Consider the following 144,179-nt stretch of genomic DNA (forward strand, 5'->3'; position numbering starts at 1 on the left):
CTGACACTGTTTCCACTGTTTCCCCATCTATTTCCCATGAAGTGATGGGACCAGATGCCGTGATCTTCGTTTTCTGAATGTTGAACTTTAAGCCAACTTTTTCACTCTCCTCTTTCACTTTCATCAAGAGGCTTTTTAGTTCCTCTTCACTTTCTGCCATAAGGGTGGTGTCATCTGCATATCTGAGGTTATTGATATTTCTCCTGGCAATCTTGACTCCAGCTTGTGCTTCTTCCAGCCCAGTGTTTCTCATGATGTACTATGCATATAAGTTAAATAAGCAGGGTGACAATATACAGCCTTGACGTACTACTTTTTCTTTTTTGGAAGCAGTCTGTTGTTCTACATCCAGTTCTAACTGTTGCTTCCTGACCTGCATACAGATTTCTCAAGAGGCAGGTCAGGTGGTCTGGTATTCCCATCTCTTTCAGAATTTTCCACAATTTATTGTGATCCATACAGTCAAAGGCTTTGGCATCGTCAATAAAGCAGAAATAGATGCTTTTCTGGAACTCTCTTGCTTTTTCGATGATCCAGCAGATGTTGGCAATTTGATCTCTGGTTCCTCTGCCTTTTCTAAAACCAGCTTGAACATCTGGAAGTTCACGGTTCACATATTGCTGAAGCCTGGTTTGGAGAATTTTTAGCATTACTTTACGTGTGAAATCAGTGCAATTGTGTGGTAGTTTGAGCATTCTTTGGGATTGCCTTTCTTTGGGATTGGAATGAAAACTGACCTTTTCCAGTCCTGTGGCTGAAGAAGGAATTCATAGGGTCTGGGCTCCATCTGAGGCCTGTTCATGTTGATCGTGCTCGGCCACCTCTCCAATGGACTCTGACCTCTGTGTTTAGTGCCTATGGAAACGACAACAGATGGATAAGACACCCTCTGGACAGGGGAACTTTGAAGATCATATCCAGGTTACTCACCGCCTAAGAGAAAACATACTCTAATCACCTTTGCCTCCAGACAGGTCATAAATTTTTTTCTGTATGTATCGGAATGTAACCACAGACTTGTCGGTTATTAACTGGTTGGAATGTAACCTCGGGATTATTGATTATTAACTGTTTGAACACATAACACATGAATGATGGGGTTATTGTGATTGTATTTACCCTTTCTTTCTAAGTCTCAAGGAATTTGGGATGGTGGGGTCAGTCATGTACACATGGGATATAAAAGATTTTCCCAAATGCTGGTCGGGGTCCTTGGCTAAGAGGAGAATCTACCTTGGGCCCGCCGGTGTAATAAACTGCACTCCACTATCTGCATTGTCCTTCTGAGTGAGTTTGTTTCCCGGAGTGTGTGGCTATAACATGGCCACTGCTGAGTTTTCCAAATTTGCTGGCATATTGAGTCAGCCATAAAAAAGAGTGAAATTTTGCCATTTGCAACAATATAGGTAGACCTGGAGGGTATTATGTTTAATGAAATAAGTCAGAGAAAGACTAATATTGTATGGTATCAATCATATGTGGAATCTAAACAAATGAAATGTGAATATAACAAAATAGAAACAGATTCACAGACAGAGAACACACACATAGTTAACAGAAGGGAGAGGTAAAGAAGGAAGGATAAGATAAGGGTAGGAGATTAAGAAGTACAAAATATAAAATAAATAAGCTACAAGGGTATACTGTACAGCACAGGGAATATACCAATATTTTATAATAGCTTTAAACGGAGTATAATCTATAAAAATATTGAATCACTATGTTGTACAACTAATATTAGTTGCCACTAATATAATATCATAGATAAACTATATGCAATACATTTTTGATTAGAATGGTATGTTATTTGACTGGCAATAAAACATTATGTTATTAATTAATATGGATTAACAGAGAATACATACTTTAGTTAATACCAACTAGAAACAAAAATCTGATCTAAGGAAAATAAAATTGCGGTGTTAAGTGATTGTCAATTTTGGCTCATCCAGTTCTCCTATTATAAGTTATCCATATTTTGCATATGTAGATTATAGTCCCATGGCTTTGCTTGGTTCTGTTTTGCAACTAAAATGAATTAAAATAGCTTCAGTGTACAACCAATACATATGAAAGTGGGGTCCAGACTTGAACCTCAATCCAATCACCTTGATCTGTTTGGAAGCCTGAGATGTAGCCTAGAGTCTGAGTTTGGACACTTTCTGAGCTCCTGAGACAGGAGTTATACCACAGTAGCAATAGTATTGAGAAGGTTGCCTTGAGGCATCATGGTAGCTATGGAATCACAAAACAATCAGACAGCAAAGATAGTGGACAGTGACGGATGCAAAAGGCCTTGATCAGACTCAACAAGTAGTTGAGTATAGATTAGGAGGAATCGTGGGTTGATGACTGAAGCCACATGAGGCTCTTGGAAATAATGGCTTGGGGAGCTTGGCAGTGGCCTTTTGATCTCAGAACAGGGAATATGTGTGAGCCAAAGAAATTTGATTTTGTTGGTTCTATAATTTAACTTTCTATCTCAGAGCTTCCACGGCTTCATCCAAAGGACACTCCTAACATGAGTCCATAAAGCCAAGAGATCAGAGAAAGGAACAACTTGATTTCTTAAGTGCTTCCTTTTCTGAGAAAATACAAGGTTATCTCTCCTTAATGATTTGCAATTAAAATCATTCAGGTAATTATGTTGAATGAATAATGTATCTCTTCATCTCAAGGCATCCTGAATGAGTCAGAAAGGAAATATTCTTGCAGGAGATAAATATACTTATGCCTGTGGTTGGGCACACCTCCCTCCACCCACCTTTTCTTTGTCTCTTGCCCCTCCAGGGAACGAGAGGTCCCATTATTGGATGTGGGTGGGTCAGAGCCCCCAGGGTGTGTAGACTGAGAGTCAGTGAAGGGGGCCCTTGTCTGGGAGATTAAACAGCCGCCATTCTGTGTTTACGAGATGGCTTCCCCTCACACGACTGTTAGAAAAGCCTATTCACCTGTGAACCTCTCCACTCTGTGCCTTTAAAATCACTGTGAAAACTTCACAGGCAGCACTTGATGTGGGAACCAGATTTGTCTTGGCGCCTCTGTAAGCATCCTTAGCCCCTGCCTTTCCCAGCCCCCCTTCCCTCATCACTAGTTTCAGATACCAGAATCCAGACACTCGTTTGCACTAAAAACAAAAAACAGACAAAAAGAACAGAAAAGAGATACAAAGCATATTCTGATCCCACGAGTCCCACTGGATGATTTCATGAGGCTACTTGCGGGATATTTTGAGCCCCACATTGGTCTCTCTGAGACATGAAGCTCTAAGCTGGTGCCTCTGGTCGATGGGTACTGCAAAATGGGTACTCTGGTCAATGGGTACTTTTTAAGTGTGGGTGCACTCCTGTTCCCACTGCAGAAAGAGCCTTTCTAAAGGGACCTGAAGGGTTTCTTTCCAAAACTTTGAGCCCCAGATGTTCTCCAGGGCCAAGAGTCGCTCTCTGAATTCAAAGGAGAGCCGGTGCTTTTATGGAGCTGAGTGGCGGCAGGTGTCCAGCACAACTCACGTGGTGACGTTCACGTGAGTGATTTATAAAATGTCCCCAATAAAACTTAAAAAAATGAAAAATGAAAAATCTGTTCCTTATTTACCCTACGGTGAAAAAAAAATAAGCACCATAATGCATTTCTAAGAATCCTTAATTTTATGTGTGGGTGATCATAATCTTTTAAAGACTTGCTAGCTTTTTTCCAGAAGCCTTTTCTTCCTTAAAAGGACCAAAACATTTTCTCCACCTTGACTGTCACCAACAAAAAGTAATTAATATTTTCTTCTATGAGAAACCTGAGGGCATTGAGCTACACAAAATTTGAAGGGGAAATTTGAAAGCTGAATTTTTTAAAATACCTACTTTCCAAGAAAAGACTAGGTGGATGATATTCAAATTAATCTTAGAAACTGACAGAGATGGGCAGGAGGGACAAAGGCAATTAAAGTTTGCCTTTCTCTGAGTTTTTAACTATAAATCCCTGAATGTTTTTAAAAGAGAATGTATATATCCATTTGGGCTTCCCACGTGACTCAACGGTAAAGAATCCACCTGCCAAAGAGGAGACACAGGTTCTATTACTGGGCTGAGAAGATCCCCTGCCGAAAGAAATGGCAACCCACTCCAGTTTTCTTAGCTGGGGCGTGTCATGGACAGAGGAGCCTGGCAGGCTGCAGTCCACAGGGTCGAAAAAGAGCTGGACATGACTTAGCGACCAAGCAACCACTACAACAATATATCCATTCATAGAATGCTATGCACATGATTCAGTAAGTATTTTATATCACCAGTAGAAACTCACTTCTGGGTTCTGCAGCACTGATAACATGAACCTGACAGAGAGTTTGGGCCAGGGCAGAGGAAGAGCTGAGGGGGCCACAGATACCTCCCTGGATCTTTTCTCTGAGCAACTCAGTTACCTGAACAAAGAAAAGTGAAGTCGCTCAGTCGTGTCTGACTCCTTGCGACCCCATGGACTGTAGCCTACCAGGCTCCTCTGTCCATGGAATTATCCAGGCAAGAATACTGGGGCGGGTTGCCATTTCCTTCTTCAGGGGATCTTCCCAACCCAGGGATCAAACCCAGGTCTCCCGCACTGTAGGCAGTGTAGGCAGACACTTTATCATCTGAGCCGCCAGGGAAGCCCTAAACAAGCCCAAGCTCTAAAAGAGAATGTCTAACAACTGAGCAATTAAATGTTAACCTCCCATCAGGCTAAAGTAAACTGGAGTTTTGGAGGTCCTCTGGGGGGGGGGGTGTGGAAAGTGGTAACAATAGGGCACTCTTATAGGCTTTACTTAACCAATTCAGTATCAGATTTTGGGTTTTTTAATTGTTAGTGTGATGCATTTACATCTGTTAAATACACAGAGTGTCCCACACTTTTTTGGGAAAGTGGAACAACTTGGAACAAAAAAAAACCTAGTTAATGTTGATAAGAGGAAGCCATTTATGACTATTGTGAAGATTCTTGTAAAATATGTCTAGGATGTAGTTCTCAATGTGGGAGATTTGTCCTCATAGGGGACTTCTCCCCATGTCTGGAAACATTCTGATTATTGCAACTCAGGTCTGTTATTGGTGCCTAGTCAGTAGAGGCAAGGGATGCTGCTAGACTTCATACAATACACAGGACAGCCCCTCAAAACAAAGAAATATCTGATCCCAGATGTCAGTACTAGGAGAGACCCTGATCTACAGAGACAAAATATTCATTAGCACAATAGTTTCAGGTTCTTTTTTTTTTTGCAAAGGTACAAGGTCAAAGTCATATGAGGCAATCCTTTTCTCCAATCAGCTTAGAATGCTAACCACCAAGAAAGAAAAAAAAGTGATACTCACCTTGGCAATGCCCATGTTGCTTCTTTGGTAACTAGGAGGAAAACAGCCACAACTCTCCATGATGGAGAGACTGAACTGGCATCGGAGTGTTCACCATCACTATTGCCCATAGGACCAGAATCCTCCCCTCACCATCAGAAGTAAAGCAATGTTCAGGCCAAAGAGTGTTTTCAGTAATATTTTGGCAAAAGCCAGCGCTACAGTTGGCAGAATTCAAAAAAGAACAAGAGGAGAAAATTTGTTAGGAATTTGCTTAAGGGACGAGGAGGGGTTGGTGCCAGACTCAAAGCTTTCCTGGGTCTTTGGGAAAATGAAGGGATGAGGAAATAGAGACATCTGGAAACTGGGACACATCCTTTGGGAACTTCCCTTTGGAGTCACTCTTTGTGAAGGCTAAGTTTCCAAGGCTTCTCTCTCTATGTTACTAGAGAACAATTTATATAAAGTTGGAATCTCTCTTCATCTTACTTGGTGCTGGTTTTGAGATACGGCTACTCTATCGGTGAAAGTGCTTTGTGTCCAAAGCACTTCTCTTTGTGTCCAAAGGAGAAGAAAACCAGCAAGACAGAGAAATTATTGAGAAAGGAGTGTGATCATTTACCTACATCACTTCAAGGGCCCCTGCCCCAGCCCCTTGAATAATGACTGAGGTGCTTGGTAGAGAGGGTAGAACCATAGGGCCAACGGACCAGGGACAGTGGATAATGAGCCTTCTGGAGAGGCAGTATGGTTCATTTCTCTCATTTCTGATTGCCCTCCCCCACAGTATTTCAGCAAGAAGAAAATCCATGGGGGCTATGCCACTTTGCCACCTCTACCTGAGCAGCAAGGGGCTAATTAGTATAAATCGAATTCTTCCAGGAAATGTTGGAAAAAGTAGACATGATCACAGAAATCACAAGCTCCCAACACAGGCTCCAGAAAGATTTTTTATGACAGTTAAATAGTTTGTATCAACATCATTCTGACCTCTGTCTCATTATTGATTGCTTAGTTCCTTTTCCCTGAAAAGCTATTTTTGTCAACTTGGTCATTCATATAAAAAAAAATTCCAAACCCTAATAGAATTCAAATTTTTTCATTTTCCGAATAGGCCATTTGGAATCATAGTATTCCAAGCCGGAAGGAAATTTGGAGACTGTATAGTAATAGGAAAATCTTTCACATGTGAGGTCACTAACAAAGGCCCTGAAAATGAAGTGTGTTACCCCAGGAAATGCTGAGTCATCTTGTCTTTTAAGATCTTGACTTTCTGATCTATGTGTTCATTTTCCCACCTAGGAATAAATCCCTCATAAGAGAAGTAATACAATCAACTAAGGTTTCAGATCACTGAAACCATCATTATTCTTATATATTTTTTCCCAGGTGAAACACTGAATTTTGTTATATTTACTGTGGTCAACACAAACTGTTTCATTATTTGTGGATCTTCAGGTTTTTTTTTGCACTGATCCATCAAAACTGAATTAATTGAATCCAGCAATTCAGTTTTACCAAGGAAGTTAGAAAAGTTCTCTTGTATTCCACCTAAGATATTTTTCTCTTGAAACAAATTTTTATGTTTGGCATTCAAACCACATATAGTTACATTTAGTAGAATCCAGAGCAAGTTTAAAAATATTGCAAAGTGTTTCAAAGTAGACCTACCCATAGTTGTTGTTTAGTCGCAAAGTTCTGTCTGACTTTTACAACTCCATGAACTGTAGCCCAGCAGACTCCTCTGTCCATGGGAATTCCCAGACAATAATACTGGAGTGGGTTGCCATTTCCTTCTCCAAGGGATCTTCCTGATCCATGGATCAGCTCCACATCTCCTGTATTGGCAAGCAGATTCTTTACCACCGAGTCCCCTGGGAAGCCCTAGATATACATTGAATATCATCAGCTATCAAACAATCCAGAAAAAACAAAGGCTACAAGCGATATTAGAAGAGTTGTGGGGCATGGGGGAATAAATTAGGAGTTTGAGATTAACATATGCACATCCCTATATATAATATAGTTAACAAGGACCAACCTCACAGGAACACTATTCAGTGTTGTGTAATAACCTATATGGGAAAAAATCTGAAAAAGAATGGACACATGTATATGTGTAACTGAATCACTTGGTTGTACACCTGAAACTAATATATCATTATAAATAAATAAACTCCAATATAAAATAAAAATTAAATTTAAAAAATATTGTCATAGAAAAAACAACAATAAAAAAAGGAAATTGGAAGAAAAAAATGTTGAGGTCATTGTTTTGGAAATTTATAGAATCAGAAGAAAACTGGACAATTCACTTAGTGCCTCCCATTGTCTTTAGACAAGAGTGCCCTACATAGTCTGTACAAAATGTTCAACTTCTTCCTGCTGCTGCTGTTGCTGCTAAGTCGCTTCAGTCGTGTCCGACTCTATGCGACCCCCTAGACGGGAGCCCACCAGGCTCCCCCGTCCCTGGGATGCTCCAGGCAAGAACACTGGAGTGGGTCGCCATTTCCTTCTCCAGTGCATGAAAGTGAGAAGTGAAAGGGAAGTCGCTCAGTCGTGTCCGACTTGTAGCGACCCCGTGGACTGCAGCCTACCAGGCTCCTCGGCCCATGGGATTTTCCAGGCAAGAGCACTGGAGTGGGGTGCCATTGCCTTCTCCATCGACTTCTTCCTAGAGAGCCTATTTCAGCAAACAACCTTTGGCACCAATTTCAGAGAAGTAACTGTTTTTAATACTTACTGTGGCTCACACAGTTGACACATGTTAGCATTCTGAACAGTTTTATAAAGGATAGTTGCAACCCTCATATAAGAGAAACAGCAAAGCAAGATCATCAGCAAAATGCAGCTACGTGTCCACTCTGAAATAATGTATGGCACTCAGTGTAGGATTTATGCACACATCATGTGCATAGACCAATGGCTCACTGGAAATTGTCACAGTTGCAGATTACTGATGAGGACAGAAATTATTCAGGGGCATTAATAATTTCTAGTAATAATAATATATTAACAACATCTATTAATAAACTAATAATCAAGGGTATTTAGGTAAAAAAATGCTCAAAAATCATCAAAACAAAGTTCTCAAAAACTTAATGTCTCACTACTTCATCTATTATGGATATTATTTTATTTGCTGTCTGAACGACTTAACATCTTCTTTTCTAGCAAACTTGTTTTCAAATGTGTGGGGTAGTGCTGAATGAGTTTAGTCCCCTTAATACAGCCTTAAATCATGAACAAGTATGTCATTTTTAAGTAAGAATTTGAGTAAAAATTGTTATACAGCTGTGTCAATGGGGACAGCATTACCGAAGAACTAGGTAGGTTACTTTTAAAAGATAACAAAAACCACTACAATATTGTAAAGTAATTAGCCTCCAACTAATAAAGATAAATGAAAAAAATAAAATAAAATAAAGTAAAAAAAAAAGTTTATGTAATTATTGAGCCCATCCTATTTCTCATACATTTTTCTTAAATTCACTTTTTTATAGTTATTTAAAAATAAATCTTATGCTTTCTGGAATGACTATTACTGACTTTAAAGTTCTAAATTAAGTTCTTTTTATATTTGTGACACCAAAGTATATTTGTCAAGGATTGATTCTTGCACCTGATCCCTTAGTGATAAATACAATCACACAAAGGTCAGAGGAGGGACATATGACAAGACCAGTGCCAACATTTTGTTTTTTTTTTTTTTTTTTTTTCTTTGTTGGCAAAGTAATGTCTCTGCTTTTTATTTATTTATTTTTTTTTATTTTTTTTTTTTTAATTTTTATTAGTTGGAGGCTAATTACTTTACATCATTACAGTAGTTTTTGTTATACATTGATATGAATTAGCCCTGGATTTACATGTATTCCCCATCCCAGTCCCCCCTCCCACCTCCCTCTCCACCCGATCCCTCTGGGTCTTCCCAGTGCACCAGGCCCGAGCACTTGTCTCATGTACCCAACCTGAGCTGGTTATCCGTTTCACCCTAGATAATATACATGTTTCAATGCTGTTCTCCTGAAACATCCCACCCTCTCCTTCTCCCAGAGTCCACAAGTCTGTTCCATACATCTGAGTCTCTTTTTCTGTTTTGCATATAGGGTTATCGTTACCATCTTTCTAAAGTCCATATATATGTGTTAGTATATTGTAATGGTCTTTATCTTTCTGGCTTACTTCGCTCTGTATAATGGGCTCCAGTTTCATCCATCTCATTAGAACTGATTCAAATGAATTCTTTTTAATGGCTGAGTAGTATTCCATGGTGTATATGTACCACAGCTTCCTCATCCATTCGTCTGCTGATGGGCATCTGGGTTGCTTCCATGTCCTGGCTATTATAAACAGTGCTGCGATGAACATTGGGGTGCACGTGTCTCTTTCAGATCTGGTTTCCTTGGTGTGTATGCCCAGAAGTGGGATTGCTGGGTCATATCAGTGCCAATATTTTGAATTGATTGATGCAAACTTCAGATACACCCTTTCATTGCACAGAGGTATTGGGAATAGTTACAAGTCTCAGTTAAGTTTCAATTCAAGATTTTAAAAATGAAATTTGAATCATGCTAACGGAAGGAGCTAATGAAGCATGTGGGTGTGTGGACAAATTTGGCTTCAAGAAAACACCACATTTTCTTGGTTTTTTGGCCCAAACCATCTTTATCTCTTTTATATTTGACAATGCACGAGCCCACATTTTATCTATCATCTTACTAGTCAGATACTTCCACCTCAAGCAAGAAAAAATAAAACAGTTTAAAATAGTTGCTGCATTGAAAGATGTATCAAAAATATAATCACTCTGTTTTAACATTCACTTCCTTCAATTTCATGTTGATGTGTCTTAATGCCAAAGACAGATGATAAAATTGTCTGTCCACCACTTAAACCTAAATTTTTATTGCTTCTTTCCAAAGTATTGAAAAGAGCCAAACATACTAATCCATAGTGCTAGGTTAAGCTTTCAAGAGTGATCTCACATTGTATTTGTATTAAACCCAAAGATAGATTTCAATGTCAATCAACAACTAATAAAGGTAATTACTTTATCTTGTAGTAATGTAAGGTGTGATCCCGATTATGTTTTGTTTTCCAATTTTTAAAGAGCTAGCACTGTCAACCTGCATATAAGCCTATCTCCTAAATTCCTCAGCTCAGCTTTCCAGGGTGCCCTCACTGTTTATCCTGAACCCCCACTAAGTTTAAGCCCATAAAGGCTGAGGAGAGGAAGCTAAGACCATCCAGCCCCATATAAATTAAAGGTTAAAGCTATTATCACAACTGGAATGTTTCAGAAATTTTAAGCTTCCACTGTCTTTTCCATTTTGAATAGACTTATCTTCAAGATGGTTGGGAATAACACAGGAAATGAACTTTATTCATATGAAGCAAGTCAGAAGAGCATATGAATAAACCTACTTCTCACCTTCAATAGGCTTAACTCTGGCCAAAAGTATCTACAAATGAAACACGTGATGGAAGAGTGGAATGTGAGCGTGTGTGTTTGTATACGTGTGTAACCTCTTACTCTTTTATTCCTTCACCTTCCATTTCTACACTCGCTGACCACCGACCCTCACACCCATCACTGCCCCGACCTTGCTTCTCCCCTTTCCTCTCCTCCTTCCTACCTCACCCCTTCCTCCAATGAATTTCTTTTTGTTTTGTTGTCAAGTCCTAAAACATTGACTCTACAGGATTAGAAGAAATTGATTTGGTAATCTTGCATTTAATTGAGTTAGCATAGATAATCTCTATTTATACTAGATAGGTATGGGGCTTCCCAGGTGGCTCAGTGGGTGAAGAACCATCCTGCAATGCAGGAGACGTGGGTTCAATCTCCGGGTCAGGAAGATCCCCTGTAGGAGGGCATGGCAACCCACTCACGTATTCTTTCCTGGAGAATCCCATGGACAGAGGAGCCTGGTGGAGTGAGGTCCTTCGGGTTGCAAAAAGAAGGACATGGCTGAAGTGCCTGAGCACACACGCACACACATACTAGATAGGCGAGGTCCTTAAATCAATTTGGGATGGTATCAGGCAAATTAGCTAATTCCCAAATTTCTCATTTACACAGATGATCCTCATAGTGTGCCACTTAAATAGAATTCCTGTTGTGCTTCAGTCTTTACTTTCTCACATAGCATTGAGGAGTGAAATATTTTAGTGTATCCTTTTTATTGCCCTGCTGATAAAGGGTTTTCCCTGTGAAAATAGTTTTTTCTACCTAGAGGCAAGAAAATTACTTAATGTTTACAACTGTGAAGGTTTAGTAGCACGGTCAGTTCCCTACAGTGAGTCCTCCTTGGCAAACTCCTGCAGACAGTGAGGGACAAGAAGGCCTGGTGTGTTGCAGTCCATGGGGTCTCAAAGGGTCGGACACGACTTAGCGACTGAACAACGACCACAATCCCTACATATGAACAAGTTCCATCCTGAGAGCACGTTTGTAAGTCCACAAAGTTAGCCTAGGTACCCAACAGTTGGCTATATTCTGCCAGCTACATCGCTGCTGCTTTTACACTTGCTTCCAGACATCCAGGGCTGGAAAATAATGTGCTACTGTACTGCAAAGCTTACAAAAGCACAACCACTTTTAGAGGATGCACACACAGGACAGTGTATACCAGTCATGTGAACTAACTTATGCGGTTGGACATGCAGATGTACGTTCGCATCTTTAAAAGTCTACAGCTTGAATGTTTTGTATGTAGGGGACCTAAACTTACTTCTGCTTATTGAAAGGAGGAAAGAACCTGGATATTTATTGTGGACTTAGAGTGGTCTAGAGATTGGAGATCTTCATATACTGTGTCATCTGGCCCTTGTCACAATTCTCTGAGGCTGATAGTATTGCTTACTTTTCTGCAGATGAATAAACTGAAGATGGTGGTGGTGGTTTAGTTGCAAAGTCTTGTCCAACTCTTGTGACCCCGTGGACTGTAGCCTGCCAGGCTCTTCCGTCCACGGGATTCTCCAGGCAAGAATACTAGAGTGGGTTGCCATTTCCTTCTCCAGGGCATCTTCCCCACCCAGGGGTAGAATCTGGGTCTCCTGCATTGCAGGCAGGTTCTTACCAACTGAGCCACGAGGGAAGACCAGCTGAAGATGAAAGTGAACGTCGCTCAGTCGTGTCCGACTCTTTGTGACCCATGGACTATGCAGTCCGTGGAATTCTCCAGGCCAGAATACTGGAGTGGGTAGCCGTTCCCTTCTCCAGGGGGTCTTCCCAACCCAGAGATCAAAGCCAGGTCTCCCACATTGCAGGCAGATTCCTTACCAGCTGAGTCATCAGGGAAGCCCACTGAAGATGACAGAGGGTCAATTATCAGAGCAAATTCAGGCATGTCTGTCAAGCTCAGAGTTTACTATCAATACTAAGGCCATAGGTTTCCACATCAGGATTCCTTTCCTTTCAGTTCAATCAGTAATTTCATTGCTTTTTGAAATTTTACTTTACAGTGCCTTTTATGTACCTGAGGCTAAATTTGCAGAAATAATTTTCATATAAGCATTTATTTACTCAAAACATGTTTATTACATCATATGCATGATATGCCAGGCGCTGTGTTACATGTTGTGGAATCAAAGTAAATATCTTTGTTGCCACATATAATTCTCTTGCATTCTGGTAAAGCCAGGTGTGTAGTTGGATCATCGCAGATGCTCACGCCCCTGGAAAGGCAATCCTGGCAAGGTTCAAGAGCATCAGTGCTTCAAGTCCACATCCGTATTGGATTATTGACTTTCTGAGAAATTCTGACGGAGCCCCCATGGATACCCCTGAACCTCAGATCTCAGCTCTTTTCCCCCTGTAATGTACTCTACAAACTGTTCACTTCCTTTCCCAAGGAAACAACAGCCAGGAGCCAACTTTGCTGCTGGAAATCCATCTCTGGTTCCCTAGCTGTTATTCCTGTATAACTTCAGGCTGCCCGCTTAAACTTTCTTTGCTTTAGTTAATTATTTGCACAATACAGGTAATAGCTACCCTAAGGGCCACGGGAGGGCTTAATTAATTAATGTTTATAACGTCTTTGAAAATGTAGCATTGAAGCTACTAAGTAAGTGCAAATTATTATTATTATTAGCGTCATTGCCGTCATCATCCGTCTGTTTCACATGTAGCCAAGGGCAGTCTCCAAGAGGTGAATCATGGTACTTGTCTTCAGACCTGGCTCCATCTTCTAAGCTTGATTGCTTGATCTGAGAGTCTGACCCTAATTGTAGGCAATTCGAAATAGAGCAATTGAAAAAAAGTGGTCTGCCTCTGAAAAGACAAACTATCTCCTGCTTCTACTTCCTTGACTCTGTTTCGGCTGCTGGCTGCTCAGGCTCTCTCCTGATCCTCATGCAATCATGTCAATGTATGTAATACGTTATGTGAAACTCTCCTTAGCAACCTGACCTGGATGCCCTGGGAGCCCTAAGATCTCATCCCACTCTGTAGAGCAGGGGACTGAGATCGAGGACCGTGAGTCACAGATTCAAACTGAGAATGTCAGTGAGCCCATGTTTGGTTTAGCAGTTGAGGCTATACTCCTAAGCCTGTTTGGAAAGAGAAAAATTACATGAAGGCATATAAACATAATTTTGAGTAAAGCTATTTAGTAGCTGATTGCTAGTTATTTGACTTATTTCAATCTGTTGTTTCAAAAAGAATGCCAATTATTATAAAAATTCAATTATTTTAAATAGTGAAAAAAATTTTATTTCTACTGATGCATTTCCTTGTGTCTTTTTTTATCCCCTTGGACAATTCTTAATATTCCTCATGATCAAATTCTTCCTCATTTAGGAAAATTCCCTACATCACTCTAGCTGGTGATAAATTTCCCTTCTCTGACTATGTGATAGACCTTGTCTACATCTTTTATTTTAGTAATATTTGCTGCTCTCTGACAATTTTACATTGTTTTCACTGACAACATTTTCAGAGGTTTATATCTTCTTTTTTCAATTACTTTACACAGCCGTTATGGGTAGTAAGAAAGAGGTGTTCATCTGTGCATCCTCTGAAATGCCTAAGTTAGATCATTAGAAATGAGACTTGATGGCATTTGTTTATCCCTTCCTTCTAATTCAGTAGAGAAAACAGCTCCAGACTTTATATCCCAGAGATTATTTGACATCCCCATTGAATATTATGTCAAAGCTGTTCTACCTTTTTCCCTTCCTCCTGGGGACATGGCAGCATCTCTTGCAGTTAGATTAGGTTGTGTGATTGATGTTGGTCAATGCAATATGGTAGATATGATGCCGTTGCTTGAAAAGGCCTGTATGTATATTTCTCTTAGACATATCTCCCTGCTTGCCCTACTCTATGCACCAGCAGGCTGAATGGATAACACCCTAAGGACCTAGAGAAAGGCAGTGCCACAAGATGAAAAGATCCCAAGCTGCCACCTAGGGAAGAATTTCCCACAAGACTTATGTGGCCTGGAAAACCCATGGTGGTCTGTAGCATGAGTGAGAAATAAGCTTTCATTTTGATAAACCACAGATGGGTGGGGGGGGGTTGTTTTCTTCAGAAGCCTAAGTTGACTCATAAAAACAGCTGACAATCACCTCATCCTTAACATATTCAAAATGGAACCCTTGTTTTCTTTATTCCCCAAATCCAGAGCTTCAGCGCGTCTTACCCAGCTTCTGGAAGTGTACCTCAAAACACATCAGATCTGTCCATTTCTCTCCACTGTTCTATATCACCTCCATGATTTTACATGAAGTTCTCATTATTTCTCAGCAAGATTCTATAACTGCTCCTGCTGCGTCCATTCAAACATTTTTCTTCTCTTCAATCCACTCACTATGCAGCAACGAAACTCATCCTTTTAGGACAAAACTTAAACCATATCACTCTCTTATTTAGAACCGTTCAGTAGCTTAACCATTGCACCAAAAATAAATTTCAACTCCTAATCTTGACCTGCAAGATCCGGCATGTTCTGGCCCCTGCCTAGCTCAGCAACCTCATCTCACTTTCCAACTCCCTACAAAGTCTAGTCATCTGGAATTCTTTCAGTTTCCTTAGCAATCTAAATGTTTATCTCTTCCAAGATCTTCACCCATGCAGATTACTTTCTTTGAAGATTTTTTTCTCTTAGCTCCTCACACAGCCAGTTTCTTCCTACCTTTTAAATCACTGTTTAAACATCCCTACTTCAGAGAGATTTTCTCTGATAGCAATATCTAAGGAAAATATCTCTCCTCTGATATCCGTTATTGCAGCATCTTGCTTTTTTCCATGTTAGAAATTACCAGAATTTTAAATTACATGTAGCAGATATGAACCTCGGGCCACAAGTTAAGAAGTCCAAGAATCATAGCTCTATTTTCCATAAATGGATGCCATTTCCTACTTATTCTATTTCAAGACCCCGTTCCATTTGTGTATTGATTGTGATATAGGTTCCAGATGCTATAACAAAGGGCCAAAAAATAGTGACTAATATAGCTTTGTTAAACTCAGTGACTCTCATGTATTAGAATTTTTTTCTCTCTCCTTTTATAATCTGGGAATAAGCAAACCAAGGCTGAAAAGGCCATTTTGAAATGTCAGGGATCCAAGCTCTTTTTGAATTGTTATTCTGCCTTCCTCATTATGAGGCTTCTGCATACAGGCACAAGATTCAAGATGAACTGACTGTAATTTGGGATGGTAGCTAAGAAGAGTGCATGGTTCAGGAAGAAACTAGGGGTAAAACAGCTCTGGGCCACAATTCCTGTGGCCTTGAATGCTCCCACATTGATAAGGTCTTTGAAGATTTCTAAAGGAGGTGACATTTTAGGAGAAGATAGACATTTTGGTAAAAGATGTGGAAAAGGATGAAGAAAAGGAGAGCTTAAGTGTTCAAAAATCCATACTTTTGTTTTTCTCCCTCCTGGTTTGGATATATAGTAAACATACTAAAAATGTTTTAATAATAAGTATAGGTAATATGTTAAGAAACTATATTAATATAGTAATAGGTAATATGTATAAAATAGTAAAAAAAAAAAAAAAAAAAGACAGAGTATCTGACTACAGTAGAAATGAAATTAAATGTGATTAGAAACTGTTACAGAGTCCAAGCTGGTCCTACTTGCTGTACAACAGGCCAGTAAATTGAATGACAAGTTGTTGGGGCAAGGAATAGCAAGTTTATTTGTAAAGACAGAAGACTGAGAAAATGGTGGACCAGTGTCCCAAAGAACCATCTTCTCTGTGTTAGAGTCCAGATTTCTTTTATATTAAAAGAGGAGGAAGTAAGGTCAGACATTTCCTGGTTCCAATCAGCCTCCAGAGGAGATGTGTCAATTTATTCCCTGCTGCAGTCATTCATAGGTGGACCTAGTCACGATGTTTCCTGTGAGCTAAATAAAAGTATTTTAGCTTAACACTCACTACCTGAGAGGAAGGGTTTCCAGAGATGTGTTATTAGCTATAACTTAAGCTTTAGTGATCAACTTGTAATAAAATGCAAAGTTTCTTTCCTATTGTGGAATGATGAGAAAATCAGGAATATTTGTGGAATATGTAAAGAATCATTTGACAGAAGGTATGATTCTGAGCAACAAAGAATAACTTAGCCTGGCAAAAGGGCTGGACCTAAGAAATCAACAATTCTTCTGCCAAAGACAAACAAGGATTGTGGCTGAAAGTCAGGTTTCCTGTATCTGGCTAGAAGATTAGCATCAGAGTCACAGATCTAATATTAATTGAAGAAAAGGCTGGCAGTTTGAGAATTTAGTCTTTGGTGAAAGTGCTGTGGTGGAAGCTTTTATCACAAAAGGTTACATAAATTCAAGGAGGGTAAATTTGAATTCACACCAATGGCAAGATACCAGTTTTCTCCAGGGATTCTGCAGTTGTTTTCTGTGACGTAATATCTCTACTTAGCCACAAGGAGCTCTCCATCCCCATCACTGGCCACCCGCCTCTTTCTGTCTATAGCAATCAGCCATCTTTCCCTTGGTTAAGAGAAATCCATAGTTTGTTGTATTTGCCAAGACCAAAAATGTTGGGAAGCCAGGTTAGCAGAACTGCTGCCACTGACATCTTTCACATCAACCACATCTCAAGAGCCAGGATGTCTCTCTATTGGTGATCATATCAGTTATTCCCAGGTCAGCCCCACCAATCACCAAACTCAGGTTACCTGTGTTGAACTGGATGAAACTGGTAACCTTACCAGTCTCTGCATCAATCTGAATGGTGTCTGTCATTTACTTTGATGAAAAGATCCAGATAGCTGCTGGTGTAAGTGTCATGTATTGTCCGATGAGGGATTCTTTTAGTGTCCAGTCTGCACAACTCGTATGTGGCTTCTCAGACATAACACAATGAATAGCAGAGACTTTTGGTGGCATGAATCAGATAGAAATTCTCTCTGGTCTTGTCAATGCTGATAACATTCATAAAAACAGACAGGTAGGTTATATCAATTTGGACCTTGTCATCAATATTACTCTTTCTTTTTCCTCCTAGCGTGGTTAATGTGTGTGTGTGTGTGTGTGTGTGTGTGTGTAGGGCTTCCCAGGTGGCGCTTCTGGTAAAGAATCTGCCAGGGCAGGAAATGCAAGAGACTAGGGTTCAGTCCCTGGGTTTGGAAGATTCCTTAGAGGAGAAAATAGCACCCCACTCCAGTATTCTTGCCTGGAAAATCCCATGGATAGAGGAGCCTGGTGTTCTACAGTCCATGGGGTTGCAAAGAGTTGGATATGACTGAGCATACATTATGTATATATATGTGTATATATATATGTATATTATATGTGTGTGTATACATATATATCTCACAAACTCAAAGCTGTCACATACTAAGATAGCAGATGTGATATGTCAACTTAGATTCAACAAAAGAATTTTAATGTTCAGATTAAATCGATTTGGTAAATTTGAACTTTATTGCTTTTTAGTATCTAAACAAAGCTTTCAACTTTAACTTGGTTTTAGTATAATAAAAATGTATACATGTAGAGAGTCTATACTTAGTTTATACTTAGCACAGTATGATTCACATGTGGGTATTCCCAAACTTTCTCCTGTCCCCAGGCCCCAAAGGGAAAGCTATTTGCGCACTTAGCTGTCTTCTGTTCCCTACCCTAATCCTCCTCTCCAGAGAAGGGTCTGCGTCTGAGCAGATAATGGAAAAGACAACACCATGGTGGTGAAGCTTCCCTGGTAGCTCAACTGGTAAAGAATCCACCCGCAATGCAGGAGACACCCGTTCGATTCCTGGGTCAGAAAGATCCCTTGGAGAAGGGATGGGCTACCCACTCCAGTATTCTTGGGCTTTCCTTGTGGCTCAGCTGGTAAAGGTTCCACCTGCAATGCAGGAACCTCCGGTTCAATTCCTGGGTTGGAAAGATTCCCTAGAGAAGGGATAGGCTACCCACTCCAGCATAAACCCAGTGGATTTGGCCCATAAATCATATTGAACCACTGCATGCATATCTGACTTATTTTATCTCCTGTTAGAGAATACTTAAGTCTGTTCCTTGAGAAAATTTTGAAGGGAAGGCATTCTCTCAGTCTGGGGCCACTGGTTGATGGACAAGAGCAAGTCCATTGGCCAGTTTGTCCAGCACCCAATACCTTGGGGTTGCTACCTGCTTCAGTACCCTTTGGGACCATAAACTATTGCTCTTAGATACCGAATGAACATAAGAAGTTGTATACAAGCTTTGGAGAAATCATCCGAGGGAAAATGATCTACCTAGTGATTTCCAAAATAGATAAAAGGCCCATTTTAGTAAAAGTTACACAGTAGATGATACATCAGCACAGAGGAAAGAAGGACAGTGGATTTAAAAGCTTCAAAGTGTTGATGTTCCACATGGAAGAGCCTAGAGCAATGTTATTCTCTTTGGACTTAAGGGCAATGGGAGCCTCTCTTGTTGGACAGAAGAACTTCTTTAGTTTGATACGACCAGAGCATCGAGCATTTATGATGAGATCCAAGGGAGGAGGCTAAGAGTTAGTGAGGAAGCCCAGCCAGTAGGGACCAATATTCCATCCTGAGTAACCATACATTTTTTGCTAAATCTCAGGATGACGGTCTGTGTGAATGGAGTATCCACTAAGTATCTTTCACTGAATATTTATTTATAATCTCTTGAGCTTCCGTTTTAAGTTTCCTCCATTATTCCCATGTTTTATGCTCTAAAAAAAAAAAAGTCTATTTTGTCAGAGGAAGGACTTTATTTTCCTTCCAACAGAGAGAAAATTGAAGTCCAGTTTCATAAATAATGAAGTATAGAATAATATGTTAATATGCATCTAGCTTTAGCTTTTTAAATGTACAAAGACCAAATTGCTAATTAAAAGTTCCTAAGCATGCAAAGCTTAAACACCAAGATTATTAGTTTATTAATAGAATAAACCTTCCAGTAATTTTCAGATCTCAAAGTCATCTATTACCTTCTACCACAAAAGACTAAATATAGAATTTCCTTACTTCTATAGGAAAAAGGGGATACATGTTTCAGACCACACATGAAGAATAGTTTTGCTGTGGTTTTTAGGTATATTCCCGCATTTAACGATAGAAACAGAAAGCAATTTAAGAACATTTTCCATGTGTGTCCAAAATGGAAGACACATCATCCTCTTTACAAAAGAGCCAGCAGCTCCTGTTGTCTGAAAAGGGCAGTTAATTCATATCCATGTGCACAAGGGCTCGTGGGTGTCCAGGAATACAAACCTTCAGTGAGCTTACCAGAAGTTTTACGATGTTTTCATTTGTGCAGTTTTTCAAATGCAATATATACCCCTAGGAATAAGTACTTTCCCCATGGCTTCTGCATACACATGGGATCAAGGCAGCCATTTGATCCTTCACGTGGTAAAGAGTCTGCCAGCAATGCAGAAGACCTGGGTTCGATCCCTGGGTTGGGAAGATGCCCTGAAGAAAGAAACGGCTACCCACTCCAATATTCTTGCCTAAGAAATACCATGGACAGATGAGTCTGGTGGGCTACAGTCTGTGGGCTCACCAAGAGTTGGACACAACTTAGCAACTAACACTTTCAAAGGACACACATACACACAGGCACACACACACACAAATGACCCAACAGCACAAGTGCATAAAGTCATCTGAATTTTCCAGCACTGTGTGGAAAATTAGAAAAAACTCTGAAGTAGTTATTACATCAGCATTTTCTGCAAATGTAATTCAACAAGTGGGACATATTATATCTAGGAAGGATTGGCTATTTCTAGAGAGAGCCAGGTAGTTATTTCTTTTTTAAAAATGTCTTTGGCTATGCCAGGTCTTAATTGTGGCATGTAGGATCTGGTTCCCTGACCAGGGATTGAACCTGGACCCACGGTATTGGGAGCATGGAGTCTTAGCCACGGGACCACCAGGGAAGTCCCCAGGCAGTTGTTTCTTATGGGTGGTTATCAGTTCTCTCTCTCTCCTTTGAAAAAATGCAGATTATGTTAAGGCCCACTAGATTTATGTATTTTGACTGAATTCACTTATTACTTCCAAAATAATTCACTTTTTTGAGGGGGATAAGAGTTTCAATTTCCTCAACCCCCTTTCCACTCTACCCCATTCCGCTATTACCACCACTAATGAATGAAGCCAGACAGTACAAATGTCTTGAGAATGTTCCAACTTTGACAAGGGAAAGTAAAATATTGCATGATTATGTATCACAAATGAGGTTTTGATTGTAGCCACACAACTCAAAGATAAAATGATTTGTTCTGGTTTTGTTCTTAGTCTCTTATTGGTATTGCTCTCCAAGGCACCAATAAGAGGGTGAAAAGAACAAACAGCTTTCCAGGAGGATTTTTCTAAGAATTTCAACCAAAGATCCAAAAGATAATAGCAGAAATCAGATTCAAAAGAAACAAATAAGGGAACAATGGTAAAATGTGCGGAAAAACAATTGAGGACTGTGGTCATCTACAAGCTTCACCAAAGATTGGCTAGGAAGCCGAGAAGTAGCCAGCATGATACAAGGGAGCGAATGAATGTTTTCCAAACAGGTGTCATTCATTGTGTGTTTTTAGGAAGCTCTAGGATTGATTGAGATAGTTTCAGCATTAGGTCACTTTTCCACGAAATAGTTCTAGCAACTTTCAAGATGTGAGAGATGATGTATTATTTTTGTATAGAAGCAAATTCTGATTTATTAGGGAGAGTATAGATTAGGAAAAGTGACCACCCATGCTTTCTTCTCTTATTTTCTTTTCCAGATTTTTTGTGTGTGTTTGTGTTCTTTTGTTGTGATGAACTTGAGTATAATTTTGCAAATTTTTGCCTCCATGATAACATACAAGTAGGGCTGGCTGGACTTTCCCAGAAATGGGGGTGCTAAGTAAAGTAACATGGGCAGAGTCAGGGGCTAATGTTTATATAAACCCTAAAGCACCTTTCAGACCTTAAATGTCAAATCTGCATCAAAATCTAGTTAGAAGGAAGAGTCATTGTTAGTAAATAATAATTCATTGAATTCTATTTAGGGGAGTGCTTTGTTTTTGCTGGGTCTTCCCTGCTTATTAGCTTATTATTACAGAAATTTTAAAAATTTTGTTGAATCACAGTTGGTTTACAATGTTGTTAATTTCTGCTGTACAGAAAAGTGACTCAGATGCACACACACACACACACACACACACACAACATACACACGTATCTTTTTTGTATTCTTTTCCATTCTGGTTTATCACAGGATATTAAATATAATTTTCTGTGCTAGTAGAGAAAATTTTAATTTTTATTCTATAAGGCAGAAAGTTAAACAGTCATGGACATCTTAAATAAGTTCAAGAAAGGCTGAGATGGAGCTAAATTTGGTCAGTTTAATTTTTGGCTGCTCTTCAATGTAGTTTAAACCACAGTTATCACTGATCCGTTCAGTTGCATAATTCATTCTACTTAAGAATGTTCGTCTCTCCCATGCCACACAAGTAGAACTGGCTGGACGTTCCCAGAAATGGGGGTGCTAAGTAAAGTAACATGGGCAGAGTCAGGGGCTAAGATAACACATTTCTACCATGAAATATGCCACAAGAACAAAGGTGGAGACCATTTGATCCATTCCTTAGAATTATTCTTCCTAAAATGTAATTAGCATATGATTTTATTGACTGTGTACTTGAGATTAAAACTGAAGATATATATCCTCCTATACGAAAAGGTGTTTCTAATTTTGGTAAACTTGATAATGTGTCCCTAATGTTCTAGAAAGAACTCTGGAATCCTGGTGCCTTGAAATGAGAAAAATACCTAAGCTCTAAATTTCACAGGGTAGAAGATATCAGTTTCATTTTAAACTCTTCTGCAATTTAGTTGACAGCACCAGGGTATCATTTGACTTGCATGTTTTCAGCATATATGAGGAAGTTACTAGGCTAAATGAGGTGAAGGAGGAGTTTATGGTAGAATATCCCTGCCCTTGAGCAATGTATAAACATGTGTATTCTTAGAGGCTTTGTTAACATAGGACAATGTGCTGGTACATTTGTAACTCACCTAAATATTCCAGCAAACAAGATGTCACAGAGATATCATATCCTCATGGCACAAAAATGTAGACATTTATGATGTGTTGTTTTATGTTTTCAGTAAATTGTGTGGGAAGCTGTGGTGAACTAGCATTGAACCGAGGGTAAGGCTTTCCTATTCCTTCCATCCCTGTAAGCTAATTTCACCTTGCTACCCAGGCTGATCTGCAAGGTTTATTTCCACAAGAGTTTTCTCTTGACAAATTCACACTTTCCGTATAAGATTTTAAATTTCAGAAACCACCTGAAACATGCTGTTTCACTTCTGTGTCCTGCCCAAGTGCCTGTCACATAGTTAACCCAATAAATAGTTACAGAAAGAAGAGAGGAAAGAGGAAAGGATGAAAGGAAGAGAGGGAGGGAGGGGTCTATGTTCTGTGTTCATTGTGGTCACACTGGATAGTGTAGTAAGTGTGGGGTGGTGTGTATAGTTCAAATAGTCATAGGTCTCTCCCTCTGTTGTTGGTTGACATGTCCTGTTCTGATGTTGACTAGAACAAACCACCTGTAACTAGCAAGCCAGGCACCAGTTTTTTTTAAATTTTATTGTATTTTTAATTAATTTTCATTGGCATATAGTTAATTTACAGCATTGTGTTAGTTTTAGGTGTACAGCAAATTGAATCAGTTATACATTTACATGTATCTACTCTTTTTAAGATTCTTTTCCCATATAGGTTATTACAGAGTATTAAGTAGAGTTCCCTGCAGCAACCTTATTTTTAGAAAGTAATCACAAAATGGGGAGAGATTTAGGCCAGTCACCATTTTAAAGATTTGATCTCAACAAATATCCACCTGTCTGATTCACTGTTGCATGCTCTGTAAAATTTGGTGTTCCGAGCATTTGAGTTACTACCTCAGGCCCTTTAAATTTTTTAAAAATAATTTTCCTGTGAAAATAATGCATCTCTTTTGACTATTGAACACTAGGTAAATGTGTAATTTCAGTGTTTGGGGAGTTCTGGTCTAGCGAGAATGATACTTATACTGTATTTCTATGACATAGATGCACATAGAGGCAGGCCTACTGACTGGAAGGAAATAAAGGGAAGAATCTAGTTATAAAAAACTAGATAATTGAAGAGGGAAAGGAATCTAAGACATGAGCTCTCACATCTACTCTCCTGCTGCACCTATTGTGGTCTGATTACAGGGAACCTGCCCATCTTATTCCCACCACAGGAAGCCCATCTACATATCTGGTAGCTGACGAGGTGAGCAAGAACTCAGGGCACTGTGAGCTAAAGCGTGAGCTCTTTACTCACTGTAGAAGTGTTGATTGGGTCAGGCTCTATGCACTGTATTGCCAGGGAAGATCAGCTGACTGTCCACTGAGTGGTCTCTTAGGGCAGCATTTCCAGTAGTGGATTCTCCTTTGTTAGGCAACTGGTCCTCAAACTTTTAATATCAGTAGTTATCTTGCTAATGTTTCATAATTTAGTGGACTTATGGGATATGCACCCATGCTCACAAGACTTCCAAGATGTTTTGTACACCTGAAACTAACACAATATTGTAAATCAGCTCTATTTCAATAAAAAAGTACAAACTTCCAGACACAAAATAAATGTCACGCAGAGGTAATGTGCAGAATGGTAACTATAGTTAATAATACTATATTGTGAACTTGAAAGTGGCTAACAGAGTACATTTTAAAAATTCTTGTCACAAGAAAATAAAATTGTAAATCTGTGAGGTGATGGATGGTATGTTATGGTGATAATTTCACAATATGCACAAGTATTGAATCTTATCATATACCTGAAACAAATATAATATGTCAATTATACCACAATATTTTTTTTAAATAAATCAAGTAAACAGATGACCCTCAGGAACAGAAAAAGGAGAGCAAGTTCACATTTTGCACATTCACTGAGCTATCCATTTATAATTTGTGTAATGTTTGTATGTTTGTGAAAACTCAGTAAAAACTCATTTTAAGACATATCTATTCAACAAGCTGCTTTGCTTATTTAAGGAATGAAGAAACTAATCCTCATTTTAAGCATTAGTTAGGCAAGTAGTTGTTAGGAAATTTAAACATTGTATAGAAGATTAGATGAAGTGACTTTTGGTTATGTAATATTTTGACCCTTATGTTGTGTAATTTTCTGATGCTAGGTTGAAGTCTCCTATATCTTCAATCATTCTTCAGATAACTTGGTTTCACGTCCATCCATTATTGTAAACCAATTTCTTTTGACAGCAAATGGTTCTCCAAGAACAGAACCATCAGCTTTGTTGTTCTAATTGGCACAGAGTGCCCGCAGGTTTTATGAAGTTTCACTGATGTGTTTTGGCACTTGTGCTGTGAGTCTTTGTCATGCAGTCCCCAGTAGCAGAAACTAAAGCCCATTAACCTTCATGTTGCTCTCACTCTCCCTCATTTTCCAAGTTGTACTAAGTGCTCAGTGTTTGGGGGCGGCTGTTGACATGTTGTTCGCTATTTCAGTCCCTTTGGTTCTAGGCATCTTCAGGGAATACTAACAGAAATGGAAAACAAATGTAAAGTAAAAAGTCAAGAAGGAGTGTAAAGCAGGCAAAAAAAAAAAAAAAAAAGCAATTTTTGTCTTACAAAGTGAAGCTACAAGTAATTTGATGGAGGAAGAAGCCACAGCAAAGAATCCAAAGCATGTGATTCATGAGATAAAATGAGTCTCAAGTGAGAACAAAATGTGACAGAGGAAGTTCAGTCCTTGAGAGGTCCTGGTAAACTACAAATATGGACCACACAGAATTTTAAACTCTTGATTGGAAACTACTAAGAAAAAATAAAATACATATAGTCTATATAAAAAACAAAACAAAGTGTTTAGGAATCTTCCTACAAATTTATCCATAGAAGAAAAACAGTTTATGCCCTGTGTTCAGGATGGGGTTTATCAGATACCATGCATTTTACCAGGTGTCACTGCATATCTGGAAGATAGCTCTTATTTGTAAATATGATTGAGTACTCCTGTCTTGCCTTTTATGAGGCCTTCCTATATACATAGCTCCTTAATTTTTGTATCTTAAATGGGTTTCTGTCACTTGCAACCAAAAGTACACTAATACTTAAACCTGCAAGTGTTTTTTTAAAAAATATAACCTTGGAGAGAACATGGAACCAATTCATGGGGGTTGGAAGCAGTGTTTCCCGATTCCAAAAATAGAATGAAAACCTGTTAATTTTTGGTAACGATACCTGATTTTTCTCTTGAGATCAGATATTATGCTCTTTGAGGCTGAAGTTTTGATAATTTTGTAGTAAATTATTGGGCTTTCCAGGTGGCATTCAGAATCTGTGTGCCAGTTCAGGAGGTGCAGGTTCAATCCCTGGGTTGGGAAGATCCCCTGGAGAAGGAAAGGCAAACCACTCTAGTATTCTTGCCTGGGAAATCAAATGGATAGAGGAGGCTGGTGGGCTAGAGTTCATGGGGTTGCAAAGAGTCGGACATGACTTCTTGTTGTTCCATAGACTGCAGCACACCAGGCTTCCCTGTCCTTCACTAGCTCCAGGAGTTTGCTCAAACTCACGTCCATTGAGTTGGTGATGCCATCCAACCATCTCATCCTCTGTCACCCTCTTTTCCTCCTGCTCTCAATCTTTCCCAGTATCAAGGTCTTTTCCAATGAGTCAGCTTTTTGCATCAGGTGGCCAAAGAACTAGAGCTTCAGCTTCAGCATCGGTCCTTCCAATGAATATTCAGGATTTATTTCTTTTAGGATTGACTCGTTTGATCTCTTGCCATACAAGGGACTCTCAAGAGTCTTCTATAGTACCACAATTAGAAAGGACATGATTTAGGGGCTGAAAAACAAGAGAAGTAAATTACTAAATTAGCAGAAATTGCTGTTTATTTCTGATGGCCTCCACAGATGTATTTCAAGAGGGCAAGAAGTTCCTGTACAAGGTTACACTGCTAAAAACTAGAATTGGAAATAATGGGGTAAGTCTATAACTTTGTTATAGGGAAAATCTTAAACTGCTTAGGATCAAATTTTCATTGGTCTTTCTGAGTTGCGATATTAGTATAGTGTTTTTTTTTTTTAATAAACTTTACTTCTGATGCTAAAGATAACACAGGGTTGATGTTTGAAATATGAATATGCAGAAAGAGATTAATCAGAGAACACCAGTTTCATAGTCTCTTACTCCTCTTATCTCACAAAACATCCTTTGACAATTGCTATATTATATAGTTCTGGTTGGAAATTAACCTTAGCATTCCATCATTCTTGAGCTGTGCAGTCCAGTATGGCAGCCACTAGCCACATGTGGCCAGGTAAATTTAAGTTAATTAAAATTAAATAAAATGAAAAATGTAGTAGTTCTTTGGCTCAAGCCACTTAGCAAGTACTTAGAGGCTATGTATGCCTAATGTCTACCATAATGGATGGCACGAACTAAGAACATTTCCATCATTGAAGTAAATTTTATAAGATAGCTTTGATTTAAATTCATTTATGGAAAAAAATATCTAGCTGCCCAAGTCAGCCCTACTGTGTTTTGTTTATGCTCCAAGGCTGATAACTTTAAGTAGAAATTAGAAGAATGGACAACATCTTCAGTTTGTAGTTCAGTCTACGTTAGACCACACAGTTTCCTATACTGTTAATTGGTAAGGAGTGTCTACAATAATAATATTGAGCAGCAGTCACTTAAATAGTCTTAGGGTAATTATATGATCAAAAATATTCTCAAGACTGAAAAAAAAGTAACCACATTTAATTCACAGTCAGCAAAATCACCACCAAGAGAACAGAACAACTCAGTTGGGACAACCCAAGGATTCTACAATGCCTCTTTCAGGGATGATCCTGAAAAACAGTGAAAATATTTCCAAGAGTCTGATCTTGGGGTCAATATTGACCAATTATGAGGCTAAGTCAGTTGCCAAAGAAGTTAGTCACACATCCAATGTCCATCTTCTTACCTCCATCTATAAGTGTCCAAGGTGTGCTGCGTTCCCCTCTCTAATTTTTTAAATGGGAATTTCCACTGCTGCTGTCTTCCCCTTCCCACCCAACTCTCTGACACCTTGAGCTATATTAGAGGAGAATGTTAAGTCTATATATTTTTTGTACCTCAAGAGCCTTGTTTGCATCTGATGGAGCCCTCTAGAGAAGGAATCCTGAATTTCTGAACCAATGATCATGTCACTTCTGGAACATTAACAGGATGTAATTTCTAATAGTCTACTTTACAGTTAGTAGAGTGGGGTTGAATGGACTTGAGGTTCATGGAACAGGTAAAGTAGGTTAAGCAAGAGTTCATTAGGAATTGTGTGTGAAAATGAGGAAATACATGTGTTAGAGAAGTCATAGAATGATGAATAACTCTTCAGTTGTGATAAACTCCAAATCTGGTAGAACATCTCTGCTCAGTCTGACATATTATTGTTTTTGTTTTTTGTTTTTTTATAGTATGACTCCTCTTGGCTCCAGTAGGTTGGTGAAGCTTATACTTATCCAAAGACTTTCCCCAGACATTTCCCTCTAGCCAGAGCTGATCAGTCTAAAGATGAGCACCAGACCTAGGCTTGATAAAATGAAGTATGAAAGTCCAGAATGTGATCATGGACAATCTTTCAGGAAAAAAAGAACATACAATTAAGAGCAGGAAAACCTGAGTCTTGTCATAACTGTCAGTTTGTTCAGCCTGGGACCTATCACTTTATCTCTCTGGACCTGTTTCTTCATATGTAAAAAGAAAGGCTTGATACTAAAATATTGTTATATATCCCAGGGTATTTTCTATGGAATGTTAGTGACCATAATGCAAGGGAAAAAATGGTGTTGGTCAGTTCTGCACTTACTGAAATTTCTTTATAATAAGACTTCTCAGAACATTTAATAAATTAATGTGCACTGTGAATCTTCTAGGAAGATCCAAATGTACAATATTTACTTAATTTCTTTGATATCAGATCATTTTCTTTCCTGGGAGGCTTTCACAAGGTAATGTTTCCATAGAATACGTTTTGAAAAAATATAGCAGAAGATCTTCTCTGAGATTCTTTGCTGCTCCAAGATCCCAAACATTTCATGCTCACAGCTTTCACTGGCTTATGGTACAGCCCAGTGGAGAAGACAGCATTTAATATTGAGTCTACATAGTTTGAAATCAGACCCTCATTTCAGTTAGAAATCTTGTGAGGCACCCAGATGTGTCACTTGCAAAGTGCCAAGCAGGCAGCTTGACTGGAGTTTTGTTCAAATCAGGCGAGCCTGTTGGCATGGAGCAGAAAGAGAGAGTGAGGATTCCTGGCTGCCTTTTCCATTAGCCACGCAGCAGCTGCAGCTCATGGCTGAACTGTTCTTCGTCTTAACTGGGCATGTGTCCAATAGCACTGAAGAATATAGACAAGGAAGAAAGGGGTGGTAGATTCCCTTTAGGATCTGAAGGACAGCAAGCTACTACCTATCCTTAACTAGAGGAATCCTAGAGCGTTTACCCAGGATTCCAACACTGAGGGCAGGAGATCGGGGGCAACAAAAGGATGATTTGGGTATGTGACATCATCAACTCAACGGACATGAGTTTGAGCAAACTCACCACTCAGGAGATGGTGAAGGACAGGGAACCCTGGCATGCTGCAGTCCATGGGGTCACAGAGAGTCAGACACAGCTGAGCGGGTGAACAACCACCAACATTAGAAGCTATTTGAAAGGTCATCTCATCTGGCTACTCAGTGGTTACTTGACTTCGTTTTGTCATGGTGTTAGATATTTTCATTGAGAAACACTTTAACAGCAAAGCAAGCTATTGTACCCACAGAGATCTAATAAGCAGAAAAGGCTCCTTTATTGACTCCCTACAGGTTCCATCTGTTGGTTTGGTTCTACCTTCTAGGATCATTTAGAATGAGCCTAAACTAGTCTCACATGACAGACCTAAAAATCAGAAGGTGATTCACCTTGTAGTTCTGAAGATCAGATGAAATGCCAGTGAGACTGCTTTGAAACCATTCAATAACATGACAGATAAATATAGAAAATTACATTGAGCATTTTTTATAACTTCCTTGTACCATCTTCTCTCAAAGTCGGGGTACACAATTTTTGCTTAAGTCACTAGATACCTGTGCATATTTCTAAAAGAATATCTATATAGCTAATGTATGCAATATATGGAACATAGTGCTTTTGTTAGCATATGGGTAAATATTATATATAATTCACATTAAGGACCAAGATAGAAATCACCAAATATGCATGCAGCAGCTGTAGTATAATCTAACACTGGCAGTGAATTATTGTCTGAAGGTGAACCACATAATAAGGTCTGCAGTGGTCAGTGGGTGAAGAACTCAGAGGAGGGGCCTACCAGGGATTTTGTCTGGGGAACTGTTTGATCTGTTGCCAACTTGGTCACAGATATCGATTACAGAAAATTCTATGAGATATGCATATCATTAACTTAGTAACATAATATTTTGGTCTCTATGGTGTTCCTCTTGAATGTATAAATGTAGCTAACAACATGTGTTTCTGCCAATGAGAGAGATTTTTTTAGGTGAATCACCATAAAACTTGGGGGGAGTAAAGAGCTTTCTGATATTTTAACAGAAAGTACAGAAACTAGACTGCATTAATCAATCCTTTTGAAGTTTTTCATGAATCACTTTATACCCTAAATGAACTTCCGGAAAAAAAAACAAACAACCTTGAAATGCCTATAGATAAATTGACAAGTTGCTCATTTGACTAAAGTTTTTCTTAAGACTCAGAAAGTCAGCAAAATAGCAAGTTAAAAGTTTCTGAAATCTTTGGTTTAATAGATTTTGTTATTTCTTCTGTTTAGAGGAGAATTCACTATATTTTGAGCATGTCCCAAAGAAAACTTAGACCAAATGATTCTTCCTTTTTCAATTATTTTAAGAGATCATCTTTATGGAATTATGTGTTATCTCAAAAAGGAGTTCTTTGTTATCTCTACTAATTTGCCTCAAATTACCATTCCTTTTCTTGAACAATTTTTCACTAAGACTTTTGTCAGGTATAAATTATTAATCATTCTTTATTTTTAGCAATGCACACATTTTCTAGTAAATACTTTGAAAAAAACATTTGAATTCTTTTTAGTTTTCTGACTCTTTTATCAGAAATTGAATTTTATTTGGCTCATTTGTTGGCATAGAACTGAAAACATCACTTAAAATTACCATGAGTGATCTGAAAAACTATGGAATAATTTATATCTAAAAGTTGAATAGACCTCCATTATTATCTGTAGAGTTTTCCATCCAATGTAGGAGTATAAGGAATTTCTGACAGGTTAATATTCAACCAATCTTTCTCCTTTCCTTCCTTCCCTCCTTCTGCCCATTTGTCTGTTAAGTTTAGATAGATAGATGATAGATAGATAGATGATAGCTAGATAGACAGACAAGGGTACTCTGACAGGAAACCAAAATCTTTGAATCAGAAGACAGATTGTTATTACCCACAGAGCATTTTAGCATTACTTTTCCAGTCCCCCACAGGGCAACACAATGAGGACAGATGTTCACTTGAACATTCATCAGGATTGTTCCATAGGAGAGGAGCTCGGAAATTATGAGACTCAAAGCTTAAATAATGTGGCTAGCACAATATCCCATCCTCCCTTCAGAGAGAGAAAGTCCTTCACTCTGGAATATAATCAAATCTCTGGGGAGGGGAATGAGAAATTTCCAGAGTTTTTAGTACCTTAGAGTGTAAACAAGTGGCTCTGGGGTAAACAAGCCTTAAAACGTATTCACTATACATTATCTTTTCACCCTTTCACCAAGTTAATACTAGTGTTCTTCCTCAGATTTCCTGCACTGTGTGGAAACATGGAAATATTCATTCTAGTGGTGAATGAATATTCAGTGGGGTCTTCAAGTGGTGAAGACAAAGCCTAAACAAGATAAAATAAGTAAGTATATTGTACATTAGAAAATGAAGTGCTGAAGGAAAACCTCAAGAGGAGGAGACAAAAGTGTGAAAGTTGGGCGGGGCAGATTGAAATTCTAGGGAGGTTCAAAGTGGTCTGGAAGCTGTCATGTTACCGAGTCCCTCACTTTCAAATTACAGATCCCTTTGAAAAGAAAGAAAAGATTTGAGGAGATGTTCTTTAACAATTTAGTTTTTTGTTGATGTTGTTGTTTTTTAACTCAGAAATTCTCTGTACTTCACTTTAGTCTTTCTTTTCCTCCTTCTACACCAGCTGCCATGATAAGAGACAGTTGATGTGGGAAAATCTAAGGTCCCCATTTGATGGGAATTCTCGACAGTTTTGCAACAGGACACAAATCAAATTAGAAAATAATACCTCAGCCCAAGAACTAAAAAGCAAGAATGTGTGAAAATATGACAACTTGGAATTAAAATGAGGAAATCCCAGATGTTCTGAGGCTGTTTGGCCACAACAACATGCAAGTGATTCAGGGGCGTTTGCCATTTTTTATCCTAGGGTGGCTTCCCTCACCCCCATCCAGGGCCAAGTCATGTATCTGCTCTCTCTGTGCTCAGAGAATAGAAGCTGATTTCACCATTAGCCTAAACAAGCCAAAAGCACAAACAGACTTCAAGTAAGAGTACATACTTTCTTTCAATTCCAAAGTAAATTATTTTTGAGTTATTCCTTTCCTTGACACAAATAATTGTGACTTGATTAAATGCAGAGATTTCAAATGATGGCATTTGGGGCTTTTGATTGGAAAACAAGAGATAATATGAACACAACTCTTGATATTTCAATGTAGTCACCTGTCAAAATTGTGAGTAAAATGTCATCTCTTAGATTATTACATCTTTCTTCTCTCGAATAGTGTATAATGATGACACCACTTCACCTCTGAAACCTCTGTCTTTTCTTCATCTGTCTCTTACCATGTTAGGTGACTTCTTTACCACTAGTGCCACTTGGGAAGGCCCTGTAATATGTAAGGTCCTTCAAAATTAATTTTTCTTTTCTGTTTTTTTCATTCTTTGTCATTTATCCAATTAAGCTTGAATAAATGAATTCCTTACTTCACAAGGGTGCAGGACAGTCCCAGGAATGAAGAGGACAGGCTGACAATTACTAGACTGAAACACAAGCCTTTGAAAGATTTACCATAACCCTGCTTTTTATTGTTGTTTGTTGTTCAGTTGCTCTGTCATGTCTGACTCTTTGCAACCCTGTGCATTGCAGCAAGCCAGGCTTCCCTGTCCTTTACCATCTCCCAGAGCTTTCTCAAACTCATGTCCACTGAGTTGGTGATGCCATCCAACCATCTCCTCTTAGCATGAAACAATGCTTCACTGAGAGTGGACATTTCCCACCCCCCCCCCCCAGGTTTTATTGAAATAGAATTGACATACAGCACCATAGAGGGCTTCCCCCCTGGCTCAGTGGTAAAGAATCTGCCTGCAATGCAGGAGATGGGAATTCAATCCCTGGGTGGGGAATATCCGTAAAGGAGGACATGGCAACCCACCCCAGTGTTCTTGCTAGGAAAATCTTACGGACAGAAAATCTCACGTGGCGGGCCACAGCCTATGGGGTCACAGTGAGTCAGACACCTCTGAAGCAACTGAGCATGGGTAACTTTAAGGTATACAACATAAAGATTTATCTTAATACATCATGAAATGGTCTCGTGAACATCCATCATCTCATATAACTGCAACACTGAAGAAATAGAAAAGAAAAATTTTCGTTATGAGGATTTACTCTCCCAATAATTTTTATTTATAGCATAAACATATAGCAGTGTTAGTTATCTTTACTGTGTTGTACATTCTACCCCTAGTCCTTATTCATCTTATAACCATAAGTTTGTACAACACCCTCTCCTCTGGTAACCACACATCTGATCTTTTTTTTTATGAGTTTGTTTATTTGTTTATGAAGTACAATTGACCTACAACATCCTGTTAGTTCTTGGAACACAGCATAGTAGTTTATTTCTGTACCTTTCAAAATGTCACCATGCTATGTCTAGTTGCTCCCTGTTGCCGTACAGAGATATGCCTTTTCTTATGCATTTTGAATATCCTCTGTTGTATCTAACACAGGTTTTGATCAACAATTACCTCCTCGTTGATGGATTAATTCTTCTTCTATCTCATTGTGGCAGCAAGTGTTCACTTTTCTGTTCAACATGGGAAATGACCGAAACAAGTAGACCTACTGTAGTCCTACAACCAGGGGTGGGGCTGAAGGTGAGAGGGATAAATGAGTCTTTTAACCAAGACTTTAGGTAACTTCATTCCCTGTGATGAGAAGTACAGATGGAGTAGACAGCAACACCTTCAGCCTCGATCAGAACAGTTTTGCTCTGATTCTTTTCTTTTTCCTGACCATGAGCAGCTTAGGAGGAACTTCTGGCAGAGTTATACCCTCCCAACCATCAGACACCTACAAAAAATTGTCATCCTCATGCAAAAGCAAGCCATGACTCGTAGGGAATGACCCAAAGTAAATATGTATTGGAGCTTTGGAATACATGCTTTGATTTTTTTTTTTTTAAAGATTTACCTACTCTTCCATAACAGTAACTTAAATTCTTGTTTATAAAGTGAAGTCTCAATGAAATGCTATTCTCCAACCCTGTTCTTAAGAGAAGCCATGTGAAATTATTACTTGAAATTATACACTATGTCTCCTATTGAATTCTGTTTTGTATTAGGGAGAAGAATTGGAAGATTCCAGTACAAATTTGAAAAATTTAATCAGACTTTTGAAGAGAATTTGTTGGTTATTAAATTCAAGGATCTTCTTCTACCTGAAACATTCCCCTCTCAAACCCTCCCAATCAATTACTTGGGCCTATTTTAGTTTCCTAAATCCTAGTTTTCTAAAACCCTGAATATTCCCTGGAAGGACTGATGCAGAAGCTGAGGCTCCAATACTCTGGCCACCTGATGCGAAGAACTGACTCACTGGAAAAGACCCTGATGCTGGGGAAGACTGAAGGTAAAAGGAGAAGCAGGCAACGGAGGATGAGATGGTTAGATAGCATCACTGACTCAATGGACATGAATTTGAGCAAACTACGGGAGATAGCGAGGGACAAGTAAGCCCGGCATGCTGCAGTCCACAGGGTTGCAAAGAGTCAGACAGGACTTAGCAACTGAACAACAACATTTTAGTTTCATCACTGGACTTGTGCATATTTGTTATAACACTTAGCTACTGAAATGATCTCTTTTAAGCCATTCTCTGCAAATACATCAAAATTGTGGAGTGGGGCAGTATTGTATCTCACTCTAATTTGTATCTAATTGTTGAATGAAATGTTCAATAATAAATGAATGAAAGTGGCAGAAATACAAGAACCATCTTACTCATAGAATGGCAGTTAATTGGAACAATCTATACCTCATTACTTTAACTTGTGTGTATTTTTAATAATGATTGTGTGAATTAACTAAATGTCACCATTACCAATTTTCTCATTAACATAGTGACATGTGATACCCCATGCCTCTATTATTAGAATTCTGTATTTTAGGAAGGAAAATTCCAATAATGAACCAAAACTGCTGCTTTATATATTACAACTGAACCTTCCCTAGAGGTTTCATATGAGACTGGCTTAGAAAGCCAATGGAAAGTAATTTGTGAAAGAGACTGGAAAAGATCATAGCAAGTAAAAAGAAAATAATTTCCAGTACTGAAGAATTACATTATTGGGGGATATAAAAGTCATCTTTGCAATAATTTTCTGATTTTCCTACTTTGTCAAAATTCAAGTCCTGAGTAAGAAATTGATCCGAATTTTTTTTTTTCATTTTGAAACCTGCTCTTTGTTCCATTTTAAAGGCAAAGTAGGACTTCTCTGATGGTCCAGTGGTTGACATTCCATGCTTCCACTGCAGGGGGAGAAGGTTTGATCTCTAGTTCAGAAGGTTTCCACATGCCATACAGTGGAGTCAAAAAATAAAATAAAATAAATAAAAATGCATATAAAAGCAAAGTGATACCTATAAGTGAAGGTGTCTAAATTTGTATGTAACTTTAGCAAAAATAACACCACCCTGATTAGGTCCCATGATTTTCCATACATTACTACTATGCATCAGTATTAATACTGGAATATCTTCATTACCTCCACCATAGTTTGGCCCCAGGTAAATAACAGGGAGGGAACACAGCCCCACCCATCAACAGAAAATTGGATTAAAGATTTACTGAGCATGGCCCTGCACATCAGAACAAGACCCAGTTTCCCTCTCAGTCAGTCTCTGCCATCAGGAAGCTTCCATAAGCCTCTTATTCTTCTCCATCAGGGGGCAGACAGACTGAAAACTGCAATCACAGGAAACTAACCAATCTGATCACATGGACCACAGCCTTGTCTAACTCAATGAAACTATGAGCCATGCCCTGTAGAGCTACCCAAGACAGACAGATCATGGTGGAGAGTTCTGACAAAATGTGGTCCTCTGAAGAAGGGAATGGCAAACCACTTCAGTATTCTTACCTTGAGAACCCCATGAACAGTATGAAAAGGCAAAAAGATAAACACTGAAAGATGAACTCCCCAGGTCAGTAGGTACCAAATGTGCTTCTGGAGATCAGTGGAGAAATAACTCCAGACAGAATGAAGAGATGGAGCCAAAGCAAAAACAATACCCAGTTGTGGATGTGACTGGTGATGGAAGTAAAATTTGGTGCTATAAAGAGCAATATTGCATAGGAACCTGGAAATGTTTGGTCCATGAATCAAGGCAAATTGGAAGTGTTCAAATAGGAGATGGTAGAGTGAATGTCGACATTTTAGGAATCAGCAAACTAAAATGCACTGGAAGAGGTGAATTTAACTCAGATGACCATTATATCTACTACTGTGGGCAAGAAGACCTTAGAAGAAATGGAGTATCCCAAAGTCAACAAAAGAGTCCAAAATGCAGTACTGGGGTGCAATCTCAAAAATGACAGAATGATCTCTGTTTGTTTCCAAGGCCAACTATTCAATATCCCAGTAATCCAAGTCTATGCCACAACCAGAAATGCTGAAGAAGCTGAAGTTGAATGGTTCTATGAAGACCTACAAGACCTTCTAGAACTAACACCCCAAAAAGATGTCTTTTTCATTATAGGGGACTGGAATGCAAAAGTAGGAAGTCAAGAAACACTTGGAGTAACAGGCAAATTTGGCCTTGGAATACAGAATGAAGCAGGGTAAAGTTTAATAGAGTTGTGCCAAGAGAACGCACTGGTCATAGCAAACACCCTCTTCCAACAACACAAGAAGAGACTCTACACATGGACATCACCAGATGGTCAATACCAAAATCAGATTGATTATATTCTCTGCAGCTAAAGATGGAGAAGCTCTATACATGCAGCTAAAACAAGACCAGGAGCTGACTGTGGCTCAGATCATGAACTCCTTATTGCCAAATTCAGACTTAAATTGAAGACAGTAGGGAAAACCAATAGACCATTCAGGTATGACCTAAGTCAAATCCCTTATGATTATACAGTGGAAGTGACAAATAGATTCAAGATATCAGATCTGCTAAAGAACTATGGACAAAGGTTCATGACATTGTAGAGGAGGCAGGGATCAAAACCATCCTCAAGAAAAAGAAATGCAGAAAGCCAATATGGTTGTCTGAGGAGGGCTTATAAACACTGTGAAAAGAAGAGAAGAAAAAGGCAAAGGAGAAAAGGAAAGATATACCCATTTGAATGCAGATTTCCAAAAAATAGCAAGGAGAGATAAAGCCTTCCTCAGTGATCAATGCAAATAAATAGAAGAAAACAATAGAATGGGAAAGACTAGAGATCTCTTCAAAAAATTAAAGATACCAAGAGAATATTTCATGTGAAGATGGGCACAATGAAGGACAGAAATGGCATGGACCTAACAGAAGCAGAAGATATCAAGAAGAGGTGGCAAGAATACACAGAAGAACTGTACAAAAAAAGATCTTCATGACCCAGGTAATCACGATGGAGTGATCACTCACCTAGAGCCAGACATCCTGGAATGTGAAGTCAAGTGGGCCTTAGGAAGCATCAGTACAAACAAAGCTAGTAGAGGTGATGGAATTCCAGTTGAGCTATTTCAAATCCTAAAAGATGATTCTGTGAAAGTGCTGCACTCAATATGCCAGCAAATTTGGAAAACTCAGCAGTGGCCACAGGACTGGAAAAGGTCAGTTTTCATTCCAATCCCAAAGAAAGGCAATGCCAAAGAATGCTCAAACTATCACACAATTGCACTCATCTTGCATGCTAGCAAGGTAATGCTCAAAATTCTCCAAGCCAGGCTTCAACAGTATATGAACCCTGAACTTCCACATGTTCAAGCTGGATTTAGAAAAGGCAGAGGAACCAGAGATCAAATTCCCAACATGCTTTGGATCATCAAAAAAGAAGAGAGTTACTGAAAATCTATCTCTGCTTTATTGACAACGCCAAAGACTTTGACTTTGTGAATCACAACAAACTGTGGAAAATTCTTAAAGAGATGGGAATACCAGACCACCTGACCTGCATCCTGAAAAATCCGTATGCAGGTCAGGAAGCAACCGTTAGAACTGGACATGGAACAACAGACTGGTTCCAAATCGGGAAAGGAGTAGGTCAAGACTATATTGTCACCCTGCTTATTTAACTTATATGCAGAGTACATCATGAGAAACGCTGGGCTGGATGAAGCACAGGCTGGAATCAAGATTGTCAGGAAAAATACCAATAACCTCAGATATGCAGATGACACCACCCTTATGGCAGAAAGTGAAGAAGAGCTAAAGAGTCTCTTGATGAAAGTGAAAGAGGAGAGTGAAAAAGTTGGCTTAAAGTTCAACATTCAGAAAACTAAGCTCATGGAATTGGGTCCCATCACTTCATGGCGAATAGATGGGTAAACTGGAAACAGTGTCAGACTTTATTTTTTGGGCTCCAAAATCACTGCAGATGGTGACTGAAGCCATGAAATTAAAAGACGCTTGCTCCTTGGAAGAAAAGCTATGACCAACCTAGACAGCATATTAAAAAGCAGAGACATTACTTTGCCAACAAAGTTCTGTCTAGTCAAGGCTATGGTTTTTCCAGTAGTCATGTAATAATGTGAGCTGGACTATAAAGAAAGCTGAGCACTGAATAATTGATGTGTTGTGAACTGTGGTGTTGGATAAGACTCTTGAGAATCCCTTGAACTGCAAGGAGTTTCAACCAGTCAGTCCTAAAGGAAATCGGTCCTGAATATTCACTGGAAGGACTGATGCTGAGGCTGAAGTTCCAATACTTTAGACACCTGATGTGAAGAACTGACTCATTTGAAAAGACCTTGATGCTGTGAAAGATTGAAGGTGGGAGGAGAAGGGGAAAAGAAGAGGATGAGATGGTTGGATGGCATCACCAAGTAGGCTCTGGGAGTTGGTGATGGACAGGGAGGCCTGGCGTGCTGCAGTCCATGGAGTTGCAAAGAGTCGGACATGACTGAGCAACTGAACTGACTGACTGACTGACTAATATGCAATTCATCAAATACAAATAAAACTAAATTTGCATTTCTATAATTTGGATGAGCTAACAGTTTACTTTAGTTCCACACTGGGAGTACTGTTTTGCCTCACTAATGAGCTTTATATACTGTGTTGCACATTGTTGTTTGCACACATCTTCAAAATGTTAGCAAAACAAGTTGGAAAGTAAAATAGCTCATTAGCTATTTTGCTTTATTCCATGATGAAACATGCCTCACTGCAGGTAAGGGCTGGCAGTGCACAGGGTGAAAACTTGGATGTTCATGGGGGTCATTGGGAAATATTACTGTTCATCAGAGCGGGAAGCAAATAAGAAATTAGTGTTCTTAAGAGAGAGTTAAGAAGAAATCAGCTACTATATGTCAAATACAAGTAGTCAGTTTAGTCGGTCAGTATGTCTGACTCTTTGCAACCCCATGGACTATAGCATGCCAGGCTTCCCTGTCCATCAAAAATCCTGGAGCTTGCTCAAATTCATGTCCATCCAGTTGGTGATGCTATCTAACAATCTCATCCTCTGTCATCCCCTTCTCTTCCTGCCTCCGATATTTCCCATCATCAGGGTCTTTCCCAATGAGTCAGTTCTTCACATCAGGCGGCCAAACTATTGGAGTTTCAGCTTCAGCGTCAGTCCTTCCAATGAATATTCAGGACTGATTTCCTTTAGGATTGACTGGTTGTATTTCCTTGCAGTCCAAGGGACTCTGAAGAGTCTTTTCAAACACCACAGTTCAAAAGCATAAGTTCTTTAGTGCTCAGCTTTCTTTCTTTTTTTTTGGTTTGGTCTGCAGTTTTTATTTTTTTTATTTTTTAATTTTTTTATTTTTTTAAGTGCAGAACTGAATTTATTTATTTTATTTTTTTTCCATTTATTTTTATTAGTTGGAGGCTAATTACTCTACATCATTACAGTAGTTTTTGTCATACATTGAAATGAATTAGCCATGGATTTACATGTATTCCCATTCCCGGTCCCCCCTCCCACCTCCCTCTCCACCCGATCCCTCTGGGTCTTCCCAGTGCACCAGGCCCGAGCACTTGTCTCATGCACCCAACCTGGGTTGGTGATCTGTTTCACCCTATATAATATACATGTTTCAATGCTGTTCTCTTGAAACATCCCACCCTCGCCTTCTCCCAGAGTCCACAAGTCAGTTCTATACATCTGAGTCTCTTTTTCTGTTTTGCATATAGGGTTATCGTTACCATCTTTCTAAATTCCATATATATGTGTTAGTATACTGTAATGGTCTTTATCTTTCTGGCTTACTTCGCTCTGTATAATGGGCTCCAGTTTCATCCATCTCATTAGAACTGATTGAAATGAATTCTTTTTAATGGCTGAGTAATATTCCATGGTGTATATGTACCACAGCTTCCTTATCCATTCGTCTGCTGATGGGCATCTGGGTTGCTTCCATGTCCTGGCTATTATAAACAGTGCTGCGATGAACATTGGGGTGCACGTGTCTCTTTCAGATCTGGTTTCCTTGGTGTGTATGCCCAGAAGTGGGATTGCTGGGTCATATGGCAGTTCTATTTCCAGCTTTTTAAGAAATCTCCAGACTGTTTTCCATAGTGGCTGTACTAATTTGCATTCCCAGCAACAGTGTAAGAGGGTTCCCTTTTCTCCATACCCTCTCCAGCATTTATTGCTTGTAGACTTTTGGATAGCAGCCATCCTGACTGGCGTATAATGGTACCTCATTGTGGTTTTGATTTAGTGCTCAGCTTTCTTTATAGTCCAACTCTCACATCCATATAGGACTACTGGAAAAACCATAGCTTTGACTAGACAGAACTTTGTTGGCAAAGTAATGTCTCTGCTTTTTAGTATGCTAGGTTGTTCATAGCTTTTCTTTCAAGGAGCAAGTCTTTTGATTTCATGGCTGCTGTCACCATCTGTAGTGATTTTGGAGCCCCCCAAAAATAGTTTGTCACTGTTTCCCCATCTATTTGCCATGAAGTGGTGGGACCGGATGCCATAATCTTAGTTTTCTGAATGTTGAGTTTTAAGCCAAGTTTTTCACTCTCTTTTACTTTTATCAAGAGGCTCTTTAGTTCTTCTTCACTCTCTCCCATAAGGGTGGTGTCATCTCCATATCTGATGTTATTGATATTTCTCCCAGCAATCTTGATTCCAGCCAGGCATTTCGTATGATGTACTCTGCATATAAGTTAAATAAGCAGGATGACAGTGTACAGCTTTGATGTACTTCTCTCCTGATTTGAAGCCAGCCTGTTGTTCCATGTCTGGTTCTAACTGTTGCTTCTTGACCTGCATACAGGAGGCATGTAAGGTAGTCTGCTATTCCCATCTCTTTAAGAATTTTCCACAGTTTATTATGATCCACACAGTGAAAGGTTTTGGCATAGTCAATAAAGCAGAAGTATATATTTTTCTGGAACTCTCTTGCTTTTTCAGTGATCCAGCAGATGTTGACAATTTGATCTCTGGTTCCTCTGCCTTTTCTAAATCCAGCTTGAACGTGTGGAGGTTCAGGGTTTATATACTGATGAAGCCTGGCTTGGAGAATTTTGAGCATTACTTTGCTAGCATGCAAGATGAGTGCAATTGTGTGATAGTTTGAGCATTCTTTGGCATTGCCTTTCTTTGGGATTGGAATGAAAACTGACCTTTTCCAGTCCTGTGGCCACTGCTGAGTTTTCCAAATTTGCTGGCATATTGAGTGCAGCACTTTCACAGCATCAAATCTTTTAGGATTTGAAATAGTTCAATTGGAATTCCATCACCTCTACTAGCTTTGTTCATAGTGATGCTTCCTAAGGCCCACTTGACTTCACATTCCAGGATGTCTGGCTCTAGGTGAGTGATCACTCCATCGTGATTATCTGGGTCATGAAGATCTTTTTTGTATGGTTCTTGTGTATTCTTGCCATCTCTTCTTAATATCTTATGCTTTTGTTGGTTCTATACCATTTCTGTCCTTTATTGTATCCATCTTTGCATGAAATGTTCCCTTCTTTATCTCTAATTTTCTTGAAGAGATCTCTAGTCTTTCCCATTCTATTGTTTTCTTCTATTTATTTGCATTTATCACTGAGGAAGGCTTTCTTATCTCTCCTTGCTATTCTTTGGAGCTCTGCATTCAAATGGGTATATCTTTCTTTTCTCTTTTGCCTTTGGCTTCTACTTCTACTTTTTAAAAACATCTATGTCTGTTTTATTGACTATGCCAAAGCCTTTGACTGTGTGGATCACAAGAAACTGTGGAAAATTCTTTAAGAGATGGGAATACCAGACCACCTGACCTGCCTCTTGAGAAATTTGTCAAGGAGTAACAGTTAGAACCAGAGATGGAACAAATACAAGTAAGCAAGATACAGATGAAGAAACTCTACCTGGGAAGCCACAGATTAAGAAGACATTTGGGCTCAAGGGCACAATGAGTCTAATAGCTAAAATAATGATTAAGTCATGTCAAGGCTAAAATCATTAATCAGAGTGTCAGTTGACCAAAGCTCAGTCTTTACTTTCTGCTCTGCTTTTACAAACTCGGGAATCACAGGGAGAGTGTGCTTGCTAATTCATATCTAATATCCCTTAACTCTGTACTCTTCTCTCCCAGCTTGGGCAGGCTTCAAGATATCAGCCTTCAATGGGCAAGGGGACTTGGACAGCTTTGAAAGTGTGAAAGTGTTAGTTGCTCAGTCATATCTGACTCTTTGCGACCCCATAGACTGTAACCCATGAGACTCCTCAGATCATGAGATTTCCTAGGCAAGAATACTAGAGTGGGTAGCCATTCCCTTCTCCAAGGGATCTTCCTGACCCAGGGATCAAACCCAGGACTTCTGTATTGCAGGCAGATTCTTTACCAGCTGATTAAAATGTCATCCTGGAAGATAATTTTATCTGACTCTTTCCCTCATAGGTGGCTCTTGTGGGATCTTTGAGAGTTCTGCTCTTCTGTTGACCCAGAGAGTTACAACAGTATTGCAGGTGACCGCTTGTCACTTCCACTTTCTGTCTGAAGATACACCCACCCATCAGTCTCATTCTGCTGAGTTTGTGTCACATCTCCTGTCAACCACGTTGATTAGAAAGCACGCAGGGTCTCTCTCCCATGTCACCGCCGTTCTCCAACAGGGAAGCGTTAATGTCTCCCTTGCCTTAACAAACTTTGAGAGTCAGGGTAATCTCCACACTAGCATGGTTGATTCTACCAGTAAAGCAATTGGCTGGTAGAAAACAGACACCAATCTATGCTTGATAAGGCTTTCTTATAAGGCACGAATTGGCCTTTCTTGATAAGATACGAAGCAGAAGCAGTCCTGTGTCTCCTGATGGCAGGACAGGACACATATCTAAAGTTCTCTGAGAATAAGCACTGAAACCCCTTTCTCTACGTTTGAGGCGAAAGGGAGCACTCAACATGCCCCCTTTACAGAGGGGAGATGAGGGCTCCGGCAGAGCTCTCTCCAAAGAGATTGTCACCATAATGTTCTTAAACATCTCTCTGTCCTATTTTTATATTCTCGAATTTGTTGGAGCCTCCAGAAAAATGTAACAGACTCTTAGGGGCTTTCCTTTGTAAATCAGCATTCAGTGAGAGCTGCTCTGTCTCACACACTCACTTTGGTGTCCTTATGCTTATCAGGAAGGATTTCATTCTGAATTCTTGCTCCTCATCTTACTGTAACTAGCAGTTCTAAAACTTGATTGCATATTAGAATCACCAGCAAAGATTTTAAAAATGTATATATCTGTCACTCCTCTCCTTCAGCCAGAGATTCTGATTTAAGTGATCCAAATGAATATTCATATTTTTTAAAACTCTTGATTTTAATATGTAATCACAGCTGAGAGCAACTAATATAAACAAATGACAATTTATCTCTTCAGCCAACAGTTTTGGATGGGAAAACCCTGTATTGATTTTGTTTCCCTCTCTATTTGTGGACAAAACTCTAGGCTAATCCCTCTAAAAACTATTCCTTATAATTAATTTTTAAAAAAATCTCCCAAGTAAATTATAACAAGGACTTACTATGCTTATGGAAATATTGGTTTTTATACCAATTTTAATGCAGATTGTTAACATGTTTGTAACTATTTTCATTCAGTCAAAGTGGAAATCATACTATTAATTGTTGATCAAGTGTATTTATCAATACACGTTAGTGTTCTCATGTATGCATATTTCTTCTCTGTTGAGTAGGAATTCATTTTACAGATGCAGTTAGGCATATAAATGAGTGTGTGTGTACACAAATGTGTTTGTTACAGCATTATTCAGAATAGCAATGAACATGAAACTAAATATAGACCAATGTGAAAACAGTTAAATGCATGCTGATAAGGAGTAATTTCTAAGATGCTTTGTCTTTATATGCACTATATATATGATTCATGATTATGTCTCTATAGTACATATAAAATTTCTGGAAGGATATGCAGAAAGATGTAACAGTCTCCACTAATGTATGAGTCTAAGATTCCTCTTGGGAGGATACTTGCTTTTCATTATATATTTTTTTGGACAGTTTGAATTTTTTGTATCATGGGTATGATGCAAGTCTCAAAATTTTTAAAAAGCATTCTATTACAGTTAGTAACTAGTGGTTTTACATCACCTGTAGTGGTTTAAGACAAGCTTATCTTTGAAAGATCTGTACATTGAAAATTAAAAGATGTTGATGAAAGAAATTGAAGAAGAGACAAATGGAAAGATCACCCATGTTTATGGATTAGAAGAATTAATATTGCTAAAATGTCCATACTACTCAAAGCTGTTTATAGGCACAGTGTAATCTTTATCAAAATTCCAATGGCATTCTTCATAGAAATAGAAAACAAGAATCCTAACATGTGTATAAAATCACAAAAGACCTTGAATGGCCAAATAAACCTTGAAAAGAAGAAAAAAAAGTCAGAGGCCACATACTTCCTGGTTTCAAAATATACTACAAAGCTGTAGTAATCCAAACAGCATGGTACCAGCATAAAAACAGACACATAAACCAATGGAACAGAATCAAGAGCCCAAAAATAAGTTCTCATATATATGGTCAACTAATATTTAACAAAGAAGGCAAGAATATTCACAGGGGAAAGAATAATTTCTTTAATAAATGGTGTTGGGAAAATTGAATAACTAACATGCAGTGATTATTGTACCATCTTGCAAAAAATAAAATGGATTAATGACTTAAATGAAAACCTGGAGTTGTGAAACTCCTGGTAAAAAAGATAGGGGAACATCTCCTTTATATTGATCTTGGCAATAATAGTTTGATTGTGAAACCAAAACCACAAGCAACAAAAGCAAAAATAAATAAGTGGGACTATGTCAAATTCAAAAAGCTTCTTCACAGCAAAGAAAATCATCAATGAAATGAAAAGGCAGTCTACAGAATGGGAGAAAATATTTGCAAGTCATTTATCTGACAAGGAATTAATATAAAAATGTATGAAGAATCCATACAACCCAATAACAACACTGACAACAACAATAAAATAGCAAACAATCCAATTAAAAAATGGATGGAGGAACCAAATAGTTTTCCAGAGAAGACAGACAGATGACCAACAGGCACATGATAAAAAGTGCTCAACATCACTAATAATGAGGGAAATGAAAATAAAAACCACAGTGAGATGGCACCTGTTAGAATGGCTCTCATTAAAAAGGCAAAAGATAACAAATGTCAGTGAGAATGCAGAGAAAGGGGAATGCTTGTGCACTGTTGGTAGAGATGTAAATTGGTGCAGTCACTATAAAAAACAGTATGGAGGTTCCTCAAAAAAGAAAAAATAGTTACCATATGATCTATCAATCCCACTTCTGAGCATATATCCAAAGGAAAGAAGAACATGATGCCAAAGACATATCTACACTCTCATGATCATTACAGCATTATTCATAATAACCAAGCTATGAAAACAGCTTAAGTGTCCATCAACAGATGAATGAATAGAAAAGATTCATATGTATATGAATATTATTCAACCATGAGAATGAATAAAATCTTACCAATTTTCCAAAACTTGGGTTACCCTGAGGGCATTATGCTATGAACTACATCAGAGAAATACAAATACTATATATCACTTATATATAGAATCTACAGAAGCCAAATCCATAGAGAGTAAAATGATGATTTCCTGTGGTGGAGTGAGTGTGGGTGGAAATGGGGAGATGCTGGTTAGAGTAAAAACTTGCAGGTAAGTTCTAGGGATCTAGATTAAGTTCTAGATTAAGTTCCAGGGATCTAATGCATAGCATTGTGATTATAGTTAACAATACTCTATTGTATACTTGAAAGTTGCTAATAGAGTAGATCTGAAATGTTCTCACTGAAAAAAAAAAAACAAAAACAAAAGGAAATGGTGATTATGTGATGTGATAGTGTTAGCTAATGCTATGGTGGTTATCATATTCCAGTATATATGTATCAAACCAGTGCATTGTACATCTTTAACTTAGATAATGTTATATGTCAAGTATACTTCAAGAAAGCTGGAAAAAAAGAGATTTATCTCCATGTTCATACATTGCATTTTCACATTTATTTATTTATTCAGTAAACAATTTGAATGCCTACTGTGTTAACTGAACAACTATCAATTCCTGTTGCTTTGACAGAGTAAACTGTGAAAAAAATAAAGACTCACAAAAAGGGTCTAAACCTTCCATTTCATCCACTGATTCATTAATTGACTCAGACAATAAAAACTGTTCAATAAATACCTATCAAGTACCACATAAACCTATATAAGAGGGCTAGTACATATTTCATCTGTAGACATTGCCCCAAATGGTCAAAATGAAGACAGATTCTAAAATGCCCATCAAGCCCACCTGATACCATGGCACAAAGGTTATGCTTCCATGTGCAGCATTGTGACAGAAGAATAGGGTCATTCATTTATTACTTTCTTTATTAAAGACATCGTTTTAACTTTCTATGGGTTTTTGCAGAACACAATGTTGAATAAGACATTTACCCTACTATTAATATTAGATCTATTTTCCTTATTTTTTTGCATCTTAAAATTTATAAAATATTTCCATTTATTACTTCATTTGATTCTCACAAAAACCCTGTGAAGTAAGAAGACAGGTATTTTCTCATTTTGCAAATAAGAAATCGAAATTTTAAGAGTGTCTTGTTCAAAGTGCCTGAGATGAGAGTAGAAACCAGTGTAACTTTTGCTGCCTGTACCACAGACTTACCTCAGTCATTCCCATGTTTTACTGTGGAAGTAATTGAATCTGTAGTTGGCTGGTTGTCTGAAGAAGGCTTATAAAGACAGAGTCTTTATACAAAAATGATGCATACTTATCTACAACTATTTTTTTCAATTTAATAAAGGTACATTGATTCTCAAGTCTTTTTCTTGTAGACCCATGCCTTTTAGTTATGCATGGTCAACTGATTTAAATCTCCCCCTGCTGCTGCTGCTAAGTCGCTTCAGTCGTGTCCGACTCTGTGCGACCCCACAGACGGCAGCCCACCAGGCTCTCCCATCCCTAGGATTCTCCAGGCAGGAACACTGGAGTGGGTTGCCATTTCCTTCCCCAATGTATGAAAGTGAAAAGTGAAAATGAAGTCGCTCAGTCATGTCCACCTCTTAGTGACCCCATGGACCGCAGCCCACCAGGCTCCTCCATCCATGGGATTTGCCAGGCAAGAGTACTGGAGTGGGGTGCCACTGCCTTCTCCAAAATCTCCCCGTAGCCCTCCTCATAGACTCACACCCATATTGCATCATTTATGATTTCTCAGTTTTGGTTCTGTTAAAGTGAGCCTTAAATTATGGAGATGTACAAAGTATTATGAATCCAGAATCCTTCTAGATGTTTATAATTTATCCCTATCTTTTACAATCATTTTGCCCACACCTAATATAACAGAAGTATTTGTAGTGACCCTCCTCTTCCAAGTATTTCACGGCTGTCCAAAATATTCAGTGTAGTTTTCAGTGTAACTCTTCTTCCAGGCTCATATTTTATTGCTTTACACCCTACTTAGTTACAGGAACAAGTGCATTTGGCACAAAAATAGTTGGGAGCAAGCATAACTGACTTGTGAGATACAACAAAAAGGCACAAACAGAAATGTTGCAGAAGAGCCAAGAGCTGTGAACTATGGCTATCCGTCTTCATGATTTACAAAGAGGGTGGAGAAAGATCACTAATCTGATGAGTTTGTAAATAGAGTTCAGTTAAGAGAACTCTTGTATTAATAGGCAAAGAACAAGCTGTACTGAAAGCCTGTTTACCTGTGACTAGAAGTATCTTGTACTTCCTATAGCAAACCTGTAGACTCCTCAAATCGTTATCAAGATGTATCCAGAATGTTTGCCAGAATCGAAGATGGGAAGTCCATTTCAACTGGGTGGTCAAGGGTTTGACTTTGGCAGGAGGCTAAAGAGAATGTTTTTCTGTTGCTGGTGAGAAGTTGCTGCATCACACTGGGAGCTCAGCCTCGGGCTCTGAGGACCTAGAAGGCTGGGATGCAGGGAGGGGAGGGAGGTTCGAGAGAGGGGATGTATGTATAATTATGGCTGATTTGCATTGTTGTATGGTGGAAACCAATGCAACATTGTAAAGCAATTTTCCTTCAATTAAGAACAAAAAGGAATATTTTTCTAAGCATTCGAGAGTGTCCAACCTTACATGTAAAATTGATCTTGATTAAAACAACTTAAGATTCTTAAAAAGATAGATTCCTTATTGGAATAAAAGGAATAATGACAATACTTGATTCTACTTATCTCTGAGAGGATTGTCTCCTTGCTTTCCAGCATAGGGCTTATTACATGGTTGGTGCTTAATACACATTTGCTGAAACTGGGATTAAAGAACCACCTCTGTCTTTTTTCCTCTTTGAAGTATCATTGATTTGCAGTGTTGTGTTAGTTTCAAGTGTGCAGCAAAATTAATCAGCTATGCTGCTGCTGTTTATTTGCTTTGGTTATGTCCCACTCTGTGTGACCCTAAGGACTGCAATCTCCAGGCCCCTCTGTCCATGGGATTCTCCAGGCAAGTGGGTTGCCATGCCCTCCTCCAGGCCGTCTTCCCAATCCAGGAGTCCAGCCCGGGTCTCCTGCGTTGCAGGCAAGTTCTTTACTGCTGAGTCAGCAGGGAAGCTCTGATTCAGCTACACATACACATGTATTCATTCTTTTTCAGATTCTTTTCCCATATAGGTTATTATAGAATATTGAGTAGAGTTCCCTATGCCATACAGTAGGACCTTACTGCTTATCTAATTTATATAATTTGCATATGCTTATCCATAACTCCTAATTTATCCCTCCCCTCCCCCTTCCCTTTTAGTAATCATAAATTTGCTTGCTATGTCTATAAGCCTGAAAAAGACATCTTTGGAAGAGAAAAAAAAATTTATTTATTGGAATATTAAGGTTAGACCATTCTCCTTATAAGTAAACACCTGCTCAGTCAGTTCTATGTGAAATGTAGCAGTGAGGGGATAATAACTTTATTAAGTGGGAGATGTATTGAGGAAGCTAAATATTTGTCTGGATCATTAAGAAAAATTTCTTCTGACATCCTCTTCAGAATTTTACCCAGAAGATATGAACTTTATTCACCATGTGATTATCTCAATACTCTGACCCAGGGCTGAAGAACTGGCAGGATGTGTTTAAAATCTTTTTCTGTTTTCTTTTTTTGCATATGAGAAAAACAAATGTGATAGGCTGTTCTAGACTGTTCTTATTTGTTTAGATTTTGGGCCACCACGTTCCATGAAAATTTGTGTGGCCTATCTTATCATCAAAGTTTCTGCATCCCTTCAATTCAGAGGCATTAGAAGGGTGTGGTTTTCCCAGCAAATCCTTCTTTGGACTAAATTCACTTTGTCATTTTCACAGCCAAGAGCTTTGTAATAATAATTCTTGTTTGGAACAATTTTAGTCAAGTTCATTTGAGTCACAGTGTTGTGATTTCTCCAAAAAGTGCAGAATCAAAGCCACTCTTATGGGACATTTAAGGAATAGTTTTTCAGCTTTTATGCTGAATGAGATTTAAATGAATAATCCAAATAGAAATAGGAGAACATGAAATACTCTAATTTGCAGGAGAAGAGGACTGGCAATCCACCCCATGAAATGGTTTATTTCCCCTTTCCCTCTTTCTTGCCTTTTTCTTCCTCCTCTCCTTTTTTTCGTCTTTCCCTTGCTTTTTTTCCCTTCTTCCTTGACTTTGTGCTCCCTTTCCCTTCATGTAATCCACTTCTCTTTTCTCTCCTTCACTCCCTCCAGCTTCTCTTGGAGTTTCTAGCAAAGGCATCTCCGGACTGGTGGTTGAGCTGCCATAGCAGGTAATAGTTCTCAGTGGCTGAGCTCGATTAGGCAATGTTCAGAATCAAGACAAAAATAGGAAGGAAAAAAGGAAGAGAACTGGAGCTGGGTGCTCTCTGAAATAGAACATGACCTGAGGAACATAGAGTAATTCAGCACTCTCTTTGTGAGTGGACTTGAGATGCCTGCATCACCTTTTTGAGGTGTGGTCCTGGTGGTGGCCAAGTGGGTGAAGCTTGGGATAGGCTTCCAGGGAGTGCGCCTCTCCCCTCACACCTCCTCCTTACTCCATCGCCAAGCTTGTTTCTTGTTTTTTCTCTTTAAATTCTTTTTTTTTTCCCTTTGATTTCTTTATTTTGTTTCCTTCAAGAAGCTATCCAGAGGGACACAGCTGACAGTCAAGTAGTTAAGACTTTGACTTCCAATGCAGGGAGTGCAGGTTCGATCCCTGATCAGGGAGGGAGCTAAGATGCCACATGCCCCATGGCCAAAAGCACAAAACATAAAATAGAAGCAATGTGGTAAAAAAAAAAAAAAAAAAAAAAAAAACCAACAGACTTTAAAAATGGTCCACATCAAAAAAAATCCTGAATTTTTTTTTTTTTAAATAAAAGGAGCTCTCCATAAACAGGGTGAAAATGAAAAATATTTAGATACAGAAAGTATCTCTGACTTCCTCACTGAGCTTTTCATCTGAAGTGGTTATCACTTCAGCATTGTTGAATGCACGAGAGGTATAAGGGTGGAGCAAACACCACGAAGGAAGTCCTAGGCGAGGAGGGGGAATGACAAGCAAACATATCTTTAGAGCTTGCTGTGATCCATGGTGTGAAAGGTACTGCTGAAATGCTATGGCAAGACAGGAAGACAGTTATCTGCTCTTGGAATGTTTCCAGGAACAAGGAGAGGAAGGAAATTCCAACAGGGAACAAGGGGAACGCCAGAGATTTCCAAACTGTTGGAGGGCAGGCACAGCCTGGCTGGACTAACCTCAATCACTGTTGTTGAAGGTCCTGACAAGGATCTTGGACCTGACTCTCTGGGCCAGTGCTGGCCTAGACTGCTTGGGTATTACTCTGAGATAAAGGGAAAGAATGGCAGTAAGCCGAACAGAGAAAGACAAATATCAGATGACATGGCTCATATGTGGAATCTAAGTTTAAACATGATACAGATGAATTTATTTACAAAACAGAAACAGACTCACAGGCTTAAGACAAACTTTTGGTTATCAGAGGAAGGGTGGGGGGGTGATAGATTAGGATTAATGTATACATACTACTGTATAAAATAGATAACCAACAAGGACCTACTGTATAGCACAAGGAAAACGCTATTCAGTATTTTATAACAAGCCATAAGGGAAAAGAATATGAAAATGAATATATATATACACATACATAAAACTGAATCACTCTGCTATACACCTGAAACTAACATGATATGATAAATCAGCTGTCCTTCAAATAAAGAAGAGTATGAACTCATCATGTCACTTTTCCTGGCTTTACTTCCCGTTCAATGTCATTCAGGGCAGTCAGGGGGCCTTGGTTCAAATCCTGGCGCATCCACTTAGTTATGTGACCCTAGGTACATTAATTATCTTTTCTCAGCCTCATTTTTCTCATCAGTAAAAAGATGATTCATAACACACACACAGATGACAGAAAAAGAACGGCAGAGCAACCATACCAATGTTAGTTATGAAATGGCTCCTGATAGCATTTTTATTGCTTCACATATTGAACTTTATATCCTCAATTTTTGTTCCAGACTAAGAAAAATTTCTGCTAAACTGCTATGTATAGTATCAAACAATTGATAGATTGCAAATACATTGGAGATGTAGTCTCATTTGCAGTTTTAAGGATTAGTTTGGCAGTAGTGTTTAGATGTTTTACAGAGCAAGACTAGGTAGAGGGAAAAAAACCTCAAAAAACCACTGAGAAGGCTCTTGCAACAGTCCAGACTCCATACTCCAGCCACCAAAAAATTGCTGGGGACTTACTTTGTTGGGTGCAATGAAGATGGAGAGGAAAGGATACCAGGATATTTAGTAAGTTGATGGTAAATGATCTAGTGATCTTTTTGATGTGGAAGTTGAGAGTAATGAAGGAATGAAATAACCAGTAAATATCATTATATAGGAACAAGTGTGACAGAGTACCATCTTGGTACGCAGCAACTTCCAAGTACATGAATTCTAAATAAATCTCACATCCTTATAATTCAGCCTAGATAAAAATCCCATTGTTCATAATAAGCTAGATCTGGCAGTGCCCCTGAGAAACACAGATTTTTTTAAAAAATCATATACCTGAATATCAATATGTCAAATAAGCCAGCATGATTAAAACAACAACAACTTAGCCTTAAAGGTGAAAAACACAGCACATTTATTGCCCTGAAGGTGCACGTATTGGAACAGTGATCTCTGTTTTGAGTATGTCAGGCATGGTCTTCACCTCACAGTCAGTATCTGGAGTTTTTCAGACTTGACTACATCCAAAAATTTATTCCAAATAAACAGGACATGAATAGCTAAGTGATTTGCCTGAGGGTATATGTAATGAGCTGAACTGTTCTGCTCTGTTCAGTCACTACGTCGTGTTGGACTGTTCGCAGCCCCATGGACTGCAACATGTCAGGCTTCCCTGTCCTTCACCTTCTCCTGGAGTTTGCTCAAATTCATGTCCATTGAGTCAGTGATGTTATCTAACATCTCATTTTCTACCATCCCCTTTTCCTTTCACCTTCAATCCTTCCCAGCATCAGGGTCTTTCCAATGAGTTGGCTCTTTGCATCAGGTGGCCAAAGTATTGGAGCTTCAGCTTCAGCATCAGTCCTTCCAGTGAATATTCAGGATCGATTTCCTTTAGGATTGACTGGTTTGAGCTCCTTGATGTCCAAGGCACTCTGAAGAATCTTCTTAATCACCACACTTTGAAAACATCAATTCTTCGGCACTGAGTCTTCTTTATAGTCCAACTCTCACCTCCATACATAACTACTGGAAAAAACCATAGCTTTGAATAAAGGGACTTTTGATGATAAGGTGATGTCTCTGCTTTTTAAGATACTGTCTAGGTTTGTCATAGCTTTTCTTCCAAGGAGCAAGTGTCTTTTAATTTCATGGCTGCTGTCACCATCCACAGTGATTTTGGAGCCCAAGAAAAGAAAATCTGTTTCTGTTTCCACTTCTATTTGCTATGAGGTGATGGGACTAGATGTCATGATCTTAGATTTTTTACTGTTGAGTTTTAAGCCAGCTTTTTCACTTTCCTCTTTCACTCTCATCTAGAGGCTCTTTAGTTCTTTACTTTCTGCCATGAGAGTGGTGTCATCTGCATATCTGAGGTTATTGATATTTCTCCCAGTAATCTTGATTCCAGCTGTGATTCATCCGCTTGGCATTTGATAGGATATACTCTGCATATAAGTTGAGTAAACAGGGTGACAATATATAGGCTTGACATACTCCTTTCCCAATTTTCAACCAGTCCATTGTTCCTTGCCTTGTTCTAATTGTTACTTCTTGACCTGCATACAGGTTTCTTAGGAGGCAAGTAAGGTGGTCTGGTATTCTCATCTGTTTAAGAATTTTCCACAGTTTGTTGTGATCTACACAGTCAAAGTCTTTAATGTAGTAGATAAAGCAGAAATAGATGGTTTTTCTGGAATTCCCTTGATGAATTGTGTTATTCTAAATTCATGTGTTGAAATTTTAACTCTTAGGACATCAGCATGTGACTGCATTTGGAGATAGATCTTTAAAATGATTATCAAATTAAAATGAGGGTGTGAGGGTGACCCAATTTGACTGGGATCCTTGTTAGAGAAAGTTGAACATAGGTAGTTATAAAGGGACACCATATGAAGACACAGGAAGATAACCATCTACAAGCCAAGGAGAAAGGCCTCAGAGAAACCATCTCTGACCACCTCGTCCTTGTACCTCTAATCTCTGGGACTATGAGAAAATAAATTTCTCTTGTTTAAGTCACTCAAACTATAGTGCTTTGTTATGACAGCTCTAGCAAATGCATATATTACAAGACTCATAGATGATCTAGACTGGATTGGGACTTCAGCTAGTCTGACTTCAAAATCTGTGCTTTACCTGGGCCTCTCTTTACCAGATACCCCAGGAGGAGAATAACTATGGGCTGAATCATCATAGCTCTCACTCTAACTAAGGAGTGTGTCATGCCAGGAACTTACTCCAGTAAATGACCTGCTACTCTAGACTGATTATGATCTCTTAATTTATGATGACAATGATTAGAGCAGAAAGGTTTTAAATTGTTATACTATATTAGGGGAAGAAAAATAGAATTTCATGACAATGTACCAAAGCTTTTGAACTCTGGCTTCCATATATGACTGGGAACTTACTCAAGGCTAAGAATGGTATTCGTGGATTGCCCAACTGATAAAGAAGAAAAGAGAACAGTATTTGATATAGATAAAGCTTTGCAATGAACCAAAGGAAGAAAGAAACTAGCTGAGTTAAATATTGACTTAAACCACATTAATTTGGCTAAGCCCAAGTTTCTTCTACAGGGTGAATGTCATGTTTCTTACACAGACTTAGGATTTTTGCATTCTTTCAAAATGATATGATAGTTCTGCCTAACTATGGCACTTGCTAATCTGGCATTAATGACAATAACATCACAAATCATTTAGTTGCTCTGTTTAGAGCTTCTAAATCTTTGCTTTGCAATATGTGAACTTCCTATAACCTAGAATTTATCAAATGGAACCATATGTGACCTCCATATTTCCACATTTTCTGAACCCTATCTTACTAAAATAATTATTTTACAAAAGATGGCTAAGAATTATTAAGTAAATCATGTTACATGGATGTTACATGGATATCTATGAAAAATGTTAACTTGGTCTATATGCATATCTGTTTTGTCACTTATTAAAGAATGTGGAGTGTTAAGGAAAATTATAATTTCATCATCTCCCATAAATTTCTTAATATGTTTGATCTCAGATAGTATTCCTGCCCTGTGAAAAATTTGCATATTTTATCATGATTTCCCATAATAATTAAACCAGTTTGTCTTTTTTATAAAAACACATTTGAGGTCCTTGCTAAAATTCTCCCCACCCCCCTTTTTTTGCATCCACACTGCCAAGTCTAAGCTATTATCACTCATTCCTAAATTATCGCAATAGTCCTTCAAGCTGTTCTTTGCCTTGCGGTGGTTTCCCATATCCGATTCATCCTACACATTGCTGCCTGATTAATAACCCTAAACCAGATCTTTGATTGTGTTAACTCTGCTGCACAGAAAGCATTCATGGTTTCCCATCCACTAGCTATAGATTAAAGTCCAAATTCCTGAATTATTCATAATCTGGCCCCATTTAATCATCCAAACTTTCTGACCTTACCTTCTAACGCTTCCCCATTGTGAGCTAGCTAAACTGATTTTCTGAACTCCTGCAGAACTTACAGTCTATTTTAGTTTTTCCTGTCATTAATCAAACATAGTTTTCAGACACTGGTCGTTACCTAATTTCTTTTGCTAGATACCCAAACACCTTAAGTGTTCTTCATTAAACTTTGCTCTTCATAAAATAATCAGTGTCAACATTGTTTACTTCCTTGTATCCTTTACAAAGGTTAATGGAAATGATTGTTACAGTTACTTTCAAGAGATATTTTAAAATTCCCTACAGAGGACACAAATGTAAATAAGACATGATTCCTGACCTCAAACAGTGCACTTATAGAAGAGAGATGAAAGAGTACAAAATCCTTTGTGTGTCAATTGAAAATTCTAGTCGAAAGGGATGAACAGAGGATTGTGAGAGCAAAAGCTTATGTAGGTAAAGAAAATTGGGAGTAGGGAGATGGTTTTTATGACAGAAAGCCATAGAACGACATTTGAATTGGACCACCTTGAAGGAGAAACAATCTTTCCTAACAAGAGACGAGGATTTGCAATTGGAATTCCAGTGCTTTCACTTTTATACCTCAATCCTTATGAAATAATCACTGAAAAAAAGTATTTGAGAAGATTTACTTCTACCTGGAACCTACAGATTTCCTCTGTTATAAAGAATATTTAGGTTAATTTCTCAGATCAGGCCATGTCCATCCTCATTTGATTAACAGGATATGAGACATATGCCCATTTTAAAGTTAAAATTCTGACTTCCTTGGGGGGGGTGTAATTCTTTTCCAGCCCATAATCAAAGGTAGGTGGCAACCTCTCAAATACCTCCTAGAGTTTTTCTGTGGAGATATTCCATACTCTCAGCCTTAGGGAGGAAGCCTCAGTTCTAGTTCTTCAAGGAGCTAAGTTCCACAGATGTAATGCTGCACTTTCCTACAAGTGGGCATTGAAATTCACCCTAGGTTTTGAGATCCTGAGAGTCATTCAATATTAACTTCCATTCAATGCTCTAATTTTAAAGTTTCTGGTGTATAAAATCTGGGTAATTTTCCTTCTGGCTTTAAAACTTAAAGATATACATGATTTTGTTATATTTTATGCAACATTTTTGTATGAATTTACTCAAAAGAGAGAATTCTTAGACCAACTCAGCCTACCATATTGATGGGAAATATTAAGATTAGGCTTATTGCCATAGGGTTATTTCCTAGAAGGAAAACAATACAAGGTTAAATGGAAATTACATTCTTAATAGTACAGGATATTGTTGTAGTTTTCTGAGGGAGATATATGACAAGAAAAGTAATAGGATTACTTATTCAATAGAATATTTTGTTTAGCTGACTTGTCCACGAACAGGTAAACATCTTGATCAGCATTTAAAAGAAATCAACATTTTCATCATTTTCTCTCCAGAAATAAGACCTCATAACTTTCTAGTTGTTCTAGAAGCAACGTAGCAATATCTAAGGCCTACAAAGTTTTCTTTACAAAATAGGTAACATACCCCCTGGTGTCATTTATTTTTTTATTCTCTAATTTGGATGTCAGTAAACTTTTTCTTTAAAGGTACAGAGCTTTGTGGGTCATTATTACCTGTTCCAAATACTTAATTCTGCTATTCAATTATAGTACAAAATCACCCACAGACAATGTATAAATGAATAGACATGGTTCTGTTCCTATAAAACCTTATGTACAAATATAGGAGTCAAAAAGGATTTGGCAGAGGGACCATAGTTTGCCAACCCTGCTGTAATTGAGAAAATAAGGAAACAGTATGTGTGTGTGTGTATACATACATATAGATAGATAGATAGATAGATAGATAGATAGATGTCAGAGTTCTCCAGAGAAGCAGAACCAATTAGAGAGAGACAGTTGTAGAAATACAGAGAGAGATTCTTAAAAGCTGGCTCACATGACAATAGGATCTGCTATGTATTAGCTGCCTGGCAAGCTGGAAATTCAGGTAATGTTAGTGTCTCAGTCTTGAGTCCAAAATTCAAACAGCAAGCCAGCAAGCTGGAAACTCCAGTGGTAAGTGATGCTACGGTCTTGAGGCAGAATTTCTTCTACTCTGGGAAACCTCAGTTTTTGCTCTTATGGTCTTTAATGCATTGGGTGATGCTCACCCATTGTGGGAGGTAATCTGCTTTGCTTAAAGTCAGTTGATGGTAAATGTTAATCACAGCTAAAAAAGTACCTTCACATCAACATCCAGACTAGTGTTTGGCAAAACATCTGGGTACTGTAGCCTAGCTATGATAACCCATAAAATTGTCACAGCATACACAGTGAAACAAGTGTAGACAGAGAAATCACATAATTATGTATCAGAAACTATAATAAGTGCTAAAATACATTATAGAAGAATATTATGGTTGAAAACATGATGAAAAATGGTTTTTAAATTTTTAATAATGTTACAGTTTAATCATAAAATTAAAAGTAATAGTACTTATGATTTACTGTGTATCAAGCACTGTTCTATGCATCTGCCACATGTTATTTCATTCAGTTCTCACAATAATGTGTTTGTGTAAATCTTGTCCTCCCCATCTTGAAAATCGCATTGACTGGAATGCTTATGCATCACTGTTACTGACCAAATGATTGATTTCTGTCATTGATGCTCTGGTTTATTAAAAGGGTTTTTATTAAAAAAAAAAAAAAGATGACATGAAGCAAATACAGAAAAGAACTTCTTCAGTCATGGAATTTTCTAAACTATCCCTGCATAGAAGAATAAAAAGTATAAGGTAGAAAGTCATATTTACTGGAGCCTACTATCAGCTGAACAATTCAGTTATATTACTCATTCAGTCCCCAAATAGTCGTTGGGAGGGATAGAGTTCAAAGAAGTCATATTGCTTCATGGAGGTAGACCTGCTACGCATGAAGGAATGATATTAAATCAATTTCTGTGAAATGCATGCTCTATCCCACCACCTTGGGGTTAAAATGTGAATAGATCTTCAAGAACCCCAGGGTTATCTTGCAAAAAGACACCAACCAGTGTGTGAATTCAACAACATAGTCCAACCTCAGCTCTCATGTCTGTTGGAATCTTTCTATGTGCCGGGCATGGTGCTAAGCATTCTACACCCTTTTTTTTTTTTTTTAAATGAGGACCATCTTTTTAAATTTGTTACAATATTGCTTGTTTTATGTTCTGGTTTTTTTTTGGCCACAAGGCATGTGGGATCTTAATTCCCCAACCAGTTATTGAACCTGCAACCCTTGCATTGGAAGGCTAAGTCAACCACTGGACTGCCAAGAAGTTCCCAGAATTCTACATCTTTGATCTCACGAAATCTTCTCAACAAACCCATGAAGTAGTGGGGTTTATTATACCTAGTTTGCACACAAGGAAACTATAACTTGGAGCAGTGAAGTAACTTTCTCAGGGACCCACTTGAGTCAATCCTGAAAAGCACCAAGGTCTGGACTTGGAGGCACTCTGCTCTTATATGACATCCATCCCCCTTGTATCACAGTCCTTCCCTTAAATATTTCAGCAAATTCTTACATGGAGAAATACATCCTCCTCATTCCAGGAGCCTATTTCCATTCTGATGCCTCTGCTGTAATGTGAGCATCACATTCAAAGAAGCTGAGGGCCCCCAGGGACCCCCACAACACAGAAAGTCAAGAGGAACCTGACAGCATTAAGAGCATTTTCCTTTTGACTTTAGTTTTTGTTGTGTTTCGTTTTTGTCTTTATGCAAGTTGATGCCTCAGTTTCAGTAAAAGGAGAGGTGAGACAAGGGAAGGGTGGGTAGTAAAAAGAGTTACATGGTGGGGGGCAGGGGAGGTTGGAGCAGTAGTAATAGTGACCCAGTCCACAAGAAGAATTAAGGAATGAAGACTTAAAGGTGAGTTTTGAAGATAAAAAGAATGCATTTAATGTGTGTTATTTCATGATAAAGCCACGCATATGGGCTGGGCCCCATCTGAAGGAGGGCATAGGGAAGAGCCAACTCTGAGCTGCCAGACCCTTCCAGAGTGGCTCCCCACCAGTGACATGTCCCTGCCAGTGAAATGCCTCACCCCAATGAAACAGGGTACTAGAAAGTCGGGAAGGAAAGCGGTCCTCAAGAACAGAGCTTCCACGTGTACGGCTCATTTATCTCCTGATTTGTTTCTGTCACAGATGCTCTGCCTTAGTATTCACATAAGGAGAAAATTCCCAGTGAGAAAAAAATATATATTTGGAGAGTCAGGAACAAATTGGAACGGGCACTGATCTCAATAGCAGGCGCTGGCAGGGGCGGAATTATTTTTCCAACACTTTTGCTTCTCCTGGTAAAGTAGTTAGTGTTGTATTTTCATGCTAGAAGGAAAAAGTGATGAAAAGTTTTTAAACCCAAAGAAACAAAACCCTTGATTGGTGTTCAAATTTTCTGCAAAACAGGATCCTAAATGGCCCGTGCTGGTCTTAGTAGGTCTGAAACGAAAGGACGGTGCAGGTTTTAGGTTTGGCTTCTGTGTTTCACTTCGTTTTTGCTAGGATTGTGCTTCTCTGTGGAGCAGCAGCAGCAGCAGTGTGTCTGTCAGCCTTGCGCTGGGCATTTAGGAAGAGCAAGAAGCCCGTTTTATAGCGCTTTTAGTATCTGTGGTTGCAGACTCATAGCTGGCCAGCCCGCCATGTAGGAGCGTGGGTATGAACCATCCTGACAGGTGGCGATCGTGGGAAAGGAGGGGGGTAGAAGGGGTCCCAGAGCACACCCACAGGCATAGTGGGTACCAAGTCACCACCCTGACTGGGCCACATCACAGAGCATCACAGCACGCTAGGCTCGAGGCCTTTTCCTGGTGCTAGAAAGTAACAGGAGGTTGCTACCAGTTTTCTGTGGCTCAGGACTTAAAAGGTGGCCATTCCAATCCCAAGCTTAGTCACACTCTTCCTTAAAGAGGAGAAGTCTAAAGAAGGATAAAGGAGAATTTTCTCCTGTTGCTCGTGCCCTCCCAAGTTCAAAGAGAAAACTCGGTGAAATGACTTCTGACTTTGCCCGGGGGAATTTCAGGCTTCAACAGTTAACTTTTCTGGAGTTCTAACTTTCATGCATTTCTCTTTTTATTGGGTAGACATTATGATTGGTTTTACAAGCAAAATAAACAGCTTAGGAACAAATGAAAGACTTTTTTATTTCTCTTTTAACTGTGAATTCACGAGCTTGAAATGAATTTGGCAAATAGTGCATACTGCTGAGGACTGCTGTGGCCGAAAGGCAAGATTTCCAAAAATTCTTGAAAATCCAAGTAATACCGGGAATAAATCCCAAACTCAACTTGTCGAGCCTTGTGTCTCTCTTAGAACACTTTTTTTCTCCTTTTAAGAAAAAAAAAAGAAGAAGACAGAGAAATCAATCACAGAAATCCTGTAACTCCTGTCCTGCTTTATCTCTGCCCCAGAATGCAGAGCTGTGGTCTGACCAGGGCCAAGCGCCCTTAACACAGCTATAGAGAGCTGGGCAGACATGCGCTTCCCAGTGAGCTGAGCAAGGATCTCCCCCAGGAAGGAACTGAGGCCTCCTAAATACATTTAGGACTACAGGGATCTCATTTGACTCTATTCATCTCTGATTTACTTGACTCTTTTTTTTTAAGTCCATTTTGAATTTTTGGATCTGAATGTTTTCAATTTATTTGTTGTGTTGCTTTGCTTTTTTAAGAACTAAAAAAATATATATATTTATTTATAAATTTGACTGCTTGAGATCTTAGCTGCAGCAGGGGAACTCTTAGTTGCATGTATGATCTAGTTCCTTGACTAGGGATTGAACCTGAACTCCCTGTGTTAGGAGCGTGAACTTATTGGCCACTGGACAACCAGGGAAGTCCCTGGATGTTTGGAATTTGAATGAACTTACTTTCAACCTCTTTAATAATCTTAAATTACTTAAAACTAATCATGGAATTAAAATAAATAAATGAAGCAAGCAGAATATTAATATATACCAGGCAGCTGACATTAGAATCGGTCCTTTATCTAGAAACCAAATTCAAATCCCATCTGCTGCATAAAATGCCTTTCTTAATCTCCACCCATCAAAAGATCTGCTTCATCTTTATGGAATTGTTACATTGTTTGAAGGACACTACGTATCAGGCCTGGCTAAAGTGCCTAGCTTTTAGATAATTTACTCAGTTCTCCAAAGGTAGGTCCCTGTTACCTGAGGTGTAACAGGGCCTAAATAAGGCCTAACAAGGCCTAAAGTTTAGTCAGCTTCCTCAGAGGTCAACGATAGAGCAGATTTTTGAGCCCAGATTTGTCAACTTCTATAATCCAAGCTTTCTCTACCATGTTCACCTTTGGAGTTCTCTAGCATGAATTTCTGCACAATATTTTTCACTCAGTTCAGAATAAAAAACAAGGTTTATTATCCTCTATGTTCAGTTCAGTTCAGTCGCTAAGTTGTGTCCAAATCTTTGTGACCCCATGGACTGCAGCACGCCAGGCTTCCCTGTCCATCACCAACTCCCAGAGCTGACTCATACTCATGCCCATCATGTCAGTGATGCCATCCAACCATCTCATCCTCTGTCGTCCCCTTCTCCTTCTGCCTTCAATCTTTCCCAGCATCAGGGTCTTTTCAAATGAGTTGGTTTTTCAGGTGGCCAAAGTATTGGAGTTTCAGCTTCAGCATCAGTCCTTCCAATGAATATTCAGGACTGATTTCCTTTAGGATTGACTGGTTGTATTTCCTTGCAGTCCAAGGAACTCTCAAGAGTCTTCTCCAAACCCTAGTTCAAAAGTATCAATTCTTTGGCACTCAGCTTTCTTTACAGTCCAAATCTCACATCCATACATGATTACTGGAAAAACCATAACTTTGACTAGATGAACCTTTGTCAGCAAAGTGATGTCTCTGCTTTTTAATATGCTGTCTAGGTTTGTCATAGCTTTTCTTCCAAGAAGCAAGCGTCTTTGAATTTCATGGCTACAGTCACCATCTGCAGCAGATTTTTAATCTGCTGGTCCGCTGATTAAGAAATCACCCTATAGTTCAGGGCACATGGGTTCAATCCCTGGTCGGGGAACTAAGATCTCCTACATGCCACAGAGCAAATAAGCCCAGGTGCCACAGCTAGAGAGCCTGAAACAAGAGACCCCGTGTGCTTCAACTAAGACCTGATGCAACCAGACAAATAAATAAATACTAAAAAACCAAAAACAAACAAAAAAAACACCCAAGGAATCAGCATGGGGAACACAAAGGATTTTCGTTTTTAGCATCCTTTAACAAATCAAACCATTTGGGACAAAACAATATCAATATGATTGTTTGAAAGATGTGTGTATTTTGTCAAATCATAGGACTTTCCAATTTACTCTCCCAATGCATTGCCTTTTTTATATTTTTGGTGGCCACACAAACATACTACCAGATATTTGATAATAAAAAAGACAATACCATGTCACTCTAGTAAGAAACACATTCAGTTCTAGTACAATAAATGTTTCTGGTACATAATTTCATGACCGACTGTGATGAAGTAAGGAAATGATGTCAGACTGTGGAAGTTTTGCTTACCATGTACAATTGTTTTTCCCACTGTGTTAATATTTCATGCCATAGAGTCATAGCATCGAATGCAAAGCACAAGCAGCGAAGCATGAAGAAATAGAGCATAATCGCTAGGGTCCAGTCTTCCTATTTATTTTTCCCCATCTCAGTTTGGCTGTGCTCTGTCTAAGAAGAGTTCACTGGGTGGTTTCCCCTGATTTTTATGCATTTTACCCTTGTCACTATAATCCAGCACCCTTCTTCTTTACAATTTTTTCTTAGTATTCTCTCCTTCAAACTCCTTTCTTATCTGATTTCTAAGTTCAGTATTTTCCATGACATTTATTTAATAAACACTTATTTTTACACTCTGTTTATATTTTTATTAATATCATTATTAGTTTTGTTAGTTATCTTTTACAAAAGGTGCCTAGGTTTTCACTGCCTATCCCTAGTCTCTCAAAAAGCTACAGTTTTGTAAAATGAGAGGGTGTATTCTAGACTATCTACATGACATTTATGGGATAAATACTTGCACATCCAGCAACACCAACAATCTAGGTCATAGCAGGAGAAGCATGAAGAAGGCAAAATACTGGTCTTGAGAAAATTAATGGTATTTCCCAGGTGACCCTAGGGATAAAGAACCCTCTTGCCAATGCAGGAGACATAATGAGACAGAGACTGGATTCTTGGGTTGGGAAGAATCACTGGAGGACGGCGTGGCAACCCAATCCAATATTCTTGTCTGGAGAATCCCATGGACAGAGGAACCTGAGACACTTCAGTCTCTGCTCATCTGAAAATTAGTGCTAATTACCCCTCCTTCCTAGGTAGGTAATTAGGCTTCTATGGAATAACATATGTCACACATCATGGTATACAGCACCTCTGGGGTACTGACTGAGCATTAGTTCCTTTCTTTTCTAATAATCTGTTGATGCGTGTGTAGATAAAATAGGTTATCGGGCTTTTGGAAGTGGGGTGGGACAGTTCATCTCATACTCAATGACAGCAAGACAGTGTTCATGGCCATGGCATGATAGGAATAGAGAAACACAGTGAAAAGGAAACATTAAAATTTTAAAAGTATAAAAAGCTAGTACTATCAGATAAAGCAAAATAGTCCCATTTCTGATGATATCATCACAATATTATTACTGTGGCTCCAAATCAAAAAAACATTCAATTATGTTCAAAATATTATCCTTCTGAAGATGGAGACATATGTAACCCACTTAAGGTTTTCAACAAAATAGTTAACTGTTTTTCAGTCTGGATGTATGAAACAGATGGCTAACCAGCTGTTTGGTTATATTATGGTTTGAAGAGCTTTACATCTCTATAGTTCACCATCTCTTCTTTTTCAAAAATGATATTATGACTCAGAAGTTCACAACTAATAGTGATGACCCCAGAATTAAAATGAAACCATATAAAATAGAGAGTAGATAGCAATTATTACGATTTCCTTCCCAAAATCACGCAGGGTAAAGGAAATTTGTTTTAAATTAATTAAATTGATAACAAGAGTGACTTTGATAAGGTACATAAAGGTAAAGACAACTTTTAGATTGGCAATTTCCTAGAACATGCAATGAAGACCATATATTATTTTCTTTTTATCTAAGGAAATAATAATAGAAAATTACTCTATTTTAAGCCATTAATTTTATTTTTTTCTGTTTCTTACTACACTGGTTTCTACTTTTTTTTTTTTCATTTATTTTTATTAGTTGTAGGCTAATTACTTTACAATATTATAGTGGGTTTTGTCATACATCGACATGAATCAGCCATGGATTTACATGTATTTCTACTTCTTATAATCCACTTAATACTGCCTATTTTTTATTTTAAATAAAAAAAATAGAAAACTACTATGTGTGTCAACTAAGGATTAAGTGCCCACCCCTTCAGTGGCAGCAAGGTCATACACAGCAGTGATTCAGAGTTTGGGCATAAATAAGCCTTAACAGACACATTTAGATTCAAGGTTTCCTGCTTTGAACTTCAACTGATTACTTAAAACTTTCTGTGGCTCATTTTCTCTTCTCTTTGTGAAGCAGAGTTAATGTTCCCTATCTCCTAGTGCTGTTTTAAAGCTTATATTGAATGTATTCATTCAGTATTGCTGTTCACTCGCTCAGTTGTGTCTGACTCTTTGCAGCCCCACGGACTGCAGCACACCAGGCTTCCCTGTCCATCACCATCTCCCAGAGTTTGCTCAAACTCATGCCCATTGAGTCGATGATGCAACCCAACCATCTTGTCTTCAGTTGTCCCCTTCTCCTCCTGCCTTGTATCTTTCCTAACATCAAGGTCTTTTCTAATGAGTCAGTTCTTCACATCAGGTGGCAAAAATATGGGAGCTTCAACTTCAGCATCAGTCCTTCCAATGAACATGCAGGGTTGATTTCCTTTTGAATTGACTGTTTTGATTTCCTTGCAGTCCAAGGGACTCAAGAGTCTTCTCCAACACCAGAGTTCAAAAGTATCAATTCTTTGGTGCTCAGCTTTCTTTATGGGCCAACTCTCACATCCATACTTGACTACTGGAAAAACCATAGCTTTGCCTAGATGAACCTTTGTCGGCAAAGTAGTGTCTCTGCTTTTTAAAATGCTATCTAGGTTTGTCATAGCTTTTTAATTTCATGGCTGCAGTCACTGTCTGTAGTGATTTTGGAGCCCAAGAAAATAAATATTGAGTGTATGATTGTATACAATTAACAAAGTGCCTGGCACAAAGTAGTAACTCAGTAAATGATTGTTACATAAATTATAAATTATTACACACCCGCACCCATGTATGTGTGTGTTTATTAAACCTCACACTATGAGGGGCTAACAATGAATGAATCTATGTGTATTATGTTTCATTTGTTTCCTCTTTTTCTCTTTATATAATTACATAAAAATCTCTAACAGAAAATGAACACAGGATAAGCAAAACATCATTGCCTAGTAGAGTATTACGAGCACTAATAATGATGAATCACACTGTGTATGTTACAGTATTTTTAAATGTTGCTGCTCAGTCACTTCAGTCAGGTCTGACTCTTTGAAACCCTATAGGCAATTATATATCATGAAAAATACTTTTGAGATTTGTATCTTTAACTTGATGTGAAAAATAAATTCAGTATCATGTCATATGAGAATATGAGTGAGAACACTTTGAAAGTTATATTTAAAAAACTATTTTCTGCTTCATATTTCTAATTTTATGCAACATATATTATCATATATGGCAACATATGCTTTATCATATGAATTTTGTTTAATGCTATACATTTAAGACTCATTAGTATATTTTGATCTGGTTTTTCACATTTCAACTGGCCTACCCATCATAAAAGTTTAGAAAATGAAACAAATAGCCAGTTTTCCTATTGGGTTTTTTATTTCAGTACATATTACTAGATTATTCCGGTGACACTATTGTCATACTTTTGAAATCTAACTGTGGCTTTTCACTTAATTCTTAAGGGTAACTTAGCATTCATTTTTATATCTCACAAAGCATAATACCTATTTAATAATTAACTTCATATTTACAAATGGAGAAAGAATGTATTTGGCTCTTTAAATTTCCTAGGACTCTTGGTAACATGAACTAAATTCTTGGTATCTCTTGAAGCACAATTTTTAAAGTTTTCCTAAATAAGAAATCTAGTGACTATTATCTGGGATTACAATTATGTAATTTCCACTGCCATCACTGCAATGGAATACCTTTTATAATTAAAAGGCATGTAGTCATGCTTGGGCAAAATGGAATAAATTAAATTGTCCCCTAGTCGAGGTATAATAGAGCTTGTTTGGTTGGTCTTGGGGAGGGAAAAATGTTTTGACTGTGTGCATGGGGAAAGAGGAAAGACTCAATAAATAATTTGTTTTTCATCACTCATCTTAATGCCAGAACTGAATTTCAAATAATAAGTCAAGTGCAATTTCATGAAGGTACATCAAATGACATTTTATCCTTTTTTAGATCTAGAGAAATGGAGCTAAGGATGAGGAATGGCAGACTTTAGCAAACAGATTAAAAATAGCACATTACCTAAACGTTGAGTTACTCAAATTTAAAAAGCACACAGGCCTTCACATGTAAAACCAGTGTTTTTGGCTCTTGAGACGAAAGGTTGTGACCTGGCTTCTAGCCTGTCTCCATTCTTGACCTCCTTTCTTTTAGTTCAAAGAGATTAAATCCATTTTCCTGGGCCAGCCATGGATGAGAACACCATGGACACTTTGGCTTTGAGATAGAGAAGGAAGAGATGGAGAAAAGGGACGATGAGCTCATAGGTCTTTTCCATCCTGCAGCCTGGGCTGGTGCCATTCCATCCCACACAACCCAAACGCCAGCCACCCCAGCTCCCTTGCCGAAGCGTTTAACTCCCCACCAAACATTAACTAAGTGGGCCTTTGCACATTAGGTTCTTCCTCTAATACCACCAGCCCCATTTCTCTTTTGTAAACCACTCATTAGTCAGGAAGTTTTGCCCACTCTGAAACCTTCCCCAGTTCATAAGCAGAGCTAGTCAGTCTTTCTTATTGGCACTCATATCCCTTTGTTTATTCCCACTCTTACTCCATTTGATTGAAATGTGTCTTTTTTAAACAACCTTTTACTGTCAACCTTTGCTGAGTGAAGAATCTGAGTCCTGCTCCACTTTTTGGCCCTGTCCCTTCCAGGTAGCTAGTAAACCAGAAAGACTTGTACACCCATACTGCAGGTAGATAAATAAATGGTGATGCAGGTATGGACACAGATGGAGATAAAGATATAAAGACAAATAGTACACAGATAGAAATAGTGATAGAAATCTAGTGATGATGCTTCAAGTACCTAAAAGAAAAAACTCAGAAATAGGATAGCACTAGACCTTTTATTTACTCTGAGATCTGAAATTGAGATAAGAGGGGTAAAAGAGTGGTAACTAAATGTGCAGTTAGACTGTATAAACACTATATACATTGGTAAGAGTTGGGGGTAGGAAGCTGCAATGTTTTCATGAACTTATGGTTAATGTCTTTGATTAAATTTGAAAGAAAGTGAAAGTGAAAGTCACTTAGTCACGTCCAGGTTTTTCTACCCCATGGACTATACAGTCCATGCAATTCTCCAGACCAAAATACTGGAGTGGGTAGACATTCCCTTCTCCAAGGGATCTTCCCAACCCAGGGATCGAACCCAGGGTAAAGTATGTGGATTCTTTACCAGTTGAGCCAACAGGGAACCCCAAGAATACTGGAGTGGGTAGGCTATTCCTTCTTCAGGGGATCTCCCCAACGCAGCAATCAAACCGGGGTCTCCTGCATCACAGGCAGATTCTCTACCAACTGAATATTGTTTACCAATCAGGGAAATCCTGGTTAAATTTAGTTGTCTTTAAAATTGAATTTTGAGTCCTGAGTAAGAAATATAGAATCTACTAGAATAAAGTGTAAATAAAAGTAAGTTGTCTTAAAGAGGGGAAAAGCTCTTTTCAAATGAAGTGGCAGAGGACTTTGTTATATTAAACTGGATGGGAATGGAACCGTCATTACAGTAAGGCCATCTATACTTTACAGGAGGAGAATGGGCCTCAGAAAAAATTGAGCAATAAAAGGAAGTAATCTAAAACCCCCTCTCCTTTTCCGTGTAAATCCACCTGCTGTCAGTTCAGTTCAGTTCAGTCACTCAGTCATGTCTGACTACTTGTGACCCCATGGACTGCAGCAAGCCAGGCCTCCCTATCCATCACCAACTCCCGGAGTCCACCCAAACCTATGTCCATTGAGTCGGTGATGCCATTCAACTATCTCATCCTCTGTTGTCCCCTTCTCCTCCTGCCCTCAATCTTTCCCAGCATCAGGGTCTTCTCAAATGAGTCAACTCTTTGCATCAGGTGGCCAAAGTATTGGAGTTTCAGCTTCAACCACCTGCTACAGATAACAAATGAATAAATGAAAATCTGAGGGTCCTATCATGAAGGTCAAACACATGATGTGAAAAAAGGTCAAACACATGATGTAAAAGAAGATCAAACTCACTCAATAGTTGTTATGGTTGAGAATGCTTCTATGAATGAAAAAATGTATTCAACACTCAACACCAACACACCAAAGAACATAACCTAGATGATCTAATTTGCAGAACTGGCTGGGATAAAAATGAACTAATTTCTGTTAGGGAGTTATAGGCAAACTATGGCAGAGGAACAAGTACAACTGAGAGAAGGAGGGGAAAAACTGCCCAGCTGCTAACAATAAAGAAGCAACAAATTTGCAAAATGCATTACCTATTTCAGCAACTAGTAGGATAGTGCAGGAATACTGGCTAGATTGACAATACAACTGTACTTACTGGGGTATGTCTTTCTTCCTTTTTTCCTTTCTTTCCTTGGGGATCAATGAGTGTAGATAGAGGCATGGAGGATGGAGGATTTTTCTCATTTTCCATGCAGTTGACTTACAAATGCTATCTCCATCATGATAAAGAGGCATTTGTAATGTTATTCCGGCTGGAAGTCAAACTGACAACACATTTTATATATTACCTAAAATGTTGAAGAAGAAAATTTCTTAATATTCATTCAATAACCTAATATTCATTTGTAAAAAGCATGAAGTTGGCCTCATGAGCTAAGAAATTGAATTTGCAAGCTGTTAAATGTCAGAGATGACCCCTGGGAGTTTTTGAGGTGGGATGATGTGGTGAAGAGCAGGCTTCAGGTCATGTTTTATACAAGAAGTTTAATTGTTCTGGCTAGGAAGTAGAAGTGACTCATTGAGTTGAAGTGGTCTCTATCTCCCAACATAGATTTCAAATGGGGGAGGATAGTGTAGCAATAATATCTTTAAAAGAATTGGACTAGTTCACTTTAGTCTTTTAACTACTTCCATACAGATTCATTTGTTTTGGACACAAAAATTGATAGCAGGCCAATGATAGCAAAAAACAGTGTCTTTGTCACCCCTTTTGAACCCATACAAACCTTTTCACTGTGTTTAAAGCAGGCTTTTTTTTTTTTTTTTTTGCCAATGAAAATTGCATGCTGTTCAGCCTTTTCTGAACTTTTATTGAAGAACCTTAAATGGCTTATATTTATAAAGGATTGTAATGACATCGTGACACCAAGTTTGTGGAATGGTATTTTCTAGTCTTATTTTGATTATTCTTTCAGAAATTTTCATCCCACTCAGGTATGAGTATTTTCGATTTGATGTCAGATCATTCATGGTAATTTCACTGCCATATGATTTAGATGCTGAGTTTCTCACATGACTTTGAAAGGCTATGACCAGCTAGGGACTTATAATCACAGCATTTACTAATTACCTGCCTTCTCTTCAATCACTCTTTTTTAAACCCTGATACTTATAAATATGAAGTGTAAGATATCTCCTCATTGTTCATTGAACCTTATTTCTCTAAAGAAAGATATACTGCTAGAAGAACATTATCGTAACTTAATAGTAACCACAGTCTCTTCAGTCCTCACCCCTGACAGAGTAATTAGAGTATTAAAAAGATACAGAGAGACAGGTATTCTCAAGGAAGGGAGATGGTCATCTCTAGGAGAAGCTGTGTCAACAAAACACCAAACCAAAGCATAGCACAGGAACACACACACAAAACCATCTGACTAAGACGACTGAGGTACACTCTGAAGGAAAAATAGAAGTCAACTAGGGAAACAGAGATTAAGTGTTATACCCAATACAGTGGAGACAGACATCCTGTGGTGGCAGCTAGCTTGTGGGTCAGTTAAGAGAAGTATCATAAAATATAAGATGAGAAAATTATACTAGGGTGAAATCCTAAAGGATCTCAATTTGTCAAGTTAAGTTTGAATTTGATTCTACCCATAATGGCAAAGTAGTCAAAACATGATAGATATTTTTAGACTAGTCTGGAACTTTAGGAGGCCATTTTGATTGCCCAGATCTAAGGCAGAATAATAGAAATGGAAAGAAAGAAGTCAAAGTTTCCAGAAATCATGAAGGCAGAATTAATAGGGATTGGTAATGGATTAAAATGGGGAGTAATGTGGGAGTTGAAAAAGTCAAATGTCTGTTAATCTTTTGCAGTGGAAAAGTAAAATAATAGGTTCTATTTTGGTCAAGATGAACTTGAAGCTCCCGTGGTTCACTTATGTGGAACACTGCCGAGGGAAGTTGAAATATCAAATTAGAAATTCTGGAGAGGTCAAGGCCCAAGGACTGGAATCTGGAGCTAATAATGTGAATGCAATCAAGGAAGTCTGGGGAAAGTGTGGGTTCAAAACCCAGAACAAGTAGAAGGGTTTTTGTTTTGTTTTGTTTTTTAATGTTGAAATATAATACAGATTAAAAAAAAAAACTCAAGTTATGAGTTTGCAGTTACAACAAAGGAAAAATGAATCCAACCATCACTCAGGTTAAAAAATAATAAAGCATTAACAGCATCTGAGAAACTCCTGCATTTTCTCTTCCAACCACTGTAGTCACTCTTCCCAGAGTTGCCATGATCTTCACAACTGGCTCATTACTCCAAGCTCCAATTGATTTTTGAGCACCCAATTCTTAAATGTGAATGGATGGCCAAAGATTATTAAACATTTGAGAAAACATTTAACCTGAAAAACTACATGTATATATGTTTATACACATATTTTATTTTTTTATATTATTTAGGTTATTTTATGTATACACAAATGCACATATCATGGCTCAGCAGGTCAAGAATCCACCTGCAGTGCAGAAGATACAGGAGACTCCGGTTTACTCCCTGGATCTGGAACAACCCCTGGAGAAGGATCTCCGGTATTCTTGCTTGAAAAATCCCCTAGGTAGCAGAACCTAACAGGCTACAGTCCAAAGGGTCACAATGAGTTCAACACAACTGAGTGACTAAGTACACACACACACATATGCATACAAGCATATACTTTTTGTGCATCTGTGAAGCAAGAACAGCTTGCCATAAAAAGGAACATTTGGAGAATTAAAAAGGAGCTCTTGGAAAATAAAAATATATTAGCATAAATTAAAATTGTAAAAAAAAAACAACAAAAAGATCTATAAACTAAACTAAAAGAACTCTACGAAGGGAAAACGACAGATGAAAAATATGAAAGACAGAAAAGAATGAGCTCAGTTTAGAAAGCCAGGGTATGACTGACTCAAGTTTAAGAAATATTCAAAAAATAAGCAAGAATAAGTCAAGAAAGCTTTCGAAAACTGAAGAACATGATTAGATTTATTTATTTATGTATATATGTATCTTGGCCATACCTTGAAGCAGGCAGGATCTTAGTTCCCAGACCAGGGATCAAACCCATTCTGCCTGCAAAGCAAGAATGGATTCTCAACCACGGGACAGCCAGAGAAGTCTCTGAAGTTCTAGATTTAAAAAATCTGACCACATGCTCAAAAGACCAAAGAAAAGAATTCACAGTAAGGCATACACCATTGCAAAATTTATCAGCACTGTACACAAAGAAACTTTACTGTATCTAGAGAAAAAATTTTTTTAAGTCTTCATTAAGAACTTTAGGATCAGGATGGATTTAGTCTTCTCAAAAACAACAAACATTAGAAACTATGGAGAAACACCTTTCAAAACCTGAGGGAAAATGTTTTCCAGCTTGAAATTCCCTACTCCACTAAACCATCATGTCAAGTAGGATGTGAGAATGAAGTTTTCAGTATGATGTTTTAAAAAGCCCCTCCAGCATACAAAGTAGTTACAAGAAACTACTAGAGGATATGCTCCATCAATAATAATAATAAGCAATAACCAATCTTGTGCAGGTCAATTTTTCCATACAGTTTTCTCGATGCTTTATATATATTTCATTTCTTTATCATAACATGTCTATTATGATAGAAAATATTATTATCCCCATTTTATAGAGGAGGGAATTTGAGACTGGAGAAACCGAGAAATATCCCCAAGATCAAACACCTATCAAGTGAAAATAGTAGGACTCAAGCCCAGGAAATCTATTTCTGCAATGAGAGACTAAGCAGACTGAATAGCAAGAAGAGTCGGGAAGCTGGAATCCAGTGCAGCAGGAAGGTGAGGAGGATTCCCATTTACAGGATTAACAGGGTGATGGCTGTGCAGCAGTGTGGATCAAAAAGACCCCGAGGGGCTGATCAAACTCAGAGGAAAGGCAGCACTACCTAGCAACAAGCATCAGTAGTGATTGGCAAGAAACAGCAAGAAGGGACTCACAGGGCTTATCATATCCATATCTGGAGTCCCAGATTTTTGAGACTCAAACTCCTGTACTCCTTTTCCACTTTGGTTTTAGAGTAACAAGGACCCTGTGAACACAGGCAAGCTGCCAAGTTTTAGGGTCTCTCAGTTTATAAACCTTGTTTATCACAAAGTCATATTTTGATTACATGATTACATTAATTTTCATTCCTCCATGCAGCTGTATCCCATTAATCAATGAATTGTAGGTTTATTTACAGTAAGAATGCTAGGTGTATCCTGTGAAAGCATTCCTAGATTGATAATACGGTGGTTCTTGAAGAACACTCATATATCTTTTAGCTACATTTATATTTCAGGCATTATTTCAAGGTCTTTCTGACAAAGGTCAGGCTTGCCTCAGGTGGCCCTGAGGCGGGAAATGAATGTTATAGACTGGCTGTTAACACTTTCCTTCCCAGGCAGCCTAGAAAACAAACCAGAAGATTTAAATTTCTGGCAGGAAGTTTTGTATTAAATTAGTGAGTAGAACATAGCAGAGTAAGCAAGCCAAAAAGAGTCAATTATTAATTTAAAAAAAAAAGATACATTGCTAAGTGTATATAATTAGAATAAATCTCTTGAATCAGTTGTAAATAATGTTTAGGTACTCAATGTAAACACAAGTATTTATAGAACAAAATTTGTCATTGTTTTGTAAATTGTCAATAAAATTTGTAATTGTTAGAAAGATAAGTGAGGGAATATGCGTGTGCATGGGAAAAGAGTAATGTCCCATTTTTCACCATGGATATCCAACAGATGATAACAAAAAGTTTAAATAAATTAAATGGCCATATAAACAAATATTGTATACTTTGGAAAGTGAAGTGAAAGTCGCTCCTTTGTGTCTGACTCTTTGCGACCCCATGGGCTATACAGTCCATGGACTTCTCCAGGCCCGAATAGTGGAGTAGGTAGCCTTTCCCTTCCGTAGGGCATCTTCCCAACCCAGAGATCGAACCCAGGTCTCCCGCATTGCAGGTGGATTCTTTACCAGCTGAGCCACAAAGGAAGCCCAGACATACTGGAGTGGGTAGACTAGCCCTTCTCCAGGGGATCTCCCCCCAGCCACCCAGGAATCAAACCAGGGGCTCCTGCATTGCAGGTGGATTCTTGACCGACAGCTATCAGGGAAGCCCCTTGAAATAGTGGGGTGGGTAGCTCTTCCCTTCTCCAGGGCATCTTCCCAACCCAGGGATGGAACCCAGGTCCCGTGCATTGCAGGCAGATTCTTTACCAGTTGAGTCACCAGGGAAGCTCTGCTTTGAATTACTTTGGAAAGATAAAGAAAAATGCCAAAGGAAACATCTAAACTTAATATAAGTGATTGCTTCTGATGAGCAGTAAATTTCCAGGATCTGGAGGGACAGAGAAACACACTGTTTTACAATATGAGACTTATAAAACTATTTTTCTTTTCTTAACCTATGTATAAATATAACTATGATAAAATATTACAAAATTTTGATTTTTTTTTAATTTTGATTTTTTAAGAGTTAATGCCACGAATTTTCATTTCATAAAACAAATAACAAAAAAAGCTGAAGAAGAAAGAACATTAATCAACATAAAAGAGGGAGAAGAAATTCTTTAAAAAACTGAGACTTGAACCAAGGAACGGTTCAAGGAATGGAATTCAAATCAGCAGAGGTTGAGAAGTGAATAGGAGATGCGAACATTTGGGAATAAAGAGCTGGACACCTAGGTATTTAATTATTCAATTGCTGTTTATTTTTATAAGAAAATAAGACACATGGGAGGAGAGAATGTCTCAATGGCAGAATGTAAGATTTAAGAGAAATTTTTTAATGATCTGCAAGATTATATTGTTTGTGAAAAAAAAATTAAAAATACACAAAAAGGAAATTGTGTATCTATCAAGGTAACAAACTAGTGGTTTCACAGCATCCAGATAAAACCTATCCTTTCATTCACTCAGTAATATGATACCATTGCTGTGTGTGAAGAGGAGACCGAAGGTGACTGTAAAATACAGATAAGAATACAAAACCATCTCTGATGTTTACTTGCTCACAAAGTATACTTATAGCTTGCTTGAGGGAGAAAGCAAAGTATAAATTCTCCATCTTTGCATTTAGGAGGCAATTACTAGACTGGAATATTGGATCATAAATACTTGGGAATACTGCACATCAGGCCACTACCTTCCTGGCCTGTATTTCAGTGCTAGAAATGATGGACAGCCAGCATCAAAGGTCAGAAATGGATTCAGAACAGACTTAAATTTTCCATTTTCTGTCTCTCCTTCATGTCTTTCTACCCAGATTCCACATATATTCTACATTTGACTTTCCCCTTCTGACTTACTTTATGCTGTATGGCAGTCTCCAGACACAGATGTAAAGAACAGATGTATGAACACCAGGAGGGAAAGGGGGAGGAATTGGGAGATGGGGATTGACATATACACTGCTATGTATTAAATAGATAACTAATGAGAACCAACTGTATAGCACAGGGAACTTGACTCTGTGCTTTGTTGTGACCTCAATGATAAGGAAATCCAAAAAGAAGGGGATATGTGCATCTGTGCACATCATAGTTTTGCTGGGCAGCAGGAACTAACATAATATTGTAAAGCAAATATACTCCAAGTAAAAATTAATTTTAAAAAAAGATATGATAAAGAATACAGATGAACAGCCAGATAAATCAGATTCACAGGGCAAGGTACATAGGAAGGGTGAGGAGTTCCACACCCCCTCCAAGTACACTACCCTCCCAGCACCTCCACATGTTCACCAACCTAAAATGTTCCATGCTTGTGAGCATTTGCTGGAGGCTTCCTCATGCTGGCAGGAGTGATCATGAATTCCATTTCTAGGCTCTCTTCTCAGCCCTGGGATTCAGGGTTGAAAGTTCCAAGTTTCTAATCAAGACTTGGTCTTTCTGGTGGCTAGCCCCCATCCAGGTTCATACCAGGGATCACCTCATTAGAACAAAAGACACTCCCATCATCTAGAAAATCCCAGAGGATTTAAGAACTCTGTGTCAGACACCCAAGGTCAAAGATCATATATTACAACCAAAGTTGCTCCGTGTGTTCTTATCACTTAACAGATTACATGCATTTTAGGAGTTCTGTGCCAGGAACCAGAAGCTCTGCAAGCATGCGCAGTTGTGTCCGATGCTTTGTGACCACATGGACTGTAGCCCACTAGGCTCCTCTGTCCGTGGGATTTCCCAGGCAAGCATACTGGAGTGGGTTGCCATTTCCTCCTGCAAGGGATCTTCTGGCCCAGGGATTGAAGTCACATCTCCTGCATCACCTGCATTGACAGGCAGATTCTTTACCACTGAGCCAATATATTTTCTATTATTTCATAGGATCATTTATATTCTGCTACTGTGCATTTTTCCCTAAACATTCTCTACATATTTTAAATAAACTTTTTAATTTTAAAATTGTTTTGGATTTATAGAAAATAATAAAAATATCAAGAGTTCTCATAGAGCCCACACACCCAGGTTCACTTATTACTAGAATCTAAGATTAGCATTCTCCAAGCTAGGTTTCAGCAGTACATGAGCCGAGAACTTCCAGATGTTCAACCAGGATTTAGAAAAGGCAGAGGAACCAGAGGTCAAATTGCCAACATCTGTTGGATCATAGAAAAAGCAAGGGAATTCCAGGAAAACATCTACTTCTGCTTCATTGACTATGCTAAAGCCTTTGTGTGGATCAGAACAAACTGGAAAATTCTTAAAAGGATGGGAATACCAGACCACCTTACCTGCCTCCTGAGAAACATGTATGCAGTTCAAGAAGCAACAGTTAGAACCAGACACAGAACAATGGACTGGTTCCAAATTGGGAAAGGAGTACATCAAGGCTGTATATTGTCACCCTGCTTATTTCACTTATATGCAGAGTACATTATGCAAAATGCTGGGCTGGAAGAAGCAGAAGTTGAAATCAAGGATTGCCAGGAGAAATAGCAATAACCTCAGATATGCACGTGACACCATCCTTATGGCAGAAATCGAAGAGGAACTAACGGGCCTCTTGATTAAAGTGAAAGAGGAGAGTGAAAAAGTTGCCTTAAAACTCAACATTCAAAAAACTAAGATCATGGGATCCAGTCCCATCACTTCATGGTAAATAGATGGGGGAACAATGGAAACAGTGACAGACTTTATTTTCTTGGGCTCAAAAATCACTGCAGCCATGAAATTGAAAGATGCTTGCTCCTTGAAAGAAACACTATGACAAACCTAGATGGTGTATTAAAAAGCAGAGACATTACTTTGCAGACAAAAGTACATCTAGTCAAAGCTATGGTTTTTCTAGCGGTCATGTATGGATGTGAGAGTTGGGCCATAAAGAAGGCTGAGCGCCAAAGAACTGATGCTTTTAAACTGATGTTTTTAGACTCTTGAGAGTCCCTTGGACTGCAAGGAGATCAAATGAGTCAATCCTAAAGGAAATCAGTCCTGAATATTCATTGGTAGGACTGATGCTGAAGCTGAAACTCCAATACTTTGGCCACCTGATGCAAAGAGCTGATTCATTAGAAAAGGTCCTGATGCTGGGCCTTTTGAAGGTTGAAGGCAGGAAGAGAAGGGAACGACAGACAGAGGATGAGATGATTGGATGGCATCACTGTCTCAGTGGACATGAATTTGAGCAAGCTTCGGGAGATGGTGAAGGACAGGGATGCCTGGCGTGCTGCTGTCTATGGGGTCACAAAGAATTGGACATGACTGAGTGAGCAACAACAATAACAAGAACAGCAACATTACCATGGCCTATCTGTCACAGCTAAGGAATTGTGAGTGACCCATTATTCTTAACCGAAGTCCGTATTTAATTCAGAATTCCTTAGTTTTTACCCAGGGTCCTCTTGCTGCTTCAGGATCCCATCCAGGGCACCACATTACTTTTAGTCATTGTGTCTCCTTAGGCTCCTCTTAGTTGTGATAATTTCTCTGACTTGTTTTTGATGAACTTGACAGTTTTGAGGAGTGCTGGCCAGGGGTTTTGTAGAACGTCCCCAACTGGGATTTGTCTGATATTTTTCTCATGATTAGACTGGGGTTAAGACTGGAAAGGAAAAGTTCCAGTTTCATCACATCATATCAAGAACACATCCTATCGACATGACTTAACACTGTTGATATCGCTTGAGCACCTGGCTGAGGTAGTGTTTGTCCAGTTTCTTCAAGGAAAGTTATTTTCCCCTTCTTCCCATACTGTCTTCTTCGGGAGGAAGTCAGCATGTGCAGCCCACAATTAAATAGTAGGGATTTATGATCCACATCCTTGATAGCCAAGTATCTATATAAATTATTTGCAATTATTGTGCATAAGAGATTTTTCTATGTGTCCTATTTTTTTTTCAATCATTTATACCAGTATGGACTCATGAATCTTTATGTTTTAGGTTATAACTATGCTTTTTATAAAAATTAATTTTTATTTGAGCATAGTTGACTTACAGTGTTTGTTAGTTTCTGCCACACAGCAGAGTAGATCAGTTACACACGTGCATATATCCACTCTTTCTACATATAGGTCATTACTGCATATTGAGTAGAGTTCCCTGTGATATTCAGAAGGTCATTATCAGTTATCTCTTTCATAGATATAGTAGTGTTTATGTGTCAATCCCAATTTCCTCATTTCTCTCTCCCCCCGTCGCCCATCGGTGATCGTATGTTTGTTTTCTGTATTTTTGACTCTATTTCCATTTTGTAAATAAGTTCATTTGTATCCTTTTTTTTTAGATTCCACATATGTGATATTATATGGTATTTGTCTTTCTCTTTCTGACTTATTTTGCTTAGTATGATCATCTCCAGGTCTCTCCATGTCACTGCAAATGCCATTATTTCATTCTTTTTATGGCTGAGTAGTATTCCATTCTATATATGTACCACATCTTCTTTATCCATTTATCCATCAAAGAACATTAGGTGGCCATGCATTTTGAATACAGTTAGCTGTTCTGTCCTTAAGTCTTAAACATCATTCAGGTTGAAGACAGATTTTCTTTATAGAAAATCACAACTTACATATGACTCTTTGAGGAAAACTTGAGCAGTTCAGAAAGCAACATATTAACCTAAAGGCAAGCGCAGTTGTGGAGGGCAGATGAAGTTTAAGGACTTGTCATTTATGTGGATGCCTGACATAAAATTATTATTTACACCTTGGACTTTTTTGCCTCAGCTATAAAAGCAGTTACTGTGTATTCTAATTTTGCTATTTCTTTTGAGTAAGTGATTGGATTTTTAGAAAGTTCACTATTTTTTTTAATGATTTATTTACCTATATTTTCCCAAGAGAGCATATCTCCCTACTCTATAAAGAAAATTCATTTCTTAGGAGAGTGAGATATATCAGCATTAAAAAGCACATCCATAGATATGCTAAAAGTAATAATCATATCCATACACCCACAACTATTTTGAACTTTTGTGCATGTATAAGAAATAAGCTAGGAAAGGACTTATTTAGACTTTCAGTTGTGTATGTTTAGAGTCATATTATCCTTAAAATAAAGGATACTCTTTGGTGTTTATTCTTAAATATATCACATTGTGTTAATGTATATGGCTATCTATCAGGCTGTTTAAAAAAAAGTGCAGAGTTAAGTTAATACCATTGTAACTGTTGAATTTATGACTGTGAATTTATTTGTTTAATGCTTGTAGGGTATCTAGGTTAATTAGGACCAACTGGTAGCTCAGATGGTAGAGAATCTGCCTACATTGCAGGAGACTTGGATTCCATCCCTGGGTTGGGAATATTCTCTGGAGAAGGGAATGGCTTCCCATTCCAGTATTCTTGCCTGGAGAATTCCGTGGACAGAGGAGCCTGGCAGGCTACAGTGCATAGCGTCACAAAACACTGGACATATTCACTTTTCAAACACGTTCACTTTTCAAACCTTAATTCTGGTTAGAAGAGCTACCTGAACCTATACCAGGGAAGTGGGCATATCATCAGAAGGCGGTAGGGTAACTGAGGGAGCCATGCCTGCTGCTCCTGGCTTTTTTCTTGACCCTCTGGATGCTCAAGTGTATCATCTTGCCTTTTCTCTCCATTCAGTACATGTTCTCACCTCTGAAATTGAGCTCTTCACTACTATGTTGGCATTCCTCCATTTCTTTACAAAGTAACATCTTTAGGAACTACAATGAGAGTGGGGATTGGGGATCCTTTATTGGCCTGGCTATCAGGATCAGCCAGGGAGCATCGTCCTTCATGGCCCCCACATCCCAACCTGTCTAAGCCTTCTTGGTGTAATCAACTCTCAAGTTCCTTCTGAATCTAAGTATTACTATCTATACTAATGAACCAGATGTGGGCCCTTCATATCTTTTCTTCATAATGATGGTACTTGCAAAAAAAAAAATAGATTTCTGGGAACAACTCCTGCCACAGACTTTATTAGATGATCCAACTTCAGATTTTTCTCTCTTTCTCTATTTTACTTACTCTTGTTTAGTAGACTTGCCTCCAATCACACACACACACACACACACACACACATTCTTTCTTGGTTCACTAGGATGTGATTTTCAATAACAACATTGGTAGAAATGAAAAAAATGGAAAGAAATAGGGGGAACATGTACATGTGCTCATTCTTCTCATCACTTGCCTGGAGACTGGTTTCTCGGGTAACTCTCTGGTCTTGCGCCCAGTTCTCCCAGTGTATTTCTTTGAAACTTAAGCTCAATCTTCCTTTATTCTTTACACACTGAAAGTCTCCCCCTAAAACAAATATAGACCTTTATCTTTCCCTACTAGATTTCAAAAAGTGAAAGTAGAGAGGTAAGAGGGACAGAGGAGACACACTTTTAAAAAACTCTATCAAGGAAACAACAAAAACTTTCCAAGAGTTGAGTATAATAAACCTTATATCTCTGTGTAGCAGAGAGCTCAGCCTGATGCTCTGTGATGACCTAGATGGGCAAAATGGGAGATGGTGGGAGGGAGGCTCAAGAGAGAGAGGATACACACACACACACACACACACACACACATATGTATATATGCCTATAGTACACTTCATTGTACAGCAGAAACTATTGTAAATAGTTTTTTTACAATATTGTAAATCCATAGTACTCCAATAAAAAAATCAAAACAGAAAACACCTGTATGTGACTGGCAATATTTGCCACTGAGTTCATGAAGATGACCAAAACACAGAATTTACTTTGAAGGTGCTCTTGCTCTACTGGGAGAAATGGGCCCATAAAATACAACTAATCATAATAAGGGGTGCAACTTGAAGAATATATGTGATCCTATTGAAATTCATGGGTCTGAAGCAAAAAGAAACTCTTTGTCCAACTGCCAGGGCTGTGTGTATGTGTGTTTTCAGGAAAAAGAAACCACAAAGTATCATGGAAAAAAATTGGGGTTTTGGTTTGAATCTTGGTTTTGCTATAATCAGAGTAACTGTGGGAAAGTTACTTAAATTTTCTGAAACTTCCATTTTCTCATATGTAAAATAAGGATAATAATATCACACTTACATCGCACACAGTTATTATGAAGATTAAATTAGAATATATAAACAAATCATCTAAAACCATTTCTGAAACAAAGTTGGAGCTTCATACACATTTGTTCAATGTAAAGGAATCACTTAAGTTAGTGCTCAAGATGATTTTTCTCATAGAAATATTGACATATTTTGTGGTTGTTTAAAAAAGACAACTATTATGGCAAATGTATGCCCATTACCTATATCTATATAGACTTATTGAATGGATTAAGCTATCTTTACTATTTCAGATGGTTACTATTTGTCCAATTTCTAAACACACAACTTAGAAATAAACTTTTGAAAAATAAAATATCTCTGACTTGCATATATTTTAAGATTTCAAAAATTTGAAATTGGCAAGACTTCCCTGGTGGTCCAGTGGTTAAGAATCCACCTTCCAATGGAGGGAATATGGGTTTTATCTCTGGTTGGGGAACTATTAATAAGATCCCACAAGCCATCAGGCAACTAAGCCTGCAGGCTACTACTAGAGAGAAGTTCATGCACTGCAATGAGGGAATGATCTTATGTGCCATAACTAAGACCCACATAGCCAACTAAATAAATAAAGTAAAATAAAGAAATTGACTCTACATTTTTAAAAAAGATGTATAGTCCATAGAAAAATAGAAAAAAAATCTGTAAAATTACAGAGGATTAAGTTAATCCTCACTATAGGATATTACTAAGTCTTCAAATTAGAAACATATACCGTTTAATTTTTATAATTAATTTTTCCTCCTATAATCCCTTTGCCAGAATAATTTCTCAATTTAAATGTGAAAGTGGTGCTGTTATCATTCTGATTTTACCGATGAGAAAACTGAGACACATAGAGTTTAACTTGCCCCAGGGATCAATTCTATTTAGTAAAAGACTTGAGATGCTAAACTCAAGCATATTATCAGAGTTTATGTTGTTTATCACTACAGAGAATAGCCCAGAAGATGGAAAGTTTGAATTATAGCTGCTGCTCTCATTATTTTCTAGAATCTTGTACGTACAACAAAAAAACAAGGTGGGACAAAACATATTGTTTCTTCATGTTTATAATTTTGTTAGCTTTATTAAACAAATAATAGGATAGATGCTTCCACCAAGAACTGCATTTAGAAAATTGTCTATCAATATGAGCAAAATATGTAGTTTATATTTAGCTTTTCAGCCTGCAAGTTCATCCCCTTGTTGGTACACTACACGCAGTGGTTAGACTGGTTGATCATTTTCTGTGCAAGGAGCATTTCTTTCCACCAGAGAACTTCCCTGGATCCTAAATGAAAGAAAAAAAATATATTCCCTATTCACACAGCTTAACATTTTGATAAGAAAACAGAATATCTACATAACCTTCTGAGCAACTCTAACAAGAAACCTATTTACAGAATAATTTAAAGATGTAGAAATTAGATTATCTTGGTGATTTCTCAGAAATTATTGCCAGGAATGAAAGGCAAGTAAAGGAAGAAGTAAAACTGTCTTTATTTGCAGACTACTCCATTGTCTACGTATGTCTGATGGAATCTACAAAAAAACTACTTTACCTGATAAGTAAAATATTAAAGGTATTTCTATTGGCAAAAAAGAGAAGTAAAATTATGTTTATTCACAGACATCATGCTCATATATATAGACAATCTGATGTAAACTACAAGAAAGCAATTAGAACTAATGAATTAGTATATTAAGTTTTCTAAATGCAAGATCAATGTGTTTGTATATGCTAGAAACAAACAATTGAAAAGCGAAGATCAGGAAAAAAAAATTAAACAGTTTTCTACCTTGATCATGACTCAGAAGACTTAATATTAAGATAACAATTCTCCCCATAGTAGTCTTTGAGTGAGTGAGTGAGTGAAAGTCTTTAGATTCAATAAAAGTCCCATCAAAAGGTCAGCAGAGTTTTTCTTTGGTAGAAATTAATTAGATCATTATAAAATTCACATGAAAATGCAAGGACCTGGAAAAGCCAAAATAGTGTTGGGGCAAAGAATAGATAGAGGAGGAATACTGCCTGATTTAAAGATTTTTATAAGGCTGTTGTAATCAAGAGGGTGTGGCCTAGGTGTTGAGATAGAGCAATAGAGGTGAGTTCAAAGGCACAGAATAGACTCTTGCAATAAATCCAAATATATACAGACAAGAAATATTTGACAAAGGCAATTCAGAGAAGAACACACGGTCTTCTAAAAAAAAAATCAAGCTTGATAATAAAGCTTGGATATATATACTTGGGCAATAATAATAATAATAATAATAACTTCCATTCACATCATACACCAGACATAAGATCTAACTCAAAATGGCTAAAATAGATCTAAACATAAAGCCTAAATTTGTAAAACTTCTAAACATTAAAAAAAAACCTCATCGTGATCTTGGGATACAGCATATTTTTTAGACATGACAGCTAAAGTAAAATCCATAAAATTTTAAAAAATGATAATTGGTCTTGATCAAAATTTAAAGCTTCTGCTCTTTGAAAGACACTTTTATAAAAACGAAGAGATAATTGACAGAGAAGCTATTTGCAAAGCATACATCTGATAAAGGACTTGTATCTAGAAGATACGATGAACTCTGAAAACTCAATAAGAAAATCAAAAGCTTAATTTTTCAAGTGGGCAAACAACTTGAACAGACCCCTCCCCAAAGAGGATATACAGATGGCAAATAAGCCCATGAAAATATGCTCAACAGCATTAGTCATTACAGAAATGAAAATTAAAACCATAATGTATAATGATTACTACTGCTATCTAGAAAGGCTAAAATTGGAAAAACCACCCTCACACACAACATGTTGGTGACAGTGTGAAGAAACTGGATTTTTCACACATTGCTGCTGGGAATTTAAACTGGGTGAGTGTGTTAGTCACTCAGTTGTGTCTGACTCTTTGCGACCCCTATGGATTGGGGCCCGCCAGGCTCCTCTGTCCATGGGATTTTCCAGGCAAGAATACTGGAGTGGGTAGCCATTCCCTTCTCCAAGGGATCTTCCTGACCTAGGGATCAAACCCAGGTCTCCCGCATTGCAGGCAGACTCTTTACCATCTGAGCCGCTAAGGAAGACTAAATGAAAGTGTATATTCATACAAAGACTTATACACAAAGGCTTATTTTTAACAGTCAAACCAGAAAACAACCCAAATGTCCCGCAAAAGGTGAGTTTATAAACAGCTATGGTGTATCCAGAAAGCTGAATACTACTCAAAATAAAAAATAAGCCAATTATTGATGCACACAGCTACATGATGACTCTACAAATAAGTATTCTAAGTGAAAGAATCTGAGGGGGGAAGATGCACATTGTATGATTCCATGTATATAAATATCTAGAAAATGTGAATATTTTAAATATATGTGATTTTACTGTATGTCCATGATATTTCATTAAACTGCTTTTTTTTTTTTCTAAAAGAATAAAGACCATCTCTTCATACTACTACAAAGTGAGCTCCAGGGTACTCTGTTAAAATTTTTAGTAATGAAGGTTGAAGAACACATAGAGAGCATATGCTAACATCTTAAAAGAGAGATAAGAAGAGGGGCATAAATATTACATATATATGTATAATTTAGAAAAATATGCAGGGATTAACCATTAAAAAAGTTGATGGTTAACTATGGAGTGGGTGTGATCTAAGAAAAATAAATATTGCCCAACATTTATGTACTTGCTGGTGGAGTAACCAAATTATTTTTAATTCAATTTTTAACAGGGGTATAATTGCTTTATAATGTTCTGTTAGTTTCTGCTATACTACAACTGTGTGAATCAGCTATAAGTACAAAAATATCCTCTCTCATGAGTCTGCCTATGGTTCCCCCCATCTCACCCCTCTAGGTCATCACGGGTACCAAGGTGAGCTCCCTGCGCTATAGAGCAGCTTCACTAGCCGTCTATTTTACACACGGTGGTGTAAATATGTCAGTGCTACACTCTGTTTGTCCCACCCTCTCCTCCCCACTCGCATATCCACAAGTCCATTCTCTACTTCTGCATCTCGCTTCATGCCCAGCAAATAGGTTCATCGGTATCGATTTTTTAGACTCCATTTATAAGCATTAATATACGATAGCTGCTTTTCTCTTTCTAACTTCACTCTGTTTAACAGACTGTAGCTTCATCCACATCTGGAAGACTGACCCAATTTCACTCCTTTTTATAGCTAAGTAATATTCCATTGCGTTTACACACCACATCTTCTTTATCCATTCATCTGTCTATGTACGTTTAGGTTGCTTTCGGTATTGTAGATAGTGCTGCAGTGAAAATTGAGCTACATGTATTATACCTTTTGAATTATAGTTTTCTCGGAGTATATGCCCAGAAGAAGGATTGGTGGCTTATATGGCAATTTTATTCCTAGTTTCTTAGGGAATCTCTGTTACTGTTCTCCATAGTGATTGTGTCAATTTACATTCCCACCAACAGTGTAGGAAGGGTCCCTTTTTATACATCCTCTCCAAAATTTATTGTTTGTAGAGTTTTTGATGATAGTCACTCTGACTGGTGTGAGGTGATATCTCATTGTAATTTTGATTTGCATTTCTCTCATAACGACTGATGCTGAGAATCTTTTCATGTGTTTGTTGGCCATCTGTATGTCTTCTTTGGAGAAATGTCATTTAAGTCTTCCACTCGTTTTTTTGATTGGGTTGTTTGCTTTTTTATACCGAGCTGCTTGTATATTTTGGAGATTAATCCTTTGTCAGTTGCTCCATTTGCAAATATTTTCTCGCATTCTGAGGGTTGTGTTTTCATCTTGTTTATGGTTTCCTTTGCTGTGCAAAAGCTTTTAAATTTAATTAGGTCTCACTTGTTTATTTTTATTTATATTTTCATTTCTCTAGGAGGTGGGTCAGAAAGATCTTGCTGTGGTTTATGTCAGAGAATGTTTTTCCTGTTTTCCTCTGAAGAGTTTTAAATTTTAAGAGTAAATATAGAAAAAAGCATGTGACTAATAAGGTAGAGAAAACTGGTTATGTAGAAGAAAAGAAAATAATCTTCACCAGTCTTTATGCCAACAGATATGGGAGCAATACTTGCAAGTTTATAAAGGAGAGAAAATGTGCCCCAGAAATTTTACATCAAGTCAAATTTTCTTCAAAAGAGAGAGATTCTCAGACATGCAGGAACTCAGTGAATGCTGAGCATGCCTTGATAAACATACTTGAAGATAAATTCCTGCTCTCAAAGGTTAATCAACATAAGGAATTCAGGATTGGAGAAGTCCTAACAAAAATATTGCTAGTGAGCTTTTTAAATTGGACCTAAATTAATGTGGGAAGTATAGATTCAGAATTGGATGTCAATTTTTTAAGTTTTACTATGGAAAATATAATGGTTTAGTGAAATGAACATGGGTGTTGGAAGTCTGAGAGCATGAATTTTCTCTTTTTCATTCATAAGAGATTAACAAATACCATGTACGGTTGAAATACATAAACATAATGGCCATAGCCTTTTAACCTTTTCCAAGCAGTTTAAAAAATCTGAATAATCTTTTAGAAACTCTTATTCCTGATGTGAAGAAACAACATTCCAAATTTCATTGAATTATATTTTCTTTTTTAAATTAAGTTTGAGTTATAGCAAATTTAGCATTTTCAATGAAAATAGCATGTGTGTGCTTTTTTGTAGATCTGCTTATCTATCTTTTTATCTATCCATCCAGTTATCTACCTACTTACCCACCCACCTGTCCTTTTGTCTATTTGCATATATCTGTCTAGGATGATGTTTACCAGAGATTACCAGTGATTATTTGGGCACAGAGGTATTTAGCTCATTGTATGTCCCTTCGATTCATTGTATTTTTTGTGTTATATATTTGTATGATAAATGGGAACCATTTTTATAAAAAGTAAGATTTTGAAAAGGGTAGTCAAGTTGATCAAAAAACGAAATAGATAGTCCAATCAGTAGAGGAATTGGTGAGTATTATGGACTGAATTGTGTTCTCCAAGATTCATAGTTGAAGCCCTAACTCCCAATGTGACTGTATTTAAATGCAGGGAGTTTAAGGAGATAATTACAATTAAATAAGGTCATAAGTGTGGGGTCCTAATCCAACAAGATTAGTGTCCTTGTATGAGGAGGAAGAGATACTGGGAATGTGAGTGCACAGAGGAAAGGCGAGGTGAGGATATGATGAGAGGTCTAGACACCAACCCTGCCAGGCCCTTGATCTTTGACTGAGAAAACAAAATTCTGCTGTTTAAGTCACCCAATTTGTGGTACTTTGTTATGGCAACCCTAACAGACTAACACAGTGAATAATTTCACTTATTTCATGCTTCTATTAAAAAGAATAATTAAAAGATATACATATGTATATAAATTATATGTGGTTTAGTCGCTCAGACATGTTTGACTCTTGCAACCCTGTGGACTGTAGCCTGGCAGGCTCCTCTGTCCATGAATTCTCCAGGCAAGACTCCTGGGGTGAGTTGCCATTTCCTTCTCCAAGGGACCTTCCCTACCCAGGGATCAAACTCAAGGTCTCCTGCATTGCAAGTGGGTTCTTTACCAACTGAATCACCAGAGAAGTCTGCAAAAAAATTATATAAATCTGTACATAAAACAGGGCTTCCCAAGTGGCTCAGTGGTAAAGAATCCACCTGCAATGCAGGAGATGCAGGAGATGTGGCTTTGATCCCTGGGTCAGGAAGACCCCTTGGAGGAGAACATGGCAAACCATTCCAGTATTATGGCCAGGAAAATTCCATGGACAGAGAAGCCTGACGGCCTGCAGTCCATGGGGTCACAAAGAATTGGTATCAGACACAATTAGAGCAACTGAGCACAATATGTAAGTAGAAAAAATAAATAAATAATATATAATGTACACAAATACCTAGATAATGTCTTTGATACATTAATAAGTGACAAAAGCCAATTTCAGGGTAATACATGCATGCTGCTGCTGCTGCTGCTAAGTCACTTCAGTCGTGTCCAACTCTGTGCAACCCCAGAGACAGCAGCCCACTAGGCTCCCCCGTCATACATGCATAGTATGATTCAATTTCTGTTTTAAAGAAAAAGCAAATCAAATTCTCTCTGTACATGTTTTTGTATGTTAGAATAAAGTGATACATACTAGACTATTGACATTGATTTCCTTGGGGATGGAACTACGGGGGAAAAGAGCCATCAATTTTTAAAATTTGTACATTTCTATATTGCTTGAACTGTAACAATAATTATGCATACTGTGGTAATTAATAAAAAAATAGGATTAATAAAACCTCATATGTTGAAAAATAATTCAAGACATGTTTAATTAATGTTTGTGTGGTGTATGTATATTGACTTCTCTCTGTTTGTCATGTAACCACAAATACATTGTCAGGGATCCTGAATCTTTCTGTTGTGCTTTTCTTTTTCTCTCTAAAGCAAATAACATAACAATGTCTCTTCTTGTATTTCCGGCAGTCATTCTCAATGTATATAATCACTTCATTTTCAAACCATGACTTTTCTCTATATTCTTGTAAGAATTGTGCATGCATACACATCATGGCACAGTGGTAAATAATCTGTCTGCCAATTCAGGAGATGCAAGAGATGAGGGTTTGATCCATCCCTGGGTCTGGAAGGTTCCTTGGAGAAAGGAATGGCAACCCACTCCAGTATTCTTGCCTGGGATAATCCCATGGACAGAGGAGCTTGATGGTCTATAGTCCATGGGGTCACAAAAGAGTTGGACATGACTGAGCACTCACACACACACACATGTGTGTGTACACACGTGTATTTAAGTGGGTTAGAGCCTTTGTTGTGTGTTATATTCTCCATACTGCCTAATTATGGGTAGTAGTTAGTATTAGAGGATGAGATGGTTAGATAGCATCACTGACTAGATGGACATGAATTTGAGCAAGCTCCAGAAGAAAGTGGAGGACAGAGAAGCCTGGCAGGCTGCAATCCATGGGGTCACAAAGAGTTGGACAGGACTTAATAACAACAACAAATTAATATTAGACAGCAAAAAATATAATTTAAACTTGGAAATCCATGTGGTGAAGTATTACTGGGAGATACTTTTCTTCTTCTAAATACAAAGCTCCTAGTCTGAAGAACTGGTAATTTACCTAAAACCATTTTGATGAAACAGTTACAAAAAGCTCAGGATTGAATAGTTGCCTGTGGAAGGAGAGATGGAATTTATCAAGTCAAACAGGAGCAGGGGTCAGGGGGCCAAGAATTAAAAACAAATGCAAATCTAGGAGCTGTTATTTTAAAACCAAAGAAAAGTAGGTTACACAAGCCATTTCCATTTTTAAATGTTACCCTTCTGGTGGTGTGGGGGAAACCTTTGCCCACTTGTCCTTTTTTTTTGCTAAAGATGCTGTTTTTCCACGGAGGCAAAGAGTAATATTTGAGGAAGAGGTTTTACAGATGCAATTACAGCAAGACACTAAAGCTCAGGTTTGCACGTGGGTAAACACGTGCTTTCTCACCCAGAGAAAAGTTTAACTTGGCAGCGTTTGCTACAAAGCATGACTCTGATTCTCAAGGAAGCCAAGACTACAGAAACCCAAGTCATCTCCAAAAATAACACCAAAATTAGAACCTTGAAACTCCTCTCACTGACTGGCCATGCTGGAAATGATGAGACTCTAGTCCTGAGGACCTGCAAAGCTACTAAACCCTCCACATTCTCCTTTGGCATCAAGACTTCACTTGGCCTCTCAGCCTGTAGAAGAGGCTGCTTTCTGAGCTTGAGTTCGGGGGATTAGTTATTTAAATATCTCTAGAAGCTTCTAGAAAAAATATAGAAGGGTATCTTTGAAAACTTGACTAGGCAAAGATTTCTAGGACAAATAATTAGTAAATTGAACTTCATCAACACCTATAAAATTGTTTATCAGAAAATACCCAGGATGTAGATTTCTCAAAAAAACTAAAAATAGAACTACCATATGATCCTGCAATTTCACTTCTTGATATTGATCCAAATGAAATGAAGGTGCAAACTCAAGAAGATATAGGGACCTCCATGTTCACTGCAGCATCATTTACCATAGCCAAGAAATGGAAGCAACTTAAGTGTCCATTGATAGGTGAATGGATAGAGAAAATGTGTGTGCATGTATATATACACACACATTGAAATATACAATGAAATATCATCCAGCCATAAAACAACAAGGAAATCTTGCCACATGTAACAACATGGATGGACACTTAGGTTGTTTTCATGTCTACTAAAACTTGAGGGCATCAAGCTAAATGAAATGCCAGAGAAAATTACTGTATTATCTCACTTTCATATGGAATCAGGAAGAAAGAAAGGAAAGAAGAGAAGAAGGGAGGAAGGAAGGAAGAAAAAAGAACAGCAAGAAACCTGAACTCATAGGTACAGAGAACACACATTGGTGGTTGCCAGAGATAGGGGGTGAGGTGGGGTAAAATGGGTGAATGTGGTCAAAAGTACAAACTATCAGTTATGAAATAAACCATGCTAATGTTATGAAGCAGCAGGGTTACTGTGATTAGTAATACCATATTTTATATTTGAAAGCTGCTCAGAGAGTAGATCTTAAAAGTCATTAATAAAAGTTATAATGGATATGATTTTCCTTGCATACTATTATTTATTTTTCATGAAATTTTTGGATTTTTCTAATATTTTAAAGAAACAGAAGCAAAAGCATCCTACATATTGATGAGAACAAGTTTTATTTTTTCCCGGTCTTATACAAGAGAGTGACACAGGAATTCATTAGACCTCTGGATAATTGTTTATAATTTAGTCCAACAGTGTGCATGTGGATGTTAGTTGCTCAGTCAGGTCTGACTCTTTGTGACCCCATGGACTGTAGCCTGCTAAGCCCCTCTGTCCATGGAATTCTCCAGGCAAGAATACTGGAGTGGGTTGCCATTAGTTTATGACAATGTAAGTTGAGGGTCTAGTAATCAGACTAGTCATCAGACTGCACAAGGAAGGCCCTGGGGACACAGGCAGCCCTCTTATATAATTTTTTTGGCATCTTGCTCAGCAGTGAGCATTAGAGTGACAGATGAGAATCAGATACTCAACTCAGAGACCTTTAGGCAGCAGCAAAGTCTAGCCACTGAGATTGCTCCTGCAGGCCACCAGCCTAGACAGTGAAGAGGGAAGAAAGCCTCTTGTGGGGTCTTTTATGAGCCAGTTTTGTTGTCATTGCCTTATATTAACTTCTCTAAGTACCCTGAGTTTGGCAGAATGAGGCCACCCTTGGGGTGAATCTCCTTTTCCCCTGGTGCATTTTATTGCAAGTTATGTGAACCACTGAGAGTCAACAAGGAATTTACTTAATTGTGGCTGAAATATATTTTTTACTCCAAAGAGCAAGGAATTTGGCTCCACAGGAGCTGGATCCTTCATCTCTGACTGAGCTGAGACTCAGTGTGGAAACCCGCATTCATTTTATGGCTGGAGCTTGCCCAGTTTGTGGTGGAGCTAGGGGGCCTCTTTCCACGCAGGGTCACTGTTGTACTTGACTTGGTCCTGCCATTTTAGCCTGGTGGAGTCCTATCCCCACCCCCATACTTCCCCAATCACGCTATGCGTGTTAATTCACTTTAGTCATGTCCAACTCTGAGCGATTCTGTGGACTGTAGCCCACCAGGCTCCTCTTTCATGGGATTCTCCAGGCAAGAATATTGAAGTGGGTTGCCATGCCCTCCTCCAGGGGATCTTCCCAACCCAGGGATTGAACCCACATTTTCTTACGTCTCCTGCCTTGACAGGCATATTCTTTACCACTAGTTCTTCTGGGAAGCCCATCAATCACACTATTAGACTTCTGCAAATAAAATACTACTCACTTAAAGAGAAAGTGTAGAATGGATATTTGTGAACTTCCCAGGAAATTTTGTCACTAACTCCTCAGTTTACAGAAGCCTCTCATCTTCCCTAAATAGAAATCCCTGGCAGGCTGCAAAGAGCTAGGATTTAGCTCTGCAAACACATTTGTGTTGGAATTGAAAACAAAATTGAGAATGATGTAGCTGGTGTGCAGAAAGCAGACTTATGACACCATCATGATGTGGCCATTCGGGGAAGTGCTGCCTGGGGAATCTTAGCACTAAGCCTGCAATGAGCTGGATGGAACCACAGCAAAAGATCCGATGGGCATATGAAAGGAAGCTTCAAACGCATGCTCCATGATACATGAAGTGCTCTTTATTCTGGCCCAATAGAAGGTCTCCCTGCAAAACCAGACTTTGGTAAAGTCAATTTCACATGTGAGTTAGCCTCTGCAATCTTTTCCATATGTGAGTTAGGCTGGGCAGTCTTTTCCAGAGTTAAGGTTCAATTTTCAGGGTAAAAGCTTATAATTTTGAAATAATGACAATAACTTGAACCACCCTGCTTCTACCTTTGTGAATACCTGAGGTCCTAGGACCTAAGGGTAAAAACCATCTGTTTAACCACGAAAACCATCAGCGGCATGAGTAGGAGAGGCAGGTCATGGACTCTCCTAGGGATGGGAGCTGCTTTTCAGGTCAGAGAAGTCCCAGCACTGAAAATGGGTCCTGTTACAAGTGTGGTTAATTCACAGGTACTGAACTGAGCTGAGCCAGAGCTTGAGTTAAAGTCCTTTAACTAGAAATTCTTGCCTCTTTGCATGAAACCAGGAAAAATAACATAACTCAGCATGCAAGTTTGTTGTAAAAATTTCATTAGAAAGCACTTCATAAACTGCAAAAGACTGCTCTGGAAATATCAGGGATGATGATGGGTAATGAATGGGCTGGTGATAAGTGTGATGACATTGAGCAAAACAATGATGATACTATTAAAAACATGCTCATATCTGACTATGAGCCCCTAGACTGTGCTGAAGTTACTATTGTTTCCACAGCTGGGGCCCTACCAATAAGACACCGTACCAGGATACCATGTGTGGCAAGGAGAGTGAAAAGGGGTACTTGTCTGCTGGTACTGGGTTTCCTTTTGTGAAAGAAGAGAAAGCTACCATTTCCAGAACTGCTAATCAATGACATTTTGATTACCTCCCAATTTGTTTCTTCCATACCAACTAGAAACGTTCTATATTTGTATGTTTTCTTTGAAAGTGGTAGACCCCACTTCTGGAAAAAAAAAATCTAGGGTTGGGCAAGTTGCTTTAATCCAGTTGGTGCCAATGAGAAATGTCAAATGATTATGTTTACTGTATTTGTATCAATTTGGCATGAATAAGGTTACATGCTAAGCCTGAGCTCTAGCAATTCATTAAACTAGGAAAAATTAAGATATTTTTCTTTTTCTTTTATGTCATGCCTCTGCTTCCCAACTCACACACATCATATAAACAACCATAAGGCATTTATCTCTTTATATGCCAATGCAAAAATTGAAAGAGAAAAATAATTTCCAGTAAAATAAAATCTCTTATATTAACTCATTGTAGTGCTTTCAAACAGCCTTAAAGCAATACTAAGATAGATAAGACCAACATGTTATTCACTTTATTCAAGGGAGAGAAACAAAGGCCTTAGTATTTAATGTAACAACTTAAAATCAAGATGGTGTTAATTGGGAAAACAAAGGCTGAAGCCCTTATATTCTAAGAGTACTGTCAGGTCTCTTCTCAAGCATTTGGTTTCTTGCAAAACAGGAATCAAAGTTAAATAAAATATGGTAGGAAAGGGCACATTAATACCAGACATCCATTGATAGAATGCAACTTTGCACTCTTAGAGGAATTATAATAAATTTTTTTAAAATTTACATTAGAATGTAAAACCTATCTACTAAATGAAAAATAAAGGACCAAAGAGGGCTGGATGCTTCTCCAGACAAGTCCATGAAATCAATGTCAAGGTCATTGCTTTATGCCCAAATTGTAAGGACCCCATAGTGGGCAGTGAGGTATGTTCAGAAGCAGGAAGGGGCGGTTCCAAGATGGCAGAAGAATAGGACAGGGAGACCACTTTCTCTCCCACAAGTCCACCAAAAGATCATTTGAATGCTGAACAACTTCCACAAAACTTCTGAATGCTGGTGGAGGGCACCAGGTACCCGGAAAGGCAGCCCATTCTCTTCAAGAGGAGGTAGGACAAATATAAAAGACAAAAAGAGTTAGGGATGGAGACCCGCCCTGGGCAGGGCGTCATGAAGGAGAAGTTTCCAAACAGTAGGAAACCCTCTCACAGGTGGGTCTGTGGGGAGTTTTGGAATCTCAGGGGGTCAACATAACCAGGAGGAAAGAAAAAAAAAAACCACAGAATAGGTTCCTAACTGCAACTTCCAGTGGAGAAGTAGCCCAGATGCTCACATCCGCCACCAGTGAGTGGAGGCTGGACAGGGAGGTGTGGGCGGCATCATCAGTCCCTAGGGTGAGGACCAGGCCTGAATGCCCTGAGGACAATCTGAGGGAGCTAACCCAATCTGAGATAGCAGCCCAAACTGTGGGATCAGCAGAGAGGGAAAAAATAAAAAGATAACTTTCCTGCAAAAGGATCTAACTCGCAGCCTGGCCCACTCACAGAACGAAGGATTGAGCCAATACCAAAGGAGAGCTAGCTGGCTGCGTACAGGCCCCTTCCCCACCCCCCCCACCCCCCACCACCACTGGAGGCAGAGAGGCAAGCCTGCAACAGCTAGGGCCAGAAGGCAAGAGGCTGCGCCAATCTCGGCCCAAGAGACTGGCATCCTCCACCAAACTGTGAGCAGACTCCCCATCGCTCACCACGTCTTCCTGGGATCCTGGACAGTGGACATCTGTCAGGAGGGTTGCAGCCAGAGATCAGCCCCCCAGAGACACACGGCCCACCTGAGACAGTGCTCTCCCGGTGCACCTGGGAAACTGAGGAGCCAAGCCGGGAGGTGATTAAGACACGCCCCACCTGGGACAGTCCGCTCACCAAGCACCTGGTCGCCTGAGGTGCTCGGACCTGGAAAGGGCACAAAACCCATGCCCAATCAAGTCTGTGTCCTTGCGGGGTACCCGAGAACCTGAACCTGAGTGACTTAGACCTGGGAAGTGCATGAAGCTCAGGGCCCGCTTTGGATCATGCCCTGCAGAGCACCCTGGAGCCTGAGCAGTGTAGACCCAGAAAGCACACACCGCTGTGACCTGGGGCAAACTGGTGTGGTCCATACACTGCGAGCACTCCCCACACATGCCAGTGATATTTGTTTGCAGTGTTCCTGCAACTGAACAAGTGAGCCTAAGTAAGTGACCACCTTCGCCCCCTTGTGCCAGGGCAGAAATTAGACACCAAAGAGACTTGCAAATGGAGGAAGCCAAAATAAACAAAGAAGGGGGAACTGCTCTGGAAGTGACAGGTTCAACAGGTTAAAACCCTGTAGTTAACATTGACTAAGCATTGGAGGGGGCCTATAGACCTTGAGAACAAGTAAAAGCTGAAACAAGGAACTATCTGAAACTGAACTGACCCCATACTGCCCATAACAGCTCCAGAGAAATTCCTAGATATATTTTTACTATTTTCACTTTTTAATTTTTTAAGTTCTTTATTACTCCTTTAATTTTCACTTTTATAACCTACTATTACCTTGCAAAAAAAGACCCTATTTTAAAGCAAATTTCATAAATATTTTTTATAATTTTTGTGATTGATTTTATTTTGTATTTTTAATATTGAATTTTTAAGAGTCTAACCTCTACTTTAATCTTTGCTTTTTGGTATTATCAATTTTGTACCTTTAAGAATCTAAATACCTTTCTGTATCCATTTTCACTAAGAGGTGTGATTACTGGTTTGATTGCTATCCTCTTTTGACTCTCTCTTTTCTCCCCCAGGTCACCTCTATCTCCTCCCTCCCCCTTCTCTTCTCTACCTAGCTGTGACTCTCTCAGGGTGTTCTAAACTGTGGAGCGCACTTAGGAAACTGATAACTGACTAGATTCTTCTCTCCCCTTTTGACTCCCCCTCTTCTTCTCCTGGTCACCTCTATCTCTCTCCACCCTCTTCTATTCTCCATGTAACTCTGTGAGCTTCTCTGGGTGTTCCTTGCTGTGGAGAGTTGTTTCACCATTAACCTAGATGTTTTATCATCTGTGCTGTATGGGAGGAGAAGTCTTGAGGCTACTGTAAGAATAAGACAGAAAGCCAAAGGCAGGAACTCCAAAACTAAAGAACATCAGAGAACTCCTGATTCCAGGGAACATTAATAGACAGGAGTTCATCCAAAAGCCTCCATACCTATACTGAAACCAAGCTCCACCCAAGAGCCAACAAGTTCCAGAGCAAGACATACCATGATAATTCTCCAGCAAAGCAGGAACACAGCCCTGAGCATTAAAAGACAGGATACCCAAAGCCATACCAAACCCATTGACACCCCAAAACTCACTGCTGGACACTTCATTGCACTTCAGAGAGAAGAGATCCAGCTTCACCCACCAGAAGACAGAAGCAGGCTCCCCTAACAAGAAATCTCGACAAGCCACTAGTCCAACACCACCCACAGGGAGCAGGCGCCAAAATAAACAGGAACCACAAGTTTCCAGCCTACAGAAAGGGCACCCCAAACACAGCAATCTAAACAAAATGAAAAGGCAGAGAAATATCCAGCAGGTAAAGGAACATGATAAATGCCCACCAAACCAAACAAAAAAAGGAGGAGATGGGGAGTCTACCTGAGAAAGAATTCAAAATAATGATAGTAAAGACTATCCAAAATCTTGAAAACAAAATGGAGTCACAGATAAATAGACTAGAGACAAGGACTGAGAATATGCAAGAAAAGTTTAACAAGGACCTAGAAGAAATAAAGAAGAGTACATCAATAATGAATAATGCAATAACTGAGATCAAAATTATTCTGGAAGGAACCAAGAGTAGAATAACTGAGGCAGAAGATAGGATAAGTGAGGCAGAAGGTAGAATGGTGGAAATAAATGAAGCAGAGAGGAAAAAAGAAAAAAGAATTAAAAGAAAAGAGGACAACCTCAGAGACCTCTGGGACAATGTTAAACGCCCCAACATTTGAATCATAGGAGTCCCAAAAGAAGAAGACAAAAGGAAAGGGCATGAGAAAATACTTGAGGAGATAATAGTTGAAAACTTCCCTAAAATGGGGAAGGAAATAGCCACCCAAGTCCAAGAAACCCAGAGAGTCCCAAACAGGATAGTTCAGTTCCACTGCTCAGCCGCATCTGACTCTTTGCGACCCCATGTACTGCAGCACGTCAGACCTCCCTGTCCATCACCAACTCCTGGAGTCCACCCAAACCCATGTCCATTGAATTGGTGATGCCATCCAACCATTTCATCCTCTGTCATCCCCTTCTCCTCCTGCCCTTGATCTTTCCTAGCATCAGGGTCTTTTCAAATGAGTCATTTTTTCACATCAGGTGGCCAAAGTATTGGAGTTTCAGCTTCAACATCAGTCCTTCCAGTGAACACCCAGGACTGATCTCCTTTAGGATGGACTGGTTGGATCTCCTTGCAGTCCAAGGGACTCTCAAGAGTCTTCTCCAATGCCAGTCAAAAGCATCAATTCTTCAGCTCTCAGCTTTCTTATAGTCCAACTCTTACATCCATACATGACCACTGGAAAAACCATCGCCTTGACTAGATGGACCTTTGTGGACAAAGTAATGTCTCTGCTTTTTAATAGGCTGTCTAGGTTGGTCATAACTTTCCTTCCAAGGAGTAAGCTTCTTTTAATTTCATGGCTGCAATCACCATCTGCAGTGATTTTGGAGCCCGGAAAAATAAAGTCAGCCACTGTTTCCACTGTTTCCCCATCTATTTGCCATGAAGTGATGGGACCAGAGGCCATGATCTTAGTTTTCTGAATGATGAGCTCTAAGCCAACTTTTTCACTCTCCTCTTTCACTTTCATCAAGGCAAAACACACCAAGACACATATTAAGCAAACTAATGAAGATCAAATACAAACAGGAAATATTAAAAGCAGCGAGGCGAATGCAACAAATAACACACAAGGGGATCCCCATAAGGATAACAGCTGATATTTCAACAGAAACTCCTCAGGCTAGAAGGAATGGCAGGACATACTTAAAATGATGAATGAGAAAAACCTACCACCCAGATTACTATACCCAGCAAGGATCTCATTCAAATATGAAGGAGAAATAAAAAGATTTACAGACAAGCAAAAGTTGAGAGAATTTAGCACCACCAAACCAATTCTTCAACAAATGCTAAAGGATCTTCTCTAGACAGGAAACACAGAAAAGGTTTACAAACTCAAACCCAAAACAACAAAGTAAATGGCAATGTGACTAAACTTATCAATAATTACCTTAAATGTAAATGCATTGAATCCCCCAACCAAAAGCCAAAGACTGGCTGAATGGATACAAAAACAAGACCTTTATGTTTGCTGTCTACAAGAAACCCACCTCAAACCAAGGGACACATACAGACCAAAAGTGAAGGGATGGAAAAAGATATTTCATGATAATAGAGATCAAAAGAAAACAGGAGTAGCAATACTCATATCAGATAAAACAGAGTTTGAAATAAAGGCTGTGAAATGAGACAAAGAAGGATCAAGCCAAGAAGAAGATATAACAATTACAAATATATATGCACCCAACATAGGAGCACCTCAATATGTAAGGCAAATGCTGATAGTATGAATGGGGAAATTAACAGTAACACAATAGTAGGAGACTTTAATACCCCACTCACCCCTATGGATAGATCAACCAACATAGATCAACTATGGATAGATCAAACAGTAAATTAGCAAGGAAACACAAACTTTAAATGATACAATGGACCAGTTAGACTCAATTGATCTCTATAGGACATTTCACCCCAAGATAATGAATTTCACCTTTTTCTCAAGTGCACATGGAACATTCTCAAGGATAGATAACATCCTGGGCCATAAATCTAGCCTTGGTACATTAAAAAAAAAATTGAAATCATTTCAAGCATCTTTTCTGATCGCAATGTGGTATGATTAGATGTCAATTACATGAAAAAAGCTATTAAAAATACAAACATGTGAAGGCTAAATAACACGCTTCTGAATAACTAACAAATTGTGGAAGAAATCAAAAAGGAAATCAAAATATGCATAGAAACAAATGAAAATGAAAACACGACAACCCAAAACCTATGGGATTCAGTAAAAGCAGTGCTAAGGGGAAGGTTCCTAGCATTACAAGCTTATGTCAAGAAACAAGAGAAAAATCAAATAAATAACCTAGCTTTACACCTAAAGCAACTAGAAAAAGAAGAAATGAAGAACCTCAGGGTTAGTAGAAGGAAAGAAATCATAAAAATTAGGGCAGGAATAAATGAAAAAGAAATAAAGGAGACTACAGCAAAAATCAACAAAGCTAAAAGTTGCTTCTTTGAGAAGATGAATAAAATAGACAAACCGTTAGCCAGACTCATCAAGGAAAAAAGGAGAAGAATAAAATCAACAAAATTACAAATGAAAATGGAGAAATCACAACAGACAAGACAGAAATACAAAGGATCATAAGAGACTACTATAAGCAGCTATATGCCAATAAAATGGACAACTTGGAAGAAATGGATGAATTCTTAGGAAAGTATAGCCTTCCAAAACTGAACCAGGAGGAAATAGAAAATCTTAACAGACCCATCACAAGCATGGAAATAGAAACTGTAATCACAAATCTTCTGACAAACAAAAGCCCAGGACCAGATGGCTTCACAGTTGAATTCTACCAAAAATTTAGAGAAGAGCCAACACCTATCATACTCAAACTCTTCCAGGAAATTGCAGAGGAAGGTAAACTCCCAAACTCATTCTATGAGGCCAGCATCACCCTAATTCCAAAACCAGACAAGGATGCCACAGAAAAAGAAAACTACCAGCAATGTCACTGATGAACATAGATGCAAAAATTCTCAACAAAATTCTAGCAAACAGAATCCAACAACATATTAAAAAGATCATACATCATGACCAAGTGGGCTTTATCCCAGGGATGCAAGGATTTTTTAATATTCACAGATCAATCAGTGTGATATACCACATTAACAAATTGAAGGATAAAAACCATATGATTATCTCAATAGATGCAGAGAAAGCCTTTGACAAAATTCAGCACACATTTATGATAAAAATTCTCCAGAAAGCAGGCACAGAAGAAACATACTCAACATAATAAAAGCCATATATGATAAACCCATAGCAAACATTATCCTCAATGGCAAAAAATTGAAAGCATTTTCCCTAAAGTCAGGGATAAGACAAGGGTGCCCACTCTCACTACTATTATTCAATGTAGTTTTGGAAGTTTTAGCCACAACAATCAGAGAAGAAAAAGAAATAAAAGTAATCGAGATTAGAAAAGAAGTAAAATTCCTACTGTTTGCAGACGACATGATCCTCTACATAAAAAACCCTAAAGATACCATTAGAAAATTACTAGAGCTAGTCAATGAATGTAGTAAAGTTGCAGGATATAAAATTAATATACAGAAATCCCTTGCATTCCTATAGACTAACAATGAGAAAGCAAAGAGAAATTAAGGAAACAATTCCATTCACCATTGTGACAAAAAGAATAAAATACTTAGGAATAAATCTACCTAAGAAACGAAAGACCTATATATAGAAAACTATAAAACACTGATGTAAGAAATCAAAGACGGAACAGTTAGATGGAGAAATATACCATGTTCATGGCTCAGAAGAATAAATATAATGAAAATGAGTATACTATCCAAAGCAATCTATAGATTCAATGCAATCCCTATCAAGCTACCAATGGCATTTTTCACAGAACTACAACAAATAATTTCACCATTTGTATGGAAATACAAAAAAACCTTGAATAGTCAAAACAATCTTGAGAAAGAAGAATGGAACTGGAGGAATCAACCAGCCTGACTTCAGACTATACTACAAAGCTACAGTTATCAAGACAGTATGGTATTGGCACAAAGACAGAAATATAGATCAATGGAACAAAATAGGAAGCCCAGAGAAAAATCCATGCACCTATGGACACCTTATCTTTGACAAAGGAGGCAAAAATATACAATGGAGAAAAGACAATCTCTTTAACAAGCGGTGCTGGGAAAGTTGGTCAGCCTCCTGTAAAAGAATAAAACTAGAACACTTTCTAACACCATACACAAAAGTAAACTCAAATGGATTAAAGGTCTAAATGTAAGACCAGAAACTATCAAACTCCTAGAGAAAAACACAGGCATAACACTCTGACATAAATCACAGCAAAATCCTCTATGACCAACTTCCCAGAGTAATGGAAATAAAAGCAAAAATAAACAAATGGAACCTAATTAAACTTAAAGGATTTTGCACAACGAAGGAAACTATAAACAAGGTGAAAAGACAGCCTTCAGAGTGGGAGAAAATAATAGCAAACAAAGCAACTGACAAAGAATTAATCTCAAAAATATACAAACAGCTCATGCAGCTCAATACCAGAAAAGTAAATGACCCAATGGAAAAATGGGCCAAAGAACTAAATAGACATTTCTCCAAAGAAGACATACAGATGGCTAACAAACACATGAAAAGATTCTCAACATCATTCATTATCAGAGAAATGCAAATCAAAACCACAATGAGGTAACATCTCATGCTGGTCAGAATGGCTGCTATCAAAAAGGCTACAAGCAATAAGTGCTGGAGAGGGTGTTGAGAAAAGAGAACCCTCTTACACTGTTGGTGGGAATGCAAACTAGTACAGCCGCTATGGAGAACAGTGTGGAGATTCCTTAAAAAACTGGAAATAGATCTGCCATATGACCCAGCAATCCCACTGCTGTGCATACCAACTGAGGAAACCAGAAATGAAAGAGACACATGTACGCCAATGTTAATTGCAGCACTGTTTACAGTAGCTAGGACATGGAAGCAACTTTGATGTCCATCAGCAGGTGAATGGTAAGAAAGTTGTGGTACATATACACAATAGAATATTGCTCAGCTATTAAAAAGAATGCATTTGAATCAGTCCTAATGAGGTGGATGAAACTGGAGCCTATTATACACAGTGAAGTAAGTCAGAAAGAAAAACACCAATACAGTATAATAATGCATGTATATGGAATTTAGAAAGATGGTAATTATGACTGTATATGTGAAACAGCAAAAGAGACACAGATATGAAAAATAGACTTTTGGACTCTGTGGGAGAAGGCGAGGGTGGGATGATTTGAGAGAATAGCATTGAAACATGTATATAACCATATGTGAAATAGATGACCAGTCCAAGTTCAATGCATGAAACAGGGCACTCAAAGCTGGTGCACTGGGACAACCCAGAGGGATGGGATGGGGAGGGAGGGGAGAGGGGGGTTGAGGATGGGGGACACATGTACACCTGTGGCTGATTCATGTCAATATATGGCAAAAACCACCACAGTATTGTAAAGTAATTAGCCTCCAATTAAAATAAATAAATTAAAAAAAAAAAAAGAAGCAGGAGAACCCTGAGAAAGCTCTTAGACTCTCCAGTCACAGAGATGGATCTGATTCAACCACAGGCAAGTTTTGTATCCTTGTTAATCTCCATAGGTAATAGTGTGTCTACATATGTGGCCCAAAGGAAGTTATCATTGTTAAATATCAGTTATAATTTTTAAAGGGAAAAGACATTTGACTAGAAGGCTGGAACTTGTGTTCCCATCTGACAAATTAGCTGTGTTATTTGGAACAACTTAATTAAACTTTGTGGGCCTACAGTTTTCCTAGTTGTAAGGCTTAGGTTAGTACTTTCTGTGTCATTTAGGACTTTTGTAGTTGTAAGTGGCATGAAGATCAACCAAAGTCTCTTCAAATGAGAGAATATTTGTTTCCACACGTTCTGGAAAAGTCTAAGTGCTCACTGAGGCATGAGGAAATTTAGAGCTCAAGTAATGGCATCAGGACCTGGTTTCTGTCTCTGTTCATCCTCTCACTGTACAAATTCAGAAAGTCAACTCAGTACAAGAGCTGCAGAAGCATGAAAATACTTGATAGAGCAGCATGAAGATTAAATGAGTTGAGATTCATAAGTGCTTAAAACTCTGCTTGAATACGTATTCTGTGTTCATTGAAGGGGAACCAGTAGTATTATCTGGCCTGAGGCATCCCAGAGACAAGTTGATGAAAGTAGTTCTAGAACTTAACTCTTTACAGATTCGTGTCTAATGGGATAGAATGTCCACTTCTGGTCCCAGAAATCTGAGCACATTTTTATGACATCTCCAGCCTCTGAAGGAATTTTTTATTATTTTTAAAATTGTACCATAATTTAAGCACAAAATTGTACCACAAAAAAATAAAAAATAAAATTATTTTTTAAATTGTAAATACATATACCACAGCTTCTTTATCCATTCATCATGACAGTTGTTTTAAAATTTTTATTTATTTATCTGACTGCACCAGGTCTTATCTGTGGCATGTGGGATCTTTTGTTGTGGTATGTGGGATCTAGTTCCCTGACCAGGGATCAAACCCAAGCCCCCTGCATTGGAATCTTGTAGTTTTAGCAACAGGCCACCAGGGAAGTCCCTGAAGGAATTTATACATACCCCTAAATATTAGATTTTGATTGGTCAGACCTGAGTCAGAAGAAATCTGTAGTAGACACTGTTGATCACTTATATAGCACACATCTGGCCCCTTCCTCCCTGTTGAAAGAACTCTGAGTCTGATCAGATGTCCACCTCCCCTGTAATAATACCTCAATCTAAGCCAATCACGATGATCTCATTCTTCCTACCAGACATTGGTTAACACATAAGTATCTGAGACAAGTTCAGTCAGTGGTATATGAAGTCAGTTCTGCTGAAGGAGTTGTGAAAAGCTTTCAGAATACTACAGTTTCACATAGCTGTGTAATCTCAAATTTGTTAACCATGTTGAGTGATAGGAAAAAGACTAACTAGAAAGTACGAACTGACTCTAACTCAGGAAAAATGGAACTGAATAGAGAATCATCTTCCTGAGCTTTTTGTATCATTCTAGGCTAAGAGGTACAAAAGTGAGTTGTGGGCTCTGAGAAAAGAGAACAAATTTACAGAAAATCACAGCTGGCCAGGAGTATCATAAAACATCAGCCAGAGATTTATTGGACTGTTTCAGGTAATGTCATAGGTTAAAAGGTTTTAGTTTAGTATTGAGAACCAGATTTTATAAGAAGCATACTCCATAATCTTGTTAAGATGGGATATACATTATTGTAAGAAGTAGATTACAAATTTAAAAAGGAATTGAATATGTTAACTACTTTGCCAAATTATCCTTTGAAAGCAAAATAACCAATTAAGATTATTATTTTTTTTCCATTTATTTTTATTAGTTGGAGGCTAATTACTTACATCATTACAGTAGTTTTTGTCATACATTGAAATGAATTAGCCATGGATTTACATGTATTCCCCATCCCGGTCCCCCCTCCCACCTCCCTCTCCACCCCATCCCTCTGGGTCTTCCCAGTGCACCAGGCCTGAGCACTTGTCTCATGCACCCAACCTGGGCTGGTGATCTGTTTCACCCTAGATAACATACATGTTTCATGTTTCAATGCTGTTCTCTTGAAACATCCCACCCTCGCCTTCTCCCAGAGTCCACAAGTCAGTTCTATACATCTGAGTCTCTTTTTCTGTTTTGCATATAGGGTTATCATTACCATCTTTCTAAATTCCATATATATGTGTTAGTATACTGTAATGGTCTTTATCTTTCTGGCTTACTTCGGTCTGTATAATGGGCTCCAGTTTCATCCATCTCATTAGAACTGATTCAAATGAATTCTTTTTAATGGCTGAGTAATATTCCATGGTGTATATGTACCACAGCTTCCTCATCCATTCGTCTGCTGATGGGCATCTGGGTTGCTTCCATGTCCAATTAAGATTATTGTAAGCTCTTAGTCACACAGACGTAACGGCTTGTCCCTAGGATATTTGTGAAATAGATGTGTAAAAGAACTAGAAGTGGCCTACCCCTGTGATATTTAAAAGCACTCAGTAAATAATTGGCTTATTCTAGATTTTTCTTCTTTCCATAAAACAGTTAAGGGCAGTTTGTTACAGTTTCTTCTGAATGAGCTTTAGGTGGCCGATGGTGGTAAAGAATCTGCCTGCCGGTGGAGGAGACGAAAGAGACGTGGGTTGAATCCCTGGATTGGGAAGATCCCCTGAAGGAGGGGATGGGAACCCACTCCAGTATTCTTGCCTGGAAAATTCCATGGACAGAGAAGCCTGCCAGGTTAAGTCCATAGTGTCTCAAAGAGTCAGTCACCAGTGAAGTGACTTAGCATGCATGCACATGAGCGATCTCTCAGTTCAGTTCAGTTCAGTCGTTCAGTCGTGTCCGACTCTTTGTGATCACATGAATCACAGCACACCAGGCCTCCCTGTCCATCACCAACTCCCGGAGTTTACTCAAACTCATGTGCATCGAGTCGATGATGTCATCCAACCATCTCATCTTCTGTAGTCCCCTTCTCCTCCTGCCCCCAATCCCTCCCAGCATCAGGGTCTTTTCCATTGAGTCAACTCTTCGAATGAGGTGGCCAAAGTACTGGAGTTTCAGCTTCAGCATCAGTCCTTCCAATGAACACCAAAGGACTGATCTCCTTTAGGGTGAACTGGTTGGATCTCCTTGCAGTCCAAGGGACTTTCAAGAGTCTTCTCCAACACCACAGTTCAAAAGCATCAGTTCTTCGGCACTCAACTTTCTTCACAGTCCAACTCTCACATCCATACATGACCACTGGAAAAACCATAGCCTTGACTAGATCTCTAAATGTGTGTAATACTGGGGGACAGTGGTCTGGGGGCTTGAGTCTGTAGGCACTACAGGCAGACATTAGATCCTCAAAAACAAAACTCACCAGTGTCATGGATAAAAACTTCAGCTCAACCGCCCCCTCCATAACAAAGGAATTACTTACCTGGCATTTATGAGAAAGAAATGCATCATGTGAAAAATGACCCAAGCTGTAAGATTGTAAGACCTAAGATTTTAACATCACGCACATGCACACTTGCCCACTCAAATGCCCATGTAAAGGACGTCATTAAAAAAAAAAAAGAAGTCCCGCATAAGACTGAATTATTATTCATAGAAATATCTATAGTAAGTATAGAATTTCTCATCCTCTACTGTCAGGCATTAAATTGGTTGTTTTTCTTCCTTGATTTTCAGACTCCAGTTTCAAATCACTACTGGAGCTGCCACTTCACTGCATCAAAACCCTGATACATAAAGCCTGAGTTGTTTGGAAAATGTCTAGCATGAATCGTGTCAAGCCACTGTCTTTTACGCATTTAGCTTTTTAATTGACTTTGCATGCATCAGCTCTGCCTTCCAGTAAGCAGACACAGTTCCCAGGGATTGTCAAAAGACGCCTGTCTCCAGAGCAGATCTAATCCAGTTGGTGCCATTGAAAAACCTTAAATGGCAGCTTTCAGCTTATTTGCAAAAACCCTCTTGGTTCAGGTTACATTTTAATCCCAGTTGCTATATCAGCTTTATGGAAGTAGAGGTGGGGGTGGACTTGGGGGTGGTGGGGGGGTTGTTTTTGGCTAAGCTTTAGTGTTTCTCTTCTGTTATGTAAATTATTAACTCGGGCAGAATCCTATAATGGGGGGAGGGGAGTAGAATCTATGTCTGGCGGGCTTGCCAGATTTGGCCCCAAACTCCTCACCACTTATTCCTGAAAAGTGACTGGAGTATACATATATATTTAAAGCTCACCACTCTTTAATGAACAGAGAAGGCTGCAGCCTGCAATAGAGAAACAAGTTTATTTATAAGTCTTTTTCCAACATTGCCAGGGAAATTTCCATCCTTCAGATACATGTATGGTTTTCCTTGATGGCTCAGCAGGTAAAGACCCCGTCCACTAATACAGGAGACATAGGTTCAAACCCTTGGTCAGGAAGAATGCCCTGGAGGAAGAAATGGCAACCCACTCCAGTAATCTTGCCTGGAGAATCCCCTGGACAGGGGAGCCTGGCAGGCTATGGTCCAGAGTAGGACATGACTGAGTGACAAAACTTGCACAGATAAGTGTACAGATCTCCATGGCCCAAGGCAAAATTATCATATAGTAGTGACATTGAAGCCTTAAGTGACTTTCGCAAGTAAACCACTTAGCTTTGCCACATTTTTTGTATTCACAGTCACACTGAGCTTGTTATCCTTGGAGAAAATCTCATTCAGATTCTCAGTTCCCTATCCTGTCATATTCTCTGTGAGTGTGTATTTGTCTGTTTGCACATTTAAGAAAATCATACCAATTGTCTTGAGTTTGGTTCCAATTCATTTTCTACATAGCATGTGATCAGTCCTTTTTTGCCTCTGGATATGAATAAGGTGTAGGTGAAATCATGCAGGGTATGTGCCATGCTCTGTAAATAGTACCTCGTTTAATACTCACTATAACTCAGGGAGTGGTGGCTGTTATTAGCCTCATTTTACAGATGAGTAAACCTGAGACTCAGGTTGTATAAGAGATGCTGTCAAGATCTTCCATCTAAAGAATGACTTGGCTGGGACTGGGACACAGCTTGCCTCCTCCCTCAGACCACATTGCTTTAGAGTCAGACGTTTCATTGATCCATGGCTAGAATAGAGCATGGCCAATTGTTGTTTACTTTTGCTGCCTCCCTGCCCTCTGTGTCTGTATTCAACCTAGGCCTGACTCACACAGGACACTCGTTGGGAAATTTAAAGTTCAGTTACAAAAATCAGTTACTCTCATGTCTCAGTTAGATTCCACTCTTACAGGGAATTTCCTGGTGGTCCAATGCAGAGGGTATGGGTTTGATCTCTGGTTGGGAAGCTAAGATCCCACAAGTCCTGTGGCCAACAAAACCAAAACTTAAGACAGAAGCAATATTGTAACAAATTCAATTAAAACTTTAAAAATGGTCTGTATAAAAAAATCTTAAAAAAAAAAAAAGATTCTACTCTTACACAAAGCCATCATTTGATAACTTGTAGTGTGATCTGAAGTTTTCCTGGAAGCACCTTATTCCTTTGCATTTCCCAACCACTCCCACTGGGTATCATTAGACATATAATCCCTGTGCATTAATCTCTACCCTTCTCAAAGGTATCTGTTGCAAAAGATACTATTTGCAATACTCTGGGTAACAAGGTGATCAGGATCAGGCTGTGAGGGATTATGTGTTGCCCTAACAGTGGGCTGCAGTGTCATCCATCAGAGCTTTAGCCCAGTGACAAGGTGCCATCTGCACAGCTTGAGGACAAGGACATGTCAGGGATTCTACAGGTCGCAAGATGAATATTCAAATGAGCCTGGTGTTTGGAGACAAGAGAAACAGGGTCCAAACCTCTCTCATCTATCCTTAGATGAGTGACATGTCTCTCAGAGCTTAGATTTCCTACCTATGAGGTGAAGACAATAGCACCTTCCACTGTTGGGTGTGACATGAGAGTAAATGAAGCATCAGATCTCAGTTCTTCCCTGGTGGCTCAAATGGTAAAGAATCCACCTGCAGTGCAGGAGACCCAGGTTTGATCCCTGGGCCGGGAAGATCCCCCGGAGCAGGGAATGGCTACCCACTCCAGTGTTCTTGCCTGGAGAATCCCATGGACACAGGAGCCTGGCAGGCTACAGTTGATGGGGTTGCAAGAGTCGGACATGACTTAGCAACTAACACTTTTTTTCTGATTCTGGGTGGTTCCAAGAATGGCAGCTCTGATCAGTATTAGTATTCAGCCCAGTGCTCTCTGGGGAGAGGATGGTGAGCTGACTCTAGGCTGGACAGAATCTATTGTGCCTTGGTCCCTTTGGGATGCTGTAATGGAAATACCATAGACTGAGTAATTTATCTCAGAAAACTAAGATCATGGCATCTGGCCCCATCACTTCATGGCAAATAGATGGGGAAACAATGGAAACAGTGACAGACTTTATTTTTTTGGGCTCCAAAATCACTGCAGATGGTGACTGCAGCCATGAAATTAAAAGACACTTGCTCCTTGGAAGAAAAGCTATGACCAGCACAGACAGCATATTAAAAAACAGAGACATTACTTTGCCAACAAAGGTCCATCTACTCAAAGCTATGGTTTTTCCAGTAGTCATGTATGGATGTGAGAGTTAGGCCATAAAGAAAGCTAAGTGCTGAAGGATTGGTGCTTTTGAACTGTGGTTTTGGAGAAGACTCCTGAGAGTCCCTTGGACTGCGAGAAGATCCAACCAGTCAATCCTAAAGGAAATCAACCCTGACTATTCATTGCAAGGACTGATGCTGAAGCTGAAGCTCAAATACTTTGGCCACCTGATGCAAAATGGTGACTCATTTGAAAAGACCCTGATGCTGGAAAAGATTAAAGGCAGGAGGAGAAGGGGACAACAGAGGATGAGATAGGTGGATGGCATTACCAACTCGAAGGCCATGAGTTTGAGTAAAGTCCAAGAATTGGTGATGGACAGGGAAGCCTGGCTTGCTGCAGTCCATGGGGTCACAAAGAGTTGGACACAACTGAGCAACTTAACTGACTGAGTAGTTTATAAACAACAGAAATCTATTTCTCACAGTTCTGGAGACTAGAAATTCAAGATCAGGGTGCCAGTAAGGTTGACTTCGAGTGAAGGTTGAGTCATGGCAGACTGCGAACTTTTCCCTGTATCCTCACGTGGTGGAAGGGGCAAGCGATCACTCTGGAGCCTCTTTAAGGGCACTAGTTGCCTTCATACGGGCTCCACCCTCTTGACCTAGGCATCTCCTAGGATCCTAACTCCTAATGCTATCATGTTGGTGCTTAGTATTTCAACATATGAATTTAGGAGGGACACAAACATTCAGACTAGTGCACATGGGTCACTCTGTCAATCACCAACACTGATGACCAAGGGCAACCAGGGTTCTATAGAAGACTCATGTTCCCAGCCCTAGGTAATTCCCAACATAAAGGCAAGAGATCTCAAACACATGAAAGACTGAAGAAGCACTAAAAAGATATCTCATCAAGTAGAACAGCTAACTAACTGTGAGGCCAAACATATAGGTGCTGAGAAGAAGGTGGGAATGATGGAGTGATCTGACCCAAGTGGGATGGATTAAAAAATGGACAAGACTGTGATACGGGAACCAGTTATTCTTGGGGCAGTTATGTTTGCTATTGTTACTTCTCCTGTGTGATATAGAAGGACCAGGATGTTGCAAGGCCCAGTTCTCTGATGATTCTTCTGTTTTAAACAGAAAACAAAAGTCAAAACCCAGCCTTGTAAAAACAACCCTACAAGCTATATGTTATTCTCTTGTGTACATCATGAGACAGAGATTCAGACAAGTTTTGTAATTTGACAGAAGTCCCGGAACTAGTGATGGAGAGAACCAGAATTCCAACCAAAGTCTGCCTCATTCCAAGCAGTTGCTCTTTCCACTCAAGAGAATAACTTCAGGCAGTCATTCTGACATTTGAACCAGGCTCCTGACTTCACGCACCCTCATGTGAATTGCTGGCCTAATATTGGGCCACCTGGTTAAATTTCATCATGGAATTTTCTTTGAAACCTGCCTTATCCATCTACTAGGCCTTCCTAACTACTAGTAAAATATAAGGACTCAGAATTCTGTAAGCATTTCAGAGTGATGGAAAGGACACAGGTTTAAAACATTGTGTGGACATGCCCTATTTCCCTTAAATTCTGTTTTTAACTCAATGAGTACAAACCTATTGATTGTCAAGGGAGTGTCCTCTTGGGCCATTGGGAAGGCACTCTATGGTCCTCTGTGTAGCCCAGCTCCAGGCTTTTTCCTTTGTTTAGATGAAGTAATTTTCAATGCTGCTTCTCCAATCCCTGCCCATATCCACCAAAGGCCTTGAAAGGCCTTGCCATTCTCCAGTGACAATATTTACAATAGTTGAGACCAGTGCTGGGTAATGACTGAGTAGTGGAAGAATGCAGGGTGCTCAGGGAAGACACTTAGATGGCCCATCAGAGACAGTGTGGGACACCTATAGGAGCATTTCAATGTTTTTTTTTTTTTTTAATTTGGTTTGGTTTTGTTATTGAAGATTAGCTGCTTTACAGTTTATTGTTAGTTTTTGCTGTACATCAAAGCAAATCATCTAGGCACTATAGAAATCTGGGGATAACAAGCACTGTTAGTGTTGCTTTGATCACAGTCATGCCTGGATTTTGCCTATGCATGAAGAATTTCTTAGCTTTCCTCAAAGTAATGAGTGGCACTTGGGGTCTTGGGTCTCCCACCCTCTTCCCGCTCTCCTTGACAGATTTTGAGGAGCCTTGTACCCTCAGACATCATTTGCTAAGGCTCATTCCAACCACAGCAATAGCAGCCAAAGCTAATAATTCTTTAAAAAATACACAATCGGTATAACTTTCTTAGAAAACTCATGTCTTGATGACCTCTCCAAAAATGTTTCCTGCTCAGCATCTGTACCTGCAGAAATGAGCTGGATTCTGTCAGCCTCACTTTTTATCACAGCCCCCATGTAAACAGAAAGACAAATGTAAGATGGTATCCTGAGAGAGCAGCCAAAGATGGTGCATCGAGCCAGGACAGACTGTGCCCACATAGCCCTTCTTTGAGAAATGGGGGTCTTTTCTAATAGATGGACAAAAATAAGCCAGCTTGTGTAAGCACCAAAACAAAACCAATGGAAACCAACAAGTTTAAGAGCAAAGACAGCTCCTTTGAAAGTAAGTTGGATAGGGCTGGGACCCTTCCCCCAATTAGTGCAGCTCTCTCTAATCTGAGCTTAAAAGGAGCTGCTGGAGTGAAACTGTTTGTATAACCCACAAGAAGACCTCCCACTCCCACATCTTTTAACTGCATTAGGTCTGGAAAAGTTGAAATGGTTTCTAAGTGGTCCATCAAAACCAGGATGCTTATCACTCTGGTTTGGCTACTCGCCTGCATTTAGCTCCCAGTTAATCTCTGTAGTATGGTAGGATCACTGAGTCTCCCTCCTGGCGGAAGGAGGGTCTTACTGGGGGAGGGGGCAGAGACTCACTGCTCTATGGGAAGGTGTGCAGGCAAAGGAGTGGATTAACCCCTGGTGTTCCAAAGGTGTCCAGGAATAGAACTCAACTGGAGGTAATATCTTAACATTTATGGGGACTGAGAACTCAGAATCTTAGAAAATGCCTCAGAGACCCAAGTCTAAGGACCTAATGCATAGGTAGGTGGTGCTGGTGGTAAAGAACCCACCTTCAATGCAGTAGATACAGGAGACATGGTTTCAATCCCTGGGTTGGGAAGATCCCCTGGAGAAGGAAATGGCAACCCATTCTAGTATTCTTGTCTGGAGAATCTCAAGGACAGAGGAGCCTGGTTGGCTATAGCCCGTGGGGTTGCACAGAGTCGGTGATCCACAACTGAAGCAACTTAGCACCCATACACACACAGGTCATATTCTGGACAAAGCACCAGTTATGCCCATAGTTTACTTTAGGGTTTACTCTTTTTTTTTTTTTTTTTAATTTTGAGATGAAGAGAGGTTATTCTTTTGCCCCTCCCATCTTTGTTTTTTAGGCCATACTGGGTCTTTATTGATGCACAGGTTTTCTCTTGTTGCAGCGAGTGGGGGCTAGTCTGTTGTGCTATGCAGGCTTCTTATTGCAGTGCCTTCTTGTGGAGCATAGGCCCTAGGAGCGCAGGCTTCAGTAGTTGTGACTCTCAGGCTCTAAAGTACAGGTTCAATAGTTGTGGTGCATGGGCTTGGTTGCTCCGCGGCATGTGGGATCTTCCCAAATCAGGGATCAAACCTGTGTCCCCTGCATTAGCAGGCAGATTCTTAACCACTGGACCACCAGGGAAGTCCCAGGGTTTACTCTTGGTGTTGTAAATTTCATGCATTTGGGCAAGTGTATAATGACATATATCTATCTTTCATTATATGACCATACTGAGTATTTTCACTGCCCTAAAAAGGCTTGGTACTCTCTGCCTATTTTTCCCTCCCACTCCACAACTCTCAACATCCACAGATTACTTTACTATTTATAGGTTTGCCTTTTCCAAAATGTCATATAGTTGGAATTATACAGATATAATCTTTTCAGATTGGCTTTTTTCACTTAGTAATATGCATTTGTGGTTCCTACAGGTATTTTCATGGCTTGAGAGCTCATTTCTTTTAGTATGGAATAACATTCCGTGGTCTGGATGGACCACAGTTTATTTGTTCATTTACCTGCTGAAAAAGATCTTGGCTGCTTCCAAGTTCAAAAAAAGTCAGTTGTGTATGAGGCAAGGATGAATGCTTTCTTTACTTAAAGCTTGCAGTTTCCTTGAACATCGCTGATATGAAAGGATGCCAGGCAATCTTATACCATTGACATTTCTGAGGTCAAATTGTGCTAGTTCTATTTGATGTGTATGTGACTTTGAACAAGACATTGATCTTCTCTGAATTGTACTTTGTTCATGAAGAAATTACAATTACCTTTCTCATAGCCTTATCGGAAGAATTTTTAAACTAAACAAAGTTCCATAATGCATGCTAACAATGCATGTATAACGGTATCATTACTTCTGTTCTCTAATGGAATTTCTCATAGGCCACACCCATGGGAAGCCCATAGTGAAGATAGATAGAAAAGTCTGAGGTCCTGAGGAGCATGTAAAGGGAGTTAACCTAAGTACAAACAATAAGAAGGTCAAGATGTGGACACTGAACATGAGTCTAGTGGAGACAGGGACACCATGGGGAAGATAAAGGACACAGACTTCCTGTTGGAGCCCAGCTACTGGAAGGAGTGAGCCTGACAAATAGAAGATGGTCGTAGGATATCAAAATGTATGAAGGGAATACATTTCCATCACTATTCTCATTGCTTGCCATTGTTTCTAAGGTTCAGTAAAAGTCAGTTTGATATTGCCTAAAAGAAAAGGCCAAGTAGGGCTTTCCTGGTGGCACTGTGGATAAGAATCTGCCTGCCAATGCAGGAGACACAGGTTCGATCCCTGATCCAGGAAGAGCCCACATGCCACAGAGCAATTAGGCCCGAGCACCACCACTGCTGACCCTGAGCTCTAGAGTCCAGGAGCCGCAACTACTGAGACCACGTGCTGCAGATACTCAGGCCCGGGCACCCTCCAGCCTCTGCTCTGCAGCAAGAGAAGCCACCTCAATGAGAAGCCTGCACACCAAAACCAGAGAGTGGCTCCTGCTCCCAACTGGTGAAAAAGCCCGTGAAGCAACAAAGACCCAGCACAGCCAAAAATAAATAAATAAAATTATGGGGGAAAAAAGGAAAGAAAGAGCCAAGTAGCTCCTAGTTGCAGACTCCTCTTCGAAACAGGCCAATACCAGATCCTCAGGACTGCTGATCACTCTCTCCACCCTGGGTGCACCCATGTGAGGACATCACGCAGTTTAGCTCAGTTGTATCCTTCACCTCAGCCATGCACATAACTTGACGCTTGATAAGAGCTGAGGGAGAACTGACTAGTGTTCCTGTTTCCTTCCCACCATCTTCAAAGCCCATCCAAAAGCTCTCAGATCGCAGCTTCAGGCACATGTACCACCATCTTCCAGTCTCAAATGTGGTGCTTACAAATGACTTTCCTCGAAGCAAAAAATACCCTTCCACACACAAAGAATAAGTGTTATTTACTAAGGTTTCACACACCTGATTCAAACGCCTCCTAACACCTCAGAAAATAAGTCTGGTACATTTTAACACAGTATTTTAAGAAGGGGTATTATTAAGAAAAAGCATTATGAAAACTATTCTGATTTCAAAAAATCACAAGTTAAATGAGCTTTTTGTTATGAGACATTATGAGAATTTACCTAGGAACCTCAGAGTCACCAAACTACCTATGTAGTATTTTTTCTTGGCAGCTAAAGTAGCAGAAGAAAATCTTCCCAGGTTCTTCTATCCTGATGCCCAGACTACTCAGAAAGAGAAAACATCTCCCAATGTATTAGGCAGAATGACACTGAAACGTGGCGGCTGCAAGCCCTGTGCTATGACGGACTTGTGACCTCCGGAAGAGAGGATTTCGATCTGGGGCCAGAGACCAGGCTTGACCGCTCAGAATTTTTGTGTAACAGAGTTTTATTAAAGTACTAAAGAGATAGGGAAAGCTTCTGACATAGACATCAGAAGGGGGCAGCAGAAAGAATGCCCCCTTGCTAGTTTTAGCAAGGTGTTTTCTGTCTATTAGCAAACTGTTAATCAAATAAGGAAAACGCCTCAAGGCTGAGGGGGTTTCACCAGGCCCCTCTCCCACAATATGCTGTTTTGAGATAGAATGGCACACACCAGAGGTGAGGTGTGTCATCCCCAGTCATAAAACAATTGACATGAATACTGGTTTGTTGAGCCGTTATCAGCCCCAGGTTTGAGATAAGAAAAAAAAATTAGTCTTAGGCAGAACCATTTTGAAGAAAGGCAGATTTCAAAGCTGATACATAGTTTCATTGACATAGCTTAAGAAAAACATTTCCATAAGAAAAATGGCATTGGTTAGCCCAAGGTTTGAGAAATGTTCAGGTAGAACCAGGTGTCCTCTGCACAGAATTAAAAGAAGCCTCTTAATTTTGTATAGAGGGGAAGAAAAATGTCTGCCGCTTGCAGTTTATTTCCTCCTGCTGCTTGGGACCTCTGGCTTTCCTACCTGTTAACGCTCTTCAGCATGAGCCTTGCAGACACAGAACTTTCTCCTGCCGGGGTCAGAGATACAGCTTAGGAAAGGCAGGAAAGACGGGGCTCTGGGGAGGTTACAGAGGCTGGATAGGAAGAGGTCTCCATCCGCTGTTGCTGACCTTGAAGACGGAAGAAGGGGGCCATAAACCAAGGACTATGGCTGTTCTCTAGAATGACCCCTGCCTGACAGTCCACTAGGAAATAGGTACCTCAGTCGTACAACCGCCTGGAGCTGAATTCTGCAAACAGTATGCATGATCTAGGAGGTGGATTCTTCCCAGAACCTCCGAGTAAGGGGCTGGCCAGCTGGTATCTTGATTTTGGCTTTGGGAAAACTTGAGCAGAGAAATCAGTCAGGCCACTCAGACTTCTGACCTACAGCATGAAACCTAAGTTTGTATTGTTTTAAGCTGCTAAATTGGTGATTTTTTTTTTTTTACAACAGCAATAGAATAAAATTTCCCCTAAACCCTTTTCTTTTCTTTCCATAAAATGGCACAAGCGAAGTCATCAGCTTCCATGCTTGGGAAAATTTCAGTTCTGATTGAAATAGAAGGCTGGCATAGCTTCATTTGGGAGTGCAAAGTAGAGAAAAAAAGAACTACATGCCCACCTCTCCCTTGAACCTCTCTCAGAAATGGTTCATTAAGTAGATTAAGGATCAATACATTTTTAAAATTTCTAAAAATCCACTTAAATTGTTAAATCTTCCAGGAAAGATTAAATAAACAATGTTATTACTGTGATTCCACATTTTGAACATCAGCTACTGTTAAAAACTCAGTAAACTTGAGAGGTAAGGTATGGAAACTATATTTCAACTGGATTGAATCAAAGACTCTATTGATCTGATGTCACAAGAGATTATAGTAGAATACATTTCCAGTGTTTTCTCTGAGCACATCATTCAATAGTTTTGGAGAGATAAGAACTTACTCTGAAAAAAAAAAAGAAAACAGGCTTTTATAACATAGGTATTGAAAGGAAATATGTGTTCTTTCTGGATGTAAAAATGTTGTATTGATCAAAAGTTTGTTTGGGTTTTTCTGTAACATCATACAAAAAAACTCAAAAAAACTTCTTGGCCAACCCAATATAACTAGCATAATGAAGATGACTACAGTCACGCAGAGTAAACGCACAGTTAGCCCTATGTGTGCAGAGAGTAGGTTACTTAAGTAGTGATTACATCCAACTGGATATATAAAGCTGAGAAAGTTAAATAACCCAGAAGACTCACATTGCAATAATATGGTTTTGATTACAACTTTTTAATGATTCGGCCAGTGGAGGCTATGAGTCATCCCTTATGAGGTGCAGAAATGGGGGAACCAAAACGTCACTTCTTAGGGAAAAGAAGATATGAGTTACAGTAAACAAACTGCTCTGTACTGTCTGCAAAGCAGCAAAACAATTACTTGAAATGCAGTGAAAACCTTGGTTAGAGGTTGAGAAAGTCTTGTTGACTGAGAGCAGATCAGAAGTTCTTCCCTCCTCATTCCTTTATGAAAACAGGAGAGGACTACATAACCAAATCCAATAGGGTAGAAATTACAACACTAATGACATCTGGTCTGAATGTGGTTTCTTCTCAGCCCTTTACAGGCAGATATGCAGGCATAAGCCCTCAGAAGTAGATATGTCTGAGGTTTACCTGAGTTCACTGTGGGCATATTTCTTGGTGCAACTCAAACATATGCTCTACATTTTTAGACCTTGTATAACCACAAGAAACAGATGCTTCTTGGAATTACAGGCACGGAGATTTATTTTGTTCAAGTCAACAAGGTGAAATAAAAGAATAGAACATTTTGGGTGAAGTCTTTAAAATTTTCCATCACACCATCTGCATTCCCATTCAGTCCCCAGATTGCTTGGGAAAGCAGCAAGATTTCACTTTCAGGCCAAAGTTACTCAAAATCAATTACTTAAACACTCCCCCAGCGGGATTATCTGAACTTGCAAGAACATGTGTGTCTTTTAGACTTACCATTTCTTTTCTTCTTTATATTTAAAAACATCTGAAAAAGCTCAAACTTTTAGAAAAGCTCAGAGAATAATTTATTGAACAGCATTGTAACTACTATGCAGCTTTATTAAAATTTACTTTTTTGTCAAATTCGTAATCAGGTCATCTGACATAAGGATTACTGAAGGCATCAGATTGGTCCCAGACATTGGATAGATATGTTAATTTTATATTAAAAAAAACAGTGTAGAATTTATAGGTTGGGTTCAGCAATACCTTTGCCTTTTTTGTTATTCTCTTTTTCTAGAGCCATCTCTGTGAGTTCATTCTGTTTTCTAAAAAGAAAGGAAGGAAAGTTTTACTGGGGACTTCTTTTTTTTTTAATTGGAGTATAATTGCTTTACAATGCTGTGTTAGTTTCTGTTGTACAATGAAGTGAATCAGCTATATGTACACATGTATCCTCTCCCTCTTGACCTCCCCCTCCTCCATCCCACTCCTCTAAGTCATCACAGAGTATAGAGCTGAGATCCCTGGGCTGTATAGCAGGCTCCCACTAGCCATCTATTTTACACATGGTACTGTGTATACGTCAATCCCAATCTCTCAATTCACTCTGCCTTTCCCTTCCCCCTCTCTGTCCACAGGTCCGTTTTCTATATCCACATCTCTATTCCTGCCCTGCAAATAGTTTTATCTGTACCATTTTTCTAGATTCCACATACATGTATTCATATACGATATTTGTTTTTCTCTTTCTGACTTACTTCACACTGTATGACAGACTTAGAGATTTCTTTAATATGGTCTCTTTGATTTAGATACTCAGTATTACATCTTTGTCTCCCTGGTCCTCCCTACATCAAACACTATCTTCTTTTACTTTAAATGAATCACTCATCTTCTCCCACACCCTCCTCCCCTCATAATGAGATAGTTTCTGCTAAGACTACTAAAGCTGTAATACATCCCTACCTCTCCTGACGCCTACAAGGAATCACCCCTAACCTCCTGACTTCCCTTTTCTGTCTCCCCTTTGTGGGCACTCAATCATCCTTTCCTCTCTCTAATTGTAACCCACAAACAGCTTCTCACTGTCAGTGAGTCCATCACTTCCTGGAGTGTCTGCCTTCTACTCCCTGGCTCCATTTTTCTTCTTATCTCCACCATTTCTGAACACGCTTTGAATTTTTTATTGCCAAGGGATATGTAAGGTAGACCTTTAAAAACAGCTCAGGGAAGTAAGGTCTTTCTTGAATGAAGCACAGACGTTCTCCTTAAAACACCCACTACTGTTTGGGAGTGGTGGCTTGCTACTGTCACTATCTGGCTGACTTAGCCCACCAGGATCTGATAGAGCCCACAAACTCTATAATTGAGTACTTATTATGCGTAGGCATTTTCTAAAAGAATGAAGTTGGTACCTGACACATCTATGAATTAAAATAAAATTGGTTCAAAAATTAAGCAGCTTGTCCAGATTCCTATAAATATCTTTGGAAATTGACTCCTAGTCTAACTGCCTCCAAGTGTGCTTGCTCCTGCATAATAATAGCTCCTAAGTAGCTGGCAGGTCTGTGGTCTTTGCCTCAGTGGGAGGGTTGAATGTATAACTCCACCCCTAAGAGCCAGTGACTTTTTCTCCCTTCCACAACCACCAATAGCACAAACTTCTTGTCTTATAATTCAGGTTCTTGCTCACAGACCAGAATGCAGTGATGATAAAATAAACACTTACTCCTTGAAAAACTTTAGAGGCATAATCTATGAAGGTTTTCATTTCTTTATTTTGATAGCAACACTTTTTTCTATGATCATATGTGATCATTTCCAATGGCGTGAAGATTTACTTTATAGATTAAAAGAAATTTTAAGATGACTTAGTATTAAGATAGCTGGAGTCAGAACATTGGCTCTATTGAGATAAAGACTTCAATATATCTGATGATTCATATTTAACTGAATTAATGCTCATGAACAGTTTGGTTCAACATTTCAGAGGTCATGACTTCAATGATGCCTCCTGGTTGGTCTTCCAAGACAGTTGACCAGTATGAAAAAGAGGCAAAGAATTCAACCATTGTTTCCATTTCAATTCAGGTCTTCTACTTCAAGACCTGAAGTAGAATAATGGACTAGAATAATGTATAAGGTAAAATCAAGATGTCTTTGTAAGAAAGTTTCTATTGTGTAGTATTGTGAACTTTGTGAAAAGGTCACCACGGAGTCATTTTTGTTTAGGTGAAGGATTGGGTCATGTCTCATTTCCCCCAAACTAGTTCCTCCATCTTAGCCTCTGAAGCTGAAGGAATTGAATCCCGAAACACATTTTATTGCTGTTTCTTTAGGATAGTGAGGGAGTCTTGGAATTTAACATCTCCCTGAAGCTGAAGAAGTTAAAGGCCCACTGTGTACTCCAAAATCAAAATCATCTGTTCAGAGAGGATTGAGATTTCCTGTGGAAAGTACAAACTTTAAAGGTTTCCATTTTCACTGCTCATCTGAAATAATGTAGGATTTATGATTTCATACGACATGTAAGTAGGAAAGCCTCCTATTAGCTGGTAGGTTATTCCCATAGCTTTTGCGCGTGTCAGTCTGAGGGTGGAGGGGTAGGTAGGAGAGGTCCAGATGTGTGAGGAAACAGATGTGGTCGACTCTCCTGTAGAACCAGAGATTTGCAACCATGGGTGTAGTGTTTGTTTTTGCACCCCAGTTCCCTTCAATTATTTTAAAGGCTCTTATGAAATGGCAGTTATCCTTTTAAGAGTCTTTGCCCATTTCAACTTATGGATGTTGCTTTTCTGTTATTTTGGACTATGCCTCGTTATAATACAAGTAAGTGGAGATTTTCCTTCGGGCATCATATAAAATCTATTTCTGTACTATTGTTTGTTGATACTTCTCCCTTTAAACTTTTTTCCTTTGTGTTTGTGGGGAACAAAAGCCATGATTATCTCTGTCCCAAAGAATGTCAAATATTTTATATATCACTTGTCAACAGGCATACACTGAAGCTTCAATAGCTAAGTTGCTTCTCTGGCCTCCTTTCATAACAAACAATGCATCTACGGAGCAAAATGAAGTGGCTGATAAAAGTAGTATTTCTGTCCATTTTAGACAAAGATTTACATTGGCTCACTACCTCATTCTGGTTCCTTAGGTAGTAGCCTACGTTCTTGTATTTCTTAGCAAATAACAAAACAGTAAACAAAGCAATTTTCGGAGACATTAGAAAAATAAAAATGTAATTTGGGATCAAATCTTTTGTCTTCTCAATCACTTTTTCCATTTTGTAAGAAGGAATAGATATCTAGAAGGGTGCATAGTGGATAAACCTAGTGATTAAGAAAAGACAGACCTGAGGGTGCGGAAGGAGAGTGCGGGATGAATTGAGAAAGTAACACTGCCATATTTACATGACCAAGTATAAGATAGATAGCTAATGGGTAGCTGCCGTATAACACAAGGAGCTCTGTGATGAGCTAGAGGAGTGGGATAGGAGTGGGGAGAAGGTTCTAGATTGAGGGGATCTATGTATACTTATAACTGATTCACATTGTTTTTCAGCAGAAACTAACGCAAGATTGCAAATCAATTATATTCCAATTAAAAGAAGAAGAGATAGATCTAGAATGCTATAATATCAATTTGAAGAACTTACAGAAGCACAAGAAACCTCCCACAGAATATGCTAACTGGCATTTACATTTATCCTATTTATATGTAATTACTTTAAAAAAATCACACAAAATTACATTAAAAATAACTTGGACTAAAAGAACTAAGCATCAAATTCATCATTCTAATGTATCAATCATCTTTTTTTTTCCTCCTTCCTAGACTCATACAGTTTAGGTCTACCATTTTTAAATGTCATAACTTATGAGTATATATAGTATCATAGTTGAATTTTTCACTAAACTTATAAGAATTTCTTGTTTCTTTAGTCTTTATAATGATCATTAAAAACAGTTCCGTTGAGTTGATGTAACATAATGTGCTTAACTATTGTTGAGCCTTTCCCAGCTGCATGACCCTGGGCATGTTACATTAACTTTATATGCCCCAGTTACCTCATCTGTAAAGTGGTACTAATAATACTGACGTCATGGGGTTATTGGGGAAGACTAAATGAGCTAATGCTTATAAAGCATTGAAAACAGTGCCTGATACTTTAGAAGAACTCAGGATATACTAGTTTTTAAAAATTATATTTTTTGAAAATATTTAACTTCCTAGTGAACATCTTCATTCAAGAAATTTCTCTCTCCTCCCCTCCTCCTCCCACTCATCCTCCCTCCTCCTCTCCCTTCCTGCCTCCCCCACCCCCAACAATGTCCTTAAAATACATTCCCAAGTGTGAGATTCCAAGGCTATTTTTTTTTTCCCTAAGAAACTGAAAGTTCTTTATGCAGATTTTATTATATATTGTAGAAATTGTCAAAAGGCATCTAAGAAGTATCTATTTCAGCCGGTTTTGTGTAGAACGCTGCAGTAAGCAAGTCAAAATGACAGGCTTCCCTGGTGGCTCAGGCCATAAAGAATCTGCCTGCAATGCAGGAGGGTTCAATCCCTGGGTCAGGAAGAACCCCTGGAGAAGGGAATGACAACCCATTCCAGTATCTTGCCTGGAGAATCCCAAGGACAGAGGAGGCCTGGCAGGTTATAGTCCATGGGGTTGCAGAGTCGGACATGACTGAGGGACTAACACTTCTACTTCCACTTTGACTATTACGTTCTTGTTGTTCAGTTGCTAAGTCATGTGCAACTCTTTGTGACTTCATGGACTGCAGCATGCCAGGCTTTCCTGTCCTCCACTATCTCCCAGAGTTTGCTCAAGTTCACGTCCATTGAGTCGGTGATGCTATCTAACCATCTCATTTTATCCTTTGCTGCCCTCTCCTCCTTTTGCCTTCAGTCTTTCCCAAGCAGCGAGGTCTTTTACAATGAGTTGGCTCATTATTTTTTTCTAAAACAACAAAATAAGGGAAATATGTAACCATCCTATTGGTTCAACTATGGGTTAAAATAAGCTGAGTAGGGACTATATATAAGGCAATATATGATGTATCACTGGGACATTGCTACCTCCAGGGTTGTCCTTTTTTTTTTCCCAAAGATTCATTCAGTTTTTTTCATTCACAGGTTTACTCAGTGTTAACAAGGGGGATGGTATGCAATGCCCAGACACAGAAATAATGAGAGTTTTCTAGGTATATTCTGTTTATAAATTCATTCAACAGGCAAATTTGCCATCAGTCTTTCTTTTTCGTTACTAATCCTAGTGGACTTTTTCAAGGATCTGCTCTAGTTCACCTGGGATGCAGGGTATAACTTGAAGTAATTGTCCCATAAGTACATCTTCTGTCATCCCTAGATCCAGAGACAAAGTACCAGGGCTACAAAGAACAGTCATGTCCACTCATTCATTCACTTAACCAACATTAATGACATTCCCATTGCCTAGAAACCCTTGTGCAAGATTCTTTTTTTAATTTTTACTTTATACTGGAGTAGACTTGATTAAGCAGCTGACAAAGATCCATCCAGTCAAAGCTATGGTTTTTTTCAGTAGTCATATATGAATGTGAGAGTTGGACTATAAAGAAAGCTGAGTGCCAAAGAATTGATGCTTTTGAACTGTGGTGTTGGAGAAGACTCTTGAGAGTCCCCTGGACTCCAAGGAGATCAAACCAGATGATCCTGAAGGAAAACAGTCCTGAACATTCATTGGAAGGACTGATACTGGAGCTGAAACTCCAATACTTTGGCCACATAATGCAAAGAACCGACTCATTAGAAAAGACCCTGATGCTGGGAAAGATCGAAGGCAGGAGGAAAAGGGGACGACAGAGGATGAGATGGCTGTACGGCATCACCGACTTGATGGGCATGATTTTGAGCAACTCCAGGAGTTGGTGATGGATAGGGAGGCCTGGCGTGCTATATTCCATGGGGTCACAAAGAGAAGGACACGACTGAGCGACTGAACTGAACTAAGAGTTGATTAACATGAGGTTTGTTAGTTTCAGGTGTACAGCAAAGTGACTAAGTTATACACAGACATGTATCTCTTTTAAATTTTTAAATTTTGTGTCTTTAAAATTGTGACTAAAATAGCATGTTATTCAAGAAACATATAGGAGCAAACAACTGTAAATGGTGAATTAATTCTAATGGTTAATAAGGGACAAGGAGCAGATATGATCTCTTATCTAAACAGTCAGCAGGGAAAGATCAGGATTTGTCCTTGATGGCTCAGCCTCAGCCAAAAAATATGGGAGAGACAGCCATGTGTAAAAGAAGTGCAAATTGCAAATTGGTCGGGAACATTTATTTATCCAGGCAGGTGCCTGGAGACAAAGAAACAAGGAAAGGAACAAGGAGATATTAAAGGAAAATAAAATCCTCATACTAAAATATGATGTTTCCCAGAAACAGACTCAGAGACATAGACAGCAAACTTGTGGTTGCCAAGGAAGAGAGGGGCCAGGGGGAGGCATGGATTGGAAGTTTGGAATTAGCAGATGTAAACCGGTATATATAGAATGGATAAACAACAAAGTCCTACTGTGTAGCAGAGGGTACTATACTCAATACACTGTGATAAACATATGAAAAAGAATGTATGTGTATATATATATGTATGTATGTATATATATATTATAACTGGTTCACTTTGCTATACAGTAGAAACTAACACAACATTGTAAATAAATTGTGAAGAATTGATGCTTTTGAACTGTGGTGTTGGAGAAGACTTTTGAGAGCCCCTTGGACCACAAGGAGATCCAACCAGTCCATCCTAAAGGACAAGGAGATCCAACCAGTCCTGAGTGTTCATTGGAAGGACTGATGCTGAAGCTGAAACTCCAATACTTTGGCCACCTGATGGGAAGAACTGACTCATTGGAAAAGACCCTGATGCTAGGAAAGATTGAAGGCAGGAGGAGAAGGTGATGACAGAGGATGAGATGGTTGGATGGCATCACCAACTCAACGGACATGAGTTTGGGTAAACTCTGGGAGTTGGTGATGGACAGGGAAACCTGGTGTGCTGCGATTCATGGGGTTGCAAAGAGTCGGACACGACTGAGCAACTGAACTGTACTATAAAAAATTTTAAAAATTTTAAATATAAATAATAAAATGTGATGTCACCAAGAGTCAATGAATGAGTTTTCTGTCAAACTAGCAATCCCCTTCACATGCTGGAATTTCTTTCCCTCTGTGCTTCAGTTAACACTGTTCCTCTTATCTAAGATTCCCTTTCCTCTGTCCATGTCCTCCCAACTGAAATCCATCCTCTCTAAAAACCTGCCCCCTCCAGGAAGCATTCCTTGACTGCCTCAGGACTAACAACATCAATTTGACAATTACCTGTGCATGTGAGAAGGCAAAAAGTGGGTAAAATATAATTCACAGGAGATAAAGGAATTAGGGGACTAAGGAGAGGATCTTGGGAAATTCTGATATGTTGGGGATGAAGCAAAAAGAGAAAATAAGATAGGCAAAAGTGAATCAGAGCAGGATGGTGCCATGTCTGGAAATCTAAAAGGGAGGAGCATTTTCAAGGAAGGTATTTGTACATGGAACTGAGACTACATTCAAATTCAGTCTAGAACCCTCATTCATTGTTCTTCTCTCACTTGAGGATTTTTCAACCCTATGGATATCTAATATTCCTTATAAAGTCAAAGACCACATCACCATTGTAGCCAAACAATATAACAGCCCCTTCATATACTACACATATAAATGTCTCTCTCAGGTCTCCTAATTGGTTTTTTGCTCTTTAAGTATCAAGACAAAAAGCACTGATTTTTTTTTTAATGTTGAGAATATTAAAAATTTTTTCCAGTGTATTGTAAAGGGTCAGTGACAAGGATACTTTTGTGCCCTGAAAAAATTCCACTGTGAGCATTCCATAATAAAATGGGCTTTTGTGCTTTTCATAGATTACAGTTCTTTATACAATGGACTTGTCTAAGTTTCTTCCTGTTTTCCAATCAGTTAAATTTAGAATGATTGTTTCCATCTCTTTTGAGATATGATGTCTAGGAAAGTGAATGCCTACATGGGATACCAGGGTCCAGCAAGTCTGTGAAACTCAGTCATAGCTGGGGTATCACCCAACTGCCGGGCCTTTCTCCTGGGTTTCCCATGGGCATTTTCCCTCAAGGTCATTAGTCCGCAATTCTGCAATATAAACTCCAAGTTTACTCCCATTTTAACACAAACAACCTCCATTTTTATTACAAACCTACTTATTTTTTGAGACATCCTTTATATGTTTGCTTTATATAACTTTTGCAGTTAAATAATTTGTGATTATTGTAATAAATGGGGAATACACTTTAAAAAACAGAAAAAGTATCCATTCTCCCATCTTCACATAGAACCACTGTTAACATTTTGGTATATGCCCTTTTATATTTTATTAATATTTATAAATTGATCATATGTTTATGTAGATAGATAGGTAGATAGGTAGATATTAGGTGGCTCACTGGTAAAGAATCTGCCTGCAGGAGCCACAGGAGATGCAGGTTTGATCCTGGGTCAGAAAGATCCCCTAGAGGAGGAAATGGCAACTCACTCTGGTATTCTTGGGTAAAACATCCCGTTAACAGAGGAGCCTGGCAGGCTATAGTCCATGGGGTCACAAAGGGTCAGACAAGACTCACCAAAAAAGTAATAATAATTAATAATATATATATTACATAATTTTATGTCTTTTTAATAAAGATGGATGCACACTCTTCTACGGCTTTGAAACTTCTTTTTATCTCTCCATGTTAACTAGAACATTTCTGTTACTTGATGGCTGGCTATATGGGTTTCAGTTGCATAGATGAGCTTTAATTTATGTACCCAGTTACATTAATTAAACAAGTAGGCCGTTAGACTGCAGCATAACTATCCTGGTAACCTACATAAGCAAATCAGAATCTAAGCCTACAACTGCCTCAAGGTACCAAAGTCAAAAAGCTAAGGACAAGACAACCAATCACAAACAGATAACTAGGCTTTATTACAGCTAGACAGATCAAGTAATTTCCTCTTCACTTTTGTACCTTCTTTGTAGGTCCCCCCTCCAACCCTGCCCCCATCTCCTGTAGGCTGAGTACTCCTAATTACCATTGGTTTGGCACTGCTCAGTAGATTTTATTTTTGCTCAAATAAACTCTTAACAATTTTAATAGGCCTCAGTCTAACAACCCCATCCTCTGTTGTTGGAAATCTAAGTTGTAAGAAATCGCTTAAATAATAGCATGTTGAATAGCATGTTGAATTGTTAGCTTTCTTATTAGCCCATTTCTGCCACTTACCACTGTGCAACCTTAAGCAATTTGCTTAACCTCTGTGATCCCATCTGTTGAATGGAAATAATACAAAGGTTTTCCTCATTGGGTTGATTCTGAGGATCAATGGTGACTTGCACAGAGCAAAACCTAGGAACTTACATGCTCTTATCCTTCTTCAACCTAATGCCAGATTTGAATAAGAACAGTTTGATATCTTGGAATGTCCTAAGTTTAAGTTCTGGGCATCCAGGAAAAAAAAAAAAAATTCCAGAAAAACGTCTGACTTCAGTTAGTTACATGGATACAGCTCTTTGGTAGAAGTTACAACAAGTTCTTTTGAAGACTCCTGGAAGTCTATCAACTATTTGGTTAGTCTATAAGACTTAAGACAAATTCTGAAGCTTCTGCATGGTCTTTGCTTTTCTCAAAGCATTTGTCTGGGCTTCTTGGCATGACTGGAGACTGGTTTTTTCCTGCTCCGGTGCCTGGGAGGAGGAATAAGACCTGGGATGTGAAATTCTGCTCCCCTGTGTGTTGGCCAGGGCCGTGCCACACCCCCTGCAAATGCAAAACTCTCTGCCAGTTGTGATCACTTTCCACCAGCAACTAGAACACTATCACATGAATAAGTACAAAATAATGATTTTATAAGTAAAGAAACAAAATCATCCTCTTCACCTCATGGACTCCTATGTGACAGCCTTACAGAGATTTTTGCTTATTGATTTGAATTTGACTCTTTTAGACATTGTCTGGAAAATTATAGTGAAAAATAATCAAATCTTAAAGAAATCGTGGATTGAAATTGGCCTCTCTTTGTTGATGTTTGGCAGAAGCCAACAAAACTCTGTAAAGCAATTATCCTTCAATTAAAAAATAAATTAATTTTTAAAAAAGGAACTGTCCTCTCTTTGATTTGGAGTCTCCTTTCTCCAGCCTCCACCAAGCTTACTCAGAGGGACTGAGACTCCTTGTGAGTTTATAATTCTGTTGATGAAAGAAAAGATAAATGAATAAGAGTGGGCTTAAAAACTTTGTCCCCCTTATAACTTTTTGGTTATAGAAAAATTATTCAGCTTTGCCTAGGAAAAATACAGAAACTTGTTTTGTTATGCATTCAATAACTTGTCTTAAAAAATACTCTGGCAGCATTTGCTATTCTAATGAAAAGCTTATAATTGTTCTCATGCCTGAAGCATTCAACTTAGAAAAGGCCTACTTTGTCCAGCACAGTTTTTGACTTACCACTGCTACAGGGGTAGCACTGTTGATACCCTTGAGTAAAATGCAAATGACAGAAGAGACATTGAACAGAACAGCTCTTCCATAAAGGGCTTAAAGCATTGCAACCCACCAAAGATAGACGGAAAAATTCACATGTATATTCTAGATGCAAAGTCTTGTGGTACAAGGTTAAAGTTCTTGAAATGCATCAAAGACAAGCAGAGTTGCAGCAGGGAATATATTTGCCAATGGGGAAAAAGTAACTGCCCCAGAGCCCAAAACTTAACAAGGGAAGTTAAAACCCCTTTAAATGGCTGCCCGCCATAGCTGCCAGGGGAGACCTTGGTGCTTTAATTTTGTTCCCAATAGATCTAGAATCTGAGTAGATGTTCTATAATTTCATTCTCATGGAGCATGCATGATTTGTGCTGGTGGCCCAGAGCTCTTATCAATTCATTTCCTCATTTCTAAGCAACCGAAGAGACAAAGCAACAGATGGGCCAAGTTCTGCAGGAAAAATTTTCTGAGTGGAGATATTTGCTGCTTCATGCAAAGGCCTAAGAGATGCTGTTGTATTCTGAAATGGTGAGAATTTGAGGGAGGATGATGCTAAAGATAAAGATGGCATTAGATGATGCTGAAGACTTTTAGTCAGTTCAAAGGGATGAGACTAATTCTACAGCCAATGGGGGTTTTGTGCAGAAGAATTCCCAGAGATATTCCTTTAAGTTGACCAATTAAAGGCCGCAGTTCAAGAGCCTTAGACATTAAGTCTTTTGAGGCTCCAAAAATCAGGCCCCATTTTCAGCATGGAATGCAGAAAAGAGATTTTGTTCCATTCCCTTCCTTTCTCATCCCTTTCCTTGGGCCCCTGGGCCCCTCTTTATGTGTCTGAACCCAGGGTTTCAACCATCTGTGCTTCCACGCCTACTGGATGTGACCAAAATATGCCGGCAATTTCTTTCTCTCATAGAATTCTGCATTCTCCTAGCTGATTGGTCAAGCATTCCGTATATGAAGATACAGTATTCCTACCCTCTTAGCTAATGTATTTTGCATTTCATTTGAGGCCCTCAGTCACAGAATCAGAAGAATTGAGTGAAGGTGAATATTTTAGGTCCTGTAGAACCCACAGGAGGAGGCATGTATTAGCTGGAAGGACTACAAGATGCCTCCAATCCCAAGAGGCTTGAAGTACCTTATTCCAATCATCATCAATACTAGAGAAAACATTAACGTGAAGGAAGCACATATGCAGGGAGCATTGGAAGGGAGCATTATCTCGCTCTTAGAATGACCTGGTTAATTGTCTCTGTCACACAGAGAATATGTATACTAATGTTTGCTCTCAGGACCATGGTATGCTCACGTATTCATTGGATATCATAATACAATAGGATCTTAAATGATCAGAGGAACCAGTTCAATTCTCTAAGGATTCTCTCTACAAACTACACTCGCTGGTAAACTGAATGCCCATCACCAGAAAGTCAATTTCTCACACATTTCCACTACTGTCAATTTAGTTGTCAAGGGTCAGTTTCATTTTCTCCTAAAATCATTTTTGCCTACTATGATTTTAAGGTATTAATGTATTTTAATTTCTTTTCTTTTCTTTTCAGTTGGGATATAGTTGCTTTATAGTATTGTGTTATCTTCTGCTATACAATGAAGTGAATCAGCTATATGTATACGTATATGCCCTCCCTCTCGAGCCTCTCTCCCACTCCACCCCTGTCCCACCCCTCTAGGTCATCACATAGCAGCGAGCTGAGCTCCCTGTATTCTATAGCAGCTTCCCACTAGCTGTATACATGTCAATCCTAATCTCCCAATTCATCCCACTCTTCCCTTCCCCTCCATGTCCACACATCCTTTCTTTCTATTTGCATCTCTATTCTTGCTTTAGAAATAGGTTCACCTGTACTATTTTTCTAGATTTTAAATATATGCCTTAATATACAATATTTGCTTTTCTCTTTGTGGATTTAGAAAATCCACAAAATTCTGGATTTAGAAAAGACAGAGAAACCAGAGATCAAATTACCAACATCCGTTGGATCATAGAAAAAGCCAGAGAGTTCCAGAAAAACATCTACTTCTGCTTTATTGACTACACCAAAGCCTTTGACTGTGTTGATCACAACAAACTGTGGAAAATTCTTAAAGAAATGGGAATATCACACTACCTGACCTGCCTCCTGAGAAATCTGTATGCAGGTCAAGAAGCAACACTTAGAAATGGACATGGAATGACAGACTGGCTCCAAACCGGAAAAGGAATACATCAAGGCTATATATTGTCACCCCGCTTATTTAACTTATATGCAGAATACATCATGCAAAATGCCAGGCTGGATGAAGCACAAACTGGAATCAAAATTGCTGGGAGAAATATCAATAACCTCTGATATGCAGATGACACCACCCTTATGGCAGAAAGCAAAGAGGAACTAAAGAGCCTCTTGATGAAAGCAAAAGAAGAGACTGAAAAAGTTGGCTTAAAACTCAACATTGAGAAAACTAAGATCATGGTATCTGGTCCCATCACTTCATGGCAAATAGGTGGAGAAACAATGGAAACAGTGACAGACTTTATTTGGGGGGGCTCCAAAATCACTGCAGATGGTGACTGCAGCCATGAAATTAAAAGATGCTTACTCCTTGGAAGAAAAGCTATGACCAACCTAGACAGCATATTAAAAAGCAGAGACATTACTTTGCCAACAAAGGTCCGTCTAGTCAAAGCTATGGTTTTTCCAGTAGTCACGTATGGATGTGCTGAGTTCGACTATAAAGAAAGCTGAATGCTGAAGAATTGATGCTTTTGAACTGTGGTGTTGGAGAAGACTCTTGAGAGTCCCTTGGGCGGCAAGGGGATCCAACCAGTCCATCCTAAAGGAAATCAGTCTGAATATTCATGGGAAGGACTGACGCTGAAGCTGAAGCTCCAATATTTTGGCCACCTGATGCGAAGAACTGACTCGTTTGAAAAGACCCTGATGCTGGGAAAGATTGAAGGAGAGAGGAGAAGGGGATGACAGAGGATGAGATGGTTGGATGGCATCACCAACATGATGGCCATGAGTTTGAATAAGCTCTGGGAGTTGGTTATGGACAGGGAAGTCTGGTGTGCTGCAGTCCATGGGGTCACAAAGAGTCAGACATTTATGAGTGAATGAACTGAGTGATATAATATTTGTTTTCTCTTTGTGACAGTCTGATCTGTATGACAGATTCTAGATCCATCCACATCTCTACAAATACTACATAAACCAGTAAAATATAAGTTAGGATTGTAAACCTTTGAAAAATTGAAATTTATACTTTGGAAAGACTCCATCAAGGTGAATCAGTAAGAAAAACAGAGTAAAAAATAAAAAGAAGAAAGCAAAAAGACTGAAAAATTAGAGGGGACAGGATAATTTTAAAGATTGGGGTACAAATTGTCAAACTCTTTCACAACAGATAGAGTTCAGAGACAACTCTGCATTATGCAAATACTTGTGATCCCATCTTTCCCCAGTGTTTATAAGGTGATTTGAAACATTAAAGAGAATTTTATCACTTCCATGTTTCATTTAAAATGTGATCTGAGACTGATTAAACATTTTTCCAACTCAACTTTTATTAGATTTTTAAAAATAAATTCAATATATGTAAAATCATCTGGCAATCTTTTGAAAAATGCAGATTATTGAGCCTTGAGCCCCCTAGAGATTCTGATTGGAGGTCTGGATCAAGGTCCAGGATCTGAGTTTTTTAAAAACTCCCCAGGGAATTCTGATCACAGAAGTTAGACACACAAGATTTGACACTCTTAGTCAGTAACAAATTCCAACCAATTTTAGCTTCCTCATTTATAGCAACATGTCTACAGAAAAGAAAAATAAATAAATGAAAGGCAATATAAATTGTTGTTGGACAAGCATTTCACTCTCCCAAGTCAGCTTGCTTTTGGATATTATTTTTTTAAATTTTTACTAGATCATATGTTTCTACAATCAAAGAACAAGGTAGTTTTAGAGTTAAGATTAAGAGGTTCTATGAAATAGAGAGTAAAAACATTAACATCTCCATTATTTTAAACTTACTAACATCCGTTTAGTGAGAAGATAAACCAGAAGTTTCACTGATGGAAAAACAGCAAATATGGCAAATACTTTCAGAATATTTTGTATTATCTTATCAATCACAGATTTGGTGACAGGAAGATTTCACAGGTTCACCAGGTCATTGGCTTCTGCCCATTAAGACTGTTCTAAAACATCAAAGACTAGATCCTAGTTCTGGGAAATTTGGGAGTCTGAGAGTCTTGAGGTATTATTTGTTCAATTCTCTTCCAGGAATAATGATTTTTCAATCACCCCAGAAGGCTGTGTATCTAACATTTATTCAATTTTAATATTTATGTCACCATCTCAGTGATTTATTAATACCTTTTTGAATGAGTCATATGGCCTTGCTTGTAAATGCCTTCTGGAGTTTTAAAAACCACTCTAAAATCTATTCTAAAATTATCTTATCATCTAATCTCATTTTCTGTTCCTGATTTATAATGCAACTAGAAAAATAATATTTTGTTACATTATACCTCCCTATACCCTCAGAGAATTTAATAATATACAACAGTACTGTTATTGTTTAGTTGCTAAGACATGTCTGACTCTTTTGTAACTCCATGGACTGTAACCCACCAGGCTCCTCTGTCCATGGGACTTCTCAGGCGAGAATACTGGGGTGGGGAGTCATTTCTTTTTCCAGGGGATCAAACCCTCAGCTCCTGCATTGGCAGGAAGTTTCTATACCACTGAGACACCACAAGAGCCCCAGGGAAGCTCATACAGAATTATTATATACTATTAACATCAAGTGATGAGTCAGTTGGTCTGATATACAAGATGATTTTTGTTTTAAAACAAAAACCTTTCTATTTTTCCTTAGAATGCATAATTTTCCTCCCTCTCCTTTGGCAGTGGGTTTACATTCAAAACTATATGTTTCTGAGGTTAATATTAAATAAGTTTCCCTGTGTGGTCACAAACTAATAGTGGAGAAAGCCAGTTCCATGTTTTACAGATTGACAAGGGAAGATAATCTGATTTATGGATATAGGCATGTATAGTGTTCCATTTTGAATTAATATTCAGGATGAAAATTAATTCCCAGGTACTTTCTCTTAGAAGACTGTGTGCTCTCCCAAATTCAAAGAGTCACTTTGCATCAATCCATCACCTGTTTGGTCCTGCAATTTGTGTCTTCCAGAAGAATGTTTTTATTGCCCTCTTATTGATCTATCTCTGCTAAACTCAGACATAAGTTTTTATATCCCAATTTTCAAGCAGCAAAGCCTCCTTTGGACTGGGGACTATAAGAACATAAAAATATCAGTTGTATAAGTGCTTGGCATAGAAGCCACATGTTCTGAAAATGAAAACAGGGCAGCTGAGGGTAAGGATGGAATGGATGGTTGTGTTTACTCACTAGCTTCTCATTCTAACCTGTGCATGTGTGTGCTTAACTTAATGTGCCATCCTTTCTAGAGCTCTTGGAATTTTAGTGTTGAGAATGCTCTTTATTCTTTGCTATCTAATTGACTTTTAAATCCCACAGATGACTGTGGAGTTCTTATCAAGATACACAACATTCCTACAAATCTTTAGTCTTCACACATTACTGATACACTCAGGCTCCATCTAACTTCAGTCCTGGGTTTCTAGAATTCACTGCTAGGTCTTTGACCTTGACTGTCTCTGCTGATTCTGCACTCATGTGGAGCCTGTTGAAAACATTCCTTCCTGTTTAGGCCATACTTTATTGAAAGGAACTGTATCATGCTGTCTTCCTTGTCCAGACCCACCACATATGTCTGCTCTTCCAGAACCATTGTGTACAAGGGAGATGCTAGAGTCTGGATGTCTCTTTGGGCTTTACCTGAAGAGTCACACATTTCTCATTTTGTCCAACTGGGAACTTCCGGAAAGTGAAAATGAAAGTCGCTCAGTCATGTCCAACTCTTTGTGACCCTAAGGCCTATACAGTCCATGGAATTTTCCAGGGCAGAATACTGGAGTGGGTAGCCTTTCCCTTCTCCAGGGTATCTTCCCAACCCACGGATTGAACCCAGGTCTCTCACATTGCAGGCAGATTCTTTACCAAGTGAGCTATCAGGCAACTGTTGGATGTTAGGGAAAACCGGGACACAAGGGTACTTCACAGGGACCCATCCCAACTTTCAACTCTATTATTGATCTCTTGCATTCTTCCTTTTCCTCATGGAAGCTTTATATATACTAAGAACCAAAAATGGGCTGATTTTTAAAATATGATCCTTCTGTACCCAATTACCCTTGAGCAAAAGCTTTAGGTATCCCCCAATTCCAAACTTTTAGATCTTTCACAATATACTTTTTTTCCCATGAACTTGAAAATTAATTTTGAAGTGCAAAAGCCATGAATTGACTCTTCTCCATTTCATGTCATGTCTTCTCTGAGGAAAAGAAGGCAAAATGTTTAATTCATGATTTGGGTAAAGTTGAGAGTTGGGGATGGGGTGAAGTTCAAAGGCGCGAGTATCAAAAAATATTGGAGAGAAACCACATTCTTTAGGACAAAGTCCAAAAATTTAAAAAAACAAAAAGCAAAAAATTATCTCAGTACATTGGTATGAAAAGAAGCTGTGACATGCTTCTCAACATCCTGCCAAGGAACTAATTTTTAAAACAACAGTAAATAAAAGCTATGACATCACACTGATGCAACAAATTCAGTACCATTATCCTTGACCATTAAGCCTGCAAGCACGAAGACATTCACAAATATATCTCCAGATTTCTGCTTTCAGATCTAGCCCCTGTCAACTGAAGGTCACTAATTTCTAAGATGCTATTTTTTTTTTTTTTTGAGTATTATTGGTTTAGATTGGTTTAGTTTCCCTGGTGGCTTAGTGGTAACAAATCCACCTGCAATGTAGGAGATACAGGTTTGATTCCTGGGTCAGGAAGAACCTCTGGAGAAGGAAATGGCACCCAACTCTAGTATTCTTGCCTTGAAAGTCCCATGGACAAAGGAATATGGTGGACCACAGGCCATGAGGTCAAAAAAGAGTCTGACAGGATTGAGTGACTATAACCAACAACAATAATTGGTTTGCAATGTCTTGTTAGCTTTTGCTGTACAATGAAGTGAGTCAGTTGTATGTATACATATATTCCCTATATGCTTCTCATTTTCCACTGATAAAATTTTTTTTTTTAATTTTAGGAGGCAAACCATGAAATGCAAATAGAAGTCAGAATGAGTTCAGCAGAATGGCAAGCCTTGTTCCATATAGCTTTGAAGCCTCTTGCAATAATATGAAAGGAACTAATGAAATGGGAACTGGGAAAGCTTGCAAAACGCACCTGGTGAGCGAGCCCACAATCTCCCTCGCCTGCTCTCTCTTATATTATAAAAATGAACAGGCTTAGTTCTCTTGCCAAGGGCCGCTTTCCCCCACTTATCCTGTTACATTAACATTTGTGCTGGCTCTCATTTGCTGCTTGTTCTCCAGAGTGAGGTTGCCACAGCAAAACTTTGAGGTGGTCTCTCCTTGGTCAGACTGCCCCCCTTCATCCTTCTTGACTGCCCCTCCATTGCTTCGTTCCCACATCCATGGAAGTTAAGTTTGATTGGACCCTTTGGGGCCAACAGAGTGTGATATTTTCAACTGGCCATTTCTTTGGGGAAAAAAAAAAGAGAGAGACAGAGAAGGAGAGAAGGTTATGGCACTCTGTCTACAGTAGGAGTGGATTTTTTTTTTTAACTGTAAATTTGAAAACCACAGTTCTGGCCACCTTTTTGTGATGGGGCAGACTGTGTAGTCAAGGACCCAGCTCCACCACCTCCTGCCCACCCTCCACTGTGGTCCCCTGGGATCTTCTCTTCTCACACACTTTTCCATTCCAGTGATTGGCAGAGAATATGGAATAAGTAGCCACCACCTACAGTGTTTTGAACAAAATCAATGCCTGGCACTTTCCAAAGGAAGACAGGATGTTCAATAGGTTTTATGAGCTCTCAACACTTTGAGTACAAATCTTCAGGGGAGGAGGCAATGGGGAGTAAGATGGGCAGAAAAGGCAGGGAAAGCCCTGAATATCTTCTAAGGCATCACAGAATTTTTGATTACTTTGCCCTGGCCTGGGAAATGTTTCACTGGACTGTGGGCAGCATTGAAATAGATGCCTTTTATGTTACAGTAAAAGTAAATAAATTGAAAGGAGGAAGATTAAATCCATAGTTATTTCATTCTTTGGGAACCTTCATACTGTTGTTTTTGTGAATCAAAATGACTTCACTAGTAACAAAGGAGATAGGGAGGATGGAGTCCAGTGGAGAGTAAAAGAGATTTCAAGGGGCTTCATTTTGTGTCACTAAGATCAGATTCTACTTCTGTCTCTTCGCCAGTACTCAGCTATGGGGAACATTCTCACCATCTGGTACAATCGGACTTACCTTGTGGTGACTTTCGGCCAAATTTCTCTAAAGTGTCTAAACAGTTTTAATCTCTCTATTCTTAAGCATAATGTTAGATTTCACCCCTCCTTAATATCTTCCCAAATAGAACATAAACTATTTATTTGTCTAGATCCAAAGGCCTCTAAGCAAGTATACTGTAGATAATTACCCTCCTCTGGCTGGCTTTTATGCATCTCTAATGGAATGTGTCTAAACATTATTCACAGTAATACTGCCTTTTTGGTCTAATTGAAATTATGAAAATATTAAGAATTCCTGAACACTTTAGAGGTGTTCTTCAACTTTAAGCATGTCCTTACTGTACTATTGTACCCCTTTAAAAAAATTTTTCTTTCTTTTATATTGGAGTATAGTTGATCAACAATATTGTGTTAGTTTTAGAAGTACAGCAAAATGATTAAATTTATTTTTACCCCTTCTTGAAAGTCAAAAGTTAAAGGAAAGAATAAAGCATTTATTCTGTCATTTTCTTTTTTATAAAATGAATCTTAAAGAAGATGCTTCTTTACAAAGAATGTGAGTTTTGAATTGCAGGTGAAATGACAGAATTAGAAAATCACCATTGTGCAAAGATCAAGAAAGACTACTAAAACTAACAGATTGAAAGTTGTTAGGGGACAAAATGATCTCATGAGGTCAAACATCATTACAAGGGATTAGTCTCCAAAGTATTCAAACAGTTCATGCAGTTTAATAGAAAAAAAAACAATCAAATGAAAAGTTGGGCAAAAGACTTAAATAGACATTTCTCCAAAGAGGACATACCGATGGCCAACAAATACATGAAAAGATGCTCAACATCACTAATTATTAGAGAAATGCAAATCAAAACTACAATGAGGTATCACTTCACACTGGTCAGAATGGCCATCATCAGAAAATCTACAGACAATAAATGCTGAAGAGGATGTGGAGTAAAGGGAACCCTCCTACACTGTTGGTGGGAATGTAAATTGGTAGAAACACTATGAAGAATGGTATGGAGGTTCCTCAAGAAACTAAAAACAGAACTATCATATGACCCAGCAATCCCATTCTGGGCATATACATGGAAGGAGTCATAATTTAAAAAGGTCCATGTACCCCAGTGTTCAGTGCAGCACTATTTACAATAGCCAGGAAATGGAAGCAACCTAAATGCCCATCAGCAGAGTAATAGATAAAGATGATATGGTACATACATATTACATAGTAAACTATTACTCAGCCATAAAGACAAGCAAAATAGTGCCATTTGCAGAGGTGTGCATAAACCTAGAGACTGTCATACAGAGAGAAGTCAGAAAGAAAACAAATATCATACAATATCACTTATATGTAGGGTCTAGAAAAATGGTACAGATGAATTTATTTGCAAAGCAGAAATAAAGACACATATGTACAGGAAAACATATGGATACCAAGGGAGAAAGAGGGGGTAGGATTAATTGGGACATTGGGATTGACATCCATGCACTATTATGTACAAAACAATTAGTTAGAACTTCCTGTGGAGCACTAGCTCTGCTCGGTGCTCTGTGGGGACCCAGATGGGAAGGAGATCTGAAAATCTGGGGGGATACATGGATATGGGTAAATGATTCACTTTGCTATACAGCAAAAACCAATGCAACACTGTAAAGCAACTATACACCAAAACGGACTTTAAAAAATATCATTGCCCGCAGTTGCCAGTCCAAAGGGAAAAATGCGTTTTTACAGTAGAAATGTCTCATGGTCCCTTTGGATCATATGACCAAGTTTTAGCATCACTCATAGGACCCTTTGGCATTGTGCAATAAAAAGGGCACAGCATCATCTGTGGATTATTTTTGCTGAAAATGTTTAACTGAAACATAAACAAGCCCTTGGACCTCACATCCAGTTAATGGAAACAAAAGGGAGAGTCACAAGTTAAACTACCCCACAAAGAAATAAGAAGGCAAATCTCGAAAGTGGGACATTCTACAAGAAAATCAGTTTCCTCTCTTCCAAAAGTCAAAGTTAAAAAGGAAAGGTAGGAGGACTGTTCTAATATAGAAGAGCTAAAGATACACGATCAAATTTAATGTGTAAAGTTGGATTGGATTGTATTTCAGGAAAAAAATGATGCAACAAGATTTGGTTGACAATCTGGAATTTTTGAATATGGAAGATACTGACTGATATTAAGGAAATCTGGTTAATTTTCTTAGATGTGATGAAGGTACTGAAATTATATAATTATAAATATTATATATTATAGGAAAGTGTCTTGGGTTTTAGAGATACAAACTGACATGTTTAGAAGTGAAATGTTATAATATCTACAATAAATTTACAAATAGTTCACAAACAGGTTAGGATACAAGCTACCACACACTTTTCTTTCAACTTCTCTGTACATTTGAAAATTATTTCAAGATAGAAGTTTGGGGGAGGGGTGGGAGTTAAGTCAATGGAAGAGAATGCCTTCAGTAGAAGAATGCTCCTGCCTACTTTTCTGTGGGGCATACCGTCATTTTCATCTCATCCTAACAGAGATACTTGGTGTCTTAATGATTTATGTAAGCACTACCATTGGCTTTGTGGCTCCTGTTTCTGTGGGTTCTTCTTGAGTAAATGTCCTTGAAAGGTCCATTTTTACAGACATACACTTCAACCTGACAATCTAATAAGCACTGTAAGGAACAATTGACCAATTCTAAAATGAGCCTCCTTATTCCGACTTACAGATCCATGTCGTAGAATGAAATGCCAGATAGCATCTTCAAGAATATTCCTCAGGACACAGATCTATCCTTGACACAACTTTCCTTTGTTGTTGATATTCAGTCCCCAAGTCATGTCTGACTCTCTGCCACCTGCCAGGTCCCTCTGTCCATGGAATTTTGCAGGGAAGAATACTCGAGTGGGTTACCATTTCCCTCTCCAGGGGATCTCCCCAACCCAGAGATCAAACCAGCATCTCCTACATTGGTAGGTGGATTCTTTACCACTGAGCCAAGAGGGAAACCTAACTTTTCTCATAATACCTTAAATACTTTTAACTCTAAACCTGGTATTGTTTGGTTGTTCTACATTGCCAAGACTCCCTGAGCCTCGGTATTTTTATTTACAAGGTGGCAATACCACTGGCTTCCTTGCTAACCTCCCATGGTTGCAATTGATCAAATCAAGAGATACCTGAGACTGTGCTTTGAAACCCACCAGATATACACACTGAAGGATTATGTAATTAAGTGCCTCAGTAGTAACTGACAGAATTTCTCATTTTACATCATCACATTTCTAATACCACATTCATCTTATTACATTTTATTTTTAAAGTTTCCTGGAATGATCACTGGGGTGCATGGGTCTTTTTGAATTATGGTTTTCTCCATGTATACACCTATTGGTGGTTTGCTAGATCATATGGTAGCTCTATTTTTAGTATTTTGGATAAAGAAGATGTGGCTTGTGTACGCAGTGGAATATCACACAGCCATTAGAAGGAACAAAATTGGGTTTTTGTAGAGACGCGGATGTACCTAAGCAGTGTCATACAGGGTGAAATAAGAGAAAGAGAAAAACAAATATTATATATTAACATATATGTGGAACCTAGAACAATGGTACAGATGACCCTATTGGAGATGCGGATGTAGAGAACAGATGTGTGGATGGGGAGGGTGGAAGGAAGGGGGTTAGATGAATTGGGAGATCGGGATTGCCATATACACACTAGCATGTGTAAAACAAATGGCTAGTGGGAACTGGCCGTGTAGCACGGAGCGCTCAGCTCAGGGCTCTGTGAGGACCCAGAGCGGTGGGTGGCGGACGGTGGGAGGGAGGGCCGAGAGGGAGGGGATATACGAGCATGTATTGCTGATTGGCTTCACTGTGCAGCAGAAACTAACACAGTACTGTAAAGCAATTATACCCCAATACAAAATAATAAAAAACAAAGTCTCCTGGAATTTAAAATATAGCTATATGAAGCATGCATAACTCTTCGTGGTTCTCGTTTTTCCTTTATGACAATGTTGGACATGTTGGTACTCCCTTCCTATTCCTGGAGTGTCCTCCCAGTGTTCTCTAGAAATGGGAAGTGTTATTTTTGTGTCGATCTCTGATGAGAGGATGAGCAGAGGGGGCACTGCCCCTTGCCGGTAGTCACAGAAGCACTCGAGAGGCAGAGGAGGCCCTAAGAACTCTTGGTTCCCTCTGGACGCTGCAGGCGGTGCTGCCTGTGTTTACTACATCTGCACCCATCAGCAACTCGGTCTTGTAACTTTTCCAGCATCACTTGTGATTTCGTCAGGGGCAGGGTGGGGACCTGCCATGAGATTCCTTTCACAGCAGCTGGACTGGATCTCTGGGGGCCCTGTTGCCAAGCCTGTCCCTTTCTTTGTGTGTTGTGCAATCCCCTCTCCTCCGCCCCACACCCAGACACCAGCTGGGCAGAGCAAGGAGTGGGAAGAGGGTGGGGGATATGGAATCCAGGTCAAGAAGGTGTCAAATAACAAAACCAAGTGGCCCAACCACTGCACCCTAGGAAAATAACATTTTGGATTGCCTTTAACATGACTGAATCGTATACATCATTTTAAAAGAAGCCTTTCTCTGAATGATCTGTTGGACTGATCTTGGTTTGGATGTTACAGCATTTCTCCCCTTATTAATTATAGGCTGATTTATTTTTAAAAACATGCTTGCCCTAACTAAACAAGGCATTAAGGTATACAGACTCCTGTAAAACGAAGAATAAATGGAGTTTCTTAATAATGATAATGATGATAACTAATTTTGTGAGGTATTGTAATAATCCAAGCTATTGTGATGAAAGTCTCCAAAAAATTCAGTGCTGCTTTATGGAGTAGCCTTCTAAGAACCATATTGCTACAATGACAATACCTGTGATTTGTGGTTGAATTATTAGACTGTGGTTGAACTATTAGAACCAGACACATGTTCTGTATTACTCAAATATTTGTAACTTGAACCTGAGTTTACAAAGAATTATTTTACCTTTGTAAAGATCATTTTTTCCTTGTTTCTGATAGATTTCAATATTCAGCATGTCCTCGTATCTCTGATTCATTCCAAGTCCTGTATCAAAGAAATAATCATTTGAATGTAACTTAACCTTCAAAAATTAAAATGTTCTTTTTGTAACAATTTGTACTTTTCATGATATAAATCTCCAGTTCCAATCAGTCTGTTTTAGAAAGATTTATAATATTGGCTTTTGATAAAGTTAAACCATTTGTATCACTGAGTACTTACATCTGGCCACATGCAGTTTCACTTAAACTATAGGTTTTCCTTGCTGGTCTTAGAATTCTAAAGTATGAATCAGGCCATCCATCAAAATAACCAACAATGGGCAGGAAAATCATCATATGTCTCAGAAATCCACATAAGATAATAATCAAAATCTCTTATAGTGTCAAACAAAACTTGTTTGTCATTTGTTAAACATATGTTTGATTTTCATGGATAGTCTCAACTGCATATTATTCAATTATTTTATTTACTAAGTGGGATTTCATCACTATCATTTTAAAATTTATTGTAAATTAGTTTTTGAGTTAAAAAATACCTTGTCAAATAGTGTCCCCACATTCTGATCTAGAAAAGATAATCATATTAAAAACTGGTTTGCAAAGCAAGTCCAACTCCATTTCAATTTCCAAGGTGAAGATCCTTTTTACTCCTCAGACCCGGGGATCTTAATGTCCCACCTCATACATGTAAGAGAGAAAGTCTAAGTTTTCCAAGCTTTTGATGAATTAGTTCAACTTGTAGTTCTCCCAGGAATATTTGAATGTATAGTTGGGGACACTAGGGCTTTTTTGGAACCTACTATTTCCATTGTGAAGAGATAACGCTTTACTTAGTGTAAGACCAGCTTAACAGAGTCCCTAAGTCAGAGTGGCCACACATCTTCACCTAGAGTCAACATTGGTCTTAGATGTGATGCTTTTCACTGAGCCCAGACACACCCTTAGAATTCTTGTTGGTACAGTTCTCAGGTCAGTACTACTGACTGATTGAGCGTTACGTGAAAGACAAGATTTATTTTCCTCTTCATTGCCCTAAATGAATTGGCCTAAATTTCTGACATCTGGCCAATAAAAGCTAAGAGAGTACCCAAAGAGTTAATAACTTTACTGACTTTCCTTTCAAATGTTGAAAGTAGAGTAATGAAGAAGGGTAGAGTTATATCCTCTGGGCTAGCTTAGGTTCACTGCAGCACCTGGGGTCTATCTTGACTCAGTATCGATCAAACAACAAAAGTGATACTAAGTACCCTACATACGAACGAATTCTGTCCTGAGAGCATCTTCATCAGTCCAATTTGCTAATAAGTC

The 144,179-nt window shown here is 38.8% G+C and overlaps 1 pseudogene; it reads right to left on the reverse strand.

Moving 5' to 3' along the window:
* Positions 1 to 17,256: 17,256 nt before the first annotated feature.
* On the reverse strand, positions 17,257 to 96,396 carry LOC110121554 (small ribosomal subunit protein eS4-like; annotated as a pseudogene).
* Positions 96,397 to 144,179: the final 47,783 nt, after the last annotated feature.

This window comes from Odocoileus virginianus, chromosome 11, assembly GCF_023699985.2.
Source record: "Odocoileus virginianus isolate 20LAN1187 ecotype Illinois chromosome 11, Ovbor_1.2, whole genome shotgun sequence".
In the NCBI taxonomy this organism is placed as follows: Eukaryota; Metazoa; Chordata; class Mammalia; order Artiodactyla; family Cervidae; genus Odocoileus; species Odocoileus virginianus.